Consider the following 144,179-nt stretch of genomic DNA (forward strand, 5'->3'; position numbering starts at 1 on the left):
AAATTATTTTAGCCTGTCTGCATATGACATGCCTTTTAAGCCCGGAATAATTCTGGTCGCTCTTCTTTGCATTCTTTCTAGATCAGCAATATCCTTTTTGTAGCGAGGTGACCAGAACTGAACACAATATTCAAGATGAGGTCTTACTAATGCATTGTACAGTTTTAACATTACTTCCCTTGATTTAAATTCAACACTTTTCACTATACATCAGAGCATCTTGTTGGCCATCTTGTTTTTTTATAGCTTTCCCACATTGTCTGGATGAAGACATTTCTGAGTCAACAAAAACTCCTAGGTGTTTTTCATAGATTCCTTTTCCAATTTCAGTATCTCCCATATGATATTTATAACACACATTTGTATTGCCTGCGTGCAGTACCTTACACTTTTCTCTATTAAATGTAATTTGCCATGTCTGCCCAGTTCTGAATCTTGTCTAGATCATTTTGAATGACCTTTGCTGCTGCAACAGTTTTTGCCACTCCTCCCATTTTTGTGTCATCTGCAAATTTAACAAGTTTTCTTACTATACCGGAATCTAAATCATTAATGTAGATTAGAAATAGCAGAGGACCTAATATTGATCCTTGTGGTACTCCACTGGTTATCTCATTCCATTCTGAGGTTTCTCCTCTTATCAGTACTTTGTTTTCTGCATGTTAACCATTCCCTAATCCATGTACATGCATTTTCTTGAATCCCTACTGCGTTCAGTTTGAGAATTAATCTTTTATGCAGGACTTTGTCAAAAACTTTCTGGAAATCTAAATAAACCATGTCATATGCTTTGCAATTATCCATTATCAATGTTGCATCCTCAGAAAAATCAAGCAGCTCCCTTTCCTAAAACCATGTTGACTGTCTCCCAGGATACTGTTACCATATAGGTAATTTTACATTTTGGATCTTATTATAGTTTCCATAAGTTTGCATATAATAGAAGTCAGGCTTATTGGTCTGTAGTTACCTGGTTCGGTTTTGTTTACCTTTTTGTGGATCGGTATTACGTTTGCAATTTTCCAGTCTGTCGGTACAACCCCTGTGTCAAGAGACTGTTGCATGATCTTGGTTAGCGGTTTGTTAGCGGAGGGATCTCATCCGGCCCAGGGGATTTGTTTATTTTAAGATTTCCTAGTCCCTTTAACACTTCTGCCTTTGTTATGCTAAAGTTATTTAAAACTGGATAGGAACAGATTGACATGTGGGGCATGTTGTCCGTATCCTCCTTTGTGAAAACTTGTGAAAAATAATCATTTAATATATTTGCTTTTTTTTCTTCATCTATGATTTTGCCATTTGTATCTCTTAGACATTTAACTTCCACTTTGAATGTTCTCTTGAGGTTGTAATATTTGAAAAACATTTTGGAGTTGGTTTTAGCCCCCTTATCAATGTTCGTTTCTCTCTCTCTCTCCCTTGGCCTTTCTAACTTCCCTTTTGACTTGCGTTTGCAGTTCCGTGTATTCTTTCTGTGTATTTTGCTTTTGGTCTTTTTAGAGCCGTGTGCACTTATATTTTTTTCATTACATGTGATAAACTGCAGGTTAGTTTGAGAAGTTGTCCTCAACGCAATTACGGCATGATGCAACCGTTTTGTGAAATGAGTGTCAGACGTGTACAGTTGCTGGGAATCTAATCTCCGATGCTGCTGTCCCTCTGGGAAGTCTTGTGCACCTCATTGACGTCTTTATTTGTTTTTTGCAAAAATTGATTCTGTAGAACTCTTCCAGGAAAAATCATTATCACTTTCATGGGCTCCATGGTACAGTTTATGGATCCACTAGGGTTTCTAAATCACCAAGACCACAGGCTGAAGGGTTTCAGCTAACAGTTAAAAAAACATTTTATCAGCAGTGCTGATTACTAGCTTACAAATTATAAACTTCCTCAGTCAATATTTTTCAACTTGTATGTATATAATAAAAGATTATTGATTATTCAGATTGTGGGAACACTAGTAAGCAGTGACAAAGCTGTAAAACAAGATTTTTATACCAGGAAAAAAGTAGCTTGTTTCTTCTCATATTTTTGCCTTTGCATTTTCTACTTCAAACATGGAAAATTTGCCACCTTATACAGTAGTTTTACCTTGATTTCCCTACAAAAATCTGCACTATGCAGGGTTTCCTCTTTTGCCATTCAAATGCCCACGTGCTGGTTAATGATCTGTACTGTGTCCAAGGGGCTCCCATTTGAAACAGCGATTTTTAAACATTTCACAGCCAGCTCTGTGCCTGCACTTTCAAGAGCAACCTGGTATGGGTATGAAACATCACAGTAATCTCAGCTACGATATTCTTACTTAGAGTCACTTTGTATAAGATTGTCTGCTTCAGTCATCACCACTTTTTAAAATTCTAAGATTTAAAGCACCCTTTTTGCCTCATAAGAACCCTTAAGCATTTCTTCTCTTGATGTACAGTTGGCACACAATAACGTTTAACCTGTCTGCCTCCAACACTCCAGTGGATGTTAGGAATGCATCAGTAAGAAATTCAACATTGAACAAAAGTGGTATTGGTTACAACCACTAATGTAGAATGTTGCAGGGGGCAGGTTAATGATTACACTGTAGGGGTGCTTTTAACTTTTAAAATGTCACAGAATGTGATGACTAAAAAACAAAATAATATACGTTATGAATCTAAACAACAAGAAAATTGCATCAGTTAAGAGAGCTGGTGTATCACAGCCATTTTGCTCTTTTAACATTAGCATTTGTAATTGGCAGGTCTTGTCAAGCCTGAGTAAATACAACTTGAACACTGTTTTAGTAGAGCTTCATATTTACCACCTGTCAACTGAATTGGGCTTCCCTGGAGTTACCATGGTTGCAGAAATGCCTTGTTAATGCTTCCATGGATCTATGCAGCAGGAATTTGAAGTAAATGGTGACGTCTTTTGAAAGCTGTGTTCCAGACAGACTCATCAGTCAAGCCAACTCTTGGTGACTGGATGTAAACGAGAAGTGCTTTCACATGACAGTCTCTTTTCTGATGCTTACTGTTAATACCTCCCCATCTTTCTGAAACACTAGGACATGCTGGGGGGTTTATTACCAAGTTCATTCTGAATCAAGAATCTCTTCATATAATAAATAAACACACTGCCGTTACAGATGCTGATCCATGCATGTCAGTTAAATTCTCATGCAAATGTGCCTGGCTAATTTCTGCAGGGATTCATGCCTGCATATATATTCCTTGTAAAAACCATACAAATGTATTCAATATTTATTATGTATATAATAAACTGTAACTGAAATGGATGGAGTTCAACATAACATTTATAATACATAAATCTAGTCTTGGTTGATTATTAAATCCTGCTAAGCAAGCGGCATAACACGTTGACACAAACTAACAATCCAAATTAAACCTTGTCTACGTGTAATTGTGATTAATTAAATAAACATCCATGCATATCTCATTTACACAACAAAAGGTAGTTTTACAAATCTTAAGCTAATTTGAAACCAATTTAATTAGGTGATAATTGTATAATTGATTATAATGTCCAAGAAAATAAACATACTTAACAGAGGTATATATATATATATATGTACACACACACACACACACACACACACAGACACAGTACTGTGCAAAAGTTTAAGACAGTTTTAGTTTTAGGCTGTTTCTATAGTCCAGTTGGTGTCATGTTTCAATACCTCAGGTAGGCTAGCAAATTGTACCTGCATGTTTGAAAATACATGAACCATGCGATACAAGGAATGGCCTTGGAAATTACATTTGTGTAATCATTAATTATGTACAAGACAGAAACTGTAGGTTTAACTTACCTAACATCCAATGTTCGATCTAATTTATGCTGTATATGTAATTGTATATATTCCCATGCAATGTACATGTTTGGAACTGCGCCTTGTTATGTTACACCTATTGTGTTACATAGGCTAGTAGTTATTTAATATTTAACTACTTATTGTAATAAATTATAAATTGATGAATAATTTCTCTAATAATATAATATACTATTATATATATACTATATATATATTATATATATATATATATATTATGTATAGTTCACAAAAGTCAAGGTGGACCCACTCTTAACCCTGACGTTGGAACTTGAGTAGATAAAGGCTCAAGCCATTTATTATTTACAATTATTAAATTTATCACAAAATAAAATCATAAGATGAAGGAAAGGGAACTGGGAGTCGAAAATGAAAATAAAGGATTACAATTAGTAGTAGTATTGGTTTCTTTTGATCCTTTTCCACTCTATCTCTCCCCACACACACCCCTCTCTGTCACTCTTGCTTTCTCCATTCTCCCAGTCTTTTTCCTGCACTCATATATATGCCCTCGCTTACCCCGGCCCTGTCTTTCACGTCAAACCTGAACCCCAATTTTCCTTCACACACATACAACCCCTGCACGCATCACAGCTGATGCAATCCTGTGAACACGTTAGGAACATATATATATAATATATATATATATATATATATATATATATATATATATATATATATATATATATATAATATGAGCCTAAATTATTAAGGGAAATTGTCAGTTGTGTCAGGAGACAAACCAGACAGGAAAATCACTAATGGCATCTGTCAACATAGCAAAACATTCTACTGTAGCAGATTTTTCCTCAAAGAGTATGAAAGTGACTGAAAATTACTCATAAAATAAATGCTGCAAGATAGCCATAACATGGGATGAAGCTAAAAAGCAATGAACAGGTTATAGCTTTCTATCCAGTCTATATGTTGGTGGTACCCTGGCTAATAGTAGTACAGTATTATTTAAGAAGCCATGCTTGCCAATGTATCAAGGTAAACAATGGGCAAACATGTCCCACATGATATGAAGTCACCATCTGTGGTATTAAATCAGAAAAAATGCCTCTGCGTCAAACCCAGCTGCTGCTGCAGGTAGTAGCTGGAGGGTGTGTCTATAGTTCACACAGTGACAGAGTGGTCGGAAAATATATACAGTGCCTTGCAAAAGTATTCAGATCCCTGACCAATTCTCTCATATTACTGAATTACAAATGGTACATTGAAATTTCGTTCTGTTCGATATTTTATTTTAAAACACTGAAACTCAGAATCAATTATTGTAAGGTGTCATTGGTTTTATGTTGGGAAATATTTTTAAGAAAAATAAAAAACTGAAATATCTTGCTTGCATAAGTATTAATCCTCCACACATTAATATTTGGTAGAGCCACCTTTCACTGCAATAACAGCGTTAAGTCTTTTGCGGTAAGTATGTACCAGCTTTGCACACAGTGTCGGAGTGATTTTGGCCCGTTCTTGGCAAATTTGCTTCAGGTTGGTTGGACGACGCTTGTGGACCGCAATTTTCAAATAGTGCCACAGATTCTCAATGGGATTGAGATCAGGATTTTGACTGAGCCACTGTAGGACATTCACCTTTTTGTTCTTGAGCCACTCCAGTGTTGTTTTGGCCTTGTGCTTGGGATCATTGTCCTGCTGAAAGGTGAATTTCCTCCCAAGCTTCAGTTTTTTAGCAGACTGAAGCAGATTCTCTTGCAGTATTTTTCTGTATTTTGCTCCATCCATTCTTCCTTCAATTGTAACAAGATGCCCAGTCCCTGCTGATGAGAAGCATCCCCACAGCATGATGCTGCCACCACCATACTTCACTGGAGGGATGGTGTGTCTTGAGGCATGGGCAGTGTTAGGTTTGCGCCACACATAGCGCTTTGAGTTTTGGCCATAAAGCTCTATCTTGGTCTCATCTGACAACAAAACCTTTTCCCACATCGCAGCTGGGTCACTCTCATGCTTTCTGGCAAACTCCAGACGTGCTTTCAGATGGTACTTTTTGAGTAACGGCTTCTTTCTTGCCACCCTCCCATACAGGTCAGTGTTATGCAGAGCTCTTGATATGGTTGACTGGTGCACCATTATTCCACTCCCAGCCACTGAACTCTGTAGCTCCTTCAAAGTGATTGTTGGCCTCTCTGTGGCTTCTCTCACAAGTCTCCTTCTTGTTTGAGCAGTTGAGTTTTGAGGGACTGCCTTTTCTTGGCAGTGCCTGGGTGGTGTGATGCAGCTTCCACTTTCTGATTATTGATCCAACTGTGCTCATTGGGATATCCAAAGACTTGGATATTATTTTGTACCCTTTCCCTAATCTATGCATTTGTATTACTTTATCTCTAACTTCTGTAGAATGCTCTTTGGTCTTCATTTTCCTTCAGATTCACAGCCTTACCAATGATTCTTCAACAGTGGGGTTTTTATCCAGAAAATGTGACAGCAACTTTAATGGTTCACAGGTGGAGGCCAATGGTAAGGTAATTGTGTCCTCGTTAGGGCAATTTCTTTCATCGGTGCAAACTGGGAGCTTCCACAGCACAGGGGTTGAATACTTATGTAAGCAAGATATTTCAGTTTTTTATTTATCTTAAAAATATTTCCCAACATAAAACCAATGTCACCTTACAATAATTGATTCTGAATTACAGTGTTTAAAAATAAAATATGAAACAGAACAAAATTTCAATGTACCATTTGTAATTCGGTAATATGAGAGAATTAGTCAGGGGTCTGAAAACTTTTCCAAGGCACTGTGTGTATATATATATATATATATATATATATATATATAATATATATATTATATATACTATATATATATATATATATATATATATATATATATACACACACACACACACACACAGTACTGTGCAAAAGTTTTAGGCAGCTGTGAAAAAATGCTGTAAAGTAAGAACGCTTTCAAAAATAGACATATTAATAGTTTATATTTATCAATTAACAAAATACAAAGTGAGTGAACAGAAGAAAAATCTACATCAAATCAATGTTTCGTGTGACCACCCTTTGCCTTCAAAACAGCATCAATTCTTCTAGGTACACTTGCACACAGTTTTTGAAGGAACTCGGCAGGTAGGTTGGCCCAAACATCTTGGAGAACTAACCACAGTTCTTCTGTGGATTTAGGCAGCCTCAGTTGCTTCTCTCTCTTCATGTAATCCCAGACAGACTCGATGATGTTGAGATCAGGGCTCTGTGGGGTCCATACCATCACTTCCAGGACTCCTTGTTCTTCTTTATGCTGAAGATAGTTCTTAATGACTTTTGCTGTATGTTTGGGTTCGTTGTCATGCAGCAGAATAAATTTGGGGCCAATCAGATGCCTCCCTGATGGTATTGCATAATGGATAAGTATCTGCCTGTACTTCTCAGCATTGAGGAGACCATTAATTCTGACCAAATCCCCAGCTCCATTTGCAGAAATGCAGCCCCAAACTTGCAAGGAACCTCCACCATGCTTCACTGTTGCCTGCAGACATTCATTCGTGTACTGCTGTCCAGCCCTTCGGCGAACAAACTGTCATCCGCTACAGCCAAATATTTCAAATTTTGACTCATCAGTCCAGAGCACCTGCTGCCATTTTTCTGCACCCCAATTCCTGTGTTTTCGTGCATAGTTGAGTCCCTTGGCCTTGTTTCCACGTCAGAGTTATGGCTTTATGGCCACAAGTCTTCCATGAAGGCCACTTCTGACCAGACTTCTCCAGGCAGTAGATGGGTGTACCAGGGTGCCACTGTTTTCTGGCATGTCTGAGCTGATGGCACTCCTGGACATCTTTCGATTGCAAAGGGAAGTAAGCATGATGTGTCTTTCATCTGTTGCAGTACGATTCCTTGTCCGACCACTGCATCTACGGTCCTCCTATGATTCTGGGATCAATAAGCTACTAACACCAAACGAGCAAGATGGGCCGAATGGCTTCCTCTCGTTTGTAAACTTTCTTATCTTATCTCAATGTTGCCCGTTTCTTTGTGCTTCTTCAAAAAAGCTTGGACAGCACATCTGGAAACCCCTGTCTGCCTTGAAATTTCTGCCTGAGAGAGACCTTGCTGATGCAGTATAACTACCTTGTGTCTTGTTGCTGTGCTCAGTCTTGCCATGGTGTATGACTTTTGACAGTAAACTGTCTTCAGCAACCTCACCTTGTTGTCTGAGTTTGGCTGTTCCTCACCCAGTTTTATTCCTCCTAAACAGCTGTTTCTGTTTCAGTTAATGATTGTGTTTCAACCTACATATCGAATTGATGACACTATGTAACGCAATTTTTGTTCCTGGGTAGTAAGTGTTATTTCCTAATTGTTTATGCCTCAAAAGTATCGAAAATGGCTATTATTCCCCACAAACTTTGCTTTTGTGACCAGGACAGTGATATTTCAAAATATCACTATTTCCAATGGGAAAATGAGCAAATGTGTGTCTTTTCGTTCTCGTAAAGTCAGAAAAAAACAACATATGAATCCAAATTAACATGTATTTATACTAAAGTATTACAAAAATGACTAGAAAAGATTTAGAAGTGAGTAGTTTTTCAAGATTTACGATTATTTACGATTCACACCTGCCTAAAACTTTTGCACAGTGTATGTCTGTGTGTGTGTGTGTGTGTGTGTGTGTGTGTGTGTATATATATACACACAGCTCTGGAAAAAATTGAGACCACTGCAAATTATTCTTAAATCAGCAACTCTACATGTATGGCAGCCATTCCATTCCAGTGTCTGTTGAATTCCAACACAGGCACACCTCATTCTACTGAATGAGGTTCTGATTAGGGGATCACCTGAACCAAATATTATTTAATTAGGAAAAGTATAAAAACCACTCCTGTGGTCATCACTATCCTCTTATAATAGGACCAGCTGGATGGCAAAACAGTGCTAGTAGTACCTCAAATGTAATTGGAATCCAAAAATAACTATTGACCATGCCCAAAGAGTTGAAAAGGAAAGTTTTGAGTGAGGAAAAGAAGGGTTCAATTCTGGCTTTACTGGCAGAGGAATACAGTGAGCGTCAGGTTGCTTCCATCCTTAAAATTTCAAAGATGGTGGTTCATAAGAACAAGGTCAAGCAACACACATTGGGGACAACAAAGCTACAGACCGGCAGAGGGTGAAAACGACTCTCCACTGACCGGGATGACTGCCAACTCATTCGAATGTCACTCAGCAACCGTAGGATGACATCAAGTGACCTACAAAAAGAATGGCAAACAGCAGCTGGGGTGAAGTGCACGGCGAGGACAGTTCGAAACAGGCTTCTAGGGGCAGGGCTGAAGTCGTGCAAAGTTAGAAAAAAGCCCTTCATCAATGAGAAGCAAAGAAGAGCCAGGCTGAGGTTTGCAAAAGGCCATAAGGATTGGACCGTAGAGGACTGGAGTAAGGTCATCTTCTCTGATGAGTCCAATTTTCAGCTTTGCCCAACACCTGGTCGTCTAATGGTTAGACGGAGACCTGGAGAGGCCTACAAGCCACAGTGTCTCGCACCCCCTGTGAAATGTGGTGGAGGATCGGTGATGATCTGGGGGTGCTTCAGCAAGGCTGGAATTGGGCAGATTTGTCTTTGTGAAGGACTCATGAATCAAGCCAAGTACAAGGTTGTCCTGGAAGAAAACTTGCTTCCTTCTGCTCTGACAATGTTCCCCAACTCTGAGGATTGGTTTTTCCAGCAGGACAATGCTCCATGCCACACAGCCAAGTCAATCAAGGTGTGGATGGAGGACCACCAGATCAAGACCCTGTCATGGCCAGCCCAATCTCCAGACCTGAACCCCATTGAAAACCTCTGGAATGTGATCAAGAGGAAGATGGATGGTCACAAGCCATCAAACAAAGCCGAGCTGCTTGAATTTTTGCGCCAGGAGTGGCATAAAGTCACCCAACATCAATGTGAAAGACTGGTGGAGAGCATGCCAAGACGCATGAAAGCTGTGATTGAAAATCAGGTTTATTCCACCAAATATTGATTTCTGAACTCTTCCTAAGTTAAAACATTAGTATTGTGTTGTTTAAAAATGAATATGAACTTATTTTCTTTGCATTATTCGAGGTCTGGCAACACTGCATCTTTTTTGTTATTTTGACCAGTTGTCATTTTCTGCAAATAAATGCTCTAAATGACAATATTTTTATTTGGAATTTGGGAGAAATGTTGTCAGTAGTTTATAGAATAAAACAAAAATGTTCATTTTACCCAAACACATACCTATAAATAGTAAAACCAGAGAAACTGATAATTTTGCAGTGGTCTCTTAATTTTTTCCAGAGCTGTATGTGTGTGTGTGTGTGTGTGTGTATATATATATATATATATATATATATATATATATATATATATATATATATATATATATATATATATATATATATAATGAATTAATGTTGGCTTTCTGCCATTAAAAAAAAAACAAAACATTTCTGTATTATTAACTTTACACTATATTTGGTTGTATTATTTGTGATATATGGTTTCACAGCCACAGATTTTAAAGCCACAGATTAAATGGTTTAGTTTGAACACAACACTAACTAGAATAAGATGTGGAAGTGGCGCATGTACAAAGTGGTCTCTTCATGTTGTAAATGCATACACACATACCTTATGAGACCTGCTATGAGTTCAAAGACTTAAGAGGATCGGTTTCAGAATTGCTCACACTGCTACAGGTATTTCTTCTATTATTTTTGAGCCATGTGACCAAAAAGCACTTCCCATAGTGCCACTCAAGTATTGCATCTGACGTCACTAGGCTTTATTAGCAAGCAGGGCAGAGTCACCATCACCAGTTACACTCCAGTCTCTCATCTATTGAGTCGAACGCTCCCTCGCCTTGTAGTTCCACACTGCCTTGTCTCATGCAGAGAGATACATTGTGACTCTGGATGCTTAGATAATCCAAGGAGAGACCACTGGATATCCTAAAGGACATCAGTGTCGAAAGAATCAGAGGAGACGGCTGCCTATGATATTCTTCATTTCCACCGGCAATACCAGGTAAGAATACGATCAAACCAATCATTGAATACAGAATAACTGGATATTTTTGTTTTGGGAGATAGCTAATTCACAGGAAACCTCTACTTAAACAGTTCGATTTGTTTGGTGAATTCTTGAAACTAACAAGTTTACTGCACTGTGTTTACTTTTTTCCTACCTAGCTGAAGAGGGTATTTTGTTCGAAACGTTATTTTTTAACATAAAATAATTTACAACAACAAACCCCCCCCCCCCCCCCCCCCCCCCCCCCCCCCCCCCCCCCCCCCCCCCCCCCCCCCCCCCCCCCCCCCCCCCCCCCAAAATAATTACAGCCCAAACCCCCCCCCCCCCCCCCCCCCCCCCCCCCCCCCCCCCCCCCCCCCCCCCCCCCCCCAACCAAAAAAAAAAAAAACAAAAAAAAAAACAAAAAAAAAACTTTAGTTTTTATATAGGTATCTGACCAGACAACTATGCAACCGGTACTAGTGCGAGATCTAATGTTTCAGCACCATGGATAGCGCAGATCATGTCATGTTAAAGATCTGCCGAAGTTACACATGCCGTTATTTGTTTATTTTCTTATCACAGACAGTAAGTACGTCCTCTCTTTAACAAACCCGTTGGTGTCCATGCCTTTTGTTCGATCTATCGAGGGGTTCGTTATAGCGCAAGGACAATCAAAATGAAGGATAAACTGTTGGAGTAAATTAATGAGATTATATTATGAATAAAAGTATGTACCTGTTCGTCTCATGTATGCATTATTCTGCCTTTGCGTTATCATATTTATTAGAGTTAAAACGCACTACAAAAAGCAAAAATCCCGAATTAAAGCTTAACTTTTATTCAAAATCAATATGTCATGAATCGTTTCAAAATGCATCAAATCTTAATCCAACATGCAAGAATGCCAAACTGAGCTTTTATTCCAAATCAACACGACATGAAAAGTTAATCAGATCCTCTTTTTTTTCGTTGTTTATTTTTAAATCAATTTTGCTTTGCCTCATCGTTGATGAACAAGCCAAAAAACGCGCATTTCTTGAAACAGCTGACTTCACTGCAGAGGGGCATGATCCCTTGAGTACAGACCATGATGTTGACAGTGTGTGTATATTGTAACAAATAATCCTTAACGCCATAAGAATGAGCCTTCAGTCAATTCAGGACCAAACTCGATCTTATTACACTAATACGTGATCAAAGACAATCTGCCAGTTGTTAACTAACAATTAACACGTTGATGTGGACCACGACCTACACCGATAAAACTAATACATGTTTTAAAGGAATCTCAAGGTGGAAATATTCTGTCTCTGTTTATTCACTTCTTGTATTGACACTCATTATTCTTTTTTTTCTTTTTCAGAGTAATCTAATTTAGAAGAGATGAATGAAACCCTCCTTGTGAATGAAACAGCAGTTCCAGCCCCCTGGATTGAAGCCAGCAATGGCAATACATCCTTGGAGCTTTCCTCCAACCTTGTGGAGTTTGCCATCAACCCCTGGGACATCATGTTGTGTGTATCTGGGACTATCATTGCCTGTGAGAATGCGATTGTTGTGGCCATTATAATTTATACACCATCCTTGAGAGCACCTATGTTTGTGCTGATTGGGAGCCTTGCAACAGCAGATCTCCTGGCCGGCATGGGATTAATACTGAACTTTGTATTCCAATATTTAATTCCGTCTGAGACAATCAGCCTTGTTACTGTGGGGTTCCTGGTTGCCTCATTCACCGCTTCAATTAGCAGCCTGCTAGCCATTACTGTTGACCGGTATCTTTCACTTTACAACGCCCTGACTTACTTCTCAGAAAGGACTATATTCTGTATCCACATGATGATAGTTATTACATGGGTTGTCTCCATTTGCTTGGGTCTTTTGCCTATATTGGGTTGGAACTGCCTGAATGATTTGTCAGCTTGCAGTATTGTCAAACCCTTGACCAGAAGCAACATGACTTTACTGGCTATATCATTCTTTGTGATATTTATGGTCATGTTAAACCTCTACTTCAAGATCTGCAAGATAGTATGCAGGCACGCCCACCAGATTGCTCTCCAGCAACACTTCTTCACAACATCGCACTATGTGGCAACCAAGAAAGGTGTCTCGACTCTTGCCATAATCCTCGGGACCTTTGGGACTAGTTGGCTACCCTTTGCCATCTACTGCTTAGTTGGTGAATACGAGTATCCGTCAGTGTACACTTATGCCACTCTTTTGCCAGCGACCTATAACTCCATGATCAATCCCATCATTTATGCCTTCAGGAACCAGGAGATCCGAAGGTCAATTTTTGTCTTATTCTGTGGATGTTTCCAGACAAACGTGTCTTATCGTTCAAGATCTCCAAGTGAGGTTTAAGTGATTCATGTTGACTTGTAACTTTTGCAAAGTGACAATCTGCTTTTGAATTGATTGTGCCTACTAGATAAAAATGTATTGAAAAGGTGTAGCGTATTAGCACTTTATTTATTTGTAGCTCTGGGAGAACTGAATCGTGAATTCAATTTACTGTGAACAAGGATAAGCAATGCTGTCAACCAGGCAATATTTACCACTGAAAATGATTATTATCATTAAAATAATAAGCCTGCTGTATTATGTCATTTGTTACCCCAAAGCTGGCATCATCACACTGTAAACAACATGTTTAAAAACACATTTTAGTATTTGTATGCTTAACACTGTAATGTATACATTGTGCATCTAAATTATATTCTCGGATAATTAATACAAACACTAAAGTGTTACAAATGTGTTGCATAATGTTTGTTAAATTCTTAAACATTTGGTTTTACACTACACAGGCTAGTTATTATAGCACAACAGAGGTAAATACAGATAGAGTACATTATTGCTTGGTTAGCGTGACCCAGATTACTTTTGTGGACCTTTTATTACCTGTAATGTGGAAACATTTCACATGCTGCTATAAAAAAAGCACTTTTTTTTCTTTATTTAACTGCCAAAGCAGTGTTTTATATTTGTAAAAATACATACCTGCAAGTACTGATGGTCTGTTTTGTATTATGTTGTGTAACACGGTGTATATTTTATACTGGAAGAATACAAAAATAAATACAAATATTCATGATTTTCTGCATCATGTTTGATTCATTCACATATATGTCTAAATATGGAAACTAAACTGGGTTTGACCTCAGTGATTGCACAATTAAAGACAGTCGCTATTTAGGGTTCTGCTCTGAAATCCATTGATTATTCTTGTTCCTTTAACAGGAGGATTATTGTAAATATACCACAAATGAAAGGTAACACTCACCCTGTAAATAACCCTATGGTAAATAATCAATCCCGCCAGGTGGTAAAATAACCTGCACCGTCTTAGACTTTATTTATATAAATATGTATTTCTACAACCGGTGTAGGGCCAGAAAGCGGTACTTCATCAGAATTTGGTACATCACCAGAAAGCAGTACATTGTCAGAATGTGGTACATCATCAGACTGTGGTAAGTATACCTGTTTAATGCCAGAAAATGGTACATTGTTAATGCTGTGATTGACGACTGCACAAATCACTATGAACAAGACAAACTGTAGTTCACCCACAAAATCATATATGTTTACAATTTTATATAATCCAATTTGATAGGTCAACAGTTAAAGTCACATACAGTTTGCTGAATTGTGAAAAAAATGACATTAAAAAGAACTTTAAGGGGCAAGCTCAGGTTCAGATGGTTCAGATGGTTTCCTTGGCAAGTACAGTAAACAGTGTACCATGTTTTAAAACATGTACCACAAAATAACACCACATGTGCACTGTATTTAAAACATTGCTAATGATTTATGCACAAATCGAGCTAATAAAATTGAATATTGTACAGTCCTATTTGTGTTATATTTGTTTATACAAAAATGGTTAGTAAACAAACACAAATAAAAATATGTGTTTATATATATATATATATATATATATATATATATATATATATATATATATATATATATATATATATGAATACTTTGCTTACGAAGATGTTAACTATAGCCTTATATCTGTAACATTGTATTTTCAAATGATAAACTACAATTGAAAGTCGCTCAGTAAATTGAGTGTGACTGATGTCATTAGTAGCAAGAAATTGCCCTTAGTAAGGCTTCTATGGTTGTCATGGTTGCAGCTGCTTCATCACTATCCCCCAGATCGGAACTGGCTTCAGAGAAGTCGAGAAAGTGCAGCCTTTGATTTGAAAATACGGTTGGATCTATAGGGATACCTGAGCAGATAACTGGGAGGCATTTTTTTTTAACTCAGTCCATGTAAAATGACTGTTACTACAGTATCACTTGAGCTTTTGGGTAATACAAAGCTCCTGATGTAATAAACTATAGTTTAGCAATGACAGTAAAGAAAAGGGCCTAGCGGCATGGTGCATTACAAGTCTTTACATGATTATGGGATATGCTTTGTGTGTATCTTTAACTACAGTAAGCTAATGTGTATCTGCCCATCACATATCCACCCTAACCATTTATCCGCAATTCAACAGAGAAGATTAGTTCAGATATTGTAGATCCTACCAAAGTTTTCATACACTGTGTTGTATGTGCTCCCTGCGCTGCCATTGCAGGTAGTGTCACGTGAGCTGTTCAGTGTGTTGATATGTAAATAAATCTTGTTCCAGGAGGGCGTATCAACTTCGACTATCTCGATCTCCTGCTTGTCCCTCAGCACTGAATGCGTGCACCCACAAGGCAGACAGCTACTCTGTCACAAGCATTAATACCCTGTATCTTTCTAAACAAGGGATTTAGGGGAGCTCCCTAATAAAAGCTAAATCTCAAAACAATAATTGTGTGTATATAGTAATTGTTACAGCCGTCTATAATTGGATTTAAAACAGGAATCATTCATCTGACTTTTTACATATCTGTCCCACTACAGTCATATAAGACAGATTGCTGTATTTGTCTGACTTTTATAAACAAGAAAGACAAAATAATTGCACATGGATTCCAACTCGTTTTGTCATATTATTGGGCTGGTATAAAATGCCAGAATATTATGAAGTTGACGGAGGCCAACTCCTGACAATACGTTGTTTGCTATCACACACTGGGTAAAGTGAATCACATCTATCGCCTCTACAACTGAATTGCACCACACCTAATATCATTTTTGGGAATAAACACATTCAATTAAAGGTATGCAACTGAGGACAAAACTGACATGTTCTGACATAGCATATTGTGGTGAACCTTGGATCCTGCAAGCAGGGGCTTCTCACAGGCGGAGGTCGGGCGCAAGCCCCAGACCTCCCGCTTTCAAACAAAGTGCCGATACCGCTGTACAAAAGAGACAGACTCCCTCGCAGAAGCAGACATCGGGCTCATGTTTAGATTCTGTCACCTACACCTATCCTGTACTCAATTGGCATCTCAGTCCGTTGAAGAATGGAAAGACAAGGATTGGACACAAACCTTAAACCAATATGGTTCAAAGAGCAAAATCCATAGTCAAGAGGTTACATTCTAATGTCAGTATTATTAACTCATCCACTACTAGGATATCCATTACATAAGCACATAAAGTCACATTTATCCTTCAGTCTATCTAAATACTGCATTGTGTCAAGTCCATGGAAATGTGCACCATCAACACAATCAGAAAAGTAGCTCTCTAGATACATGTGCAGCCATCTCTATTACATTCCTGTGGATATAGATAGTGGGCAATATTAGACATGTTATGAAGGACACAAACAAACTGAATCAGAGCTACAGTGTATGGAAATGAGAAGTGGAGAAATAGCTTTGCCCTCAGCTCCAAATCTCCAAGAGTGTTCTGGCCATCGTCACCCACAGCCTCTGGGCAGGGTGATTCTGGAGGGGAAGGAAACAGGAAACCGCAGGATGGTGGAGGGAAACCGCAGGATGCTTGAAAACAAAATTGTAGGTAATTACAATCAGAATACAGAGGAAGAATGGTAGAGAAGGGTTTTTAAAAGTATGTTATTCTTGTTTAGAGGGTCCATTGACTTCCAGGGGAGACTTTTGCTTTTCTACTTTTTATGTAACTAAGTGTCCATCTGGACTGTCATGAGAATTAAGAGGGGATATTTTGTCCAAAAAAATGATTGATTAAGCTATAAAAGAAGTCATCAAAGCAGTGGAGAGACAATTTCATTTTCTCAGTGATCACGCATATTGTGTTCCTCCAACTTAACAAATAGAAATGCTGAGTACATTTAATCCAGTCTTTTCATTATCAGAGGACTTTGAGAGCTTCCTTTTTGGTTATTGCCACCAGTATTGACATCACTCAGCTAATTAATTCCCTCCATACCCTACTATAGATAGACAAGGTTTGTTTGTGTACAGCAAATAAATCGTAAGAATTAATGCCGTCATTTTTGCTTAACAAGATCAGTGAGGGTTATCATTGTTTACTCTGATAAACCTACAGAAACAAGGATGCAATTCTGTATATAATTTGAACAAAACAGAAAAAGAAAAAAAAGGAAATGACAAATTGCTTACTGTATGACCTCCAAGAAGAAAGTGCTTTACCGCATTGCACTGTGCTGTTACCATGCTCATGTTGTAAGGCTATGTATTAATATGATACATGTAACTATTTGCTGAGATAAAAAATCTCATTTACACAATGTCATTTCTATGACAGTTGAAACAATGTCAATTGACAATATCAGAAACATCATGAACATTAATCAGCCTTTAGTTTTCAAAAGTGAGATTTCTTAAATGATCTGCATTCTTTGGAATCTATTTGAATTTAACATATTTGCACTTGCAAGTGACAGTCAGTGCCATGTGAAAACAAACAATACATTCTGTGAAGCAGGGAGCTACTGTTTATTAAACACTTGCAATGTATCAAGGGCATAGGAGAAGTACAGTGCCTATAGTAAGTATTCACCTCACTTGGACATTTTCACAGTTTATTGTGGTACAACCTGAAATCTTGATGCATTTAAATGTGTTTTTTTTCCCTTTGGTTTAAACAACCTACTCAACACTTTGAAGAGGCAAGAGAATTTTTATTGTGAAACAACAGTTAATTAAAAAAAAAAAAAATAATAATAATAATTAAATGTCTTGGTTAGAGAAGTATTCACCCCCCCTAAGTCAATACTTGGTAGAACCACCTTTGGCAGCAATTACATCTGTGAGTCTTTTGAGGTAAGTCTCTACCAGGTTTGTATACCTGGATCATGCAATATTCATCCATTCTTCTTGGTAAAATTGTTCAAGCTCTGTCAAGTTGGATAGGGATCATTGGTGGACAGCAATCTTTAAGTCTTGCCACAGATTCTCTATCAGATTAGAGTCTGGGCTTTGACTTGGCCAGTCTAGGACATTCACTTTCTTGTTTTCAAGCCACTCCAGTGTCGCTTTGGCTGTGTGCTTGGGATCACTGTCCTGCTGAAAGGTGAATCTCTGTCCCAATCTTAGGTCTTTTGCAGAATGAAGCAGGTTTTCCTCAAGGATTTGCTTGTATTTAGCTCCATCCATTTTGCCCTCTACCCAGACAAGCTTCCCAGTTCTTGCCGAGGAAAAGCATACCCATAGCATGATTCTGCCACCATTATGCTTCACAGTAGGGATGGTGTTTCTGGGTGATGTGCTGTGTTGGGTTTGTACCAGACATAACGCTTTGCATTTAGACCAAATAGTTCAGTTTTTGTTTCATCAGACCACAGAATTTTTTGCCTCATCTTTTCAGAGTCTCCCACATGCCTTTTTGCAAATTCCAAGCAGGATTTCACATGGACAATGTTTATGTTTATGATTCTTAAAAACAGTTGCTATTTAAATCCATTGAAGTCCAGTGCTCTGTTCCAGCCAGGTCTTTAAATGTTTAATTGTCCAATTCATCTCCTCATCTGAAATCCAATATTTACATTTGAAGTTCTATCCCTTTAAGGCTACGAGAGTAGCACCAACAAAACACCCAAGCTAAAGCTAGTTCAGTGACCAGGCAGGAGGGCACAGGTAACTACCTTGGTTAAACTGAGGAGCCCTCTCTCATCTCCAATTTAACCTGCCCCCATATTTATCCAGGAATAGGGAATTTGAACCCTCTCCCTGTCAAAGTACACCAAAAACAACACGTTTATATTTATTTTGACACTGAGGACACCTCACTCTGTCACAGAATCAAAATTACTGCTAATGTAATACATTTATATTTTGTAATCCAAGAAAACATAAAGCACTTAATCACTGAATTGTCAAAGGCATTAACAAATTTTCATTTGTGTTAGAACTGAGCTGGATTGAGAGCTCTCGCTAATTAGGTCAGGTATGCAGCACATACTGTATTTTGTAAAGGTGTTTAATGATAGCTTGAGATTTTTAAGAACTGTAATCATTCTCTATTTCAAGGTGATAAAACATCTTTCTTCCTGTGTCATAACAGCTGTCTTCTCCAGTCCTCAAACTTGATCCAGCAGCAACTTCAAAACTGAAAACAACACATACAATCCACTGTGATGCAAACACAGGGCAATGAATCAAATCATATGGGCACATATAAAATATTTTCAACAAACTGAAGAAATGTTTATGTATTTAACTTTTTTTTTTTTATTGCATGAAATGTATTTTTAAAAAGTACCTTGTATTTAACTGCAGGCTGGTTGTCAAGGACTGACTCAGAGTACAGCTCATGCTCTGTATAGTAAACAAAACAAAAACACTTGGTCACATTTCTTATGAGAACTGGAACACTGACACAAATATTGTTCTAGAATGACAAATGAACAGCTAGCCACTGCAGCTCAGGATATGTCAAACTGGTAACATGTTCTATATATTACATGTATTGTGTAACACAAAAGCAATACCAGTATTATTATTAGGTCATAGCTAGACCCAGCAATGTATAGTTTGAAGGACTCTTATTTATAATATCTTTCTCAATGGTTTGTGTTACTAACATTGCACCAAAAATGGATGGCAGTACCACTGTTTAAACGATTAGTAAAGAGCCCATGAATAAGAAAACCTTGTTTTCATGTTTCAATTCGGTACACATATGCAAAACTAAAATGACACGGAGAGAGAGATGGTCGGATCAAGTACCCCAAATTATATAATGATATGTTCAATAACTTGCGATAAAGAAGGTTAGCAGAATACTTTTCTGTTTCTTCAAAACTGACATGGTATAATGTGTACAGCTATGGCCATAAGTTTTGCATCATCTAGAATTAGGATTGAGACATAAAAAAAAAATATTTGAACATCATTTAGATCTTTTATTTAACACCCTGATCAAACAAAAACTACAAAATGGTATCGAAAAAGTCTACCGGAAGCTTTAATTGTAATACAGTATTTCATGTTAGATTTCAAAATATCACATTTTAAAATTCATTCAACTTTATGAAGCAAAATGTATTCATTTTATAGCATGATGCAAAACTTTTGACCATAGCTGTATGTGGGCACTTCATATCGCAAGAATTAATTGATTTATGTTTCCCTCTACTCATTTATTTTTGTAAGGAACAACACAATATGCAATAATATAGTGTTGAAATCAGTTTTGCCCCCCTCTTCTGGAGTTTAGACAATAAATAACAGCATCTTTAGCTAAAGACTTTCCATGCATTCTTCCTTACCTGAACCAATTTCTGGCAGTCCTCAGAAATCCCCTTTCAAAGTCCAACAGCATGTTGAACTGATCTTTTCTCGTCAGGCCACTGAAATAGGCCTGCGTGATCCAATACTGGTTCTGGACACACTCTGTCTTTTGCCAGTCATATCTGACTGGTTGAGGGTTTAAAATCAATAGATCAGTGGGTTTCACCTCCTTGAGGACTCTCCGTGCCTCCACCGGCTAGAGCTCTTGCCTGTCTTTTTAAATGGCATTTCCAATCTGTGTCAAGGGAGACTTCATAGGCTCTTTGGGATGAGGGTATCTAAACAATGGGGATGCAGCACTGGGCTGATCCATAATCAAAGTGGTGTTTATGGTGAAGTCAGCCTAGGCATCCATCATTTTCCTCATCACTGCCTTGGAGACCTGTTTCTGGGGAGGACTGCTTTCCTTCTAAGGAGGTTGGCATGATTTAAGTGGCCTGATCTGTAAGCAGAGATGTCAAGCTTGTGGCCTTTGACCAGTGCATGCAACAGCTCCCAGAGACTCTCGTTCAGGAGAGCAGAATGCTGCTTCTTTTCATTCTCTGTCACACTCATGATTAAACAGCAATCTGGAAAAATAAAACTAGAAGATAAATTAAAGGGCCACAATGGATTACCTCTTAAGTCTTGGTTGTTAATAAGATATTTAATCAGCATTTAAAGAAGAAGAAGAAGAAGAAGAAGAAGAAGAAGAAGAAGAAGAAGAAGAAGAAGAAGAAGAAGAAGAAGAAGAAATTGTCCTGACAGATTTTCTTTTCAGTATAAAATACCCAGTACAGAGTGTATACTGATTGATAGCAAGTCCATCATTTAAAATCTCCTTAATTAGTAACAAAGAAAAATATATATCTTAAACCTAGTCTTTAATTAGTGGTTTTATCTTTAGTAGGATGCAAAGACAGCTTAACAACTACTAATTAACACTAAATGTGAGGTAGGGATTTGGAAAATAAAAACTGAAAAGTTCAAGCCCTAATTATATTGCTTTCATCCAGACCTGGGTTTCTGGCGAAATCTCCATTCAAAAGCCATTTGGCTTGGACTCCACTGACCACCAAGCTTCAAAGGAAAACAGGATATAACTATGTAAGCTAAAACCTGTTCTTGTGGCTTTCATTAATAAAAAAAGTAATCGTGATTGGACTTCCAGCTGTGTGAACCAGCTAGTTTTATTGTTATGAATAAACAGTTCAACTGGAAGACAATGTGTCTCCTTTAGACGGTGCTTCAAAGACTTGGTGTCGAGCAAGGTTATCATTCAAATAAGGAGTAACAGTGACCTCTGGTGGATGAAGGTCGATGAAGCAGTGAAACTCTTTATCTGGAGAAAATGGGAGGAGCTATGAATAGAGGGACAGGTCAACTCAAACTTCCCAATCGTGGACCGGAATTTGGGAAGAGACTGCCTGTTTTCTGAGACTTTCAAAGAGCGAGCTAAATAAATACTCACTTCACGCTTCAACTGATCACCCACTTGCATGCTTTTCTCCCCTCTCTTATATCAAACACAGCTGGGCCTGCAAAGATGGACAAGCTTCTAAGGCGACGCTGCAAGGAGGGGAGAATCGAAAGATGTCCTGCTGTACTCCTGAATTGAGAAAGGCCACTGCATTAATCTACGCTACTACAAACCAACGAGACGGCACAGCCGGGAAATTCATTTGCTTGAGAAAATCACAAGGCAAGTAAAATGTTGGTAACAATCTTTGCAACGTTTTTCGTATGACTCCTCCCGTGTGTACGATGCAGAGTTTAGGAGTTAGGTGTAAAATCGCATATAACGTGGCGTGGAATGCAATTGCGCCTGGAGAAATAAATGGTGTTAGTAATTGTAAATGAGGTAAGGTGAATGATGGAGTAACATCGTTTAGTTCAATTAGTTCTGTTGAACGGGAAAAAATAAGCTTTTAAAAAAATATGATTTGCCAAATATATTCTGTTTAAAGATAGTTTTTTTTTTTCCTACAGTTTACTGGAAGTCTTAAGTTCTAGTTCGATATCTTTATGTTTGTGTGTAGGTTTTGTGCTTATTTTATTTAATATTTCCTTTTATATGTGTTGCATAAATTCTGGACCGGCTGATATGTAAGACTGTGTTTAGGACATTGTACAGCGCTCTGAAATCACTTCGTGATCCGATGCCTTTATAAATTATATAAATGCTTAAAAAGTAATCTGTCCTAGTTGTGTGCATTAGTACAGCTCGAATTTGTTTTACTGTATTTCTGTAAATAAGTTTTTTTTTTTTTTTTTTTTTTTTTTTTAATTAAATATTAATATAACAAAGTTCAAGCATGATACATTTGGTGGAATTCTGTGTTTTTGAGTGTGTGGGCTAAGTGTACCCCGTCAATGCAATTCTGTGTTTTTGAGTGTGGGCTAAGTGTACCCCGTCAATGCAATTTCACAATCGGTGGTGATGGTGGAATTACACATGTTGATAACGACACGTCATAAAAGCAGGCCACGATAAGGCAATAAACAAGTCAATAATAATAATGTCTTTCTATAGCGCCTTTCATAGTGGACCACCACCACAAAGCACTTTACAGAGGTAGGCTGTGAACTGCATTATATGCAGTCACTTACAATAAGACATTGATTTAACAACTCATCTGCAGGATGGAGCACAAGGTTAAGTGACTTGCTCAGGGTGACACAGTGAGTCAGTCGGTCAGTGGGAGAGGTGGGATTTGAACCAGTGACCGTCAGTGGCAAAGGTGGGATTTGAACTGGGGACCACACTGCCTCAAGTCAAGTGCCAGTGAATTCATTATTTAAGTATCTGTACAAACACTACATTATGTGTATTAACTTATGTTTTTTAAATGTCAACCTTGCGATGCTCGAAGCTCATTCTGTATTCATAGTATGGGGATCGCAAGTTCCAGTCGCAGGTTAATCCACGGCTCACCGTGCATCAGCGATTCCTGTGGCCTATAGGGCACCCGTGGGTCTGCGTTGGAGCCGCCGGATCTGTGTTGTCCTCCGCTGTGAATCCGCAGTGGACGTTTAGAAGGACATAATAATTCCCTACTATTAACGTTTCTGACCAGGGGGTGTAAGGGTTGACTGGTAAAGCCCAGAAAATTCTGCAGGCTGCACCCTTCAGAGATTTTTAATTACAGAATCTGCTAATGTTCTTTTCAAATATGTGTTTAATACACACTGTTTCAATTGCCAGGTACTATACGTTCATGTTTTGTGTTTCAGGCTTCAAAAAACTAAAATAGCACCAAACAACTAAAGTACCTTTAAACCCATGTATTATAGAAAGTGTGTGAAGCTGAAGAGTCAGCAGGGTGTGCGTGTGGTGAGTTAGCGGTGGTGTGGGCACGGTTAACCTTTCACATTTAGGATCCTGTTTTAAATAGGAAAGCTGTCAAAAACACAGGGATGCACCACAATCTAGGTATTTAATTTAAATTTAAAACATTGTCATCTATTTATTTAAAATAAAATAAAAAAACACACACACATGACAAAAAAAACTGTCATTGTTGCCTCATACAAAACTATTGTAAGTCTGGGAATTTTGAAGTTTACAAAGGTACCCTTATCATTAAAATACAAATCAAGGGAAACAATGAGATTGGATGTATAATAATAATAATAATAATAATAATAATAATAATAATTGCAATAATAGAAATAGACTTCTGTTTCTATTTCACTTTGGCAAGAGTACAGATTATTAGGTACATTTCTGTTTACTTTTAACAGGTGAATAATATAACATTCTTAAACAGTACAACCTCTTTAGCACTTTAAGATTGACAAGACAGCATAAACAGTATACAGAACACCGTTTAGGCAGGAGATGAAAGTAACAGAAATATTATCTTTGAAAAAAAAAAAAAAATGTATGGACAATTTCTAATCAAGTACACTGGCCACTACAGCACCGTGGCTGCGAGGTACAGAAGTACGGCCAGGTTGGAAAAGGCCGTTGTGAGTGTTGGGAAGGGAAGGGAATTTTTGATGACAGTCCAGTTGATTCTAGAATTAGAATGATGACTGGCACAAAGAAACAGAAACAGAAGACAGACATGCTCCACTGGGTGGCTTCTGTTTGTGGAGCCTTTCTTATCCTACAACCCCAAACATGACACAAGCCACTAAAGCCTCAACAAACTTAAGGATCTGTGGTGGAGTTTTCACACCAGACACTGCCAGTGCCTTTCAATAGAAAGCTCTGTGCTGCTTACGGGATGAAAGTCAAGCAGGTGAAAGCACTTCATATTGGCAGCCCTAAAATTCAATGGGGCATCAACCTTCCTGACATATACAACAGGTGTGTTACATATATAGTATAACACCATGAAACTGTCAAATATATACAAAGCAGTCACGATGGACCAAATAACACAGAAAACAATATCCAGTGTTGTATTCACACCAAAGTAGCATTTGGTTGTGGGTTGCTTTCAGGTACATACTCACAAATCTCACCAGGTTGTAGATTTTTCACGTATCGGAATAAATTCACTTCCATTCACTACAGTGTCATACAAGATTTCATGACAAACATCCTGCAGACTGCCAGCCGGAAAACTTCCCACTTGACAATCTCAGAAAAAATTGTTTGGAAAAAAATTTGAAATTCAAAACTAATTAATAATAGTTGTAGACTCTTTAACAGAGAAGTTGGTTGTTGTTTTTAAATAGAAGCTTTCTGGGATTTCCTTTTAGTTGTTGCTCCAAGGCTCAGTGCTTAGTTACCATATTAAGGACAGTGATGTACCTTTGCAACAGATCCTTATAGCGGAACTAATTATCAGTGAAACCAGATATTGACAAGGAGTCTGCAGTGTATCCTAAATGATGCACCTGTGTTGATGGGCACAACTCACTGGGTGCTTTGACAGTCGCCTAATGTATTTACATGGCCTGTGGATGTGCTTTATCATGACAAATGGTTGTGCTGTACCACTATGTTGCACTAGATGGCGCTTACAGCAAGTTAAAACTCATCTGATGACATAATTACAGTATCTATTGCAAACTCTGGGTGAGTCAGTCTGTACAATTGTATTCAAAAACTAAGAAAAAGGACATGCTCTCTTGTGAAAACCACCAGATTTTTTAAGTTATGAATGTGATATGCAAACTGAAAGATTATTAATTCAGAGACATTGTGTTTCTACTGGCACCAATACCCATACTCTCTGTCTGAAATGTGCTGTCAGTAACAGTTATCACAGACTAAACTATTGTGTAGTATTTGTTCATGTGTAAATCTACAAGGAAGACAATATAACCACGAGCTGTCATCAGAAAACAGACAGGCAGCCTGAAATGAGGAACCAGAACAAAAAACCACCAGTGAATTAACGTGTTTAACTGGGGATGAGTAGCAGATTGGGTTTAAATACCCCTAACCCTTTAAGGTACAGGGACAGACTCTGTCTCATAAATAAAAAAATATTGTTGTAATGATATGCACAAACCGGTTTAAAATGTACTGACAGGCTGGATCTGGTCAATCAGATTATCGGTTTCCTTGTAATACTTGAGTCGCTTTCAAATGTATGTTTAAGAAGAAACTGTTTGAACGACCGCTCAATTACTTGTGCACCTTAAGGGGTTAAAAAAAGTGGCTTCTTTTCAAATATGTATTTCAAATGTATATTTTTATAAGTGGAGGCTGTCACAGAGCACACCAATAGGTTATCCGCAAAGGACAGCGCTGTTTAGGTTTCGATTTACTCATAGTGTCCTCTGTTTTGTTTTTGGTTTTATTGTTGCCTAAGCTGCAAGCCTTAGATTAGGCCTCATCATAATAAACACAGCCAGAAATGAACACATCACAGCGCACTATCAAATTACAATAACATCACTGAAAGAGTAACAGCTTGCTTTGCAACAGTATTATAAATTGAGAAATAACACACAGATGGAATTATCTGAGGTTTTTTTTTATTCTCTTAATTGCTAAGCCTAGACAGAATTAATAAAACAGGTAGCACATTTGCAAAGTTAAGTGTGTGTGTGTGTGTATATATATATATATATATATATATATATATATATATATATATATATATATATATATATATATATATATATATATATACACACCGTTGTGGCATTATGAATTAAACAAACACTAAGTTCACGTAAATTTGAGAAGTTTTGTTTATTTAATTGCGCCCAGATCACGCTTTGAAACATAAAGTCATTGCTAGTTGTTGGAAGACAACCAGGATTGATAAATAACAAACCGTCAAATGGTCCCTAATTTATATACCAAACTTGCCACGGATTGTTATGTTGAACGGGTGCAAAAACACGGTCTTTTTTTGAACCTTTGCGTTGAGTGTCCTAGAGTATCTTAAATGTTTTTGTACACGTATATACAAAATGTTTCTATTAATATGGTTAGATTTTAACAATGAAAATGACAATGACACCGGGAACAATGAGAAGATGTCTGATTTGTTTTTTTAGGAAAGTGCAAGGGTCAAATACTTAGCATTTCGCAAATATATTCTGATTATGTTCAGTTGCTCTTGGGCTTTTCATTATAAAGCTTTTCTTTCATTATTTTTTTTTTATTTTTTTTTATAAAAGAGATATGACCAAAGCCCTGGATTTTCAAACAGAACCACAAAACTATATATGTGTAAGCAATGAAACGTGAAGCAGCAATTTTGAAATATTTGTTTAGAGACTAAAATGAAAGCTAGACGCATTTAAAGTCCTCTAAACGTATACATCATTCTCCCTTTTCCATACACTACATGTGTAATATGAGTACAGTATTAGTAGCAAGCCATAGTCTTTATTAAAGTGAAATATTGCACCACAGTAACTGAAGTGCCAGTAGCAGTTTGATGCATAATCGCCACCGCAAGCGGCAACCCTTTCAAGGGCTCCTGCAAAGGGTGTGAGCAGAGAGCACGAGCAGCGACAGCCGGCAGTACAACCCCCTATCTCCTGGCAAGTGCCAGCTCTTTCAAGGGCTCCTGCAAAGGATGTGAGCAAAGAGCAGGAGCTGCGATCGCTGCCAGCACCGCCACCATGGCCTGACTGCCCACCGCAAGCACCGGAGTGCCCAACACTGATGCCAGCATTGCCGCTACCGGCACCACCGCCGCCTGATTGCTCAGCGCCGCCTCCTGAGTGCCGACCTCTAGTGCCCAGTGCCAGCACTGGAGTGCCAAGCGTCGCTGCCTGACTGCCCAGCACCTGAGGGCCCCGCGCAAACACCAGCGTTACTATTGCCAGCATTGCCACTGCTGAAGTGCGCCATGCCACCGACAGCATTTCCACCACCAGAGTCGCCTGCAGTACTGCCACCACTACCAGCATAGTCACTGCTGGAGTGCCCTGCACCGTTACCAGGGTGGCCACAGCTGGTGTGGTCAGCGCCGTTGCCACTGCTAGCTGCATGTCTGGAGAAGCCAGCATTTCCGTTGCCGGATTGCCCCGTGCCATGGTTGGCATTGCTGCTGTCAGCTCTGCCATCCTCTGTAAGAGAGCCCTGACAGGGCAAGAATCACTCTGGTTTAGAGGGTAGAGGGGGGTTAAATGGGCACCCCCTTTCAGGAGCTCAGGGGTCATCAGAGCAGTTAAATGGGCGCCCCTGACAGAAGACCCAGGATCACCACAGTAGAAGGAGGAAAGGAGATCGCCTCCATCACAGCACTGCCCACCAACCCACCCATAAGAATCCAGAGGGGAAAAGCTGGACATGAGGGGAGGTTGCCAATTACGGCCATGTACTCAAATGCGCCCTGTGGACTTTTTTGGGGGACAAAAAGAGACTAAGTTGGGGGCAATATAGCAATCCATGCATTTGTGTTTTTGTGCTATATTTCCACTGTGTTTCTGTACTGTAATTCCCGCTGTAATTGTGTTCCATTCCCGCTCTATTTCCTGCCACTTGTTTTGTTTACCTCTGTGTCTCTATGATCCTGGCCTGCACGTGAGCATGTTCTGTGTCTTCCCAATAATTGGTCCTGTCTGTCTGTGTCAGTCTTGTAGTGCATGGTTTGTGTCTCCCCTGTGATTGGTCTCTTTATTGTTAAATAAGGAGAAATGATTTGAAAAGCAACAAGCGTGTCTCTCCTGAAATGGAACAGTGGATCCACTGTAACCCCAACCCATTCTAGACCTGGTGGGATGGCAGTCTGGAGGATCTCCTTGGTGGCCTGGAGGACCAAGGCTGGTGCTTTGCCTGCGGGGAGTTCGGGCACAAGGTGGTACACTGACCTTTCCAGGAGGAAGAGGTACTGCCAGCCCCGAAGCAAAAGAGGAGGAGGGGCAGCCATTCTCGGAAGCAAGCCAGGGAAGTAAGCCCGGGAACCCAGCATCGGAGAGAGGGAGGTGCTGCCTGCCCAGGAGCCAGGGAGCACAGCCTGAGTACCGGAGAGTGAGAGGGACCAGAAAAAGTATTTGAAAGCATTTGAAAAGGAAAAAGTGTGTCTCTCCTGTTTTCTGCCTCCTGGTAAAACGTTACAATATTTAAAAAAAAAAAAAAAAGTCACCCGGTCCATTTTAAAGAATGTAATGTGAGGCCATTCATGAGTTATTTCGAATTTTTTACGTTTTTGTATACCGTTTTGTGAAGGTACATTTAATTTGTAATACCAAAAGTTCACATATCTCAAAGTAGTGCGTAATTCAACTAAGGGCAGAATTCGGCTCGAGAAAGGCACTGAACTGTCTTAACTCCTGTGTGAAATGTAATGCCGATGTCGTAACCGATAGTGCCTCCCGGAGGGATAAGATAGAATAAACTCATCCGATCCTGTCTACCCGTATGATAGTGCCTCCTGGAGGCATAAGATAGAATAAACTCATCCAATCCTGTCTACCTGTATGATAGTGCCTCCTGGAGGCATTATAAGATAAAATAAACCCATCCGATCCTGTCTACCTGTATGATAGTGCTGCCATAAGTCGAGAGGTGCACCATAAACCTACCTTTATGAAACTATGTTAGTTTTATACCTCAAACGATTTAGTCTTAACTATTAAAATGCTTCAAATCAGTTTTCATTTCTAAGTGTGATCTGACAAACTAATGGCTTCAAACTGCTAAGTAGCATTGAATAATATATATTAAGGGCGTCTGATTTTGTGTTTTCGTCCTGTTTAACTACTTTCCTTTTAAAATGACTCTGAGCACTGTTTAATGGGTTTTGGTTTCTGAATTAAAACTGAGAAATGTGTTAATTGTGAAATTAATTTGTAAAGGAGAGCCGAAAAGTCAGACAAAACAGAAAACAGACGCCCTAATGTAACGTGTGTGTGTGTGTGTGTGTACCTCTCGACACGTTGGAGAGGGAGAAGGTATCTCTGAGAAAATTAGAGGTAGTCTGTTTTTATTTACTTATTTTTTTAAAACCTTCCAACTGAATGCATAATTTAAAAAACGCAAAAGTAGCACAGATCTAAAGATCAGTCTATTCATTTTCCAGAGAAATACTACAATACAGCCGCCCCTGGTCTTCCGCTCTGTGCATCACTTTAAAGTTCTGCGCATGCGCATTTAGCAAAATACGATCATATGGGGAGGCACTATTTGTTATGACACAGACACTGAAGTGCTACAGTGGGCGTGGATTGAAAGGCAACATCCCACGTGACTGTATGCCTGACGTGTTGGGTATTTTTGTTGTCAGTGTTATTTTTTTCCAAATACAATGGCTGATAAAGAACGAGGTAGTAAGTGGAGTCTGGAATAAGTTAAGGAATTGTTAACTTTACGGGCTGACGAGGTGAATTCACAAATAGAAGGGATGGTGCGTGATGCTGTAATTTATGGGCGAATTTGGTCTCGTAATTTATGACGTCACAGAAACCCTAGATGGAATTATTTTCCTTTAACTCACTGAAGCCCATCTATTTTATATACACACACACACACACATATATACAGGCACCTCCAAAATTATTGGCAAGATGAGCAAAAAAGGCTGTATAAAATAAACACAGGTAATGAGCTATATTGTAATTTTCCAACATGTGGAATATATTATACTTTATTAATGCTTCAAGGGAATCAACCAAAATTACACATTTCTCATTTATAAATTTATTTCCAAAAAAATGAAGTGTCACTAAGGTGCATACAGTAAATAAAATAAGACACATGAATGCAGAAGCAGTATGGCGGTTTGGTTTGTGCATTTATTTACAACTGTAACATAATAAATGGTTTCAATGTTCTGTAGTACAAACACCAGTATTGTTTTTTTTAAAATACAAAGACTGCAAATGAATACATGGGGAAAAAAAAAAAAAAAACTCACGCAACATATACAATATTTATAATTTATAAATGTGAAGTTAAGACATCTTGAAATTATTGCACTTGCATATATATTTTATACAAAAAAAAAAAAAGAATCTTACAGCTTTATCAGTTATTTTGTTGTTGTTTTTTTAAATAGTAGGAATCAAGGATTCATCAAGGATAGTCTACCCTGAATCACTTTTTCATGTGACAAAAGCCTACCCCAAGCTTTGGACATATGATTGTACCCATTTGTTCTCTATGTGTGCACCAATATACAGAGTGCTTTGTTCTTACATAGGAAATGTACATATTCAAGACTACCAGCAGTAAAGTTTAGCTTTCATTTTACCCCTTTGTTACCCCATGGCCCAAACAGTGCTTGCCCTATGAGACTGTTAGGGATGACTTTATACTGAGGAGATTGACATAGTGAAGCAATCCATTGCCTTTTTCATATATGATACTTCACACAGCTTCCACAGCAGGTATCAATGCTACTAAATTCCAGTTTGTTTTGCTTTATATATAATTGATATTCCATGCATGAAAAAGCAGTGCATTAAATTACGCTTTGGAACACAAATAATGTCCCTTATAGGTTCCAGAATAGTAGTATAAAGAGGCTATCTTCATGAAAAGGGTGGCAAGAAAATGACCTTTAAGCTATATGATTTTATCAGGCAGAAGAGTAGGACTGGAGCTACTAAGATATCCTCCCTAAGCAGAACCTGAGCTTATCAGGCTCTTGAAACTGTATTATAGGAACCATGATCATACCACCTTATAACTAGTTCCCTTGAATAATAAGCCTCTGAATACAGAGTTGACACCTTACTGTAACAAATGCCTACGCTACATTGGTGCAAAAGGTTTACTAAGATATCAGTTTCATTTACCTAACCCATCAGAGCTTAAAACCCATGCCAAAGACTCTGATACCCTCAAGGGCAGGTGCTGAGGAATACCATGTTTCACCTTAAACATGGATGTTAAAGATATAGGTAATAAAAGTGCATGGTCCCAATTACAAAAAGAAAAAACATGTTTGGAAACTTTGCCGCTAGGTACGACACACTGGTGACAAGCAGCTTCACCAGGACTAACACGGTTTAAAATGTCTTGCACCTGGATGGTTATTTATTTATTTATTTATTTTTGCCATCTGTAGCAAGAACAGACTGTATGTTATTCAAGTGCTGTTTTGATATTTTCCTTTAGATAGCAGTTACAATCTTGAGACAGGACGGGTGTTTAGTCTTCCACAAACATTCAGTCTCATACACAAACCGTCCCATTAGCACTGCCAAACACAGTGTGAAAAAGTACCATTTCAATGAGTTTAACCCTAAAACCTCAAAGCTAGGCTTAAAAGTAAGGACCTATCTTGGTTTAGGGGTTCAAATTAAGGCATCAGCAAATGCAGACCGCAAAAAAAAAAAAAAAGAATCCAATCTGCCATATTCACGAGCAGTATGGTTCAGGTGATCAGATCGTTAGCCACTGTCTTGTATTTCTTCATGGCTCCTAATGTCACTATTCCCAGGGATGCCTTCAGTCCAAAGACTCGCCCAGTGAGGTAACTGAATTTGAATGCGTTCTCTCTTTGAATCACCTTGCTTGTCAGGGTCTTGTTTCGCTGCGTTCACAGCCTGTCATTTAGAACGGGAGCTCCCACTCTCCTGTTAGTCGATTTTCACAGGAATGCTCTGTGCAGATTCCGAGGTTACAGACTGGGAGGGAATCCACACCGACGCATCCTCTCTGAGAGACAGCTGTTCCCACTGACTAAGGTTATCCCTAAAAGAGCAACAACAGATTTTCATCACGTGTTCTCAAAGCTGCAAAACTGGACAACATCACTATTCACCCCCATTCTTAGTAGAGGTGGCAATCACTGGAAATAACGACACTTATTATTGTGGGCTTTCAAAAGTAAATGTACATATGATGCAAACTTTTTTTTTGTTCAAACTAAAAACAAACAAATATTACAATGTCTAAAAATAAATATCTATTGTGATTTACCTGTTTTCCCCTTTACCAATGTTACAAAGTAAAGGCTAGAAGAATCGTATTGATTGTGTTTTATTTTTATTTTTTTTTAAATGGTTTTCAGATTTATTTGAGGTAAATTAGTTAACAATTTAATAAACTATGACTTAGGAGTCAGTTTGATCAACCTATACCTCAGGGGATAGGCCACAGAAGTGTTACTGGAGAGTTTTATAACAGGGGAATTTTTCAGGACTGCATCAAATACCTACCCATGGTTATCCTGGGGTCATCCTAAAATGGGTGGTTGATGCAAACCATAAGGAATGCACCAGTCCTGTAAAATGTTCTAATAAAAAGTCAAGCTGTGACATATCCCAAAGGGGTATAGCTTAACCAAATCTAGTATCTTATACAGTAGTTTCACCCTTTAAATGACTATTGCTCCGCATCTACTGCATTTTTTTGTACAGTAACATTGTTTTAACTTGGACAAAAGCCTCTACAAACTGCATTCCTGGGTCCTCCTTTCCACTGCCTCTCAGTCCATCCGTTCTCAGTGTTGTGATTATGCTCGCCCACCTGTTGTCAGTTCTTCTTAAATAGCATCCAGCATGTTTGTACTGATGGCTTTTCAGCGGTGTCAGTTACTCGACCATACAGTCTATTACATACAATACAGCCACACATACCAAAACACAAGCTTCATAAACCTCACCAAATGCTCTTAATCTCAGTTGCTGAGTACTGTTAAACCACTGTTGCTGATCTATTTCAACAGGCTGATCCCAATGGTTATAATGCAAGTGACATGCTAGAAGCACATAATGAGGGCTGTAGGAGAATACAGGGCAACCTATCCCAAAGGTTACCTTCATATAAAACCAGGTTAAGCAAACCATAGCTCTTCCAATCCAGGTCTTTGTTATAACCATGGTGACAACGCACTACATCAGTTAATTGCTCACATTATCCAGAAACAGAGCTGCTTACTCCTGATATAAAAGCCTAGTCACAAGCATGTCTACTGTACAAAGTTTAAATGTATTGTTCCCTTGAAATGTGTCAGCAAGTGCTGTGCTAACATTGAGTTTGTCAGTTCTTAACCTTTATTTATAGCTGTTTCCAAATCCAGTCCAGCCAAATGTACTCTGCTGTTGCTTACATTGATTTTCTCATTCCAGTCATGTGATCCAGTCACCCTACAACTCTGCAGGCTCCACCTGCTCAACACTACAATAATACATGAGGTGGGTCTACAAAGTCATACACATTATATTATATATACACATACATACACACACACACAGTTGTAGTCAAAAGTTTACATACCGAACTTTCTCAAACAAACAATTATAGGGAAAATCTTTTGTGGATGAGGAAAACAGTTGCAAGAAATAGTCTAATGTCTACAATTATTTATTTCAGCAATTCTTTTGCAAGACTAGGCCATTCCAGAACCTGGATTTTATTCTTCTTTAACCATTCTGAACTAGATTTTGACTACTATATATATATATATATAAATATTACACTGAACAAAAATATAAATGCAACATGCAACAATTTAAAAGATTTTACTGAGTTACAGTTCATATAAGGAAATCAGTCGACTGAAATAAATTTATTAGGTCCTAATCTATGGATTTCACGTGACTGGGAATACAGATATGCATATGTTGGTCACAGATACGTTAAAAAAAAAAGGTAGGGGCATGGATCAGAAAACCAGTGAGTATCTGATCACCATTTGCCTCATGCAGCACGACACATCTCCTTCGCATAGGGTTGATCAGGCTGTTGATTGTGGCCTGTGGAATGTTGTCCCACTCCTCTTCAATGGCTGTGCGAAGTTGCTGGATATTGGCGAGAACTGGAGCGCGCTGTCGTACACGTCGATCCAGAGCATCCCAAGCATGCTCAATGGGTGACATGTCTAGTGAGTATACAAGCCATGGAAGAACTGGGTCATTTTCAGCTTTCAGGAATTGTGTACAGATCCTTGCGACATGGGGCCGTGCATTATCATGCTGAAACATGAGGTGATGGTGGCGGATGAATGGCAGGATAATGGGCCTCAGGATCTCGTCACGGTATCTCTGTGCATTCAAATTGCCATCGATAAAATGCAATTGTGTTTGTTGTCCGTAGCTTATGCCTGCCCATACCATAACCCCACCGCCACCATGGGGCACTCTGTTCACAACGTTGACATCAGCAAACCACCTTCCCACACGACGCTATACATGCTGTCTGCCTTCTGCCCGGTACAGTTGAAAAACGGAATTCATCCGTGAAGAGCACTCCAGCGTGCCAGTGGCCATCGAAGGTGAGCATTTGCCCACTGAAGTCGGTTACGACGCCGAACTGCAGTCAGGTCAAGACCCTGGTGAGGACGACGAGCACACAGATGAGCTTCCCTGAGACTGTTTCTGACAGTTTGTGCAGAAATTCTTTGTCCCGGTGGCTGGTCTCAGACGATCCTGCAGGTGAAGAAGCCGGATGTGGAGTTCCTGGGCTGGCGTGGTTACACATGGTCTGCGGTTGTGAGGCCGGTTGGACGTACTGCCAAATTCTCTAAAACAACATTGGAGGCAGCTTATGGTAGAGAAATGAACATTCAATTCTCTGGCAGCAGCTCTGGTGGACATTCCTGCAGTCAGCATGCCAATTGCACGCTCCCTCAAAACTTGAGACATCTGTGGCATTGTGTTGTGTGACAAAACTGCACATTTTAGAGTGGCCTTTTACTGTCCCCAGCACAATGTAATGATCACGTTATTTAATCAGCTTCTTGATATGTCTCACCTGTCAGGCGGATGGATTATCTTGGCAAAGGAGAAATGCTCACTAACAGGGATGTAACCAAATTTGTGCACAAAATTTGACAGAAATAAGCTTTTTGTGCGTATGGAAAATTTCTGGGATCTTTTATTTCAGCTCATGAAACATGGGACTAACACTTTAGATGTTGCATTTATATTTTTGTTCAGTGTGTGTGTGTGTGTGTATATATATATAATATATATATACACACACACACACACACACACAACACAGCCTCAATTAAATTAGACAATCACTAATTTGCCTATTCTAAAAAAATTCGAAGATTTTCTGTTACAGTGGTTTGATTTCATATGCACAACAAATCAAAATAGAAGCAATGGGGTGTATAGAGAGAGAGAGAGAGAGAGAGAGAGGGGGGGGGGGGGGGGGTTATCAGGAAATTATATGCAATTGTTTGCATGGGTGTGTTTGGTTCCATCCATATATATTTAACAACAACAACAACAAGACGACTGAGAAACCCCACTGGAACATACCCACAGGCTTGCAGAAGGGGACTGGATGCAGGAAATAGTTCTGACAGTGTAGTATAACAAGGGATTGCAACAGCATTGTAGAAACCAACCTTAAAAACAAAAGAGAGAATATAAAACAAACAGACCAGTGTATTTGTTTAAGTTAACAAAAGCAAAGCATACATTAACCCACTGACTCAACTGCCCTCACAAAGTTTCATGTATAATGAGGAATATCTTTCTGTCAGTTCACCAAATGTACATGGTTGACCCCAAGATATAGCATTCAATAACCAAATCTGTCACAAGCCATGCGTACGTAGGTCACCATAACCTATATCTGATCCCCTTAAGAACGTGTTCATAGTAGCCTCCATGTAGAGGGTGGCTCTAAAGATATACATTGGTATTTAAAAGTATAACTCCATTATTTCCCCCAGCGACTGGCATATTCGAACTCACATTGGTATCACATAGCAAGAGCTTAACTACAGCAGGTGTCACATCTCTGAAGTGTAACAAGAGCTAAGTTTCTAATGAACAGCACAATCCCTTTAAGGCATTTCTGGCTGGATCTACCTGGAGTCTGAAATTACTGTTGCAGTGAACTGTGGCACTGATAGGTGCCAATCAATATGCATGATGACAGAAACACTCATGGATATTGGGATCAAGCTGCATCGACCACAACACTGCACGTAGTTGTTACAACAAGTACTGGAATTCTACATTTTCAACAGCGTCAACGCTCTTTACCTGACCCTGTGGCACTTCATCTTTCTTGTCCCTGTCCATCATAGGAATGGGCTGCATGCCTATCTTCTTCATTTCATCACCCTGAGCAGAGTAGGAAGGAAAGGGAAATCTTAGTTAAAAAACAAGCACTGGAAGCATACTGTAGAGACATTGCTCACTGACTGCGTGGGAAAGCCAAACACTGCTTTGCTTATTGTGCGTTGTGAATCAGTAACAAGTGTTGTTTAGTCTCCAGCAATGAAAACACCTCACAATGATTGTACATAACACTTGTATGTTTTACAAGCATCTGAAGAAATTTATATAGAAGTATATATATATTTTTTAGGAATGTTGTGCCTTCCTTTGCTGCTTTGTATAACAAGACAACCACAGTCCAAAATTTGCAAACCATACCTCAGCCCAGAATTCTGCATATATATCGTTGGCAGTCAGCTTGGTAACCGGCCACAACTTTGTGACAGAGCACAGGTCACATGCAGTCATCATCAAGCCAATCACACGATCCCTTTCCAAGCAAAACAAACAGAAAAAAAACCCCAAAACATTAGGTAGATATGTTTCAAGTTGTTACCTCTGTATAAAATTCACAGTATAAAACACATGCTTTTACTTTTAATCTTTAGCAGATCTTGGTTAGATCTGAACCAAACAAAGTAAAGATGACAAGCTTTATTTCTATGTTTGTGGGGTTATTGTTTTGTTCTAATGCAATTTGTAATCTTATCTTATACTGGAATAAAGACCTTCTCTGATTTGCATTCCTTTCGGTAACCAAAACTCAATAATAAATTAATTTAATTCAAAACTAAACTATGCCTTGTGCATGTGAAAGAAAAGTTGTTCATTTTGCAGCCAAGGACACTGGAAATGCTCTGAGCTGGTTCCTCGGGTTTCCACAGCGAAGGGGGCTGCATACCTGTGCACGTGGTTGTTGAGATCCAGCACCCTCAAGCTCAGTAGCTCTACCAGCTGTTTCCTGTTCCCGAAGTACAGTGCGAGGTCGGTGGCGATAATGGCTTTTCGAATGATCTCCAGCACCTGCTCGTACTCATTTGATGTCAGGTTGGAGAAAATATTGTGCCCTTCCAGCTATGAGAAAGAAAGAGATCAATAAAAAGCACAAGCTCTACTTTGGAGGCACTCAGGGTCCATGTTTTGTTTTGGAAATTCTGGACGTCTAAATGTTGTAAGGGGGGGGGGGGACTGATGGTACCCTCAACATATTTACCACCTTAACTGCTTGCCACAATCTCTAGTTTATCGGCGGAACACTGAAGAGATCAGTATGGCGGTACGTTCGTAGTGGAAAATGTCAAAACAACAACACCATTTGCCTTCTACAGAGCAGCTAAGGAGAAAACTCCAGGAATAAATGTCCGGTATATCTCAATAGAAGGAGAGGAACATGCTTGAGTCTCACTGGGCTGGCATCATGACAATTCCAAATACACAAAAAATTCACAGCATTCAACCAAGGGGAAAGCATGCTTTGCTTGTTGCTGAAACGTCTGATTCCAATCATTTCATGGAGGTGCTAATTAAGGATAAAGATCTGGATGAGATCCTCTGAGTCCAGCAGTCAACCAAATCAAGAAGATGATTTCTCCTGCAGAGAAGTCTTCTTGGTAGTAGATTGGGTTCTTGTGAGGTACGATGGCAACGTATTTCTGGGAGAGGTCACCGAGTAAAGAGGATGGTCAAATAACCTACAAAGTCAATGCCATGTGCCCATCCGGGACAAAATGGAAATGAACTGATACTCCTTACCACTCTGTCTACTTCCAATGGATGTAATTAGGAAGACACAAGCTCCAATAGTTGCAGGAAATAGAGGACAGTTCACTTTCACTACCCTAAGTTAGCCTATGTAGGTCGAATTAGGGTCCATACTGTAGTTTTGTATTTTGATTTAGATTAAATAAGGTGGAGGCTGGCACAATCTGGCGACTCTGCATACCACAACAGAGTGTCTTAACCACAATGCAAAAGAGCTGGGCTCATTTGTATCCCTGCTTTTAGACCTTTTAACGTCATCGCTTCTCACCGACTGGACAGAAACCATAACGACAGTAACACATGACACTGCCTGTTACATTTACACATTTTATATATATATATATATATATATATATATATATATATATAATATATTCTTAATTTTCCTGTTCACTTTTTTGCCTGTTGAATCGCTAAATCAAATTGCGGCTAACTATGCAATACAGTTTATAGTTTTGCCTTTGGTGTCTATTTTGAAAAAACTTCCCATGTAATTTAACCTTAGAGGTGGCTGGTTGTGGATATAAAGGGGTTTACAGTATGGACTGGAAAACTCTGTGATATGTCGTGAATTGATGTGCGTGTAGAGTATATATTAGGACAGGCATGAACCTGGCTGAAAACCCGTTACAGCTCGAGGGTGCAGTGGTTTGAGTGTTAGCTCTACCTGCAGGATGGAGACTGTCTGGGAGAAGTGATGCTGCTCCATGGTGGAGGTGGAGTAGAGAGCGGCCAGCGGGTGATCAAACTTCTGCAGGTAGCTGTTACTGTAGCCTCTGTGGTCCAGGTCGTGACACAAACAAGCCACCAAGAGTCCTTTTCGCTGGAGGAAGAGAGGAGACAAAAGAACAAGGGAGAAGAAAAAAAGAGGTTGCCATTAGAAACCACCAATGTTCAACACCCTCATCTTTAGTTCAACAGAATGCTCATACATGTGATTTTTCTGTGTTTAAAATATATAGTCATACTTTTAGAGAACAAATTATCCATTCCATGCTAAAGCTGTTGTACTTTAAAGACGCATTTCCTGTCACTGCTGTAATGATTAATAACTAATTCCATCACAGTGGTGAAATGCAACGTTGTGAGGCTGTGAATGTGTGGTGACCAGTGAAAACAGGTCAGATGGATTTTATGATATGTTTATTTATTTTAAGCACTAAAACTGACAAGAACTGCAGTATAAAGTTATAGTCTTCTCATTCACACACAAGTAAAAACAAATATTACATGGAAAAATTATAGGTTACAGGAGATGTATCAAAACTACATTATATTTCTGAATGAACAACACCTTTGGTTAAAGTCAAAATGACCTAATCTCAAGAAAAGATTTACTTCAGTGTTCCTTCACCAAAAAAAAAAAACAATCTGGAAACTTTGAAGCCATTGTGACAATACACTGACAATTTCAAAAACGCAGGATAACCATGCAATTTCTCATTTCCTATTTTGTGCAACAAATTCAATAGATTCAACCCATTGCAGGCTTCAAAAATATTTGATATAGTACACAGATATAAAACATTAGATTTATCTGCCAACTTCCTGTTCCTCACTAGTAGCAAGCTTGTCACACACCCTCTACATACTACCAACATAATGCACAATCATCAAGGGATGAAATCATTCATTCATTCACATGCATTTATTTAAATAGTGTTAATAGAGTAGTAAAGTCTACAACATGTTAAAAAGGTAATTTGAGGAATTGGGAAACCCTTCTCTAATATGTGATCAGTGTTGTAGCTTAAAATTACAGTATAATACTTTGTTATTGCACAAATATACCCCCATGACATCTCTTGAGGACTTCATCTGCTAGCATACTTTACTACAACTTAGACAAACTCATGTCAATCAGCTACAAATGTACAGCAACCACATACCTCCAATTCTGTGAAGAGCCCCTCGTTCTTCTGCAGAATGACGTACATGCAGTGTGCTACTGCAACTGCATGTTTCCAGTTGTGATAGGGAACGCGGCGGTAGTTCTTCCTTACTGACATGGTAAATCGGCAAAGCTTCTCAAGTTCAAAGCTGGACAGAGAGATGGATAGCGACAGGAAGAAAGTGACAGGCAGCCTATTAAATCAGGGATGCCCCAGATAACGTTAATCCTCGCTACACTTTGTCAAAATGATGGGCTGCATTTGGCTTTTAATAGGCGAGGTGATGGTGCCAGGTCCCGGGAACACGCTCACCCTCTCGGTCGCTCATGCTGCCAGTATGAACAGATATGACACTGCCGAGTGTAATGCTGTTTGTTTGGTTTTAATTGACAGCATCTGTTCCGCACACAGGCAGACAATATTGACATGCACCTTTTAATATGCATTGTTTAAAAAAAAAAAAAAAAAAGTTACTTTTTGTATCAGACATGATAAAACGACTGGATGTTTGGTTGTCTTTGGAACAGAAGATTCAGTACAAAGGAATTGGGTGCACAGCAAAAGAACAACAACAACGACAACAACAATAATACTTCCACCACTACTACTACTACTACTTTAGAGACATAAAAAAGCAAGTATATTTTTAGCCCCAACCTGTTTTTTCCACAAACATTGTGAACCATGTAGACAAATATGCCTGGCCAGAGTTCCTCAAAAGGGCTGATATCAAAGTGAAATCTAGGAGAAAGAAATGGAAAGTTGAGACTTGCAATGTGAGTGTTTCTCCCCCCTCAATTATATTAAAGATTGTGTGCAAGAGTTTAGCACAACTGAGACTGGCATTATCTGAAGCTAGTAACTTGATGTTAATCTGACATGTTTAAATGCAGAATCCTCTTTGTGTGTGGTAGTGACATTTTAAAGTGATTTTCAGGCATTACTGTCACAGCTAGGTGGCATTGGAGGGGGTCCTTAAATTCTAGAGAGACTACAGGCAAAGCATAAAGCCGGTCTGTGATAATGGACCTGGAATGAAGTCATTCACAAGGAGGAAATGCATGTTACTACTGTGTGTATTTTAAGGGCCTTTATTATCTAGTAAAGGACCCGGGGTTGGCCATTTGATCAATAAACTTGTATTAATCAATCATATCTGATACCAGTTACAGCCTCTGCAAGTTTTCACATTTTGTTGTCCCATGCATGTTCTCCACGACGCTTTCAACTTACACTTTGCATGTAGAATCTACACAAACTACTCCACACTGATAAAGTAAAACAATGCATATAGAATATAAACAAGTAACGTTTACAGAGAAAAACAGATTAATCTCAGTTGCATAAGTATTCAACCCCTTTGCTACTGTAGTCCTAAATCAGCTCAGATGCAATTGATTTGTTTGAAAGGCTACAAAATTAATTAAATGCTTTCAGTCTGTGTGTACTCAAAGTGGTTTAACTTGTAGATAAATGTCCCTCAGGTATATAAAGACTTTCAAGCTGCAACTCACATAGTGATCCAACAAAGCAACCATGAAGACTAAGAAGCTTTTGAAACAGGTCATGGGTAAAATGGTAGAGGGGCACAGAGCAGGAAAAGGAAACAAGAAAATGTCAAAGATGCTGATTATCCCTCTCAGCACAGTGAAGTCCATCATTAAGAAGTGGAAGATGCATCATACCACCCAGACACTACCCAGAACAGGTCGCCCTCCCAAACTGAGCAGCTGGGCAAGCAGGAAACTGGTTCGGGATGTCACTCTGAAGCTAACAATGACCTCAAGAGATCTGCAAAGTTCTGTGTTTGAGATGGGAGTTAGTGTTCACACATCAACAAGTCGGCCTCTACACAAAGCTGGCCTGTATGGATGGGTGGCAAGAAAGAAGCCATTACTCAAAAAGCTTAATCTTAAAGCAAGTATGGAGTTTGCAAAAAAGCATGTAGATGATACTGCAGACATGTGGAAAAAGGTTTTGTGGTCAGACAACACAAAAATTGAACTTTTTGGTCTAAATTCCAAGCGTTACATCTGGCGCAAGCCCAGCACTGCACATCACCCAGTCAACACCATCCCAACTGTCAAGCATGGTGTTGGCACCATCATGTTATGGGGATGCTTCTCTTCAGCAGATACTAGGAAGCTTGTCAGGATAGAGGGGAGAATGGGTGGTGCAAAGTACAGGCGAATCCTTGAGGAAAACCTGTTTGAGTTAGCCAAGACTCTGAAACTGGGAAGGAAATTCACCTGAAGCACAAAGCCAAAGCCACACTGGAGTGGTTGAACAAGAAGAGAATTAATGTTCTTGAGTGGCCCAGTCAAAGTCCTGATTTGAATCCAACCGAAAATGTATGGCGAGACTTCAAGATTGCAGTCCATCGACGATCCCCAACAAACTTATCAGAACTGGAGCAATTTTCCAGTGAAGAATGGGAAAAAATTTCACCATCCTACTGTGCAAAGCTAGTAGAGACCTATCCAAAAAGACGCATAGCAGTAATTGCTGCAAAAGGTGCTTCTACTAAGTACTGACTTAAGGGGCTGAATACTTATGCAACCAGTAAATTTCATTTTGTACATTTTCTTTGTAAGTTTTGCTGACATTTAACCTCCTCTTCATAGAACAGTGTTCAGTTTAACCACTACAGCACTACAGTAATTCAACAAAATGTGTGGTAGGGGGTGAATACTTCAGCAAACCACTGCAAATAAAGCTCTCTGTTGTCTTACCTTACTTTCAGGTACAATGTTACCATTTCACTTCCTGGGTAATTTGACATTAGAAGTGGCAGGTTGGTTATTAGCAGGAGAGAGGGTACTGAAGGGGTACAGACTTCCAGGTGACTCTAAAGGTGAAATTCCCCAGGAAGTGCAAGACTACCTCAAAGTCAGGTATATAAACAAACCTTTATTTAACCTAGTAAACCACCATATATATATATATATATCAAATTAACTTGTTTATGACATATTTGCAGAAGTATTTAATAACGCAGGTCAGTTCTCAGCAATGACTCTTACAGCTCTATTTCTTTATACATGGGAACAGGAAGTGTCAGAGTTGTGAGATTCTTCCACTCCTCTGAAGTACAGATGCTGTGATAAGAGAGTTTCTCCATAGTCACTCGGTAAATACACTCTGAATGTCGTATCCTGTGGTACATCTGTAAATGACAAATAAAGTAAACTTCAATTGTTTAACAACACAGTGCACAACAAAACCCTTTACACCAGATGAGGCCATGTGAAACATAATGCCAAACACGTAAATAAAGTAATTTTGAAAAAATTTGACTTTTAAAATAATAAAGAGGATAACACAATATGAATAGCCGAAGCGAAGTGTTCTCTTAGGAAGTGTTCCTATACGTGGAGACTACTGCATTTTAATGCGGTTGTGAAAACTCTCCATTGTGGGTCAGTAAGCAACTTGGAGCTCAACATTGTACAGAATAATAGTGTTAATATAATATACTAGCAAGAAGATTTTATGTAGGTTTTTTAAATATTAATATAAAAAAGAGGACAAACTTAAACAGGCTCTTTAAGTGTGGTCCATTGGTGTTCGATTCTAATTCACAATGTTAACAAATGCGTCAAATGTTATGGTGGTTGCATGCTGTGTGCTATTTTCCACCTAGACTGGTCTGACCCCACCAAACGCATTTTACTTTATAAGATGTCTGAGCTGGACTTGAACCTGGGGCTTAAGAAATGAAAACAAACCCATGTCCTCTTATTTTCATGAGCGCTCAAGAGTTTCATTTGTGGAATCACATTAACACCCTTTAGCTGGAGTGAAAAGTTACATCAAACTCCTTCTTCACTCTACTCACACGTAGCAGCATTCAGTCCCTGCTGGGCTCATCCTCCTTCACACTCTGAGGCCCACTTTCTAAGTTCCTAATGAGTACAAGTCATAACCTCTCAAATGTAGCCTGAGATTGAGGACACAAGCCACTTTAAACTATGGATTATGAAAGAACAGCACATGACTCAGCTATGCTGATATATAGTATAAGGCTGAACAATGTTTGTTGTTTTGACTAGAGGAGAAAACTTACTAACAAAACCTAGCAGTTTTAAAATAATTTATATCTTGCACAGCAACTTGTTTTACACTTTTAAATAATTTTTATTGTACTGTACAACATGATGATTGTGTTTATGTACAGGAATACAGAACTGCTCAAATTACATTTGATGGAATATCTTTAACCCTTTGCAGTCCTATGTCAAACCAGGTCTGATATCACAATTTTCTCTTTCCAGTCCGATGTCGGACTCTGTCAAGCATAGGCCTCTCGTCGTTTTTTCTCTGGAAAAAGTCGAGAAAACCTTTCAATGGCTGAGTGAGATGAATAGGAGCCGAAAAAAAAGGGGTGTATCTGAGCAATACACATAGCCCCTCCACCACAGAGATAGCACTAACACAAACAAAGGAGACAGCTGCTTCCGCATCCAGCGAAAATCAATATCACAGACATTTGCAGAGCTTTTTGAGATGTTACAGTAATAAAATAATGACTTGGATCGCATTATTGAGGAGTTTGGTGATAAACAGAATGATCAAGAGAGGATTTATCAGTATGCACGTCTCTAAAGAGGTATGTGAAAAATACAGTGAACAAGGGGTGGGGCTTGGCTGGAGATACAGTACTGGTGTCCTTTTGCTATGCAGGGCCTTTTAAAGTTGTTTTATTCTGAAAGAAAAAATATTTTATACAGCGTGTGTAAAATAAACCGTGCGTGTGAAAATAAATTGGACCTAACGCGCCGCGCCTGACAAGAGCTGAATAAATGGACCGCTAAAGGATTAAACTATATCTATGCCTAGTATAATAAGATGTTATAACAATACTTAACGCCATGAAAGGATGCTTGATGTCTGGTTTCAGTATTGCTATTTATAAACATATGGACTTGGTGTGCTTTATACTTAAATTAGCATAACCAGACACCCACTAGCATGCTTTTATGGCAGAAAAACATAAGAAAAATAGTTGCAGCCGCCTGTCTACAGATAGGTGCCAAATTACCCAGACAAGGATGATCTGCACTGTAACAGAGGATTCACCTCAGAGTGTGTAATATTGTATAATAATCCACATAGGCCAGTCAGTTATTTAGACTTAAAAAGCAGAGTGACATACATTTATCAAGGTATTTCCATGAAATATAATTTGCAAGGAAAACTGATAAAGTTACAAAACTAATAACAAATGCCTTAGGTGCAACATTGGATCCACAAATTAAACTCCTAAGATGTGTTGGGGGGGGGGGGTCTATAGGGCCCTTAATGAATCTCAACATTGGCTTAAAAAAAAAAAAAAAAAAAAAACACTCAAGAACAGGAGTACCACAGATTTTAGAAAATCATGTACATTCATGCCACACTTTGTAAGGCTCAGTAGATTTTCAGATGAACTGAATGTGTTGAGTGTCCTGTGTCAGGAACTGCAACCCTTGATCATGCATTTGTTAATATCTCACAAACACCTTTGTAAACCCAGTGCAGCTTTGTTATGTTACAATTTCAGTTAATTCACAGTTAGGTCATGTTAACAGTGATTATTTCATGCACCTGTGCATGGACCCCTCACCATTCATTGCCCTCAACGTATGTTTTTTTCATGTGATCGCAAAACAACAAGGGAGCACTATAGTCTAATGTGCGACTCAAAGAAACCAAAATAAACACAAACTTTTAAAACAGGTTAAAATGGGTCTCTTTACTTTGAGTCACAATAAACCATTCTAAGTTAGTTAATAAAGAGGTCAGACTAATGAACAGAGCAGTTTTATATTACAGTTTACTTTATTACAGTCTTTCAGTATTGAGTTTAAAAACAGAGTTCCACTTACATTAGCACAGTGTAAGGCCAAAGCACAAAAGACTGCAAACATTTTAAAGTTGTTCTCATCTGTTTTAGTGAAGGCACTTCCGCTTAATTTGTTCACCATCTGTACAACTCCTATAACGGTCCCCCGGCTGACGATAGGCATGCACAGGATGTTCCGGGTTGTGTAGCCTGTGTAAAGGTCCACTTCTCTGCAGAAACAGGAACATACTTAGGGGTCATATGTTAAAAATATACATTTAATACACTAATCTCTCTCTCTCTCTCTCTCTCTCTCTCTCTCTCTCTCTCTCTCTCTCTCTCTCTCTCTCTCTCTCTCTCTCTCTCTCTCTCTCTCTCTCTCTCTCTCTCTCTCTCTCTCTCTCTCTCTCTCTCTCTCTCTCTCTCTCTCTCTCTCTCTCTCTCTCTCTCTCTCTCTCTCTCTCTCAAAAAGAAAACGTCCTTGTCCATTGGTTAGGGAATATTCCTCTGCGCCAGAATATTCACAAAGGCACCTATCACATTAATAACAAACATTTTCATGCTTTTTAACCCCAATATCAAAAATGATATTGTGGAGGGATACACAGAAGGCTGTATCAGGGTTTATCCTGAAATTATTACCCCTTATTAATGTACTTGTGGGAGTTATGGAAACAGCAGCTTTGTTGCATCTTTGTAACAGTGTGCTGCTCTTGTAATTTATCATGCAGGCTGAGGTCTTTACTGGTAAAAACTGTTTTAAAAACCATAAACAACAGTAACTTAAATATCCCCCAACAGATGTAAATACAAATTACAAACTTCGGACCATTAGCAACATGAAAAAAGACGATTACCAAGGCCTACATCCACAAAATACAGACACACAGAACACAGACTGATGCCTCTGTGTCACCAGATTCCCCAGATTTCTGTAAATATAACTGCCAGGATTCTACCAACACTGTATTTAGGGTCAAACCCAGTAGCCAGGCTAGTTTTAGAAAGCATTTCAAAATCTTCAAAACAGCCAACGGCTCATGATGAACCACTACCCCCCCCCCAACCCCCCAGTGCCCACTTGCTTACCTGTTAAAACGTGGGTCTGCATAGGCATCAGGAATATTAAGGACTTCACCTGTTCGCGCCACTTGTCCCGCTATTCCTTTTTCTATAGAAAACCTAAAAAAAAAAAAAAAAAAAAGTTAGGAGCTTTTCAATTTCCTGAGGCAGTGATGAATCAGAGCATACTTCTACAAACTCTGGAAATTGGAGAATACCTCTCTCTTTGCACATTAACAATACCCATAACTCCAACCTAAAACAATTTTTTTTTTTTTTTACTAACCTCTGCTTTCTATTTTTAAACCAACACATTTTCAAAAGCACACAGCTATGGCCAAAAGTTTTGCATCACCTACAATGTTAGGATTGGTACATAAAAAAAAAAATTAAAAAAGGGGTGTATTCTTTTAGGTCATGAAAGAAAAATGTCTCCCCATAAACTTCCAATTTTCCCAAAAAAGACAATGGTGCTAGCCTTGGTTCCCTGGCACATTCCAACAATGTTAGCTAATTTGTAGTGTGTTGGTGCCAATGTGCTGCCACATTACGCCCTAGCAATGCTTATCAGTGGTTACTTGCTCAATGATTGTGAAGCGCTATTTGAAACTTAGGTACTTAGTATGTGGGTAGAAGATGAGAGAATCAAAGAAACCATTAAGAAGAAAAAGGAGATGGTGATGAAGCAAAAAGGCTGACGAAAAGACATTATCTCCATGTTGTCCGAGTAGACATGACTATTTATAGTGTAATCTGGTGTAAGGAACAGGTCTGCAACTCGAGGATTTCATTGTCAGGTATTTTTTATTATGTTTAAAAGCTTGAAATACAATATATCTGGATGTACCAACAATGTCTAACCTGTCTAAGTTACTACAAATATTTTTAGTGACAGTACTTGTTGATTTCTAGTGCTCCAATATGCCATCCCTAAGAGTTTGGTTTAATTGTTTTCTCTGTCTATACTGTAGTCTTCTTACCACACCAGATCCCAAAGTGAAAACACTACATTTGAAAACTGTTTTTCCATCAAGGGTGTTCAAGCGTCAGTATACGCCCAGTCCACAGTCAGGTGGCACTCACCTAATTTCTTTGGTTTTCCTAAAGACTGGCTTCCCTTCATTTTCCTCCCCAATATCAAACAAGTCGGAGTAGAGCTCCTTGTTGTTGTGGTCAACTTGGAAGAGCGCACATCGGTCTGCGTTCACCAAGTTTTTTGCATATATCTGAAATGGAAACAGATCTGATAAAATGAACTGTGATAACAGGGATCCCATAACCTTTCCTTTTTGTTTTACAGCAGCAACACAAGATAATATAAAAGAATTAGACAAAAATAATTTAACCCAATCCAAAATCATGACCTCTGAATCTATGAAGAAGTCCTTAAACCATTAAATGCCATTGTCCTCATTGGAGGACAGGCTACTTTGGAGCATCTACCTGTTTTAATTTTCTCTTGAACTACTATATAGTGTTATGATAACTTACTCAAATTTTGTTAAATCGTAAAAATTAAGTCTAAATGTATTGTATCAAATTACATAAATACAGCTTGTGTGGCAGGGCTCAGGTGTGGAGGAACAGCCTGGAGCCAAGATGGCCACCCTTTTCACAGCCACATGTAAAAGTTAAATTGGAAAAAAGGTGGACTGAGACTGGGAGCAGCTGGTTGTGCTCCTGGTTTATACACCCAGACAGTCGGAGTTTGGGTGCTGTTTGTGAAGGGGTTTGGATTTTTTTTTGTGAAAGAATAAAAGCACAGAATCACAGTTTTCTGTCTGTGTTGCTATTCTTGTCGCTGACTAGCCCTGAACTTAGGACCGCTAAACCACAAAGGAAAAATGAATTTGGTACTTAATGGGTTAAAAGGGAAACTTGGTGCTCTCACCAATCTGACCCTATAATACAATTCTCCTACAATTCTATGAATAAGCAATGTGTCTCCAGTGCTAATTAAACATGGCGTCTTTATTACATATGTGCCTCCTTGTGATGCGTGTAACTTCAATTACCAATCAGGGAGTGCAGTCTGTAGCCCAATTCTGTCTGCTCATGGTTGCTCCTTGTCAATGGCCTACAGTCACTGGTGACACATTCACAGTCAGGGCTCATGCTTCATCGCACACAGACAAAATAATCAATCAATGTACTAGAAGGGGCTAGTCGTATATTCGGTAGAAAACAGCAAAGGCTTTGAGGCGCTGCGAGAAATGCATTACCTGATATAGAAGCACTTACCATAATATGTTCAAGTAGAGAATCTATTGCCACTATGTTATCGAAGTAAGTTCTGTGAAAAAAAAGAAATATATTGTGTATGCATGTTTTCTTTAACATAACAATATTGTGACGTTCACAATTATTATACCTAAACTTTTTCTCCATTCAAGATGCTTTTGATTTTCTACACAATTGGCAACAGAATGGCAGATACCTACAGAAAAATATACTGTATATTAGGATATTTTCAAAAAAACTTTCCTAATGAATGTCCACACCAAGGTTCATGACATGTGGGTGTTTGGTTCTCCAGATTAACCAGGGAAATGCACCCACTTCAGGCAACAACAAGGAGGTTCATATGATATAGAAAGGCTAAACCGGCTAAATACTGCTGTCATTTGCAACTTTTTAATCTACAAACAAATCTATTTGTTTAAAACCTCTTTTCAACACCACACTTCATTGTTGCTGCGCTATGTTTATGCATTTCAACATTTAATTTTGTATACTTCTTTCTTGAATTTATTTTATTAATGCCACAATCCTATTCTTTATTTGATTTAATTTTTCTTACACAGAGAGTTCTGTATATGTGGAATCGGTTTCCAAGCCATGAAGTTGATCGTAATTCACTGCAATCCTTTAAGACCTGACTTAATGTTTTGGGATGAATCAGCTACTAGGAACTGGGTGAGTATTGACAGATTGAATGGCCTCTCTCTTTTGTAAATGTTCTTATATTCTTATGCCACCCACATGCTTTTAGAGTTATCTGGCAAATCCTTTAAGTTCTTATCTATATGATTAAAACCATGGCACTTACTTAGAGACGTCAAGCAGGAAGTCATTGAGCTCAGTTTGTTTGGCAAGACCTCTGCACACCTGCAGAGAAGACCAAGAGCCATAAACAAAAGGCCCAGTGTCTAGACCCTCAGCAGAATCAGTGCATGGTTTCCTCCCCCCTCCCACCCCCCCCCACCTTCCCCCCAGACTGCTGCTGAATTGATCTTCTTCTCTTTATCAACATCAGGTGAGTTTCCAGGCCGATGATCCCTTTCTTTTCAACCTAGTTAATTCGAAACAGTGCAGCTACAGGATATAATCTGGTAACACTAGTAACAGAATCAACATTTTAATTTCAAACACATTTTTACGCTGCAACCAAGAATTTTTAAAAATCACAAACAGTGATCCCTTACAAAAGGATAAAGGCATATGCAACAAAACGTGGCAAAGTGGGGTGGCAAGTATGGCAAACTGCAAAAAGGAAATCTTAAAACTTGTAAAAGGACTGGGTCAGCATTAGACAGAAGATTTTATTGAAACATAATGGGAATACTAACATAGTAGTTAGTTAGGGGTCAACTCCTGTTTTTTAATTTCAGTTCCAATTCCTTTTTAAAAGTATTATTATTTGTTTATTTCCCTTTATCTAAGGTGGTTTAGAGACTAGGGTGTGTTAACTATGCATCAGCTACGGTCATTATGTCTCACCCGAAAGACAGAGCACAAGGAGATTAAGCGACTTGCTCATATCCTGTCACACAATGAGTCAGTGGCTGAACTGGGAGTTGAACTGGGGACTTCCTGCTTACAAGCCCGTTTCTTTAACCAGCAGACCACACAGCCTTCTCCATTAAACCAATTCCCAATTGAATTAAATCAATTCCCAATTAAAATTCCAATTCCCTTTAAGCAATTCCAACACATCATTGATACAAATTGCAATTAGCAGTAAATTAGCTTCTTGCAGTTGCAACAGATTACTTCAATTGAAGTCAATGTTCGTCAATTAAATTGGCTTCAAATGAAAGCAGCTGAACAAGTCACAACAATTATTAACACTAGAACTACCAGACGTACATATTTACCTAGAACTACTGGAGCAGTCTCTTTAAACGCTATATTAAAATGTGTATCAAATATTGCATGCTACAAAACTGCTGTGTTAAACAAAATTAGAAGTACAGATAGGACTACCAAACGCATGTACACTAAAGATATGACTGGCATAAAACCATTTTAGACAGCTTAATGTGCTATAAATACAATACCATTTACCTGCAAATGCTGCTGGATATAAACAGAAACTTGATTTGTTTTCTAGTTCAATCTGTATTTAATAATGGGCAGCGGTATCTCATGGCATACACTTTCAAGAAGCTACCCGGACATTCAACAAAAACCTGTAGTCAAAATAGTGTGTTTATTTTAACGTACCAGAGAGAGAGAGAGACAGAGAAAGAGAGACCTGCTGAAACTCAGTAGGTTGTTCTGACTAACTAAAGTCAATCGATACCTTTAGGGGAGGAATAGTTTGTTTCTGGACTGTATTTAAACAAATAATGCCTATTATATATAAATATATATATATATTATATATATATATATATATATATCTAGATATATCTATATATGTACTCACATGTAAACCACTGTTTTACTATGATGGTCAAAAAAATAGATACTACAGCTTACTGTCGTAGAGACATCAAGATGCATATTACATAATATAGAGGTATGTCAAAGGAAGAAGCAAGTTCTGCGGACGCTACAAGATTGCTACGAAATTGACAAATTATACTCCATAAAAATATGACACTCATATGTTTAATACATATATTTAGGAAAAATAGAAAAAAAACAAAACAAAGGTGACTAGCTGCCAAATCAGCATTTAAAAACCGTGACTGGTCAAAAAGACCGCTCCGGTAGGTCTAGTGTTAATGTCTCTAAAATATCAATTTCATATAAATTCCTTTAAAGGAAAACTGTCATTGTAATTTGATTTAGAAAAGGAATTGGTAATGGGAATGAATTTAAAAAAGGAATTGGAAAAACAGGACATAACCACAATCCTGATGGCGGCATCATGTTCATGTATCAAAGCTGTAATGGACTTTCGAGGAGTGATATTCTTAACAGATATTCTTAACAGATCTCTGGATACTACAGACTTTTAGAAGAAATACTGAATGTAGAGTATGGTAATTTACAACATGTGGAAAAAGAAAAAACAGCGTGCTGTCTCTTACTGTTCCAAAGAAATACCCAGTGGAAAAAAGAACGTTTTATCATCCATACAGAGCACAGACATTCCTCCTTGCGAAGCTGGCCGTAGTTCTTGCCCTACGGATACTTTTGTTAAATGTACACTTCTCGTGGGTTTTCATTTTTGATGTAAGAAGCAGCCGATTTGAACTGTACTGTTCTGGACAACGGAAGCTATTCAGCAAAAGTTATTTTTAATTGAGAAACTAAATGTGGACTGAAATAGACTTGTTCACAGTTTATGCAATAATGCATTAAAAGACAAACTATGTTGCAATGGTATATTATTTCTAAATAATTATGTCTTTTTTTGGAAGCCATATTGTATAAACTGCAGCTGATCTAATTCCTAAGGTGTCAAATCGACTCAGTATTATAGCAGTGGTTTTGTGTGTGTGCGTGTGTGTTTTATTTAAAATTGGCTGCAACGAACAGTAACATAAAAATGTAATAAAACAAAACAAAAAAAACAATAAAAACAAAACAAAAAAGGCTGTTTAATGTATGCACACAGCATCACTTGCTTTCTGCATTCTTGCTTCTGCCAAAAATAACCGGTCATCCAGCCATCACCTAAATCAAAATCAGCCACACCGCATGGAGCTCAGTGAACCATATATGGCTAAACAGCTATCCGTTAGACAGCCCCAAGTTACACCACGCAAAATACATTTAAAAACAAAATAAAATAATTCATAGACAAGGCATGACCTGGCTTTGAAGCCCAGAAAGTCCTGGACATAAATCTAAAAAAAGACATAAAATGGTAGTTCTTTCAGTTGAATACAATACAATATGAGAAATAATACAAATGTTTCTTTCTGTCTACATCGGGTATAAGCAAAAAAAAAAATTGTACACAGACAAAACGATGTCTAGACACATTAACCTATTTACGGTTTAGAGGGATCTAGAAAGAAAACAGTGAAGAAAGACAAAAACAGACCACATTACCTGGACTTGGTGTATAGCCAAGGAAGCCCAGGCTAGGGTTGCTGTTGCAACCTAGACAGGATGAAAAACAAATATGTTACAAAGTAAACACGACAAAATAAGGACCCGATATAGTTTGTTTTTTTTGAAGTTTTTTTTTTTAATTGAAAATGTGTTTATGGAAAATATTAAATAAAAAATGTTTCAATATTACCTGTTTTTTTTATTTTACTTTACTTTACTGGCTAAGACAATTAAATTACGGATAAAGTTTCTAGTTAATCAATTTCTTGCTATAACAAATATAATAAGCGGTATCAAAGTACATTATTTGATTGGCAATTCTGTCTTTTCATTTAATTGAAAAACTGCAGGATGGTCGAGCTATGAAAGAAACTTATGCAGTCACAGAATATGGAGCTGATCTAAAATACAGACGGAGAGCAAAGTCATTACCATGTAACAAGTTACTAGTGAAAACCCACCCTTTCAGTATGGTACATTTGAACATTAGGGTACATTTGCTCTTCGGTAATAAATGTTCCTGCAAAAAGTTTAATTAAATTTGACAAGGTGTTTCCACTCACTTGAGATCAACTGACAGCAGAAACTACTCTGAATGATTGCAAACCACACACACACACACACACACACACACTAGAAAACAAATAAAACAACAAATACAATTGCATATGAAGACACTTGCTCTTAAATTAAACAAAACAAATGAGCAAATACCACAGCAATCAGGGATGACTTCAGTCAACTCCTCCTAAAAACAGATTACTTGAGACTCACAATCAAACCCACTTGGACAGCCAGTTCCATAATTTAGGTGCTTCGTAACACAAAGACAGCAGGACACTGGCAGAGTGATCGCAGAGCTCTTGCCTGGGGTGTACCCTGCCACAAAACCACTCAGACAATAGGGTTCCAACTGAAACTCAATGATAAACTCAGTGATAAACAAGGAGAAGACTTAGTGATAAGCAGACCATGAGATTCAAAAGCTCTCTTTTTCGACTTAAATGCCACTTTCATATACCCAATACTGTCCTCTCTGATTAAACGACTGTTTTGTGACCTGAACTCTTCAGATCAGCTCTTTTTTCATTCCGGTGCAGTTACTGAAATAACACCAATAGGTTTCCATGTGTTCATGCACAAGAAAAAGCAGAAGCTTGCCTCATGATCAGTAAAAATGACTCTTGTTACATTTCCAATGTTGGTTTGGAATGCATACAGTTCTTGAGTGCTTAACAACAACAATAACAATATTTCAGAACAGGCTATAACAGGGGTGACCAAACTTCCTGACCCTACAAGCCGCATAGCAAACTTTCCATGTGGCCGAGAGCCGCAAGACACGTACTGTAAAACATGAAATGTTTGCGAACAAGACATTTTAAATACTAGCATTGTTTATATTTGTTTGTATTAATTCTCTAGAACATTATAATGGAATCTTGAACTTTGTGTGTAGTACAGTAGTTGTTATCTCTTGATGGCAGCAAAATACACAAGAACAAGGGATAGAACATTGCAGAGTCTTACAGTTTGTGTAATTTTTATTGTACTGACAGTGTATTAAACTTTAAATGTAACACTATGATGTTTTTTAAAAAGGGGCTATCGATTCCAAAAAAGGGTCTAACTTCCACAAAAGGGCATTGAAACAAAGACCGTTATTCAGTGGGGGGGGGGGGGGGGGGGGTATTTGGGGTCTCCTTCATCACTGTTTAGTCGGTTTGTAATATACCTTATATGAGTATATATGTATTTAGCCTAGGCAAGGCTGTTAAAGATTCATTCAGGGCTGGTGTTAAGAGTTAAAGTAGGGTTAGCATGTTTACATGCTGGATGTTTAATATTTAATATGCACACAGGTGACCAGACAGCCAGCCAGGCACTGTTTAATATGATGAAGGGTTTCCTGGCAGAGCTGTATCAATGGAAGGTCTACATTGTTGTCCAGAGCCTGGAATAAAATCTTGGAACCAGGACCGTTCTCTGTTGATATTCAGTCTTGATATGTATACTTTAGAACTTTCCACTGCAGTAAATGTATAAATCTACATGTGTATAAATGCCTATCCTGTGATTATTTAAGCTGAATATGTGTATACAATACACTACCTTTCTTATTATTCTTTTTTTAGTTTTTTTTATATAGTTTTCAGAATGTGTATAAATACACCAAAGTCTTTACAATATTGGTTTCGATTTATATAGTCTATAACAAAAATATATATATCTATATATATTTATATAATATATTATATATATATATATATATATCTATATAATCTAGCTGTTTGACAACTTAAGACATGTCAATTGTAACATGAAGCTCAGAGGCATCCACGTAATGTTAGGACTCTTATCAAGATGTGAGGTAGTTATTTCTGATTTGTGGGTTGGTGATTGAGGACTGGGTCATTACCTCCTGGTGGCTGAGACTGAAGGGGTCCTTTCCCCAGTTTCGATACAGCTCCAGGATCCCGATGAGATCTCCAATAGCAGTGAGGATCGGTAAACAAAGAACGGACTGGATACGAGTCCCTGAGTCCAGTCCAGTGCCTTTGGGAAAGCGCTCATCCTGCAGATGGGGACACAACTACCATAAGAAATATTTCATTTTATCTAGGAAGGCAGTTATGACCTGTTCTGGGAATAGTCACCTGCCATTTATCCAGTCCTGGTTAGAAGAAGCACGGCCCCTTAATGGGGTGATTTGAAAAACAAAACTACTCTAGGTGCCGGTAAAAATCCTTCTCCCTCCCAGGCTGGGTTCTATCAGGTCACAAGATTTAAATATGCATAATGTGACTGGTTCCACAGACCCCAATTATCACAATCCTTGAATTACCTAATGTTACCTTAGGTAAGGCAGTCCAACGTTAGTGCTAATTGGGTCTGTGAAACCAGCCCGTGAAGGTTTGCTCTTCACTCTTCACACTGCAACAACTCACTGGTAACACTGAATAAGGACCAAATTGTTTCACTGGCTCTAAACAGATTGTATGACCATGAGTGTTGTGTAGGAACTGGTGCTGCGGTAATGAATGGGAACGCTAGGCTCATCATGCCCAATGCCTTACCCCCAGTATGTCATCTACCAGCAGTGTTTTTCTAGTCTTGGCTACATGTGCTGCAATTGTGGTTCCAAAAGCAATGGGACCAGAGGGGATGAGCCTTGGCAGTCCTTCCTTTGCTCCCGTTGGTGTAAATAAACACAGACTCTGCAGTAAATACACAACATAAAAAAAATAAACTTAAGGCGCTATATCACACACTTGTACTTCAGTAATTTTGAAATAGGGGGCAGGTTGGAAGACGTTGGAAATGCAGTATAGGATGTTAAATAGATAGCTTATGACAGGGAGGCATAGTCTAGCTGCCTGCGAAGCTACAGCATGCGTCCTGTCACTGTTGTAAGCGGTTTCTTTTTTCAATGGTTTCCCCAGACACATTAACATTTTACTTTTGTTCTAAGTGCTTCCCATTAATGGATAAAAGGCAAGAAAAATAAGAATCAGAAAATATTATTGACCTGTTTTACCCAGCATAGAATAAATACTGAAAAAAAGTTTAAGAAGCATGCATGGACTAGAAACGTACTGGACCAAAATTAACAGATTAAACGTTTAGTTTAGTAATACACAGACACGCACACAGATACAAACACACACGCACTCACAAACAGATAGACACACACACGCACTCACAAACACAGATACACGCACGCACTCACAAACAGACACACACAAACCAAAGACACACACACATACACGCACTCACAAACACAGATACACACGCACACTCAAGCTGGCACAGATACACACACACATGCACTCACGCATGCACAAACACAGATACACACACAGGCACTCACGCACGCACAAAGATGATGCACACAAAGATCAGACACCATGTCTTTCTAAAAACAGGCTGTGGTGCTGTATCTTCCTGGCTGTGTCACAATCAGCAGAAATAATTCAGAAACATTTAACATGTTTATCTAAATAAATAGAATATATATTCAATATTCAATGCATAAAACATGCTGATACTATGTTGTGTTAAACATTAAAACAAAAATAAATAAATATTCAGAATAGGTATGTGCATTATAAACATGTGTAATCATGTCCAGCTTAGAGTACTGAAAGTAAATGAAGTGTTTCAAATTCACAGGGTAGTACAGTAACTAGTGACAATAAAAACCTCTGGATTGAAAAATGTATTTCTATGGGGTAGTTTGAGTCACAGGGTTTTATAGGTGAATGGGTCAAGACAACATTAAATGGAAAGACAATTGCATAGAAAGGGCTATAGCACATTTCTATAACTCTAAGACAGGCCAACCACAGGTGGTAACTAAATAGACATATCAAATAGAGTTTATAAAAAAAAAAAAAAAAAAAAAAGAAAATTAGTACTTACATTGTTGCATTCTCCCAGAAAGTAAAGTGCAAATCCATCTGCTTTAGTCGCTGTTAAGATAACACATACTGTTACTGTTTGTTCTCTTGTATGAGTAACAGTATGTTGCAAAAAACAATAGTTTGACCCTGGTTGAACGTCAATTACATTACTGTTTTTGTGACATCATGAACCAGAGACTGGGGCTATAATTTTCTACTTGTGATGCAACTTTTGATTAACTGTGTAATTGAACTGCACCCCAATGATAGTACTGGTGCCAACAATGAACCTCAGAGAACCAGGAGGCATTCTTAAACAGGATCACAGGGCCATTGTAAGCCTATGGTAATACATTTTAAGGCAGAATGTTATCTGCCAGTGACAAGATAGCATTACTCTTTCAAACTTATATTGCAGACTTGTATCTATATTGTATTTAATGATTTTAATAAGTGGATCCATGAATCACCCCTGCATACTTGTCAACATTTGGGTTTTCAAAATAAGGGAGCTCTTGCAAACTTAAATCTTAGTGAACTCGCAAAGAACTTGCACAGGCTAGTGATGCATGCGCAACTTGTAATTTACACCGTGCTTCATACATCCTCAACACTGCTACCACGGGACCATAAACAGGGTGTGGAAGGAGGAGAACACTGAACATAGTGATTACCATGTGAGAATTAACTGGTGATCCATGGCCAATACTCCATGAACCTTAGGTTTAGGGCTTGGTTATTGTTATGAAATAAACTTTGTATTAGTATGTAAATGCATCACCCTTATCATGCGATCAGTTAATAGCATATGATGACGTTTAATTCGAGTTGCGCACGCAGCACTACCCTGTGTGAGCTACGCTGTGGGAGTCTTCATTCTGCAGCAGTACCGCTCTTGCACCGAATGCATGCCTGCCACAGGACACCCCTGGGTCTTAAACCCGGCTTGGTACAGACTGGGATTGGTCGCTTGTAACACAGAATGTTAGTGGCGAACCATGTCTGACCCTATTTCAAAAAATAGCATCACAAATGGGGTTAGTGTCTTACTGTGAAGGTATCTTGTTACGGTTTTCAGATTGCCCAGAGGTCTTGTCCTAAAGGATCCCTTTAGAAAAGGGTCGTTATTTAATGAGTCCCTATACGGTCAGAACAGTCCCGATTTCCTAGGAAATGTCCCGCGTCCCAATGCATAGGAAGAAAGTCCCGATATTTACCCATAGAAAAAAAAACATATTTATTTTGCACAGTAGAGTTAGTGAAAACCACACGCTGTGCTCTTGGTGCGGCCGACACATCTGCTGATCACTAACTTATATAAAGATAAGAACGTTTCATTATGTCTATTTTTACTGTCATTGTGGCCGTGTCACGGTGAGTTGTTGGGGGGGGGGGGGGGGGGGGGGGAACAGTTTCCAAATGTTGGCAAGTATGCACTTCTGTATGTTTGTGTTGACACAATCACTGTCCTTAAGGGTTAAAGGGTAGGATAACGGATTTTAAAACGTTAAAAAAAACATTAAAACGTTAAAATATTCCACAGTGTGATCACCACAGCTTTGTGGCCAGTAATGAAACCGCTCTTACCTGTTTTGATGATGTTACACAACTCGTAGAGTAGCAATTTGTTGTCACCTCCCGTTTCCAGCCGCTGCTCCATGTAACTGTTCAACTCGTACACAACTCCTTGCATGTCTGTGTCCTGATACTGATGACCAAAGATGATACAGACATTACTACTGCCCTTTTTTTGTTTTGGAAACACTTTAATATGATGTCCCTATTGTTGCCAAACCAGTGTGTTTACAAATTATATATCCCTAGGATAATAACGTTATACATTACATTATATATATATATATATAGAATATATATTATATTATTATATATTATATATATATATCTATATAATGATATATGTGTGTGTGTATATGTATGTATATATATAGGATATACATGTTGTGGTGTGGGTGTGGTGTTGTGTGTATGTATATTAACTCACATGTTTTGGTAGTCCTTTGTGAAGGATTAACACCCTAAAACGTGGGGGGAAAACGGGAGTCAATTCGTCGGGTTAAGCAGCAGCTGAGAGTAGGTTCCGCAAGCTGTTGTCGAAAGCGTTCCCACAGTTGTGTCAAGTTGGCTGGTAGTGGATCTCTACTCCGAATAGCTCGTTCCATCTCATCCCACAGATACTCAATTGGATTGAGATCTGGTGACTGGGCAAGCCACTGCAGTAAGCTGAATTCACTGTCATGTTTGTGTAACCATTCCTGGACAATCCTAGCCTTGTGGCATGGGGCATTATCCTGCTGAAAAAATCCATTAGCAGATGGATACAAAGCTGCCATGAAGGGATGCACCAGATTGGCAATGATGTTCAGATATCCTGTGGAATTCAAACTTTGCTCCACTTTTATCAAGGGTCCTAATGTGTGCCATGAAAACACACCCCACACCATCACACCACCACCACAAGCCTGCAATGCTGACACGCGGCATGATGGATGCATGTACTCATGTGGTTTTCTCCATAACCTAGTCCTCCCATCAGTGTGAAACAGCAGGAACCGGGATTCATCAGACCAGGGAATGGTTTTCCAATCCTCCAGTGTCCATTGTTTTCGTTCCTTAGCCCACTGCAACCGCAGTTTCTTATGTTTTGCTGAAAGAAGTGGAACTCTGTTAGGTCATCGGCTGCCATACCCCATTCATGTCAAGGTACGACGAGTTGTGCATTCTTTTATGGGTCTTTCAGCACCAATGTTCTACTGGACTGTCAGTTGACTAACTGTAGCCCGTTTGTTGTTCTGCACAATTCATGTCAGCCTCCTTTGGCCTGTTTCATCAATGAGCCATTTTCGACCACTGGCCTACATTGGCTGGATGTCCTTTGTGTGGTGGACCATCCTTGACACACATGGGAAACTGTTGAGCGTGAAAAACCCAGCAGCGTTGCAGTTCTTTACAGACCCAAACCGGCGCACCTGGCACCTACTACCATACCCCGTTCAAAGGCACTTAAATCTTTTGTCTTGCCCATTTACCCTATGACTGGCACACATAGACAATCCATGTTTCAATTGTGTCAAGGCTTAAAAATCCTTCTTTAACCTGTCTCCCCTTCATCTACTCTGACTGACGTGGATTTAACAGGTTACATCGATTAAAAAAAATATTCAGCGAAAAAAGCCACTTTACAGAGCATTAAAAAGGGACCAAAAACAAAGTACACAGAAAGAGTACACTGAACTGCAAACACAAGTCAAAAAGGAAGTTAGAAAGGCCAAGAGAGAACTAGAAATGAACATTGCTAAGGGGGCTAAAACCAATTCCAAAATGTTTTCCCAATATTATAACAGCAAGAGAACATTAAAGAGGGGGTTAAATGTCTAAGAGATACAAATGGCAAAATCATAGATGAAGAAAAAAAAAAGCAAATATATTAAATGATTACTTTTCACAAGTTTTTACAAAGGAGGATACTGACAACATGCCCCACATGTCATCCAGTTCCTATCCAGTTTTAAATAACTTACAGTTATAACCGAGGCAGAAGTGTTAAAGGGACTAGGAGCTCTTAAAATAAACAAATACCCTGGACCGGATGAGATCCTCCCAATAGTACTCAAAGAAATGAAAGAAGTTATTTACAAACCGCTAACCAAGATCATGCAAGAGTCTCTTGACACGGGTTGTACTGACAGACTGGAAAATTGCAAAAGTATTACCGATCCACAAAAAGGGAAACAAAACTGAACCAGGTAACTACAGACCAATAAGCCTGACTTCTATTACATGCAAACTTTTATGGAAACTAAAATAAGATCCAAAATGGAAAATTACCTATATGGTAACAGTATCCTGTGAGACAGTCAACATGGTTTTTGGAAAGGGAGATCGTGTCTAACTAACCCGCTTGATTTTTTTGAGGATGCAAAATCAATAATGGATAATTGCAAAGCATATGACACGGTTTATTTAGATTTCCAGAAAGCTTTTGACAAAGTCCTGCATAAAAGATTAATTCTCAAACTGAACGCAGTAGGGATTCAAGGAAACACATGTACATGGATTAGGGAGTGGTTAACATGTAGAAAACAGAAAGTACTGATTAGAGGAGAAACCTCAGAATGGAGTGTGGTAACCAGTGGAGTACAACAGAGATCAGTATTAGGTCCTCTGCTATTCCTAATCTACATTAATGATTTAGATTCTGGTATAGTAAGCAAACTTGTTAAATTCGCAGACGACAGAAACATAGGAGGAGTGGCAAAAACTGTTGCAGCAGCAAAGGTCATTCAAAATGATCTAGACAAGATTCAGAACTGGGCAGACACATGGCAAATTACATTTAATAGAGAAAAGTGTAAGGTACTGCACACAGGAAATAAAAATGTGCATTATAAATATCATATGGGAGATACTGAAATTGGAGAAGGAATCTATGAAAAAGACCTAGGAGTTTTTGTTGACTTAGAAATGTCTTCATCTAGACAATGTAGGAAAGCTATAAAAAAGGCCAACAAGATGCTCGGATATATTGTAAAAGTGTTGAATTTAAATCAAGGGAAGTAATGTTAAAACTGTGCAATGCATTAATAAGACCTCATCTTGAATATTGTATTCAGTTCTGGTCACCTCGCTACAAAAAGGATATTGCTGCTCTAGAAAGAGTGCAAAGAAGAGCAACCAGAATTATTCCAGGTTTAAAAGGCATGTCATATGCAGACAGGCTAAAAGAATTGAATCTATTCAGTCTTGAACAAAGAAGACGCGGCGACCTAATTCAAACATTCAAAATTCTAAAAGGTATTGACAATATCGACACAAGGGACTTTTTTGACCTGAAAAAAGAAACAAGGACCAGGAGTCACAAATGGAGATTAGACAAAGGGGCATTCAGAACAGAAAATAGGAGGCACTTTTTTACACAGAGAATTGTGAGGGTCTGGAATCAACTCCCATGTAATGTTGTTGAAGCTGACACCCTGGGATCCTTCAAGAAGCTGCTTGTTGAGATTCTGGAACCAATAAGCTACTAACAACCAAACGAGCAAGATGGTCCGAATGGCCTCCTCTCATTTGTAAACTTTCTTATATTCTTATATTCTTAAGGGATCATAGCTTTCACCTCGTCAGTCTATTTCATGGAAACAGCAGGTGTTCCTAATGTTTTGTACAATATTGTAATATATATATATATTATATATATATATATATATATATATATATATATATATATATATATATATATATATATATATATATAGTGTATATATAGTGTATATATATATATACACACACACACACACACACACACACACTTGTAGTCAAAAGTTTATTAATCCAATAAAAATTTATAATTTCTAGAAATTTCTCAAAAACAAACAATTTTAGTAAAAAAAGTTTTGCTTTTGGGGATGAGGATTTTTTTTTTTTTTTTTTACAAGAAATAGATGTCTGCTGGATTGTAGGTGAACATTCTTAGAGATTATAAAAGGGTTAGGCATAGGTTGATTGCAGTCTAATAAGTCAATATGGGAAAAAATAAAGAGCTATCTGAAGACCTTAGGCAGAAAAGTATTTATTGCGTAAAGCTGGAGAAGGATGCAAAAAGATTTCCAAGCATTTGAGTATCCCAATGTCAACTATTGTTCTATTATCAAGAAATACAAGACTCATGGTACTGTCATAGTGCTCCCTCAGTCTGGAAGAAAGAAGGGTCTTTCACCAAGAACAAGTAGAAGAATTGTGAGGAAGGTTAATAACAACCAGAGATTGACTGCCAAAGATATTCAAAGTGAACTGTCTGCAAGTGGGTCTGGGGTTTCCATTTCAACCATAGGTCGATATTGCATGGTGACGGTCTCAATGGTTGCAGGCAAAGGAAAAAGCCACTCTTGGGAAAAAGTCACAAGGACAATCGCTTAAAGTTTGCAAAACAGCATTTGAATGATGGATAGGAGTTCTGGTCAAAAGTTTTTTGCAGTGATGAAACAAAAATTGAGCTATTTGGTCACGTCGATAGCCATTACGTTTGGAGAAAGTCCGGTGAGGTGTACAAAGAAAAGAGCAGCATACCTACTGTCAAGCATGGAGGTGGTAATATCCTCTAATGGCACAGGAAATTTAGTTCCAATACATGGTAAAATGGATTCCATAGCACAAACTTAACAATTTTGCGTTGAAGAATGGTAAAAAGAAATCACTAAAGAATCATGCCAAAAGCTCATTGACAAATATCCTAATCATTTAAAAGGTTGTTATTGCTAAAGGTGCCTCAACTGGCTATTCATTTCATTTTCCTTGTCAGGGTATGAATACTTTTGAATTAGCATTTTTAGAGTTTTGCAAAAAAAAAAAAAAAAAAAAAAAAATTACTGAAATAAATAACTGTTGACCTATTTCTTGAAACTTTTTTCCTCATCCACAAAAGCAAAACTTTTGCTACAAAAAGATTTTTCCTAAAATTCTTTGTTTGAGAAATCTAAAATTTTCAAATATAAATTTCTATTGAGGTTTGCAAACCATTTAAACATAGCGAGTTTGTAAAGACTACAATGTCCACTTCCTTTGACACAGTTAGAAGTGGTAAAGTAATGCATTTTTTGAATTCCAGAAAATACTATGAAATGTACTATCCAACACACAAGCGCAATTGATCAATTATTTAAAAAACAAAAAAAGGTTATCTGGTGCATAGGCTCAGCATCACACTGTCAAACAAATTACAGGTTATCCCCTTAGTATCTCATTCATTCATTCATTCATTCATTCATTATTCCCCTTGTCCTAAACCGAGCTTTTCCTGAGAGGTGGTGTTTATCACCTGTATTCTGTCACTAAAGGCCTTTGAAATTACCCAGGGATCAGAAACATCCTGTTTATCCAGAACCCTGGTTAGGATAAGTAAATCACCAATGAATTCTACCTGAATGAGCATTGGAAAATACATATGTCTCTGTGACACCTTCCTTTTTATTTTTTACCTGAATAGCTTCAAATTACATTTCTTTTACTTGCCTTTTACGGTTTTTGCTATCATCCTGAGTTGTTATCCTTACAGTTTCTAAATACAGTACTGTGTTTTTTTTTGTTTTTTTTTTCTCATTTTGATATTTTCTGTGAGTTCAGGAGTTGTTCTAATGTTCCCTTTGCCAGCCACAGACATACTGTAAAGAATGCAGTGTGCACTAGTGTGCACAAAATCTGATCTAGCCTGGGTTACAAATTTCTATGGCAGCCAAACAGAACAGATGATCACTTCCTGAACAAAGGCCAAAGCACCTTAACACAGAAATATAAAAAACTATCAAAATTTGTTTGAACCCCAGAGTTACGAAAACAAAACCTAAAGTAATATAAAATTAAAAACACACACACAATTTGAGTAATGCAATAAGAACTATTTAGCATGACTGTAAACCTCATTAAAAAAAATGCAACAGGAATCCATGACTATAAAACACTTACAGTAATAGTACCACATTTAGAAATAATAAAACTAAACTAATAATTAATGAAAAACATTTTGTAACTCCATAGAAGACATTGAGAAAGACTTATAGGCTGAAATGTTTATAAAGTTTCTTTTAGTACTACATGCATAATATCTATAAAAAGATTGCAAATGTTGTTGCTATGATTAAATAAAGTTAATTTTTCAGATTGACTGAAAAATTCAAAACACTGTGATTAATTAAAAGTGTTCTAAAGTCTCCTGTGATCTCAGCACAATACATAAGCCATGAGGTTTAAAATACTGATGATAGCAAAGGGAGTCAACGTGCCTCCAGAGGACTGTCGGACGTCATTGTGCGCACACTGTGACCCGTCCCAAGGGAGAACTAACCCACCTCAGATTCCTCAGAGGGAACAAAGAAAGGATCTCACACTTACCCTGCTGACCTCCTTAACAGTGGAGTCATCTGTGAGGGGAAAAAAAGCAAACAAACAATTACACACTCAGGTTGACAGCTCGGTGAACGACTGCAACAAGGGAATCAGGGTAGTTCCTGATCATTTGAAGATACAGATGCACAGTAGTGAGGCTACATGAGCACACATTTTCATGATAGATGGATAAATAGACAAATAGATAGAAAATGTGCAATGTACGTAGCAGATATATAACTAAGGCTGGGATGAAGCCTAACTATAAAAATATATCCTTCAGCAGTCTGACCAATCCAAAAAGCAAAATCGCTGTTCTGAAACACAAACAAACAGCATGCACAGTACTTGGCCATCTCAAATAAGCAAAGTGCTCATGCATTTGTTTGTTATTTTACACATTCTTCCAGAGCTAATACCACACATAGCTGCATGGTGAATTTCCAAACATAGATGAAAGGGCTATTTAAAACGCAGATACTCACAGCCAAGTAAACACAGAGTGACGTCTATGCTAGAAGCATTGAGGTATTATAATAGAACACCACAGAGATAGCTATGCAACAGAAAGGAAGCTGTTCTGCCCATTGCTGGCTACGGCTGCTGTAGAGATCTACAAAATCCATGGCTATCTGGATGGATTCCTGTTTGGGTTGCCTCAATTAAATACCATAAAAAGACATATTGTTCCTCTCAAGATCAGTCATGATTTTTAGCCTACATCCTACGTGGATAAAGACAACTCATTTGTAAGATGTACCTGAACTGAACTGAAATTAGGCTTTTGGTCATAATACTTATATATAAAAAATATAATTAAAAAAAGAAAAAAATTAAACAAAATTATTGCAACATGCATCCCCTGCTACGGCTGTAAATACAAAACTAGACTGGACAGACACACTCAGATACCCCAGGATTCTGATACATAAAGCAGCTCCCTAGATAAAAGTAACTGTAAGCGCAAGATACAAAACTCTTTATATTCCCGGATTCTGATATAAAACTCATCTCCAATAACTTTGGAAACTCGGAAAACTTAAGAACAGCCTCACCATGATTCGTTACAACTGGATATGTGGATATAAACCCCCCCCCCTGAGCTGGGGGTAATATTGCAATTTGACCAACATGCTACCTGAATCCTACTGTAAGGTGAAAGTAAAATACTACTAGATATTACATAAATGGAACAAAAAATGTTTAAAACATGTAGCACAAGCAAAATGTATTGGCACCGGGCTACGATACCTTTCACCCAATCAGCTGAACATTTTAGTTCCATGTGGCAGGATTCCAAAGAGCAGTCAAATTAACCTGTCACCACACTGTAGATAAACTAAACTGTGGAAGGTGTAATGGTCCCACTTAACACCACCTAAATTCACGTGAGCAGAAACAGTTTCAAGTTTTAAAGTTTCAGTCTAGTATACAATGTGAAGGCAGGTTCAAATTCTAAGATGTTTTTAAAGCATAGGTAATTTATAAAATTATAAACCAAGCTAATTTAAATGGTGTGTATAAGACCATTTAACTGTGTAAGTTATTTAATGTTATTGACTCTTTCCCCTCAGACTGCACATTGGAATAGCCCCTAGGTTGTAATTTGGGGATGACTTAGTAATACAAGTTTGATTTTTTAGTTTTTTAGTTTTTTATAGTCGGAGGGTCCCTCCAATTCCCAATGCTGTAAATAAACAAAATGTCAACCCCAGACCATGTGACCACTAAGGTAGAATAAGGCACATCACTGCTAGAGTGCTCATGTGACACCCTGGCTTCTGGCTATAGCCTGCAGGTAAGAAGCAGTCTTTTTATTACTCAAGGATACAGTATGTGACCAACGACACAACTGCAGGTTTGTGGAACTATGGCCGACATCCAGCTGCTCAGATAAACAGTCAGCTGCTTTCAGCAAACCAACTGCCGAGCTGCTACAACACAAAAGCACACAAAGGAAACGCAGAAACCTTATTTTCTTGTTAATCAGCAGGTGTGTCAGTGTGGTTGTGAGGAAGAATATTCACAGGTGTCTGGTTTTAGCTGCAGATGAACTACTGTAGCCAGCGATTTTGCGTAGGTCTGAAGACCCTTAGCTGTGTATAGCAGCAGTGGGGTACACAAAGAGGTTGCAAGAATAATTTTCTCCATCAAGCTGAAAAGTCCAAAGATTTTCTATGTTGCTCTGCTATTCTCTCACTGGCCCGTTGGTACTAATGTACTGTAAGAGCATGTTTGATTCCATAGGTACCTACTGATAATTGAGCTCTTGCCTGGTTCCCACGTCAAGTAACCAAGTGTATTGCAAACCCAGGAGAATAGTTTGCTCACGTCATTATTTCCCCAGAGGAGGGCCCAGTCTCAGAGAGAGGAGCACAGCTTCACTGCAGGTGCTGTGGAGCTCCTTTAGTTGGGGCACTCCTGACTCTCCGACTTGTACAGGCTTGTGGAGAATAGAAATGTTCCTTACAAATCTAGAGTAGATATGTTTGCTGACTCACACAATGCAACTGGCCTAAATCTATACACTATATGTTGGTTTGAAATGGGTTAATAACAATAACATACGTTTGTGAGGGCAATGCCAGGCTTCTCGACAGCGTGTGTCAGCTGCTCTACAGTATACACTGTTCAGTGCCCTGTGCAAAACATGCTGCAAGAACAGGTGCTGTTTTAGGAGGAAAATGTGGCAGCACTGCTGCCAAGGTAACAGGGCATGAAGTAAGTTGTCCATAGCCGGTTAGGAGATATCCTTCTGGAAGAAGATGCCATCTGCTGCAGGCCGGCAGTGACCTGAAACCATTCACTCTCCCATTTATTACTACCCTTCAACAGGAAGCACAATGTGCACCAGACACCGGGACACAATGAGGCATGCTGAAATCAAGCTTCACAGCACTTTTATTTTTTTTTAATAAAATCTGTACTGAAATGCATTCAGAATACTTGGTGAATACTGCAGTTATCCTATGAAGAAACACTGGAAATCCTCAACACATTCCGTCTGCTCCACTAACACTGTGGCTACTGACAGGGCAGGACTAAGAAATCGAAACACCTGCCAGAGCCAACTAGGTGGTCCATCATGGGCGGGTGGATCTTGTTAGATATGCTGTCTTTCCCATGCTGACTGAAACAGAAGTTTCAGCTTTTTTAAAACTGCCATTTTCATACCTTATGAATCAGTCAAGTCTGTTTAATCATAAATGTGTGCTACATGTGGCAAGTGCTTTTAAATTTATACACAAATACCATTACTAATGACTGCCATTCAAAGTGTCAACAGAAACTGACTAATAGCTTACAAAAATGTGGAAACTGTTTGTACTGACACCCATTTACACCAACATGGGGAACTTTTTCCAAGTTGGTTGACAACTTTTCAATTTATTCCATAACCCAACTCTAACTCTGACTTCAAAACAGACTAGTCATGCTTTCTGGCTCACCACATCTGGCTCACCACATCTCTGTCACATGGTTCTTTATATACTGCAGTTGTGTTGCAAGTAAGGACAGAGGTATGAAATATGGGCTTACTTTCATTTGTATCACATTTGGAAGCCAACATACCTGCAAACTCATTCCTATCACACCTTTCGAGTGCACCACATAAAACAAAATGTTTCATTTTTCAAGACTCCTCAAGATTTTAGTACAATAAACAGCACAGCAGAACACTTATGGGCAAATACAGTGGAAAGATTCAAAAACGTATTGGTATATAATGCTTTTTAAATGTATACATTCACTTTTTACTAAAGCAGAGGGATTTCAGAGGCAAACAACTTTGCTTTTAAAACACAAAAGCCAACAGGCTTACCAATTAGGAGCACCTTGTAACTCATATAAACTGACTGTTTCAACATGCATGCAGCAGAACTAAAGGACAAAACCCATGAAGCTGCACAAATACCACATATGTATTGTATTGAGAGCAGCTATATTCATTTCAATTGCAGTGACGAAATTCAAACTTTAAGGAATGTGCTGATGTTAAGATAAAAATAAATACTTTGTGCACTGTACTTAAAAACAAGTACAGTGTGTAGTGTTAACTAAGCCTGAGGCTCACTGGGAATAGGGGTATAGCAAGGTATTGTAGTCATGACGCAAAACCATAATCCCAAAAGAGATATGCTTGGCATCATTAGAAACACGTTTGATTACTGCTGCTTTCTCAATTTTAAGGATAACATTAAAAATGATAAATTATGTTTATGTTACACATGGGGTAATGCAAACTCTTAAGTTGCACCAATCTTTATTCAAACAGTCACTAAGTCCTACGTTTTAATATCCGTAGTTAACGTAGTACATCTTTTTGACCTAAATTATTGGCACTAGGGGACCCCTAGAATCTTGGGCCGTGGTCCTCAAAGTGGTGCCCATGGGCAAATTCGTGCCCGTGAAGCCAGGCCATCATGCCCGTGGCAGCTGTTCTTAAATTATGGGTCATGAACACATTTCTGGCGGGTCGTAGTGTGGGAAAATAAAGAAAGCTTTAAACACGTTTTCCAATAAAAGCGCCTCAGCATTCAGTCTGACAGTGCTGCTCGCTTATGCTGTGCTTGTACACATTTTTTATTTTTATTTTTCCCAAAGGGCTTCTGCGTTACGATCAACCAATTGAATATGTGCATTGTCTCTGCGGTAGCCCAATCATAAGTTAGCTGGGTGGGACATAAACTGTGTCTGTTTCAGTTACAGGTACTGACAGTAAGTTTAACCAATAGGAGAGTCAAATATCTTCCAAGTTTTACGCAGCTGTCCAATCATAAGCAAGCAGAGCAAGCAGAGGCCGTTCACGGTATTCTGCATGAAATTGAAGGCGAGTCAGTAGCCAATGGGAAAGAGAAAGATCTGACAGCAGTCCAATCATTTGTGAGCAGAGGTGGGTGTCAATATGCAGGGTAAACATTGAATTTCGCCAATTGCTATTGAGAAAAATAATACATTTCAGTATGAAAAATTTTATTTTCTATCTCTATTTTTTTTATTTCACCAGACAAGGGAAACACTATAGTATATTTAGTTACAAATCCACTTTAAATAAATGTACTGGAGATGAGCGTTCCTTAAAACAGAGTAGTGTTCACAAATTTGTCAAATTGAAACAAAGCGAGACGCTATCTATCCTCTTGTATTTTTGTTTATTCATGGTTATCTGTGTAAACATACTATTTAAAAAATGTTTGCATTGTGTATTTTATGTAAATCACGTAAAGAATAAGCGCAGCACGCACAATTACTGCCTGTGACTTGGCTTTATCAGAGTGAGCCAAGAATAACTCCCGCTAAAACTCTTAATATACAGTATATGTCATATATTAAATTATATATATATATATAGATATATATATATATATATATATATATATATATATATATATATATATACACATACACACACACACACACACACACACACATACACACACACTCTGTACACACTCTGTATGTTGCAAGAAGGCAGTGTTTAAGATAAGAACCTATGCAATAGTCAGCGTGCCCGCAAACAGCCAAGTAAGATCAATTTATCCCCGTGCCCAAATTACTTTGAGGACTACTGATCTAGGGTAACCAGACTTCATAAAGCTCAGGACCAAGACACACACAAAATTAAAAAAAAAAATTAAAAAAAACAAACAAAAAAAACATTTTTTTTTATTATTTGAATATAGTGCTTTCGTCACTATCACTAACAAAAAAAAAGATTTAATCCACACCAAGTTTTTAGTTCTTGCAACCGCTCTGCTCCTCTGCCTCGCGAGAAAATTCCGTTGACCAACTGCATGATCTCAGGGCCAAACATATATATATACATATCGAAACAATCGCAGTTCACCAGCCAGTGATCAATAGCAATGTTATGTTATGTGCCACCATAAGGAATTTACCAAACGGTTCCTTCTGCAAGATTCTTTCCTACTTGAGCTGCATGGACAAGCCCACACAGAACACACAGTGGCTTCCATATTATCATCTCTTGAAAGCTTACTTGAAACATGCAGCAGTTAACTGGCACAGTTTTGCTAAATTACCTTTAAATAAAAAAACTAATAAGAAGGCTTAATTTACATAAAACACAAATGCAATTCAATGAAGAAAACCTACTGAAAAACAGACATCTGGCAAACCCCGGCCCTTTTTTCTTTACGGTGGGAGACTTGAAGAATGACGGACATTGATAACTTTCCAGTTACACAGCTCAACAACGTCTCATTACAAAAGGATTTGTTTTCTTTGTCTACCTTCCAGAATTTACAGCCAGTTCTTTATCCCACAAGAAGAACTAACAAGATGATTTTTGAGTTATTGAAACCGCTTCTATTACTAGTGTCCCCCTGACTCTGAATCCTACAGCAGGCTACATCATTTGAGAAAACGCTGTTCTTCTGCTACATTCTGACGCTGTATTATCCTCCACTGGGGAAAAGTACACACTTGCAGTATGTTACACTTCCATTTCTACACACATCTAGAAAACCTGCTGTAAAGAAACTTGCTTGTTTACAGGTTTGATTTTTATTGAATATACTTGTTTTTTGTTTTTTTGTTTTTTTTTTTTTTTTTTTTACAGCTAATTTCTGCTGAATTTGTGCCAATGCAGCATTTTATCCCAAGCTTTTAAAAACAAATTATTAAACTGAAACACACATTCCAGATGGACACTGGCAGTTTTTAAGAGGCCGAATTTGTTTTTTGGTTGGTTACACAATGCTACAGTCTTTATGATAATATTAACATGACCTTTCATCATTTACATGTTAGGATTGACAGTAAAATGAAGGGACCTCTCACAAAAAACTATAAAAATGACATTTCATTTTAAAAGGAAAATGAATGTTGTTGTAATGGGGTTGCAACTCAGCAGCACATCCGCGCACCAAAGACAGCCATTTTCCAAAGATCTCTGAGGTGTGGCTTAAACAAAGCTTCAAATGTTGCCAGGACGTAAACAACAAAACTTAAAATTGAAATTGAAAAAAACTAACAACTCGCAAATAAATACAAATCTGTATTTTAATACCTTGGTTGAATTAGTTCTTAATGTTAACATCTATATTTGACACGAATGGTTTAACGTTTAAAAATTGGATAATGTTTAACACAACTTCTTGTGTGAAATAATTATTTCTGAGCAATTCACATTTTGATGGGTACTGTATGCCATGCTACTGGATAGGATCCCTTCCCGGTTTGAATGCTCACATTGCTTTTGGGAAGCTGCCACTGGTTAAGCACTGTCATTTTTCTTATTACTGCTTTTATATATAACTATCAATCTTCATTGGGCACAGCAGAAGACAAACAGTTGATGATCAAAACATTCTGCCCATGGAAACTGGCATCTTGCCACTGTCGGAGTAGTTTCATTTTACTTAGTGGGATAAACGTTATGTGGTAGGGGGACTCCAACCAAAAGAAGAATTGAATCAAGCAAGAAATATAAAGCTCTCCTCTAAGACTACATCTTTTTTCTATTGCCCATTTTACAATGTCTGATAGACTGAATCTGAAATTATGACTCCTCAGGCTTCATTTACTGTAATGAGCCCCTTAAAACAAAAGCTGTGGCCAAAATATCAAATTCCAAAAAACATGGAATAAAATCGTACCCTCAAGTCTGCCACATCTCACAGAAAACCATCAATCCAGGGGGCTCCCGAGTGGCCAATCCAGTCAAGGGACTCCGCGCAGAGTACAGGATGTGCCCTATAGCCTGGAGATCGCAGGTTCGACTCCAGGCTATGTCACTGCTGACCGTGACTTGGGGTCCCTAGGGGGCGCTGCACAATTGGCCAAGCACCGGCCGGGTAGGGAGGGCTTAGGTCGGCAGGGCAATCCATGGCTCACTGCGCATCAATGACAGATTGGCAGGAACACATTTCGGAGGACATGCATTCCAGCCTCCATTTCACGAGTTGCCAGGGGGTTGCAGCGGTGAACCGGGACACAAATAACAATTGGGCATTCCAAATTGGGGAGAAAAAAAAGAAAAAACCAGCAATCCGACGAGCTCATAGTTTTCTTTTCTGAAAATGATCCACCTCTTACAGTGTTCTTTATGCTACACGTGCAAATTGACCGTATTTGCAATGGCCAGCTCCTTATTATTTGGAGAACAAAATAATTCCTTAATCCCTAGCCAGTCACATCCTGAATTTAAAGGTTAAATACCGAGAAATCTGCCCATGTGCAACAGTGTGTTCGTCCCTCTGTGTCGTCACTCAACTTTTTTATTATTTATGTAGCCTCTGTTCAGGCCCTTTTTACAATTGATTGATTGTTCTGTGAAATGTGGTAGTCGTGACTCTGGTGTGTTACACAATGCAGCTGAGAATATAGCTCCACCAAATGGTCCTGTAAGGTATCAGTCTGCCTGCTTACCTTCGTGTCTGCTGCTCTTCCTCTTCAGCCATTTGTCCACTGTTTCTGCACTCACACTTTCCGACACAAACTCATCCAATACCTGCGGGTGAAGGGAAAGGTAGGCCTTTACTTTTTCATCGGTCAGACCTGGAAAAAGAGGATACAGACAGAGCGGTTGGATTGGAAAAATAAACTTTGCTTTTACCTGCCTACACAGACCTAACCTCATAAAGGCAGTGGAATATATACTGTACTATAATTCAATCCCTGGGATAACAGTATTCCAGTATTTCGTCACATACTGAAAACAATGGCCTATTTTTTTTGTTTACGTGCAGTATAGTAATACCGTATGCTGTACATCATAGAAAGAAATATAGAAAACACTGAAGGAAAAACATGGACCTTCACCAGTTTAGAGCACATTTCAGTAACAAAAAAAACTAAACACAGCAATAGGTGCAGGACAAGCAGATTCATCCAGCCATGGAAGTTCATAAGGAATATTATTCTTTATTGTACAGCAACCAGGCACTGCTCTCCGACTGTTTTCTCCTGAGGCCAGCCTTTCTATTAACCAATAATGCTTTAGCCCTGCAACTCTTTGTGAGCTACAATGATTTGAGACGGAGGTAAATAAGTAAATAACTTTTAAAAGTTGCAGTACAACAATGATAATAACATTCTTATGGCAAGTTTCTTTGTAATAATGGAACTCCTGAATGGATTGCACACAATACCATTATCCCTTAAATAATGTAATAGGGTGGGGTGGAGTTTTATTCTACAGTGGCAGAATAACAGTGTTCTATAATCATTTACATTCAGTTTAAAATAAATGTTACAGTATTAACTTGACAATTCTTGTTCTCTTTCGTTTGCTGTCTTCCACAATGAAATCCTTATGGTCACGGGCACATTCTTCTGGGTTTTCTGTGTGTTTAGGCATTTTTTTTAGCTTTAAATCTCGCGAGCAAGAACAATCCTCCGCTTCAAATAATTGTGACATAATTTTAAATCTTGCAAGTGTTTTACAATCCTCCAATAGAAATGTAGGAACGTGCTGCCACTCAATAGTTGGGGTGGGTTTAAAGTATTCACAAAGAATCAATGTGTGATACAAGTCAGGAAGGAGGGACATTTCAACTGCATTGGGGATTTTTTTTAATTTATTTTTTGGTAGGTTACTGTATTTATTTAATTTTTTCACTGGGAAATGGGTTCAAATCAACAGATTGAGTAACTATTTCCAGTGTTTATTGGCTATGCATTTATTGTATCAGAAGTGTTTTATCAGAAGCCCAGGTTATATATAAGGTGCACAGAACAGTACACTTGGGTAACCCACGACTGCCCAGTCATAACTCTTATCCACAGGGTGCACTTTTTATATTCTTAAAAATATGCTATTGCTGGAAATGTGGTTTTCATTTATCTTATTTTCAGTTTCACTCCACATCCTCAATGTGACTGTTATAGTACAACAAACAAGATGTTGCCAAAAACAACCTCTATTTCAGATACAATTCACACAGTGCTTTTCTTCCAGGTGGGATTTATTTTCCAGTTTTATCTGTTAAAATGTAACCAAAGCTGCTGGATCTTGCTTATTTCGTATAAACAAAACTCATAGAACTGCAGGGGCGAATTACATATACAGATGAAGAAACTGACACATGGTTTACATTAAGGAAACACTTTCCAACTGTGACAGTTTAAAAAATGGTTGTTTGCTTAACTGCAAACTACATAAACAGCTCCACTTACGGCAGCTCTCAGGTACTTAATTGCATATTAAGTAAACTCTAGCTCAGCCTGACTTTCACCTCAGACACCACATGATACAATAAACAAATCCACTTTCTCTCCTCAGCAAAGCTGGAATGATTTCCTTTCATTATGATGATATACTGTAACTGGATTACTTTAACCTTTTTGATAAGGGATGATCATTGAAAACATATGGGATTCCCAGCAGACAGGATATCCTGTCGAAGCTACTTGGACCGAAAGTACAGCAGCAACTTTTCCTCTTTGTAATGGAGAGTGCAGTCGAGACCAGCCTATGACTTCAGGATTCTTTGCATGTTTATTTGCTTAGTTTGTTAGAAGTTACAATTGTTCCAAGTGCAGTTCACAGTATTTGTACTAAGGGTTGGGGTTGTAGCTATAAGTTATGTCACAATATACATCATGATAGATGTGGGTCCAGATCGACTACTTGTATGATGCATGATTTAACGATCGACTATTTTGTTAAAAGACACAAATGAAATGGGTCAGGGAGAGGATAGTATGTATGCATACCAAGTATAAAACACATTTATCCTTCATTCAAGAAGCATTTGGTGATCTACAGTGAGCTATGTTGTGCTTTTGGTCTTGTATCGCGATACAAACAATATACAGTGCCTATAGAAAGTCTACACCCCCTTTCAAAATCTTCACCTTTTGTTGTTTTATAGCCTGGAATCGAAATGCATTGAAATATATATTTTTTCATATATCTACACATCCTACCCCACAACTTCCAAGTGAAAAGGAAATATTCTAGAAATTTGTAGAAAATTAATTAAAAATAAAAACTGAAATAGCTTGGTTGGATAAGTGTCCACCCCCCTTGTAATAGCAATCCTAAATTAGCTCAAGTGTAAACAATCGCCTTCAAAATCACACACCAAGTTAAGTGGCCTCCACCTGTGTTAAACTGTAGTGATTCACATGATTTCAGGATAAATTCAGAAGTTCCTGTAGGTTCCCTCTGCTGTGCATTTCAAAGCAAAGACTCAACCAAGAACACCAAGGCGCTTTCAAAAGAACTCCGGGACAAAGTTGTTGAAAGGCACAGATCAGGGGATGGGTATAAAAAAAATATCAAAAGCCTTAAATATCCATTGGAGCATGGTCAAGACAATTATTAAGAAGTGGAAGGTGTATGGCACCACCAAGACCCTGCCTAGATCAGGCCGTCCCTCCAAACTGGATGACCGAGCAAAAAGGAGACTGATCAGGCAGGCAACTGCAAGAGCTACAGACTTTTATGACCAAGGCTGGTCAAAGTGTGCATGTAACAACAACATCCCAAGCACTCAAATCTGGCCTGTATGGTAGGGTGGCAAGAAGGAAGCCATTACTCAAGAAAGCCCACCTTGAATCCCATTTGAAATATGCAAAAAAAAAAAACTCAGGAGATTCTGTAGCCATGTGGCAAAAAGTTTTGTGGTCTGATGAAACTAAAATGGAAAATGGCCTAAATGCAAAGCGTTATTTTTGGCGCAAACCCAACATCCCTACTGTGTAGCATGGTGGTGGCAGCATCATGTTATGGGGATGTTTCTCATCGGCAGGGACTGGGGCACTTGTCAGGATAGAAGGGTAAATGAATGGAATAAAGTACAGAGAAGTCCTTGAGGAAAACCTGCAGCCCTCTGCAAGAAAGCTGAAACAGGGACGGAAGTTCACCTTTCAGCATGACAATGACCCAAAGCACACAGCCAAAGCTACACTGGAGTGGCTAAGGAGCAAAAAAGGTAAATGTCCTTGAGTGGCCCAGTCAGAGCCCCGACCTAAATACAACTGAAAATCTGTGGCATGACTTGAAGATTGCTGTCCATCAACACTCCGCAAGGAACTTGACGGAGCATGAACAGTTTTGTAAAGAAGAATGGTCAAATATTGCCAAATCTAGGTGTGCAAAGTTGGTAGAGACCTGTCCCAACAGACTCACAGCTGTAATTGCTCCCAAAGGTGCTTCCACCATGTATAAACTCAGGGGTGGTGGAGACTTATTCAATTATGATCTTTCAGTTTTGTATTTTTAATATATAATTTTTTTCTCAATAAAACCTTTTTCCCCCTTAACAGTGTGGAGTAGGGTGTGTAGATAAGTGGAAGAAAATCCTCATTTAAATGCATGAAACGCTGAGGCACTGACCCAGCAAAATGTGAAAAAAGTTCAAGGGGGTATAGACTTTGTATAGGCACTGTATATACCTCTATTATGGTATGATACATCATGTAGAGGATCGATATGCAATGAATTGTAGACCCCTAAGGGGCCTTCATTATATCAGTTGCAACAGGAAGTGTAAAGGTATGCCCTTTTTACAAAGCTTTATATATATTTTTGTAACTGTTTTGATTAATTTGGATGCAAACAGAATATAGAACTTTGCAATATCCAACAAAACAGATCAAATAGTATGTACACTACAGTATATATTAGCTCAAGGCTTAGCCAATAGGGCCCAGTGGTTTCATGTAAACTGCAGTATAGTGAGGGATGTGTGTAGTGAAGGACGTTTTATAAATACAATTATAAAAAAGTGTGGTGTTTGGCATTGCAGTGACTGTGTACACTGCAGTTTCGAGACTTTGTGTATGCCTGGCACACATCATCCAGCACACATCCTGGACTCTTCAACAGGAACTCTTTCACACACACACATTTCCAAACAGGCATGGCTCTACTGTATGCATCACTTTCATCTATAGTTCTGCAAAATATCTTACTTCAGTTCAAAGAAAGTAAACATTTAGATACTGCCATTAGAGAAAAAATAAAATAAAAAAATAATAATTCACGGGCAGCAAACTGTTCCAGGGTACTCATGTAAAGTACACGGAGCAGGGGCACAGCAGTCCTACCTTTAATTAGTACAAGCGTTATTTTTCCAATAGGTTATTTCTAATATCTCAGAAGGAAGGGCACCATGAAGCAGCCCTGGCTTCCATGTACCATAGATGTTGGTTTGTAGAGTCCTTTTTAGAGAAGGTATTTAACCAACGGCTCTGCAGCAAAGGATTCTTGATTCACACTAGTTATGCACTGAATGGCGTCCACTTTCTGTCCACTTTCCACACCCATTTATTTTATTTTATTATTTTTTTTAAATAAAGCACTATATTTTAAATTAACAAGTTTCCATAGCAACGGCTAGTTTTGCTGCTTCAGACCCTCTCTTGACGCCGATACAGGTCAGGGCGCAATCAAAACAGGAAGGATTTGGTGCAAAAAGTTTGAAAAAAGAAAAAAAAAAGCTTTTAATTTACTCTGTTTGCAAGGCAGTTAGAAATAACTACTGCATTGAAACACAAAAATAAATATAACTCCCACACAATGGCCCTCAGAAGCACTCAGTACGATTACAGACAGCGGACAGTGAAAAGTGTTAAAATGCAATGTCAAGCTGTTTACTATTTAATGTGTAAATATTAAACCTGTACCTACCACTGCAGCCAGAAAGGAGATGTGAATGAGGAAAGGAGATGTGAATGTACAAATAACTGTCAAAAAGAAATTTTTGCAAAGGAAACCAGTGCATAAATTAAGTCAGACATTTCATTAATAGGCATTTAATTTTACTATCAATATATCTTTTCTATGTTAATATGGTATGGTTATACTTACGCATCCAGCTAATTCAAGTCTAAGAATATTCTATTACTGGTTTTACTTTTGAAAGAATATTCAAACACGAAAAACCCAAGTTCGCCTTGGCACAAAACAATCTTGAATTTTAATGCTGATCTAGTTGGAAGCTGATGTCTGGTGGGCAGTGTGATACTTGTAATGTATCGATTTCAGTTAGTGAAGCTCAAAAGTGGAGCAGTGCAACCTTAACCTTTTGCGGTCCTATGTCGGACTAGGTCCGACATTACAATTTTCCCTTTCCAGTCCGATGTCGCACCCTGTCCGACATCAAAAAGACATCAAGCACTGGTCTCTAGTCGTTTTTTCTCCAGAAAAAGCAGAGAAAACCTTTCAATGGCCGAGTGAGACCGACAGGAGCTGACAGAAGCTGAATCTGAGAAATACACATAGCCCATGCACCACAGAGATAACACAGACACAAACAAAGAAGATAGCTGCTTCTGCATCCAGCGCTCAAAGAATACCACAGACATTTGCAGAGCTTTTTGAGATGTTATAGTAATAAAATAATGAGTCAGATCGCATTACTGAGGAGTTTGTTGATAACACGTGTGATAAGTAGAGGATTTATGAGTATGTACGACTATGAAGAGGTATGTGAAAAATACAGCGAACATGGGATGGGGCTTGGCTGGAGATGCAGTACTGACTGTCGTTTTGCCATGCCGTGCCTTTTAAACCTGTTTTACTCTGAAAAAAAATCTTTTAAAACAGCGCATGTAAAATATACAGCGCATGTGAAAATAAATTATACCTGACGCGCCTGACAAGCACTGAATAAATGGACCGTTAAGGGTTAAATGTGCACAGCATACTGCACAACAAAGAACTGCGACAGGGCTGCATAGTGCTTCAGGGATACTGTGTTCAAAAGACCACTGAAGAAAAGTAAATGCTAACGGCAATAATAGTATTGTAAAGTTCTGTACTGGTTTAAGAAAATGTTAAAAAGCTACAAGCAAAAATAGTATTGCAGAAATCTGTCTTAGCCTAAATGAGAGACTCAGTGAAAGATGAAGCGCTGACATAATTCAATAGCCTTGATGAGACCTCTTGGAATGCGCATGTAGCTAAGTTTCTTATCAGCAGTTGCAACTTAGGACAAGAGGGCCTCTCACTTTTTATTCTGATCTTGTGAGAGTACTAAGATTTTCTTGGTAAAAGAAAATATGTTTTAGCAACCAAGACAGAACTTACTAACATAACAGGTGGTTTACCTCAAAGACAGACAGCCTTTTTATTCATATCTGTAAAAGTACCAGGACTCTTATGGTACCAGAATAATATGTTTTAATAACCATGACAAAACTTCCTAACAGAACAGGTGTTCTAACTTAAGTGCCCCTCATTTTTATACTAAGTGAGAGGAACTCCATGGTACAGGAACATATATCCTTAGTTTAGAGAAAATCTCATATATCCTCATCTTAGAAAAATGGGAGATTGCTTGGTACCAAAAAGTATTTTATTAATTTTAGAGATAAAGGCTGTAACAAACTAGATGTTTAGGATTAATTAAGCCTTCTAACACAAGATAAAATGGGAAAACCTGGTGGGTAGCGCAAAGGATGAAACAGAAATGGTGGAAGTGACAAATGACTGCTTCCTAACACAATTTGTCAAGGCACCGACTAGAGGGGAGGCATGCCTTGATTTAGTCTTTTCAAATAACGAAGATAGAATAACTAAAACAGAGGTCAGAGAACCACTGGCAAACTCAGACCACAACATGGCCTCATTTGAAGTGTTTTTTTTAAATCCCCAAAAGTAATGACTAAAGCCAAGGTTTACAATGTTAGAAAAGCAAACTATGAAGGTATGAAACAGAGACTAACAGAAGTAGATTGGAGTAAAATAGAGAAAACACCCACAGAAGAAGGATGGTTGTTCTACAAAAATGTAGTACTAGAGGCGCAAAACAATTTATATCCCTAAAGTAGACAAATCTAAATGTAAAACTAAATTGTCAAAATGGTTTAATAGATCAATTAAAAAAAATATTCAGCGAAAAGGCAATTTACAGAGCATTAAAAAAGGACCAAAAAGAAAGTACGCAGAAAGAGTACACAGAACTGCAAACGCAAGTCAAAAAGGAAGTTAGAAAGGCCAAGAGAGAAATAGAAATGAACATTGCTAAGGGAGCTAAAACCAATTCCAAAATGTTTTTCCAATATTACAACAGCAAGCGAACATTCAAAGAGGAGATTAAATGTTTAAGAGATACAAATGGCAAAATCGTAGATGAAGAAAAAAAAATAGCAAATATATTAAATGATTACTTTTCACAAGTTTTTACAAAGGAAGATACTGACAACATGCCCCACATGTCATCCAGTTCCTATCCAGTTTTAAATAACTTTAGCATAACTGAGGCAGAAGTGTTAAAAGGACTAGGAGCTCTTAAAATAAACAAATCCCCTGGGCCGGATGAGATCCACCCAGTAGTACTCAAAGAAATGAAAGAAAAAAGAAACAAGGACCAGGGGTCACAAATGGAGTTTAGAAAAAGGGGCATTCAGAACAGAAAATAGGAGACACTTTTTTACACAGAGAATTGTGAGGGTCTGGAATCAACTCCCCAATAATGTTGTTGAAGCTGACACCCTGGGATCCTTCAAGAAGCTGCTTGATGAGATTTTGGGATCAATAAGCTACTAACAACCAAACGAGCAAGATGGGCCGAATGGCCTCCTCTCGTTTGTAAACTTTCTTATGTTCTTATGTTCTTAAGTAATTTACAAACCGCTAACCAAGATCATGCAGCAGTCTCTTGACACAGGGGTGGTACCGACAGACTGGAAAATTGCAAATGTAATACCGATCCACATAAAGGGAAACAAAACTGAACCAGGTAACTACAGACCAGTAAGCCTGACTTCTATTATATGCAAATTTATGGAAACTATAATAAGATCCAAAATGGAAAATTACCTATATGGTAACAGGGTCCTGGGAGACAGTCAACATGGTTTTAGGAAAGGGAGATCGTGTCTAACTAACTTGCTTGATTTTTTTGAGGATGCAACATCGATAATGGATAATTGCAAAGCATATGACATGGTTTATTTAGATTTCCAGAAGGCTTTTGACAAAATCCCGCACAAAAGATTAATTCTCAAACTGAACGCAGTTGGGATTCAAGGAAACACATGTATATGGATTAGGGAGTGGTTAACATGTAGAAAACAGAAAGTACTGATTAGAGGAAAAACCTCAGAATGGAGTGTGGTAACCAGCGGTGTACCACAGGGATCAGTATTAGGTCCTCTGCTATTCCTAATCTACATTAATGATTTAGATTCTGGTATAGTTAGCAAACTTGTTAAATTTGCAGACGACACAAAAGTAGGAGGAGTGGCAAACACTGTTGCAGCAGCAAAGGTCATTCAAAATGATCTAGACAAGATTCAGAACTGGGCAGACACATGGCAAATTACATTTAATAGAGAAAAGTGTAAGGTACTGCACGCAGGAAATAAAAATGTACATTATAAATATCATATGGGAGATACTGAAATTGGAGAAGGAATCTATGAAAAAGACCTAGGAGTTTTTGTTGACTCAGAAATGTCTTCATCTAGACAATGTGGGGAAGCTATAAAAAAGGCTAACAAGATGCTCGGATACATTGTGAAAAGTGTTGAATTTAAATCAAGGGAAGTAATGTTAAAACTGTACAATGCATTAGTAAGACCTCATCTTGAATATTGCGTTCAGTTCTGGTCACCTCGCTATAAAAAAGATATTGCTGCTCTAGAAAGAGTGCAAAAAACCAGACCAGAATTATTCCGGGCTTAAAAGGCATGTCATATGCAGACAGGTTAAAAGAATTGAATCTGTTCAGTCTTGAACAAAGAAGACTACGTGGCGACCTAATTCAAGCATTCAAAATTCTAAAAGGTATTGACAGTGTCGACCCAAGGGACTTTTTCAGCCTGAAAAAAGAAACAAGGACCAGGGGTCACAAATGGAGTTTAGACAAAGGGGCATTCAGAACAGAAAATAGGAGGCACAGAGAATTGTGAGGGTCTGGAATCAACTCCCCAGTAATGTTGTTGAAGCTGACACCCTGGGATCCTTCAAGCAGCTGCTTGATGAGATTGTGGGATCAATAAGCTACTAACAACCAAACGAGCAAGATGGGCCGAATGGCCTCCTCTCGTTTGTAAACTTTCTTATGTTCTTATGTTCTTAAGAAGGGAGAGAAAAAGTCCTACAAATATGGGGGGAAAAATTACATTTAATTATCAGACCAGTTTGGTAAGATAAACTGCCTGATCCATCTTATGATGACCTCTTTGCAAAGCTGACTGCCGGCGTTGTATTCAGAGCCTCGAGTTTGGATGACTGTCCTTTCTTTGTTTTGCTTTATATTTTAATACATCCCTATGCCGGAGGGCAAGCATAATCTTGAATTTATATCTCACCTATATTGAATCATGATGCTATAGGATAGGATTATTGTTAGCTTTATAGATGTTGTTATATTGTATGCATTAAAGTAAATTAGACTTCCTGAGGTGTGATGTAACCATAGCTCTTTAAGTATTAATGCTGTTAGTTTGCAAAGACACCAGACTGTCTGGACTGTCTATAAGCTAGGATTCGAAGTAGATGTGCAATCACTCAAGCCATGTAAAAGTGTCAAAGTGCATTTTTACAGTAATTAGGCAGTTCCTGGGCTCACACTCCCAATTCATATCACTTTTCTCATAAAGAAAGCTCCATGTCTTACTTCCAGTACAACTAGATGAAGCCAGAACTGTACTACAATGTCCCCACTGCGAAATGGGTTTGCACAAAACAGCCCATGAGCTGGGATTACTTTAATTTCTTAAAGTTAAATTAGAAATACTGAACACAAAATATACACTGTCAAATAAAATACTCTTGTAGTATTTAGATTTAAACAGACAGTTTACATTCTGATTTTATAGAGTGAAAGTGGAATAAACACATTATTTCCTTGATGAGGTCGGTTCCACTGAATTAAACATACAGATGGTGAAGTTCAGTTCTGTGTTTATCCCTTCATCTGATTAAATGTCAACAGACCTGTCACATGAGAGAAACTAACCAATCGCTGTTAAGGAGTTGTCAAAATTCCAGTATATTATCTTGTGTACAGATGTCATCCCTTGCATCAAGTTAAAAACAAAACAAAACAAGAACAATAGGTTTAATAGTAATTCACGATTTATAATACTTCAATATGTTTTGTGTTACTGCAGGTGTCTTACAACAGAAACCACAAGATGAACTGGTCTATTCAATTAATCAAAGTGGTGGCAGACAAAGACAACAATCTATTAAATCAATAAAAGCAAACTTGCATCATTAATATTTACACAATGAGTATTCAGATCTGCCACCGTTTAAATGGACTGAATAATAATAATAATAATAATAATAATAATAATAATAATAATAATATATAATAATAATAATAATAATAATAATAATAATGACATTGTACACAGAACGTACCAACTTGTTTTTGAAATTCTATATTGGGTGTAAAAAATATTGAAAACTGTTACTTCTCAGAGAAGTGACTGCAGTAAAATTTACAGGATTGCAGTACTGTAGGGAACCCTGAGAAACACTACAGCCCAATGGCATTTTACCCAGATTGGAAATATATCACTTTTAAAATGAAGAAGAATCCCATTATGCTAACACAATACAGATTAATTTGTTTTGTTTCACACTGTTATTAGAACTATATGAATTAGCCAGTGCCTGGATGCAGCTGAAACCGGTTAACTGGGAGCTGATGTCCTTCTCTCAGCCACATACCGTAGACAAGTTTTCATAAGGGAAACAGATTTTCTATTTAAACTTCATTGAAATTAAATCTGCCTACATAAAAATGTTGAATACATTCTAAGTTATAATGTACTGTAGTTTACAAAAAGAAAACAAATTAACAGCACTCTGTTAGAGGGCTTTTCATGATGGATTACATGATCAAAACAACCTGGAAAGATTTTGTTTTATGGGATTAACCAAAAAAAAAAGTACCTACTATTGAATGGTGGTGTGTGTCTGTGTATATGTATACGATAATATATATATCTATAATACTATATATATATGGAATATATATATATATATATATATATATATATATATATATATATATATATATATATATATATATACACACATACACACACACACACACACATACATACATATAGTGACGGATTGCCAAATAAATACTTTAGTCACAGGATGTGAGAAAACTACGTAGTGTGTGTTTATTATTTACTATATAAAATAAAATAAACAAAATAAAACCTAACCCGATCTCGGGCCCTATCTAAACCTAATAATGAGGCAGGCTAAGCCTGTCACCTCATCACCAAAACCAAATCACAATCCAAATCCAACAGTCACAATAACCCACTTGCTCTCCAACTCTCTCAACCAAACTCCTACTATCACAGTTCAGCTGTGACTTGGCAAAGCATGGGACCACATTTACAGTAATCCCTCTAATCTCATTTCATCTGATTTGCATATTTTATGTTGATTTCATTTTAGCATATTCAACAAGTATTCTCTTTTGTAGTCTTGATCATGTTTGAATATAAAAATGTAAGAAATATTGAATCAATGCATTGGTTAAATCTATACTCTACCCTCAGATTTGTATATTCACTGCAATTTGTAGTAAAGAATCCTGTAACCAAACTGGAGATCTCTAGATACATGAAAAGTTCTGTATTACCAGGTGCCATAAATAGCTTTATCTTTCTGTGCAACACAACTGAGAGAGAGTAATCCTCCAAGTTCAAACAAGTAGCCTATACATTTTACTTATACACAATGTATGTATTTCAAACATGTGTTACTTCTTGTGACAAATGGTGGGGTGTGATGTGCACATACTGGATGGCAACACAGATTTTCAACAAAGGCATTCTTTTGCACAATATTGCAACAGAACTACAATGAGAATGACTTTTTGAAAGAAAACACCACCTATCATAGATGGAACAGACATTTGCAGCTGGCAGACCTACTGTGTCTTCTAACACTACAGAAGAAACATTTAGTACACATCGAGTTTCCTTTATTAACTCACAGTGCCTTGTTTGAGAGTATATACAGTATAGTCTGTGGCTTTTACCTCATATCACATTGCCAAGGTGACACATTCCCAGAGGTGACAATCCCATACAAAGTTGAGGGTCCATTATTAATTTAACATCCATGCTTTATTTCAGTTTGTTCCTTGTATGTTAAAAAAACTCAACCACATAACCAAGTTTGTGTGAACTTACAGTTTCATAAAATACTGTACCGTCGTGGTTTTGAGAATGGTTTAAAGCTAGGGCTGCAATGAAGAGTAGATTTTGACTTTCAAAGGTTAGGAACACATTACTAAAAGTAAGGTTCGAACCTAAAGGTGGTAATTTGCATAATTTACTAATGACGTCACCATAGCTACTAGTTTATATTTGATTGAAAATACTCTTATAAATATAATAATAATAAATAAAACATTCACATCTAGCTTAAAAATACATTATATAGGACAGTAATTGGGGGGTGCTCAGTTTTGAATATTTAAATGGTTAGTGTTATCGTAAATTTTGTATGTTTCACCACAGCACTTCTCTTACAATGTCTTCTACACTAGGTATTCAGTACATATTGTGCTTTGGTATAATATACCCTGCTGAAATGCACGGCGTCACAGAGAGTTGCTGCGTATAACGATTTGGTAGTGGATTTTAATAAAACTTTTGTTTAAGTAATACGCATTATACAAATCAAAAAGATCAAATTTTGCATAACAGTGACATTTAATGTGCGATTTATTCACACACTATGAAACAGTTGCTCCTAACAGAGAAAAAATAATTTTTCCTGGCTAGCGATCAAACCTTCAAGACTCTGAACGCAACCCTATTTAAAGCAGTTTCTTATTTTAATCAATTCCTAACCTTGAGACTTGAAACAATCTCTGCATAGTAGAATTGCTTTCATGGTTATCTTTAGCCTTGTTAAGATAGTGTGTGGACGAATGCCCACTTGGAATTCTTATGCCAGCCTTGTTCAATTTAGTTTGTTAAATATACCACAAAGCACTTACCACACTTAGTGGTTAAGATGTTTAGCCACTACATACCCAGTTAGTGGCAGAAGATTTTTAAAGCTTTAAAAGGATTAATGGATAAAAAATTTCTTATTGCATTCGGCACGGAACAAAAAGCAACTCTTTTTTTAACCCCTTAAGGTACACAAGGAATTGAGCAGTTCTTCAAATTAATTTGAGGGACTCAAGTATGATGAGGAAACTGACAATTTGGATAATCAGATCCAACCAGTAAATGCTAAACCCTGTTCCATGCAGCTCATTGCAAAAATTAGAAAGTTAGCCTCATTTTAGTTGTACGACACGTATGTCCCTTGTACCTTGAAGGGTTAAAATTTATTTTTCGTTTCACTGTTATTTTTTATTTTTGCATTTGAAATAGTTCTTGTGAAGTCAGTTACTGCTTTGATATGTGATAATGACATCATCACACATATGATAAACTAATAAAGTCCGAAGTTCCTTAAGTACTGTGTCAGAGTTCTGGAAGACACCCTGCTACTAAATCCAAGATCCCAACCTTAACATTAATCCATTGAAGGAAAGGGAATGCCTGCTATATTCAGTTCAAACATAGGGGGAATGATTCGGTAATCTGAAATCCCCCTCCACCAAGTCTTTCGTAACTTGCCCGAAAGTGACTAAATCTATTCAACAAGACATTTATGTAGCCGACAAGCTGGGATTCATTTAATTTGTCGCTTTGTTTGCTTTTTTTTCGTTTGCCTGCTTCCCTGAAAAATGCAGACATTAACTGTTGACCTTGGCGAACGGCAATTGGCAGCACGTTCTGGATCTCCCATTAATAAGCTGATGTCAAATACTGTAGGTTGGAACTGCTGGATGAACTAGCTTTTTACATTAGAACACACTGCTGCTGTGAATAAAACAATACCTACAGATATTTGAGCAGCCTAGCGACCAGGTATATAAAAGGGCTGTGATTGATAAATTGTGTTAAAATACTGACTGGTACAGTATTTTCCACTGTTCTGAAAATGATTTGCTGGCAGTGGCTAGACTTTGCAAATTGACACACACTTAGCAAGAGCCATGTGTTTGACATGTCTTAATAGGTCAAACTGCAACAAATACATCATGGCGTTGCTGCAGAAGAAGTAATAATTAATAATAATAACAACAACAACATATAAGAAACACGATCCAATGTTCAACACACACAATATTTTTTGATGTTGTTACTCTTTATACCAGTGGTTCTCAACCTTTTCTACTGTACCCCTTTTGGAAAGTTGGGTTTGTCATTTACCCTCAGTCTAACATCACTGAAAACTTGCTTACTTTCAAAATGATTTGCCATATAATTACAAATAATAATAATAATAATAATAATAATATAATAATAATAATAAATATTTAAAAAAAATGCTTTAGTACAAATTCAGTACTTACATTTCAGTGTGATATTTGAGCCTGTTTTCCACTGAGTTTTGAAATTCTTGGAGGCAGTCAAGGCAGCAACAATTAAGTCTTTCTCTACATTCAGTCAGTTCCTGGACTTTGATTTGACAGCAGACATCGTAGAGAATGACACGTCACACAGGGATGTTGACCCAAATGGTAACAAAGCTTGATTATCAGTGTTGGTGTGCTCCTTTTGTGCTGAGCACCAGAACTGTGGTTGATTGGACACATTAAACTTACTTTCTACACCACGGTCTGACAACAGGTCAAGTAGCCTTTCTTGTTGACTGGAAGAGAGGTGTGATAAAGAGAGAAAGAATCGATGTTGTAAATCTCCCTCCCAACCAGAAAGGGCGCTGTGTAAGGTGGGTAGTACTTTCCCCATAGTCGGGTCGACGATGGACAGAAACAGGAAGTTGGCCATCTTGGAGGAAGCGAGTACTCAAAACGATTCCCATGCAATCAGCTGCGGGCCAGGCAGTGATTGGTTAGACCGGAGTGCCGGGCTGTGCCGGGAGGAGTTGGGAAGTACAAAGGGGACGCAACTACACAAGTATAGTCCCTTGCGCTGAAAACGTAACTGATGGGCGGAGCTTTATTTGTTGTTTTTGTGTTACGTGTTTGTTTGTTGTAGCAGAGGAGGATTAAGGAACCTAGGGCTGCAGCTATGGAGCCAGTCCACACCACTGAGTACTTCCACTCACCACGGTCCCAACTTTTGAAGAGCACTCCTTTGTGGACGGGACGTAGCTTGTGGATTATAACAATTGTTCTGTTTTTCAGTTTGCAAGCCCACCGTGTTTCTACTAACTTGGCTTGCGTTTTTGATGCAAGTTCAATCCGCTTTTATTGTGCCTGGAAAACACAAGCAAAGTTAAGGGCAACCTTGACCCTCACCGCTTTTACAGTTCTGCCTATTTGCTTGGTGCTAGCCAAGGTTGCCCCAATGGTTTCTTGAAACTGGGATTGTGTTTTTGATATTGCCACTCCAAATTTCTGGGCACATTTGATATCTCGCCGTTTTTTCATATTTCCAATGTGTTTGTGTTTCCGAGATAACTTATTTTTTCAGTTAATGGATAATACACACACACACACACATTACAACAGTATGTTGAAAGGGGTAGGATGTGAATATGTCAAATATATAGTAGCATGGCAGGTGTAACATGGCAGGGAAGGGGTTAAGTTTCCCTGCCCAGAAACATGTGCGAATGCACATTTGTGTTTAATTGTTTAAGTTCTTTTTATTGTTTAATTACTAGTTATCCCCTGCACTTGGTGTATATTGTAAATTAGAGCCAGGTGCAGGGTACTTAAAGAAAGCAGCCAGTCTTTTCAGGGTGGCTGGTGTGTGAGGAGCCTGACTGTAGGTGTGCGCAATCGTAGTAGTAAAAAAAAAGGTAGTGTGAGAAAGCCTTTTTGTGTGTTCTGTTTTTTTAAGGTGTGTTACAGGTAAACAGCTTAGCTGTCCTGAGTGAGTTAGGTTCCTGTGTGTAATAGTTAATGCTCAAGAAAGCGCCAGGTGTTTGTTTTGTTTATTTTTGTTTGGGTTTATTAAAAGCGCGCGTCAGCGCAGGAAAAATCAATTTCTGTGTCCTGGGTCCTGATTTAAAGGGGCAACGAACTGTGAGAGTTGCGTAATCGTTTCACATATATGTGAATGGTATTGTCAGAGCCCCAATCGAAAATTTGTGGCATTAAAGTTATGTGTGCAAAAGTATGTCTGTTCAGTGAAAGTTGTTCATATAGTATCAACAACATTTTTTTCACATAAAAAATGTGTTTGTTACAAATAAATAAAATACATTTTTACAGCAGCAGTGTGGAGTCATGCTCTAGTGGTTGGGTTGGAGTCTTTAGCATTTTAGGTTTTGTATGTTGAATCAACATTTACATTAAAATAGCGTGTAATAGCTCAGTAATTTAAATCATCTCTCTTAAAGCTGTTTAAAAGCAGGTCATGGTTGAAATGGTCAAATGCCTCAGATTGTTAATAAACAACAAAATTCATGGCAGTTTCTTCAACGTGACAGCAAACAGGCAAAAATGTCAGTGCCGCTAAAAGAATTCGAAAAAAAAAAAAAGTTTTGTAGTACTGTAGCATTTTATTTTACACTGAAAGATACCTTCATTAATGTAGTGAAACTATTATACATCAAGCATTTCTTAACCTATGAACATACCTAGATGTTAGTCTGCTGTTTAAATCACATTATTTTAGAACAAGGCAAAACACTTCTATCTGGATTTATTTATTTTTATTTATATATATTTTTAAATCAAGAAACAGTACTGCAATGAAAGCCTTTTTAATAAAATCTTGTTTCTAACAAAGGAAACTTTTTGGCACAGGAGCAAGGGCAAGCAGCCAAATTGCTATTTTTCAGCTGCCTGACATCAGAAGCTGGGCTGTGTGCGTCAGCAGGAGCACTTGGGACCCCACCTCCCACCCCCCATTCAGAAGCTGTGGACCATGTGTTTCTTATCTTATCTGTTGGAGGATTTCGGAACTTTCAGATTCCAAAGTGCAAAAACTTAAAGGAGGAGGAGGCTGGAGGGGAAGGGGTTAACAGAGGCCAGAACACAGGGGCTTGTTTCATTTGGCCACATCTAAAGACTATGTGTTGCACTATATGCTCTGCAGGGATTTACAGTAGATCATAAAAAGAATATGTCATATGTCTATGTACGTCACCACTTCACAAGGTTCAAGTAACACTAAGAAAACATTAAATAGTGACCCGGCTTTTACTTTTTCAGCAGTGCTTCCCATGGAAAAAGCAATATGCTGATCTTTTGGTAGTTCCTAAATTTTGTGGTACAGAGTCTAAGTTAAACCTAAATTAAAACAACTGAATGACTTTCTATCTGCTTGGCAAAGAGCCTCAACTGAAACTGCACGCTAACCCATTCTGCAGTTGAATTTCAAAAATGAGATCCACTAAAGGAAAAAAAAACAAACATTCACACTGTAGCCCTGAATACAAAAAAAGTTTCAGCACTAGATCTTTCAACATCTTGTTGTATGAAAGCAAAATATATGAAATATAGAAGGAACACCAATTTCCTTAGAAATACTATTTGCAATACTTTCATTTTCATAGAGACCAGTGTAGTTATATGGTGTAGGTAGCAACAGTTACACAATAATTAAGATTCAAGAATAGACACAGAGCGCTTTTCTAAAATTAGTATCGAATTGCACGTGGTTCTGTGGAAACAGCATTTTTTAAACCTGTGTGTAAATGCATTATAGTAATATTAATATCAATCCAGATTAACAATTTTAGTTTCACGTTCCCTGGGTGCAAAATGTGTGTGCATTTGCATAAAGGAGATAATAATAATAATCTTTATTTTTATATAGCGCCTTTCATAGTGGACCACCATCACAAAGCTCTTTACAAGATACGAGACTAGGATGTGTGAACTATGCATCTGCCACAGTCACTTACAACAATGTGGAAACAAGACCCCCATTGTCTGGCAATATGAGCCATTCCAGGTTTAACTAAAGCCTAAGTTGTCACACTCACAAACAGATAACAGTAAACCCTAGAATGGCTCAAACTGCTATGCAATTAGTCTTATTATCAACCCTGTTAAAGTAATGCCTTCCAGCTATGGCTATAGCACTAATGTAATCCATGTACTAGACCGTTTTTCTTTTTCACCAAACTACTTTCCATCAATTGTGACCTTCATGAGGGCGCTACAAAGCTTGTGTTTTCAGTCACAGAAACACGTCTTGCGTTCTTCACTTTAGGTCATGGTGACATCTGAAGGGTATATACACTGGCATCACGTGTACATTTTGAGCACTGCGGATAGAGAGAATGCCACTGGTGTGCAGCCCTATCATTTCATTTCAGGGAACACAAACTAAAATGCTAAAACTTGTGTTTAGCACAAACAAAAGCAACTGTATCATCTCACACTGACAGAGATATGACAAGGACACAGTTGTACTGTAAGTTGAGGTCCTCGCTAACACAACTTGCTGTAGTCACAGTACAGCTCTCTGAAAATACTCCCAGGAAAAAGTCTACAGGTCTGCCGTTCCATGGTTTAGGGGCTACACAGACCACGCATAACAGCACTGGCTATCCTCTGACTATTTTACAGTGCGACCTTTAAATACCCTTGCTTGGTGAAGGTAAGAAAGTCACTTTAAAATCAGGTGGCCTACAATCACTGAATAAGATTATAAAATAACTTCATCCTGACAAGGCAAGTGTGGAATACAAGAAGAAAAATAGTGGATTTTATGTCCAGTGGAAGTCTGATTTCTTTTATATGTGCTGATATGCCAAAGCATTCTCTCTGGAAGTCTGTCTGTCCAACACTAACTAAATCAAACTTTCTATTTTATTCCGACACCAAGTCTTTTTCTGAACAGAGGATGTTAGTTAAACACACTCACTGTTTAACAGTCAACACTTTGTATTACCGGTAAGTTGCTGGAATGGCAAAGGAACTCAAATATTATTTCCTGAAACTGTAATGAATTGCAGTAATTAGAAATGGAGTTAACTTTTACTCCTTTCAACCTTTTCTCCAGATGTACTTCTACGAACTGCCATTTACAGTATGGGAGAGTGTAGTGTTTCTCTTTTAAAAAAACAAATAGTGCAAACTTTACACTTGAACAAAAAAACGTAATACTGTAAACCTGTGACTGTCAGATACACTTCAGCTATGGTCACATGGATGAAACAAGATCTCCGATTAACTCTCGAGCACAAAGACAGGACAGGAGATCAGCATAGAGGTGAACAAGCGACTTATCTTAAATAATGCTTTAGTCATTTTAAAATTACTTAAGAGCTTTGTGTGCCTATTTTACCCAAGAAGCTAGAGAAAATGTACATAATACAACAAGTTATTAAATGTACATTACATTAAACCCATTAAGAAATCCTGTACTGACATCTCAGTTTCTTTTCTTTTAGCCAGGTGAACATCAAAGAGTGCTTCTTAATAACACCACTAATCTAATCATTTCCATAGCATCTTACAACTTTGGCACTAGCATGTACCACCTATAAAGATTCTTGGGTACTTTAATTAATACTTAACAATAAATAGACACAAGTATGGATTTGTTTAAAAAGCCTGGGTACTGTAAAGTACTGATAATTTTGTGATCCTTAAAAATTTTTTTTTTTTTTTTTTAAAAACAGCTTTTTTTTTTTTTTACTATTGTGTTTTGCTGTGTCTGGTCTGTCATATTATGTATGTCTTGTGGGTTTACAGTTCTGTATAAAACCACTTACCATCAACTGCATTATGCCCTTGTTATAGTATTAATGCAGCTGTTTGAGAATACCCTTGCAGCTTAAATGTCTAATTGAATTAATTTCCGTCCTTTTTTGATCCCAGCTATGTCCAAAACAAAGCGTGTCTGCCCTCCACGTTAGTAAATATAGTTGGTGAACTGAATGTTATGTCATAGCTTGATCGCCCAAAACAGTGCATCAGTTTCATTTTATACCTCTGAGTTAATTTTTAATTAATGAGTCGTAAGATAAATGAGTTGAAACAGTGTTCATCACTAACAACATGACAGCCCACTAATGACATCTGAAAAACAATTTGGGCAAGAGCAGCTTAGATTCACTTGTGTACCAGTTCTCTGTGAATGGAAACCACATTTTCACAAAATTTCACTGGTAGTCTTCACAAATAGCACGAGTACTTTACACACAGCGAAATTTGCATACCAACCCCCACCATTCCCATTCATTTGCATGACGTCAGATGAAAAGCCCAGTTTACGCCAGTAAAATAAACCAAGCGAACAGAAACCCCAAAAAGCATTTTACAGGAGACATTTTTCTTGTGAAAATGTCTAGAGTTAAAAAAAAAAAAAAAAAAAAAATCGCATGAAAGCCCCATTAATGTAGCCTTCTGTAGCATCCAAATTACAGCACCTTTGCAAGCAGCCAAGGGCTGACTGGAATGGACACTGAATTGGTGCCTCACCCAGACAAGGGCAGTTTTGAAAAATGATTGCAGACAAGGTGTGGAACCTCACTACTCTGCATTTAAATAGAGTAGCGTCTCCAGAGTGGACAATCCAGTGTACCTTATGAGCACAAAGTATACTTTTTTTTTTCCCCCTGCTTTAGAAACCAACTGTGGGAAACTTTGCACTCGCTTCAAAACCCAGGGCCACAAAGCTCCCAGTACTTTTTGAAGATCACCAGACAAGTTGTTTCTTTTCATTGTTTGAACTGAGTAACACTAATCTGAAACAGGAGTCTTGGGAATATCAGTCTTTGTGGGAAAAAAAATAGAAAATAAATCACTGGAATGCTTGTGAGGAATTATTACTTCTTAATTAAAAGTTGCTTATTTTTGCTATGACATGGAAGAACAAAAAGGAACAAAAAAAAGAAACAGAAAAGACTGAAACAAATACATATTTTAAGTCAAATGCTTCTTAAATGTGGTACTGGTTGTCACGTACGGTTCTATGTTTCCTCAGGAAAGAAAATTCAAAGTCAACATTTCTGTAAACACCACTAAAACAGCAGACAGGTTTCACTGAATAATTTGGGCCATCTTACGGTTCAGAACTTCGAGTAAGACTCTACATTTTATATATATAAAATGTAGAGTCTTACTCGAAGTTCTGAACCGTAAGATGGCCCAAATTATTCAGTGAAACCTGTCTGCTGTATAGACACACACACTGAAAGTGTTAATATAAATCCATATATTTATTACAAATTGTAGTCACTGAAAAAGTCATTTAAGCAGCTTGTTCACAAACATAACGTATAAAATGAGTTTCTATAAAGATGAATTGCTCTCCCAACTGAGAAATGGCAGTGTTTCTTACAGGTTACAAAATACTGTCTTCCAGCACAGATGTAATAAGCTGCGACTGTGGGTGCTTTTAGCTTAAAATATCATGTGCAAAGTAAATTGGGGAGAAAGGTGTAAAAAGGTTTTTTGCTTGAACATGGCAGAAACATTAACACACTAGCTCCAACTCAAAGGCAGGTTTGACTTTCTTTCCAGAAAGCAGTGGTGAGAAATATTTCACTGAAATTAACATATCTGTAGCTTTTATGGGTTAAGGGTCATTCCAGCTAGACCACAGGGAAGTTACACAATTACACCAATGTCTTGAGTTTCTTCAATATTTTTGTTGCAATGCCCTTGAAACAAGCTTTTAAATTATACCAGCGTTATTTGTGTGGGTCATCCCCCACATGTAGAAAAACTGTCAAAGATCAGCAAAATTGCAAATTTTGGGACGTTCTCACTGTGTGGGGCACGTCACACAGCTCTTCCTTTGCACACACACACCTACCCTGGAACTTTCCCCACAATTTGGCCTATTTAAGCTGTTGAACGTGGAGAAATCCACTGGAGCAGAATACTGTGGTGGCTACAGCAATGTCAGATCCAGTTTTAGCCAGGATGAATGGTTCACTAGGTAAGACCTACACGAATATTAAAATCAAAGTTTTGCAACTAAGTAGCTTAAAGATAAGCATGTAACTACAGTTTCACATCATTAGGTTTTTGTACAGTTTTTTTTTTTTGAACAATATAGCTGCCCTAATAAAAAGCCACTGGCATTGCCAGACACAGAACAAAATGGGTATCCCATTCCACCAATGGATTTGGCTAAGGAAATGAAAGCCAAGAGAAAACTGATTTGTTCATTTCTTCTATTAAACAAAAAATCACCACATCTTACTGTAGTAGACAGCAAAGACAATGTATATAGTATATGTCACATTACACCATCTGCCAAGCAGGCTGAAATTACCAATAGGTGCAACTAACCTACAGGACACGTTTTGAAGCTACTTGATGTGTGGAGTTCCTGTGGGAAGCGTAAATAATATGAATGTTATTGCATACTGCAATAGATATACAAGGGGATACGGATTACATAATACAACAAAAGTTGTTATTTTGTGTTAACGACTGTAAAAAAACAATAAATCACGCAAAAGAAAATTGAACATAAAACACGCCCCCCGCCCCCCTACGCAAAATTATAATAGAAAAGCACACTGCAATGCCAAACAATTTGTTTCCACATCCAGAGTCGTTGGTGTGCACGTCGTAAAACAGCCTATTTAAATGGAGAACTCTAACTCTGAATGACGAGCACCCAGATTCATAAACACTAGGCTGGTCCTGAATAATCAATGGAGGTTTTGACATCGTCAATTAAAACATCATAAACCAAAACGATCTTCTGTTAACAGAGCACAAATGTATGATACAACTATTGAGAATGCGCCCCACTGCTACATATGAAGTGTGTGGGCCAATCACATAAGCCTATACCACCTGTAGCATCTGACAGCCAACAACACCGACTGAGCACTACGTTTGAAAACTATACTGTATATATTTGAATAAAAAAAATAAAAAAAACAAGGAGTAATGCAAATATGATAAATGGTTTACCAAGGCAACAGCGATAACTTTTTTTCTGCACTGAAAAAAGGGTTTGTTTATAAATAGAAAACACTTACTTGTTGCAAAAAAGCAGTCCGTAAACCTTCTAAAGCAACTTGCTGAAGAAGGTCCATCATCCATGTCTGAGTCCAGTAAGAAAGGAGAAGAGGAGTGGGAGAAAAACGATCTTGCTCTGTTAGAATTCCTGCTGCTTAAAAAATTATTTGACCAGTGGTAGTGTGGTGGCGGCAGCGGAAATTCTTGAATGGCATGACTTGTGGATGCTGATGGTACAAGCAGCCTGGCGCTAGAAGGGTAGCTGGTGAACGCCGATTCGCCTCCTCTGTGTGGCAATCCGGTGATTCTGCTTGAAGACAGCGAGCGAGAAAAGGAGTACGGAGATGGAGAAAAACAAGAAGCCGCCGCCGCAGAGCTTGCGGGGACGGAGGTTCTTTCTCGACTGTTGTTGCAGCTGCTGCCGCTGGGAGTTCCTGCTGAAAGATTAGAGCTACATGCCCAGCCGCTTTCCAAAGACAAACTGCTGCAGATGTGGATGTTCTTGCTGTATCTGTGCTGTTTCCTTACAGCCAGGGGGGCTTGGGGGCGTGATGAGAGCATTTTTTCTGGGTTGGACATCCTCCCTTTTTTACAGCATTGAGACAGCAGGACGTTAGAGATACAAAAAGGAATTACGAGAAAGGGTGGGGAAAAGGACGGCAAAACGACACGGTACTCTTTTTTTTTTTTTTTTTTAACAATCACAAACAAACCCCCAAAAATCTTCTTTCAATAAATCTGTTTGTTACGACGAACGCGACTATGAAGTGTCAATTAAATAAACAAAGGTGTTGTTTTTTTGTTTGTTTTAAATTGGTTGTTGTTTTTCTTCCAAGATATTCTGCAGCCAAAACTACTGCAACGTCCCCCGCCCTTATACACGAACACTAGACAGAAAACGCCCACTGGTGAAGTACTGTTGCCATGCATCCTCCTTAAATTATTCTTCACAAAAAAAATAAATAAATAAATAACTGCTTTAAAAAAATACACAGGTCTAAATAGTTAACAGCGCTACTTCAACTCTGCATTTCCCCCAAAGGTTTCGCGGAAGTGTAACAACTAAATTCATAAATAAAACCTGACACTGAGGCTGAGGCTGAGGCTGAGGCTGCCGACAACGGCTTGATGCATTTCTGACGTCAGCAAGCCGGTGTGATCAAAAAAGGTACAAACTTAAAGTTGCAGTAGCCTACTTCCCAGTAAGAACAGTTTGGATGCATTTATTTATTTATTTATTTATTTATTTATTTTCGTTTTTCAAAATGAAATACATAATAGTGCTAATCACCAGCACTGCACATTTTTTTTTAGTATTTATAGAAAACTCGCGAATCAGGTTTAAGTTGTGTAAAGCTACATGCAGCAGCACAAACCATTTTCATACTGTGCCCATTCATGTGCTTTGTAATAAGAAGCATCATATTCTAACCATTAACCATTATCAATTTTGAAATTATTATTTTTCTTTTACATGTACTTTAGGATTTGTGTATCTGTATATACAGTATATAGAATAATAGGTGGGCTTCAGTGAGTTACAGGAAAATAATTCCATCTAGGTTTCTGTGATGTCATAAACTACGAGACCGTTCGGTCGAGTTTATAAACTGTCACAGAAACCCGATATGGAATTATTCTCCTTTATTTCACTGAAGCCCATATATTTTTTTTTTTTTTTTTTTTTTTTTTTTTTAATAATACATGGACATCTGTAATAATAATAAAAAAAAAGAAACGGATGTTAAGGGTCAAATTGCAAGTGGATTTTATGAATAATAATAACGTAAATTAAGTTAACATTAAAGAATCTTAAATATAATTTTCTTTTTGATAATTCAGGAACGGTGAATTAATCTGGGTACACAAAGAACTGCAAAAAATAACATATTTTTAAGGAAAAGGTGTTTCAATGGAGTATGCTTCTTTAGTCGCTGTCACAGTCGAACATTATTTGTCTCCCTCACTTGTTTGGTGCTCCCGTTGGTGGAGGATGATTGTAAATCTTCAGAGACAGATTTGTTAACAGTGCCTAAAAAGCGCGGATTATGGGTGTTGTCGAGTGATTGAAAACTAGACATTTTGTGTTTGAAAGTGGTCTCAGAGTATGGCAAACAGAATGATCATTTAGGGATATCTCTAAATATTTAAAGCTATCTCTACATCATTTCTAGATATCTGTAAATATTTGAAGATATTTCTAAATCATTTAAAATACATTTATTGATATCTTAAATTGCTTTACAGATATCTCTAAATGGAGCTTTAAATTAGATATCTAAAATGTACTTTTAGATATCTTTAAATCATTTAAAGAGACATATAAATGTTTTTAGATATCTTTAAATCATTTAAATACATCTGAAATTCAATTCAAGATATCCTAAAATGACTTCCTGTTCATTTAGAGACATCTCTAAATCATTTACATATATCTCGAAATAACTTCCTGTTCATTTAGAGATATCTCTAAATCATTTTAAGATATCTCTAAATAACTTCCTGTTCATTTAGATATATCTCTAAATCATTTTAAGATATCTCTAAATAAATTCCTGTTCATTTAGATATATCTCTAAATCATTTGACTATATATCTTCAAATGAACAGGAAACCATTTCAACTGTTCTTGTGAAAATGCTCTATGTTTTGAATGGACTTCCTGTCCATGATATCTCCAAATGAACAGGAAGTTATTTAGAGACATCTCTAGATGAAAAGGAAGTTATTTCAAAATATCTTTAAATGATTTAAAGATCTCTCTAAATGAACAAGAAGTTATTTAGAGACTTCTTTAAATGATTTAGATAGCTTTAAAATTTTTAATTTTAAGACCTCTCTAAATGACAGTTTGGCATACCACACTAGCAAAATCCACATGGTTTCCATAGTATTTAAAGATATCTGCAAATCAGTTTGAGATGTCTTTGTTTCATTTTTTAGATATCTGGATTTTTAGATTTGTTAAAAACTGCACAATTAAAGATATCTGTAATTCAATTTGAGATATCTTTAAATATTTAAAGATATCTTAAAATGCAATTTGAGATATATCTAAATGATAATTTGGCTTGCCATACTCAAGTGCACAGAAGTCAAATATGAGTCAAAGGTTAAGTATAATCTAGAGCAGCGGTTCCCAGACTGTGGTACGCGGGACAAATTGTGTAATGGTGAACATTGTTTTTATTTTTATTTTTATTTTTTGCATTCTCATAAGACTTGTCAGACTCAAAACTTTAAATCGCATTGGGGATTGCATTGAATTTTCTGGAGTGAAATGGCGCGTGACGCTACTTAGTTTCAGGAACAAAAAGAGAAGGTGTGCCGTGCAAGACAATCACGCAGCTGCGGGACAGTTGGGTACACTGCTCACGTTTATTGCATCTCCAGAGGTACCAATGAGAACAAAGATACATAGAGACAATGACGTACAGAGCCCTCACCACCAATCACCGTACAGCGCGAATTATATATTATACTTACATATTATACTTAGGATTTTCGTTTTTTATTAATTACATATTTCGGTGCTTATTTTTAACTATTTTCAAGTTTTATATACATCGTTTTTCAGGGCTTTCGCTTTGTACATACTGTATGAATTTATTGTTTTCCTGTTACTTTCCAAAATAGTTGAGCGGTTATTTCTGTCATATAGTATTCGACAGTAGTTGTACACGTAAACTGTACCTGTCTTCCACAACAAAATCCTTATGGTAACGGGCACATTCTCCTGCGGCTTTTGTGCGTGGGCATTTGTTTTTACATTTCGCCACAATCTGCAATTCAAATCTTCCGTATCTTAACAGTAAGCTTATCCGCGAATTAGTGCTTAAAGTATTCAAAACGAATCAATGATATACAAGTCCGGACATTTCCCAGGTGCAGTGGGAAAGATAGTTTTTTTTTTTTTTTTTTATGTGTTAGGTTTTAGTTTTTTAAGTGGGACATTCGTGTTGAAGCCAAGGTGAACTGAGTAACCATTTCCAGTGTTTTTTCCGGTGTTTTTATATAGCGATTTCATTTTTTGTTATTTTATTTTTGTATCGGTGGTGTTTTATCGCGTTTCATCAGTTAAAACTGAAAGTCAGAAGCGCTAATCGTATTAGTATAGTCATTTATATTGTATGTATTATTGTGTATGTGTACAAATTTGTATTATAAAAGCATATATTAAAAATAACATTAAAATATAAACCTGTATGCTAGGGGTCTGGGAGGGAGTACGTGCCAATCATAAGTTTGTGAACTGCTGTTCCAGACGCTTATGCTTACCATGTCACTGGTATTATGCGTTTTTTTCGAATGACACAGGATGCAAATATAGACTTCATCCATGTAGAATAATAGATGGGCTTCAGTGTGTTACGGGAAAATAATTCCATTAAGGGGTTCTATGACGTCATAAATTACGAGACCATACAGTATAGTAGTACGGGCTACAGTATGTTTGAAGAATATATATATATATTCGAGAATAGATTCTGTACAACGATGGGAACACAAACAGAATACAGTCCATCGCATTTTATACAGGGCATAGTTAATCGTAATTTATTTCACATGCAATTCACTGGGTTACTTAATCTCCCAACCCTACCCATAGAACACATTCCCTGCAAATGGCTCCTTAAGAAAGACACGTTTGTATTAGTATTCAATCATTTTATGATAAATACATTCCTGCTGGATAATTTCCGTTTGTTTAGTTTCAAATTCTCAATTTACACACAACCAACAGTGCCAGACGCCTGTAAAAAAATCAAACTTATGACGCCTCCATAAAATTGGGCGCCATAAACTTGTATTTAATTCAAACAAGAGCCAACTGTTACGTTTTGATGCCGCCAAACTATTTTTTATTTTGCTTCACGAATGACCTATTTGACCAAGGCTGTCGAATTGTACCTGAAGACAGTTATCCTTGAAGAAACCTGTGAAAAATAAAAGCATTTGTACATTCTTGACCAATAAATAGCTGCCAGCCATGGGTGTTTTGCGCGTAGCGCTGAAACTTTTGTACCCCATTTCTAATCTATATTATATATATATATATATATATATATATATATATATATATATATATATATATATATATATACAGCTTTATATATATACATTTTCCGATGTAATGTAACAGTGTAATCATTTAATTGTAAATTACAATATTATCGAAAATAGACTTTTCTGAAAATAGAATTACAAGTCACATGTATTTAAATTGCAGATTACCTACATTGAAAAGCACTTTTCGTTATGCGCAAAACGCGTCGTGGCCGGCCGCAATTTATTGGTCAGGAAATATATATTATATATATATATATATATAAGATATATATATATATATATATATATATATATATATATATATATATATATATATAGTTTTCAAAGAAGGCTTTGCATCATCTTACAAATAAGCTTCATACCAGTAGCTACTGCACGTTTCATGTAGTCAACTGTGCCTTCGTTAGCGTTACACTAAATTAAATGGCGCTTCATTTTAGGCTATTTGTATTAGAAAGTAATCTTTCAATAGCATATTTGATAATAAACGATTATGGGAAACTAATACACTACCAAAAAAGTATTCCCTAGCTTTTATTCCAGTGCAAAGTTTGCAAAAGTTTAAAAACAAACAAAAAAAAAAAGTTGTTATGTTTTCTAACATGAACAATACTGTTATAGTTTCTAGTACTATCACATATATTACTTTAGCTTATCCCAGACATCTAAAATGCCATTTAAATTGTATGATCTTTAAATACCTTTTTATTTAAACAAATATAATAAAATAGTTGGTATTTGTGTCGTAAACAGTTACTTACTTTATTATCTAAACTTAAACTCTCAATCACATTTTATATAGACCGAGAAATTTGAGAAAATCTGATAATACACTTTTTAAATGGAAAATTCAACTAAACTGAACTCAAATTATATTTGGGAAGTGTAACCTAATAAATTACTTATATTTAGTTAGAGAAAATAAAAGAAAATCAGTTATGTTTTTACTTACGTGTTTCTAATTATAAGAGTGAAGGCTCTTCAAAGTTGTGTTTATCACTGGCAACTTATACAAGGATTTCCTGTATTATTTTGACGTTTGATTGACGTCTTCTGTGCCCCAGTCTCGGTCCAAACCATTAGAAGCCTTTCACCCTTGACCTCCTAACACCGTAGATCAACGCAACGAGAGTTTCTGTGTTGTTTTACACATTATACAATGTACATGTGTTTATATAGACAGACCTAATAGTAATTTCACATTTTGCAAAATTACATGAAAGCATTATTACATTTTGCAAAGAATAACGCAATGGAATTATGCAGGCGCACTAAAAACACATACTGTAACTGAACGTTTGTAATATCGGTTACTGTATTAGCCAGCCATTTTCAGCGAAATACAATTTATTTTAACAATATAAAACTGGCAAACTGGTTAGACCAACATTGTAACGACTTGTTCCTGCAATAATAGTTTATAAAACACAAACAGCGTTGTTATTATTTATGTTCTGCTGTTGCCTCCAGTGGCTATAAATATAACTGTCATCTGTTGTATTAGCTATGTATCATAGCTTTGTCATCCTGGAAAGCGCTGCTCCTATAGGATCTACTGCCAAGATTACTCGCCTGTCTGTATACCACACATGCACACCATGCAGCCATGCCTTTACCGGATGAGCCCCTCAGGGATACTGCTGGCAGTTAAGAGTTCATAAGAGTTCCAGAGTCAGGCACACCAAAGGATTAACTACCATATGTCTTGGAAATCATTTTTTTTAAAGTAAATAGGGGTGCATCAACTATACAAGATACATTCAGACTGAGTGAGCTGTTACAGTACTATGGCCACACCCTATGCAGAAAGTAGAAAACCACCAGCGCCAGCTAAGCCTCAGTAAAGCAAGACTCACACCAGATCCTCAAACCACACCATACTGTACAAAGCTGACAAAGAAAGAAAAGGAAAAAGAGGAACATTGAAGCTTTTTTGTGGTGGCTTAAATGCTGACTGAGAATGTGCATATTTAAAATCAGTGATATCAGATTACAATGAAATGCTAATATATGGAGGAGCAGAACATTTGGAACTGATTTCCCCATTTAAAGAGAAACTTCATTGACATTTGGCCACCGGATTGCATGTGCTCTATTCAAAAATCCCATTTAAAGAAACCTCTATACAACATCTGTCTACCAGGTGGAACGGTGTGGTTAGTTTACCATATTTTGGGGTCCCAGCATAGCTCCCCTGATATAGGCATGACTCCATGGTATGCAGGGTGAGTCACACAGTCCTGGCTGAGGTTTGGGCGTATGCCCATATGCCCCACTGCTGGGGCACAACTCTGCCACGAGTCTCCTTAAAAAAAAACTCCCAGCTGTCATCTGCGTCCTCCTGGGCCAGCTCCATTTTCAAATTTTTATTTATTTATTTAAATAAAACAAACAAAAAAATCCTGTTCTCCTGCTCCGAGTCTCCAGAGGCGCTGTCCCACTTCTGAACACCAACTGTGACAGCCTGCTCGGGATGAGGAGACTCAAAGTCAGGAAGGGCAGGGAAAGTAAAGGACTTTAATTAAACAAAATACACAAAACAAAAAGGCATGATGGCCAAATAAAAAGAACACAAAACACTATTAACAACAAATTCTAAACACAAAATACACACCAATAAACCCCTCTCTCTCTCTCTCTCTCTCTCTCTCTCTCTCTCTCTCTCTCTCTCTCTCTCTCTCTCTCTCTCTCACACTAACACACACACACACACACACACACAATCTTTTTTCAGGAAGGAAAAACTTACACAATAACATTAATATACCTGAAAATAAAAAACTCAGGCATTTCATTTAAGGGCTTTTAAGTATAGCTGTTTTTATTTAATTTTAGTTTTGTTTAGATTTTTTAGAATTGTAATTCCTTAGAGAATAATATTGTACTAATGACAATTCATATTGAATTAAATTCTGTCAAACATCATCCACGGACATCCTCTTCATTCTCTTACACTAACCATACACACGTTATCATCAAAAAAGTACATCCTGGTGCATTCCAAAGACGGTTTAAATGTGTTATTGAATAGATTCACCGCCTATTTCTTGTAGACCTCAGTTCAACAATAACATACCAGGGGATGCATATACTTCAATTTAAACAAATATCCACTTAATTAGATTTTCCCTGTTAAACGTATATTATAAAACAGAACACGTTTCGCAAAAAAATGCAGTGACCGCAACTTGGAATTAAGAAATACAAGTTTATAACTTTAGTTTGAGAGGAAGGACTGCCCCCCCCCAACTAAATACATCATTCACCAACCAGTCAGGAGATTATAAATAAACCAGACACCCCTACTTCTGTGCAATAGATTTATATCCCTCCACCTCCCCCAATCACAGGGGCCAGGGGTCTATCACGTCGTCCCACCGTCTAGGCGGTGGTCCCTCAAACAAAACGGGTTTGAGACCCAATATTTTATCGGTATCATATTCCATATTCACCAATAAAAACATCACTATTCTCAAATAGTCTTGGGGGTTTGTCCCGAGCTACTGAAATGTGAGGACTTTCTTATGATCTTCTAAAAAAAAAAAAACAGCATGGATCAGGTTCCACTCAGTCTGCTTAGGAGGGCTTTGAATGGGGAAGTTCAGTTTCAAAGACTTTCAGTTAGTAAATGAAATGCTTTTTTTAACATCTACTCTCATGTAACGGAAATCATGAATAATGTGAATAGTGCAGCTGGCAAAAAGGGAAAGACCTCATGACAGCATGGAGAGACAGCTGACAGGAGGAAATAGACCCCATTGGGGCTGGCAAAGGTTTGCTACCCTTGTCGGCAGTATCCAGCTCTATGTTTTCCAAGGTAAACAGGATGATGGAGACACCTGCCCAAGGCTTCTAAGAAATTAAAGAGAAAAATACCCCTAGAGTCTGTGAAAGCGGGGGCAGACAATGACTCAACGTTGGATAACATGGTTAACGACTTAGGAACGGAAAGGAATATGAGAATGGAGAGTACTTCACAAAAGACTAGTTCAAGATCTGCAGTTAGAAAAGACATGGAACTTCAAGTTCGTGTCTGCGGCTGGAGCAAGCTGACAATGGCCAGGGGTTTGAATATTCATCAAGGGAAAATGAAATGCTTAACGGAGAAGGGACAAGGGCCTCGCATTGATCAGTACTTCCTACAGAGTCTGTCAAGTCAGTCGAATGAAATCCAGCGACATGACGCAAACCACAGTTCACAGGATATCAGCAACCGTCATAGACGTGAGGAGGACCTCAACAGGCACAAGCCTGGAGTTAAATGGCCAAGAGCTTGTGAGAAAACTGCGTGGGACACAGTAAACACAGATCTCTGTTTTACTTTGGAAAGGTTAAGTGGAAAAGAAGCTGGATAAATTTGGGGACATCATCTACACATATGGAAGTGAGAGGTTTGGAGTTAAAAAAGGAAGGGAAAAGTACAAACTATTCCTGGAAAGTCTAGATGGCAGCAGGAGATGGAACGCTTAGAGAAAGGAGGCAGCTGAGGAAGCAATGGAGAAGAGCAGAACAAAGTCAGAAGGAGGGACTCAATCTGTTACAAAAGGTCATAAAAGATAAGCTTGCAACATTGCGCACAGCTGAGCGCCTACAGAAATGCAACGAAAAGGAGGGTGGGAGAACTAACTTTTATAAAGATCCATTCAAATTTGTAAAGAAGATATTCATCAGTGAGAAAAATGGCACACTAAAAGCGTCCAAGTTTGAGCTGGAGAGATATTTGGAGGAAGCACATACAGACTCAAAAAGGCAGGAACCTATGCCAATTCCTTCAGGCATCCCACCTGTCAATCCACCAGAATACCAAATGAAGGACTGTGCACCTAAGTGGAAAGAAGTAGAGCAAGCTGTGAAAAAAGCAAGGGTATCATCATCTCCAGGGTCTAATGGAGTTCCATACAGAGTCTCAAGAGTACTTCAGGAGTGTGGCAGAGCAAAGCTCTGCCTTTTTTAAATTGGCAGGGATGGGGTTAATTTCCCCTACCTGCCTGGGTTTATTATGTTCAGGTGGCTGGGGTTGATTAGTTGATTAGGTTAATTAACGATCAATCAGCGCCCAGCCACCTGACATAAAAGAAGGCCTCTGCTTCTCATTTAAGAGGAGGGAGTTGAGGAAGCAGGTTGGTGTTTTGTTGTTTGTATTTTTGAAAGTTTGATTCCAGTGAAGGCATTGCCCAGCCTGGAAACCTTTTTTTTTTTTTTTTTTTTTGTAAGTTTGTAAGTAAATGTGAACTCCATATAGTGACTGTATCATCACGCAATTTTTTGATGTTGTTTTTTTGTAACAATCAAGATATACAAAGATGTACTGAAAATAGTGCTCAATAGGCCACATTTTTTCAATTTATGTTTAATACCTTTTTTTAGATGAAAATGTCAGACATTCATATATTGTCCAATATATTGCACAATATATTTCATTTTACTGTGCAATAAAACAGAGAAACAATATAGACTACTATCAGGTGATGCACCCAATATAACATATTTTTGTGCGTATATGTAAACTGTTGATATAATAATAATAATAATCTTTATATAGTGCTTTTCATAGTGGACCACCATCACAAATCGCTTTACAAGATATGAGACTAGGGTGTGCATCAGCTGTAGAGTCACTTACAACAATGTCTCACCCAAAAGACAGAGCACAAGGAGGTTAAGTGACTTGCTCAGGGTCACACAGTGAGTCAGTGGCTGAGCTAGGATTTGAACAAAAGTAAGACATGGATTACAGTATTATATAAATGTGTTTCCAATATAGCTTTTATAAAACTTTACAGTATAAGTTTTGCAGTACAAACATCCCCTACCACCTGCATGCATGCTAACACTTGTCTGTAAATACAAAAGGTGCACAAAACCTGGGTTGTGAAAAGGTTAAGGAGAGGGAAGTCAGTTGCAGGCAATGCAGGCTTTTATTGAAGAAATTCTCAGACTCGCTAAATGCAGCCATAAGCCTGTAATAAGCCCATGAATAAAAAAAAAAGGGGTCAGACCTGCGTCAGAGCTGCCACTGCAGTCAGCGCTGGGCCCTGTCTGAGCATGGAATGTTGTATCTGTCACTTCCCTTGCTGTCAGGCCCTCCTGTGAAGTACGTCAGAGAGCTGGCATGAATTAACAGAGCCTCAGTCGTCTGCAAGTCTCTTTTACACCACGGTTGTGTGTCATCGCTGATGTTTTATTGGCACAGCATCATTCCAGGGCTGACACAATTAATCGGCACATCCCTCTGATCAATTACCGAAGTTAAGCTAATGAAAACAAGGCTTTAAAGGCAGACTGACTTTATTAAAAAGTGCTGCGGCTCACAGCATCTCAGTATGAAACCAGATCAGTTTAGCACTTCAAAAAAGAAAGAACTAAAATAAGAAACTTTGTCATCAGGCTGTAAAGTGTGCACTAATCAGACACACATTTGCATGTTTAAGGTGCTTTGGTGTTAACTCATTCTGCCCCATTACCCATAAATCACCAATGCTACATTGAGCTAACTGTTAGTAACAGCAAAGTCGTCTGTTTCATGTTGTGCTGTTTTCTATTACATATCCAATTGCATTTGAATTGCGTGTTATTATAAAATGCTTTGCTGAATTAAGTTGTTGTTTTCTTTGATCATTTCCATTACAACCCCGTCCTTTGAAACACATTCATTCATTTTCCTTGTTAAATCTGATTCCATTATTCAGTTCTAAATTATATAACAGCTGTAAGCATAATGATTAAAAATGAATTAGTGTATGGAACATCTTTGAATCCGTATAAACACCTGGCTAGTTGTGTACATTTCATTTCACCTGCAAATAAGGGCCAGATTCTCAAGCTATTTACACCAAGCCATCATTACAGTAGACCTTTTTTTTTAATGGAAAACACAACAAACAAATTTAGAAAAAACTGAAATATACTAATTATTAAGGGTCTAGATAGATACATTGTTTCTTATTTGTTTTACAATTGTAATTGTTTTGTATCCTTTCAAAGACAGCAAATTGGGCTAATTCATATTTGGAGTAAATACCTTTAAGAATGCATCCCTAAGTGTCTTACTATCATACTGCTGTTCATTGTTTTTGTTTTATTGCTTTCAGAAAATGTGCCTTGGCCTTTTCACTGTCTTCAAAGTAAGGCCATGGCATTCAGTACTACAGCATAAAGCTTCCAAATACAAACTGTATACCTGCCTTCAGTAATCCTTTTGAGGAGGCATGCTTTAAATTAAATTGCAAATCACAGCATTTTAAAGTTAAAGTTATTAACCCGGGCCAGTTATTAACTACCCTAGAAATGGCAGACAACAACAACAAACAAAGCATTACTACCTGGTTTCCTACAAGGATAGTCCTGTCAGGCTTAAATTTATTAGGTAAACCGAAAAGCTTTAGTAGACTTTTAACTACCACAGCACACTTCAACAAAAGGAATTGTAATACGTTTTATTGACTTTGAAACATCAAAACTATGGAGGTTCAAATCTATAGAACCCATTTGATCCAAGTCAGTTTGTGCAAATATTCCCATTCTTCCACACACGCACACACAGGCCAGTGTTTATGAGCATTAAGATCTTGGAATTTCACTGATGTCATATGAAACCTCTAGAGATAATTCAGTCCGAGGCAGCTATTACGCTAATGATATTAAATGTATAATTTCAGTTTTCTCTAAAATTTTCTGTGCAGAAAATCGTGCTTTTAACAGCACCTGCGTCACCACTGACTTCACTGCCCTCAGTGTTTACAGTCTTGCTATTGCAGACCAAACAGCAAAACTTGCTTTCAAATTCCTCTGACTGTACAGGGATCACGTCCAGTTCAAAAGACTCTGGAACCTTTACTCTTTTAGTAGGAAGCTCTTTAAGTCTCATGTACACTTTTCTTTTGCATTTTAAGTAGTGCCATCACTTGTAAAAATGTGTTAAAACTGCACTTAATTGTCCTTTTACAACATTATTCAATATTAATATAATATTATATTCATTCCAATTGGCTGACATTCTCCAAAGGTAAAAATAGCTAAAGGGAGACAAAATAAAAAAAAAATAAAAAGTATTATTACAAGTAATAATACTTTTTAAAAGTAATATTACATTAAAGTAATATTACATTTTTATGTAAGAATTATAACTTTGTATGATTACTAGGATCAGTAATTTCAACATGGCCAGCCTGTTCTTTGATTTTTCACAAAAATATAAAAGTCATTATTCTAGTATGGACTGAAACACTATAAACAAGATTCCACAGTATGTATCATCACCACAGACCTGGCCGAGGTTAGCTAAGCAGCAAACAGTTGACGCACTGTTAACACTAGTGACATTTAACCCTTTAAAGAACAAGGGACATATGTGTCCAACAAATAAAAACAATGCTAACTTTCTTATTTTTGCAGTGAGGTTTAAAACTTAACGACAGATGGAATCTGGTCATCCACATTGGCAGTTTCCTTGTGATACTTGAATCACTCTCAAATGTATTTTAAGAAGGAACCATTTAATTCCTTGTGCACTTTAAGATCTGAAGTGTACATTAACAACTGTAAAAAAAAATGCAATAAGCGGCGAACACTGTCAGGGTGAATGTAGAATAAAGGACAGTGTTTTTTAGACCAGCATCAGAATAGATTATTCAAATGGACCCCAAAAAATATAATAGTTAAATATATATATATATATATAAGATATATATAGATAGTATATATATATATATATATATATATATATATATATATATATAAAATAGTTATTCTCGAAATAGTTATTGAGCTTGACAACTTAGGCCAAAATTCCGCAATTATATCGTATATTAATAGGTCTTGTCGCGTTAATGATCTATTATCCACTTAGTCTATAGTGTTTGTCATGACGTGGGTGAAACTACAAAACTACAGTACTGTAAAGATAACATACATACAAATACAATTGAGATAAATAAAACAGTCACAGACCCTATTCCAGTAAAGGTATCCTGTGGCACAGTGAGGGAACCCTGTCACGTGTTTGGTGGAACCAGGCAGGGGGATACAAAAATACTACACCCAGGAAAGTGTACAACTGGTTGTGTGTCTTTTAATGTGTCCTGAACTACTTAATTGTGTTTTAGTATTGTGTTTGCAATGTCTGTGTAGAGGCAACTTTTGTTTATTAGTGTTGTTTTGTTTGCCAACCTGTCACAAGTGGACACCCGAACAGAATGTTAGGACATGTGTCATCTCAGCTGGGGCTAAATAATCTTCAATTGCCAACATGCTTTGCAAAGCAACCTGATCTTTAAAAACTCTGCTTTTTAGGATTCAATCCATGCAGTTACCAGTTAACCACACGGTGTCGCTGTTTACTTTTAAACCGTGCACTGCATAGAACTGTTTCATGTGAGGTTAGTGCTGCTCTGTGAAAAGTACATATTGAAGGATCAGAACCAGACGGGCGTAAGTGACATTTTTGTCAAAATGGCATATTATATATCAAATTAAAGTTCTTGATGAGATCTATCTAGTGCCAAAATGACCTAACTGAAATCGCAAACTGCACTGAATAAAGCGAGAAAGTAATGAAGACACAACTGCAAAATCTAGCTATACTTAGTGCCAGGAGGGCGTAACTAGCACACTTACGCCCTACTGAGTGTTGCATTGTGGGATGGCTGAGTGACAGCAGATGAGTCAAAGTGGCTGAAAAAAGCTGTAAAATAAAGCGTTGTGTAAAACAACTTTTGTGGATATTTTACTCAGTTAAGTTGAAGATTCAAGCAATGAATTCACTACAGAATAAGAACCAGACCATGTCAATTGTAGAAAATGTTGTAAATTATATTTTACAGTAGTATTTTATGAAATATGACTGTATATGTGAGCATTTATATTTTAAAGATATATATTGATTTATTAATTGTTATTAAATTGAAGAAAAACAAATCTGGGACAGAACTAGTTATGTTCACATAGTTTTGTTTTTTTGTTTTTTTTTAAGATGTCTCAAACGTAAAATTCTAGGTTATATAAAACCTTTGGACATAGCTGTAAAAATCAGCTATTTGTGACTATACTAAATGAAACAGCTCTGGAGTGCTCTTGAGTTTCCAAAAAGTAATGGGATATACTGTATGATGATGATTCCAATTCCAGTGACAATTCCAAGAAAATCGAGCAATATGCCCAATTTTCAAAGCTCTACATGCCAGACAGGGACCAGCACTGCTATTTAAAGGAAACCAGCAATACACAACTCAGCTATTTAATATGGAGTCTTGTAAGACTTTTGTGGTTTCTTATCCATGTTAGAATTCAAATTGTGCAAATGATACTATGAAATAAATGGCTTTGAGGACTGTTTTAAGGAATACAGTATTTGGTTATGGACTGTTTTTATAAAGCCCAGTTTGATTAATTAAATTAATACAATTCACTGTTCATATAATGTTTTTCAACTGCGTTTAGAGGATGTATTAGTTTATTAAAATGTATAAACACTGTTTAACCTAAGAAAAAACAACAAAAAAAAACACACAGAAAAAACGTTTTGTGAACATGGTCCAGTAGTTAAAATATTGACAATCTGGAAAGTATGACTGAACTTGAGAGCTTCACAATATATATTCGTATGAGCTTAACATGCAGCCTACAGCACTCAGTATTCTCAGGTGGTCTCCCATCCAAGTACTAACCAAACCCAACATTGCTTTGCTTAAGCATTGCATGGTAAGTTTGATTTGAAGAGTTTTTTGCCATCAGGGACGTTGCCCAGGGGTCACTACAAGGAAGTAGCTCTTCTTGACCCCCAGCTTCACAAGAGAAAATATGAAAATCTAGACACTGGCCTCTGGCTGACCATCACAGCAGTGCCATCTAGTGTTACACACAATAAACACATCTAATAATGTAGATATACTGCAGCATTCTAGTGAGACAATTGAAAATATATGAGATAATCAAAAAGTTATACTCAACTTAGAGAACTAGTTTCTTATTACGAAATAAGAGTCTCATATTCACATACAATGCTCAAAAATTCAAAAAGTACTACAGGTAGCTTCAAATCACGGATTTGTTATGGTTTAATATTCAGTTATGTCTTTTAATAACTGCAGTCATTCAGAGTAGTTCCTATTACAATCACTCAAATATTGTGTTCCTTCTGAGAAGTTAGCTATGTTTGGTTTGGAATAACTTTTATTTGTGAAACATATTGGTTCTGATTACTTGTGTGACTTTTTACAGATTGAAAGAAGGAAGTACTGTTTTCCTATGCAAGCTAATTTGGTCATTATTAGTTAAACATATATACATTGTTACTTTGTTTATGGCATGCCAGACAGCCTTATTTTTATTTTATTTTATTTTATATTTCATACTGGCAATCATTCAAGGTAAAGAAAAGATCAATAACGTAATGTGTTCTGTTACACCACCTTAATATGGAAGCCATATTTGGCCACAGACGTAACGGTAATGGTCAGTCACCATGACAGTTTTATATAATCCTGCAAATATGATGCCACTGCTTCAACTTACTCAACGATATGATAAATCTTTGGCAGTCTGGAGAGGACAGACACCATTTTTTACCTTTTTTTAATTTTTTTTTTTTATCAAAACCGACCATCAATCTTTACCTAGATAATAAAGAGAACGCATGTATACCAAGCACGAAGGTGACATCTCAAACGTCAGGTCTTTATTGTCAAGTAAACCAAAAAGCCACATGGTCACAATAAGGCAGCCATATAAGGTCACAGGTCAAAGTGAATGGTTAGATTTGGGCAGAGGGGTTTCTGTAACATTAAACACATGAATAAGCCACACACACACACGCATACACACATGCACACACACACACACACACAAACAAAACACTGAAAAGATTCTGCAGGCACAAGGCAGGAGTGATATTCGAATGAAGATTCACAACATTGTCTATTTTATACCACTAGTCTTCGCTGTTGCACATAAAACAAGTATTGGGTTAAGCCTACGTCTTGAATGAACCATAGTATGTGCACAACAGAACTTTAAGCAAGCCCTCGCATAAAATAGAAATGTGGAATAAAATACAGTGCATGCCTTGCAGTAGGTTTTCTTATAAACCTAAAATGAAATATGGAATCTAGTTAATTCGTGATGCATACAACTTCTTTATACAATCAAATTGTTATTCAGTAATAACTGAAACGGGTTTCTGTTTCTGTTTGGTACATTTCTGTTATAACACAACATAAAATTTCACAAAACATATTTTTAATAACTGAACAATAAACTAGAGATCAGACAGTACCCTAGCTTGTTAAAAACACTGTATATGCTCCTATATTTCAAATACACTTGCACCTGTAAATGTTTTGTCTTTAAACAATCTGTGAATGCATATATAACAACAGGTGCTGCAAATTTCAAATTATGATACTGAATGAATCTTGGTTGGGTGTTTAATAATTGCATTTTGAGCAAATCTCAAAAGTTTTCAGTTTCATATTCCAGTAAATCCTTCACATTCAGCTACATTTAGTTGAGTTGTTGAGTGCAGGGTATTCTCATATGTCACTTTTATAAGATTTAGGTACTTTTTTGAGACACATAATGTAATACAGGGTTGAAATTGGCAAATATTTCTCTGAAGCAGTTTCAGCCATTCCATACTTTATTACGAACCTAATTTGACAAAACCTCAGCTTGTTATCTATAAAATCTATTTAAAAAAGAATATATAATGAAGCTAAACCTACAGTATATCAAACAGTTCTTGACTATGCACATGACACATCAGGAAGGCAATTAGGCTAATGACAATATAATAGAATTCAGAGAACACCAGAAAATCTGTCTTTATGTAAGTACTGAACTGTGTGTGGTGTTTCTTGGCAACACAGATACCCCACTTGCAAAACTGCATGACATGAATTCATGTATAACAAAGCTACAATTGTATCTCAATGGATGACCATTTTAATAAAGAGCTGAAACAGGAAACGCTGGTGATCTAAAAAAAAAAAAAAAAAAAAAAAAAAAATCTTATCAGTATTTCCTCTGCACAAAGCTCTTCTTGTTAAGAGTAGTGGGTTTTCTGACACACTCACAGTTATGATATTCTCTTGGCAGGTGTCAGATAATGTTTGGCAACAGCTACAGCAGTGTGTAAATGTATTAGAACACCTCAAGATTTGTAATTTATATCTGGTGGTGAAAATTTCAATTTTCGGTAAATAACACTGTGTAACAATTTTTTTTTATTTATTTTTTTTGTTCCTGGGTAGTAAGTGTTATTTCCTAATTGCTTATGCCTCAAAACAAACTTTGCTTTTGTGACCAGGACAGTGATATTTCAAAATATCACTATTTCCAATGGGAAAACGGGCAAATGTGTGTCTTTTCGTTCACATAAAGTCAGAAAAAAACAACATATGAATCCAAATTAACATGTATTTATACTAAAGTAATACAAACATGACTACAAAAGATTTAGAAGTGAGTAGTTTTTCGAGATTTACGATTATACTGTAAATACAATATAATCGTAAATCTCGAAAAACTACTCACTTCTAAATCAAGTCTGTTTTAATATTTGATTTCTCCTCTCTTCTGACTGTAAGGCACAATGGTTTTGGAGAAAATAGGTATCTCTATTCAGCCGGTGTCTGTATACATTTGATAGCTGAATATTGATTTAAACACCTGAAATCACAGTGTGGAAGGGGTGTGGGTAATTCACTGACTAGGAGACAGACAGGTGTAATTGAAAACACCACACAGGTGCCCAGTTTTATTTTTGACCAGTTCTTACTTTTTTCCGGCAGAGGGCACTGTTGACCATGGGCTGCCTATCAACGATGATAGACAGCACCACGGAAATACCACAGCTGGTAAGCGAACAGCAAGTGACTCGCAGGTGCTCAAAGAAATAATAATGAAAACAGAAGGCGAAAAGAACAAGGGAAAATAAAACAGTAATAAAACTACAAATAAAAGGTGCTGCACTCGGCAGCGTTATCCCGGTCGCCGCTACCCGCACGACCCGGATCACCGTTCTACTCTGTCAGCTAACTAGCCTGCTCTTTTACAATACGCCAGGGTCTGCCCAAGGGTTCCTCGCTCTCTCTGTCTCGCTGTGAAACTCTTTCTTTTCTCCCGGCTGATTCCCGGTCCTGAATCAGAGCTTCCGCACTCTCGGCGTGTCTAAGTGGGCAGACCTGAGGAAACAGCAGAGCATTTTTTTATAGGGCTAGCAATCTGCCAAGACTCGCCTCTCAGCCATTCAGAGAGGGGGAAAGTCCACACAACTACCTTCCCACCTCCCCGTGTCACTGCCATGACTCACAGGTGGTTGTTGGAAGACTGCCGCCCTCTTCCTGCAGTACTGTGAACATGCCGGCAGAGTCAGCACAGATCTCTCCCTGCTACATATCCTTCCCCTCAGAATGACACCACCGGTTCATTCGAAAATCTTACACCCCCATGCCTTCCCGAGAGAAAAAGTCTGCGTTTTGATGCAGCTTTCCTGCTCGGTGGACTACCTTGAAGGCATAGGGCTGTAAGGCCAAGTACCACCGTGTGATTCTAGCGTTGCTATCTTTCATCCGGTGAAGCCATGCTAAGGGGGTATGATCTGTAACCAGGGTGAAGTGTCACCCCAGGAGGTAGTACCGGAGTGCCTCGACTGCCCATTTTACTGCGAGACACTCCTTCTCGATGGTGCTATAATTTTTCTCGCGGGGAAGGAGCTTCCTGCTGATATACAGGACTGGGTGCTCGCTTCCCCGAACCTCCTGCGACAACACTGCCCCGAGACCTGTCTCTGACGCATCCGTCTGCAGGGTGAACCTCTTACCAAAATCCGGGCTGCATAGCACTGGCTTACTACACAGCCTCCGCTTCAAGGCGAGAAAGGCCCTCTGGCACGACTCCGTCCACTGAACCGTATTTGGGGCAGCCTTCCGGGTGAGGTCTGTCAAGGGAGCAGCGAGCGTAGCGAAGCTCGGGATGAATTTTCTATAATAGCCCGCTAGTCCCAAGAAAGAGCGCACCTGGGTTTTGGTTGTAGGAACCGGCCAGTCAGCCAAGGCTTTCACCTTAGCAACTAGCGGTCTGATCTGGCCGCCCCCTACCCGATACCCCAAATACTCTGACTCACTCTTCCCAATGGCACACTTCTTTGGGTTAGCAGTGAGCCCCGCCTCCCGCAAGGATTGCAGCACCGCCGCTACCTTACACAGATGACTCGGCCAATCCTCACTGTGGATAACCACGTCATCTATGTAAGCAGCGGCGTACTGCTGATGGGGCCGCAAGATGCGATCCATCATCCGCTGGAAAGTGGCGGGTGCTCCGTGCAACCCAAAGGGCATGGTCCTAAATTGGTACAACCCGAAGGGAGTCGAAAACGCCGTCCTCTCTCTAGATTCCGGAGTCAGGGGTATCTGCCAGTACCCCTTCGTTAAATCCAGTGTCGTCATAAAATGAGCTGTGCCTAGACGCTCCAGCAACTCATCTACCCGGGGCATCGGATAAGCGTCAAATTTCGATTTCTCATTGATTCGTCTGAAATCAATACAAAATCGAGTTGACCCGTCTGGCTTATCGACTAAAACAATCGGACTGTTCCAGTCACTTTGGGACTCTTCTATTACTCCCAGTCTCAGCATTTCATCAATTTCCGCTTTTATTACCTGTCTTTTACGCTCAGGTATACGGTACGGCCTCTGGCGAACTAGCGCCCCCGGCTCAATATCAATGTGATGATGGGCTACTCGAGTCTGCCTCGGGACGGAAGAGAACACGTCAGGAAACTCCGCCACCAGACCGTGAGCCTGACATTTCTGCGTTGGTGTCAGATTCTCAGCAATCTGTACCGATCCTTTTCTTGCCAACACAGAAAGATCAGGTCCCAGGTCCGTGACGTCATCTGCATGCGCCACTAACAACGCCTCTGGTTGTAACCAAGGCTTTAAGAGATTGATATGGTAAATGTGTTTCTCTGTCCGTCGCTCCGGCTGGCAGATCTCATAGTCCACCTTCCCAACCTGGCGTGTAACCTCAAAGGGTCCTTGCCACTTAGCCAAGAGTTTCGACTCAGAACTGGGTAATAACAGAAGTACCTTATCCCCTGGCTGAAATGTGCGCAACCGGGCTCCTCGGTTATACTGTGTCTCGTGTCTGTGCTGTGCCTGCTGCAAATTGTCATGCGCCCATTTCCCAACAGACTCAAGACGTTTGCGCAGGTCCAACACATACCGGACAGTATTGGTCGAATTGTCCTGCTGCTCCTCCCACATCTCTCTGACCAGATCGAGCATGCCCCGGGGTCTCCGCCCATACAACAGCTCGAATGGTGAAAACCCCGTGGAAGCCTGGGGAACCTCTCTGATCGCAAAGAGAAGGGGAGGAATCAGCTGGTCCCAGTAACGCACATCACTACGAATAAACCTGCGCAACATGTTCTTAAGGGTCTTATTAAAGCGTTCCACCAAACCGTCGGTCTGAGGATGAAACACCGAGGTCCTAATGGTCTTAATTCCCAAAAGCTTACATGTTCCGCGGATTAGCCGGGACATAAAATTGGTGCCTTGATCGGTTAGTATCTCCTTGGGAATCCCCACCCGGGAGAAAACCTTCACCAGCTCGTTGGCAACAGACTTAGCGGACATAGATCAGAGGGGAATTGCCTCTGGATAACGCGTAGCGTAATCCAGAATGACAAGTAGGTGGGTGTATCCTGCCGCGCTTCTCTCTAATGGCCCAACTATGTCCATCCCAATATGCTCAAACAGAGCTTCCACTAGGGGCAAAGGCACCAGTGGGGCTCGTGGAATGGCTCTAGGGCTGGCCTTTTGACATTCCCCAAGCACTTACAAAACCATTTGACATCGCCATCCAGCCCCAACCAGAAGAACCGTGACACAAGCCTGGCTTTAGTTTTATCCCTTCCCAAATGACCAGACAGGGGAATAGCGTGAGCCAGCTGCAACAAATCCTCCTTAAAGGGCTGAGGAATGAGCAACTGATGACGCACGTCACCGGTCTGGGGTAATTTATCGACACGGTACAGCAGGTCTCGATCAATTTCAAAGTGAGGGTACATGGCGGCACGTCTGGGCTCGATCACCCGAACATTAACCACCGCTGCTTGGTCAAAGAGCCTGCCCAGCACGTCGTCATGCCCTTGCTCGAGTCGGAAGTCACGGGAGGAAGCTAAGAAATCAGCTCCCATGCCTTCCAACTCGGGGTCAGGTCGATCACAAGCAGAGGCAGCCGAGCCAGACCCCTGCGCTGGCTCTGCGACCTCCCCCCCGGACTCTTCACCAACCGCCCCCACCTGAAACTTCTCCGACTCCCTCCATTGCCAGCCCTCGTTCTTAGCGATCTGGCGCTCCCGTTTAGTTTTACGGGGTTTAAGTTTATGACAAAACCATTCTGGATCGTGAAAGGGAAAAATCTCTCCAATTACTTCCTCTTTCTTAGCCAATAAAGAAGACGGGGCTGTCAGGGCAGCCAACCAATCTTTAAACTGCTCACAGTCCCGTCCCAGAACTACTGGTACTGGCAATCGAGGACAAAATCCTACCTGCACCTGCGTCACCTGCTGGCCAATAGTCATACATACATTGATCTTGGGATAGGAGCGGACATCCCCATGAATACATTTAATATGCACTCGTCCCAATATTCGTTTATGCCCAGGTGAGATTAGGCTCTCCTGTACTAGAGACTGACCACACACTGAGTCCAGGAGAGCCTGGGTTTTTGCACCATCCACTGTCACAGGAATAACAAAACCCTTGTGCTGAAGTGACTGAGGTAATTGAACGCGCCTACCTGGTCGGCTGAGGTCACACTCCATCACAGGGCAGTCCCGGGTGAGGTGGCCCACCTCCCTGCACGTCCAACACCTCGGTGGGCTGGTTTCTCTCCCCGAAGTTTTGGCAAAAGGGGGAAACACTGGAGCTATAAAAGGGTCTCGCCGATAAGGTGTCCGCGCGAGACCCCGGTCCGACACTGCAGCAGCCCGTGGGTATCCCCACCCTGCCCCAGTTCCCGGCCCGGGAGCTCCCGCCGACACCCCCCGACCAAATCCTGGACTACCCCTTCCCCCCAGTCCCTTCGCCCTTTCCGGGGCCAGTTGAGGGGACGATCCAGTAGCCGCACTCCTCCCAGGCAGTTTCACAGGCGTTGGCTCCGCTGCCTGGTACTGCTCGGCAAGTTCGACCGCCCAGTCCAGCGTGTCTGGCGCCTGCCGTTGGACCCACACCCGAGGTCCCGTGGCTAGACACTCCAGGAAGAGCTCCACCATGAGCATCTCCACCACCCTGGCTTTGGTGTTCAAATCCGGATTCAACCAACCCATGGCGTAATCCTTCAGATGGTGGGCGATGGCTCGTGGGTGCTCCCCTGCCGCAAACTGCTCCTCCCGGAATTTCTTCCAGTAACCCTCCGTTGTGGCCCCCACACGATTTAGGATGGCTGCCTTCAGCCGGGGGTAATCCAGCATGTGCTCCGGGGACAGCGTCCTCGCAGCTGCTTGAGCTTCCCCGGTGAGTTGGGGCAACACATAGCTAGCCCACTGGGCTTGGGGCCACCCTGCCGAGATCGCCATAGCCTCGAACACCTCCAAGTAGGCGTCCGGTCGATCCTTGGCTGTATTTTGGTGGGTCTCTGGATGGAGTGGTCTGGAGCTGCGGGTCTAGCCGCCCCCTGCACTGCCGCGGTGAGCGTCTGGCGCAGGAGGTCCATCATTGCGGCAAACTGGGTAGCATCCATGCTAGTCTGCTCCTTCTGAATATGCACTGCTTGGGGCAGTGCCAGTGAATCCCACTGCTGACACCACGTGTGGAAGGGGTGTGGGTAATTCACTGACTAGGAGGCAGACAGGTGTAATTGAAAACACCACACAGGTGCCCAGTTTTATTTTTGACCAGTTCACTTTTTCCAGCAGAGGGCACTGTTGACCGTGGGCTGCCTATCAACGATGATAGACAGCACCACGGAAATACCACAGCTGGTAAGCGAACAGCAAGTGCACTCGCAGATGCTCAAAGAAATAATAATGAAAACAGAAGGCGAAAAGAACAAGGGAAAATAAAACAGTAATAAAACTACAAATAAAAGGTGCTGCACTCGGCAGCGTTATCCCGGTCGCCGCTACCCGCACGACCCGGATCACCGTCCTACTCTGTCGGCTAACTAGCCTGCTCTTTTACAATACGCCAGGGTCTGCCCAAGGGTTCCTCGCTCTCTCTGTCTCGCTGTGAAACTCTTTCTTTTCTCCCGGCTGATTCCCGGTCCTGAATCAGAGCTTCCGCACTCTCGGTGCGTCTAAGTGGGCAGACCTGAGGAAACAGCAGAGCATTTTTTTATAGGGCTAACAATCTGCCAAGACTCGCCTCTCAGCCATTCAGAGAGGGGGAAAGTCCACACACCTACCTTCCCACCTCCCCGTGTCACTGCCATGACTCACAGGCGGTTGTTGGAAGACTGCCGCCCTCTTCCTGCAGTACTGTGAACACGCAGGCAGAGTCAGCACAGATCTCTCCCTGCTACACACAGAAACTGTTTAAATAGCAGGAGATGCTGTTAATAAGACCGGTGAACAGTACATGCTTTGAAGTCCATGTTACTGTGATCCCTGTAAAATTTTATTTGAGTACTGCAATCAATGGAACCGTTTATCTTTTCTTTTTTCTTTTTGGAAAACACAGTAGAGACGAAGCCGTCGATATCTGTGATGCAAGGTACTAAGTTGCTCCTGATAAACAGGGTTAATACCTCAAGAGTAGAGAGGAACTTGGTTTAGTGCCTCTCCTCGGGGAAAGTGCCTCCTGCAGCTCCGAGCCCTCCTAAACCATGTTTGTTGAGTTCTGCCCAGCAGGGAAGACTCTAGAGCTGCAAGTATCATCTTATTGGGTATTGGTCAGTGTAAAGAATTGTGCATGGTACATGCTATACTTTCTCCCCCGAGAGGAATGATTCAGTCAAGTCCTGATTAAAATTAAATAGACATTTCTCTATATTCACAACTCGGTATCAGTAAACACAACATAGCAACTCTGAAAACATGCAGCAGTTGGGAATTCTATTGGTACTGTTGTGTTAGTTGTAAAGCAAGAAGCACACCTGTTGCTTGCAACTGCACTGGTACCCCGAGCACCAACAAGCACTGCTGTATACAGCAGGTAATAAACATGTACACATTGCGAACACTTTATTATTTGCTTTTTAATAATAAATATATTTTTAATATATTTATTATTATATAATATATATATATATATGTATAATATATATATATATATATATATCCTATAGATATATATATATGACGGCAGGGAGGGGGTTAAATAGGAACTGCAAAAAAACGATGTGAGAAGGCACAATTTGTTAATTTGTTATTTTATTGTTTAATTATTTAGTTATCCCCTGCACCTGGTGTTAATTGCAAATTAGAGCCAGGTGCAGGGTATTTAAAGAAAGCAGTCAGTCTGTTCAGGGCTGCTGTGAGTGAAGAGCCCGGTTGCGGCAAGGCAACCGTAAAGTGTCGTGGTGCCGAAAGGGTACGTGGGCGTGTGTGTATATGTCTTTTTGTGAACCGGTAAACAGGTTAGCTGTCCGGTCCTGTGTTAGTTAGGTTCCGGTGTGTTAGTTAGTGCTCTGAATAGGAGCTAGGTGTTTTGTTTTGTTTATTTTGTTTGTATCTCGTGTATTAAAAATAGCGCGTAAACGCTTAAACTCCATTTCTTGTGTCCTGGGTCTGAATTAAAGGGGCAACGAACCGTGTGAGTGGCGGGGATCAATTAATTCCCATACATACCCAATAAAGGTGTTCCTTTTTTGCGTTCTTAGTTAACTTCACATTCTTCAGCACATCAAAACAAACTTCACGACTGAAAGGGTTAAGGGGTGATCAAACTCCATTAGGATGAAAGTAGACAGACAGCGTATCCTGTGTTTGATGACCGCTATTAAAAAAGCAGGCAAGTGAATGAAAATGGTGCTTTTGTGGGGAGTGCACTTTTTTCATACTTAACCAAGGCACAGTGAGACTGAGTCACCTGAGCTTGATAACACTGTGATCATGCTTGTTATTCTGCTCTTCACTTTAATGATTCCGATTACCCTAATTAGCTTGCACAATTAAAACTCTTTTCACGTGTAAACCTGTTAAATACAAAACAATTCCACAACGTGACTCTTACCTAATATGTAGGCCTATTTCCAGCACTTCGTAGGTCTGACATCTTCCTGTATAAATGGCGCACACATTATGGTAAATGTGTATTATAATTTTTTTAAATTTTGTTCAAGCTATTAACCCTTTCATATATATCATTTTTTTAAATAACTGGGGGAAAAAATGGACACATGACAGCATATGAGGCTATCATGCATTTGCATCTTTCATATGTCCCAATATAAAGACTAGAAGCCTTTTTTTTTTAATCTGTCCCCGTATGAGAACGCCGTGCATGAAAGGGTTCAGTAATTAAATGTACAGATTACTCCTTACTGATATTTCAGTGTTACACTTTGTCAATGAATTCTACTTGTTGTGGTTGGCTGTTTCCGAGATGGATCTTACCTAAGTTTGAGTTATTTTAAAACTTCTAAAAGCAATTCCTCAGTAACCAACCACTGCCTTTCCATTTCCCATCAAACACACTTAATCCACAATGTACGCATCTTTCATAATGGAAAATGTGTAGTCTACTAAGAGATAGCTATTGTGTAAGATCTCCTGCAGTTGTTAGCTCTATGTGCTTTGGGGGAAATTCACAAAGCTTCTAACTCTAAACTGTCAACAACTCATTTAAAAAAATAAATAAAACAGAAAAAACATCAGTTGAAGTTTCAAAACTAGAAATTGCCTAATTTATTTAGAATTTTGTATTTTTAACAGATTTCTTTTCTTCATTATGAAGAAAATGGTGCTAATGACACAGTGGAGTACATGGACTTTGTGAATCTCCTGCTTTGTGTCTATTGTGCCATATTGGCACATAATAAAATGTAGATTACCCTGCTGTCACATATTCCTGCTTCCATTTATCACAACACAAAAACACTGTAAATAGCTATACAGTACCAGTACTGTATATTGTGCTCCCCTCTTGTTCTTAAGCTGAGGGAACACGAAGCCACTTTGTGGCTTTGAACTTGGAAACTGGGACTACTGTAGCAACCATCTTGTGACTGGAATGCAGTAACTATGTGGTGAAAATGTTTTAATACGTATTAAAGAGGCCTCTTTAGTGCAATTCGTCTCAGTCCTTTTTGGTTTTTTTTTTGTTAATTAATGAGCTGCATCTTCTTGCACTGCCTAAAAGACCCTTTTAGAAAGCTCCTCTTAGGCAGACACACCGTTGTGTGTATTTAAATCTAAATTAGATAGTGGGTATGTCACCCGTATTTGTTTAATGCTACTGTCTGTCTTAGGTTTTATCTTCTGACCATCGATTTGCATTGGAGTTTTGCTAGTTTGTTTTAACTGTCCCTTTGTAATCGTGTAGACGATATACAAAATGTGTGCAAATCCAACATAACAAGGTACATACGCTAAAGGAATAATGCACAACAGGGCGTGTGTTGTACTGGGATAACATCACAACTCAGGTGGTTGGGCACGAGGCCGCAGGCTGAGTGCGTCCAACACCCAACACCCATTTACAACTGTAATAAAGTATTAATTATGGTGTTCTCTGAGTATTAATGGTACAGCTCAGGGGCACTTCATTTAAGTGTCTGTTTAAGCCCGCTCTGAGGCCCACGTAACTGCTTAAGCCTTAAGCCTTATGCCATACAGCTCTCCGCCACTATTTCTGGCAGAGGCATAAAATTGTCGTAGAACTGTATTAAGGTGCTCTATTGCGACAGTTTTCAAGTCTATATTTGTGTTACTCTCGCCCACCCAGTTATAGACTGCCCAGCTGGTTTGTCATTTTGTGGATGCTTTATTTCTGTCCGATACTAAATCTTGTCTATTCCCTCAGAGTCGATCTCCAGGTGTCTGTTTTTCTCTCATTGAGAGGTGCTGTCTGGTCTTCTGGCTGCTCTTTGTTTGAAGGTTCATTGCCAAACAAGGTTTCCACAGTTGTCAGGTTGTTTAAGGTAAAATTCACTTGAGGAATTGTATAATTTATTCTGTGTTATTGACATTTGTGGTGGATTGGTATGTCTGTCTAAGTTTTCAGTGAGGAAGGTTGTTGGTACTAGATCTATAATGTTATGCTGGGATAACATCACAGGTCTTGTGCAAGGATGACCAATCAGAGCTCAGAATTTTTTCTTGCCACTGTACAATAACTTTTTTACATTACAGGACACAGTTTTAAATGATATTAAGTTAAAAGCTGCGTAGCTTGAATTTATCTACTGCACCCCCCAACCCCACCAATATCTGTCATTGGGTGTCATTAACCCTTTAAGGGACAAGCGACATATGTGTCCCACAAACAAAAATTATGCTAACATTCTTATTTTTGCAATGATGTGCACAAAACAGAGTTTAACTGATAGGTTGGATCTGGTCATCCAAACGATATTTAAGTGACTCTCAAATGTATTCGAAGAACAAACCATTTAAACAACCATTCAATTCCTTGTATACCTTAAGGAGTTAAAAAATGATGTGCAGAATTTAGATCCAATTGTAAAATGTAATAATAATAATAGGTTTTGTTTGTTGGGTCACATCTTGTCAAATTCCAAAGACTTTACTGTGGTCAACCCCAGGCCCACCAGGGATAACATTAGTTTACCTACCATAAACCTGGTTCCCTGAAAGAGAAGATGGCCACCAAAAACACTGTTATGGGAATTACGCCTGCCTATTGGTAGGTGTCACTGAGCTCTTTCTATCAAAGCTGCCGATAGGCCCTCTCCCCTCAGTGACCCCCTCGGTCCCGCCTACTGAGGGTACATAACCGTCATGCAGGGAAGACTCACTCTCTTTTCGTGACAAAACCATGATGATGACCGACCGGTAACGTCTAACGTTCCCTTTCAATTCGAAGATGGCCACCAAAAACATCGTTATGGGAAAATGAGTACCAGAGCCGTCGCAAGGGAGAGAAGAACGGCAGCATACGAGGGAGGCCTTAGCCCTGCCTGACCAAGGTCAGCGGTGCGAGCGTGCAACCTCAAGGACTCTAGTGCACATTGAAGGCAATGAGGGATCTATCACATTCAGGCGATAGAACCTGAAAAAAGTATAAGGGGTAGCCCAGCTAGCCGCATCACATATCTCAGCCATGGAGGCACCTCTGAAGAGGACCCATGACATAGCCACACCTCTCGTGGAATGTGCAGCGACCGGCCCAGGCGGGGGTAAGCCAGCACCATCACATGCAGCCGAGACTGTGTCCACAATCCAATGTGACAGTCGCTGCTTCGAAAGGGGCTGACCCATGGTCAGGGTCGTGTGGCAGACAAAGAGCTGGTCAGACTGATGCAGCGCTCTCGTCCTATCCACACAACATCTCAATGCCCGAACCAGGCAGGGAAAGTTCAAGTTCCTATCCTCCTCCGAAGCAAATGGTGGAGGATGAAAGGACTGCAGTTCTACAGACTGATTCATGTGGAAGGCTGAAACCACCTTGGGAAGAAAAGCAGGGTTTGCACGTAGTGTCACTCTGCTACCATCATCCCAAATACGCATGCAGAAGCTATGCACAGACAGTGCCAGCAGCTCACTAACCAGCTTTGCGGAGGTGATAGTCAAGAGGAAGGCTGTCTTCACGGACAGATACTTCAACTCAATGGAGTATATAGGCTCAAACAGGGCCTGCACGAGAACCTCCAGTACAACCTCAAGGCTCCGTTCAGGGAGTGTAGCCCTCCTGCCAACACAACAGTGGGGCGCAGCGTGTAACTGCTTTTATTTTTCTATTTTTTTAAACAGCGTGTCGAGTAGGCTGGCTGAAACAAGCTGGCGAAAGCCACTCCACAGCGGTGCCAGAAGAGCTGAGTCCCGGTGGAAGAACCACGCTGGTATTATTATTATTTCTAAACTGCAAGGCAGTAAAGAAACGAATGCATACATACTCCACAGCAAGCTGTGTGGGTAAAAATAAGAGTTACCACGGCAATGAAGGTAACTGATTTAGTGTTGTTTTTAAAACAGTGCGCCGAGTAGGTGGGTTGAGGCAGTCCAGCAGAGTCAACTCTACAGCGGTGCACGGCAGAGCTGGGGTCCGATGGAGGATCACGAGTCTCTTTTTCTTTTAAACTGCAACAGCAATGGAAAATACAAAACAGTGAGCGCTGTAAGGTGTAAGCAGACTGCAATCGCAAAGCGATGCAGGCTGTTACACAGTAAAAGAGTAAAAACAGCGTAGTAGCTGGACAGGGGTGTCTAGCCTGGACTACGCGCAGTCAAAAGACCAGGGCAGCACGTAGCCTACAGCAGGGTTGAGCACCGTCTACAGGCAGAGGCAACGAGGCACTGTTGCGCTAGGTCTGAAGCAGTGGCCAAGCACCAAGTGCACTGCGTGCACTGTGCGACCCGTGTAACAGCGAGTACCGTGCAGTACCAGCGCACTTGCCTGTAGTGGTATTGCAAGTCAATACGCACCGTGCACACTGTGGTACCTAAAAAGCACGTGCCAAGCATGCGCCATGGTATTTAAAAAACACCGGGGCAGCTATGCAACGGTGCCTACCCTGACCATGTGGTCACACACCTGAGCAGTGCATAGTGTACAACAGGGGGACAGGGCCGAAACTGCAGTGGGCGATTGACTTTGTACAACACAGTAAATCACAATACAATAATACAAATACTGCAGTAATAGATAATACAGCAGTACAGATGGGGGAGAGCACACTGTCTGTTCAATTGTAAGGCCTACACACATGGTGAAGGCCAACGCAGCCTGCGTAAATATCTCAACTCAACAACTGGGCAAGCCTCGGTAAAGAGGGCACGGCTGGTCCAGCTGTAAGCAGCCCCGTTGCAGCTAATCTTCTGTGCAAGCACAGGGACGCCCAGCAGAATCAAAACAACAAGGCCCAACCGGCGGCCCACAGGCAGCTGGTGAGCTAACTCAACAGCGGGGACAAGGCAGGCCCAGCCCCGTGGAGTAACAACGCTCTCCCAAGTAAGAAAGGGGGAAAAAAACACAATTTCTTAATAAAAATACTTACCGGCTGTCGACTAAAACACGACAGACAGAAGAGAAGCAGCCTGACACGCAGAGCGAGCTGGTGCTGAATAGTAAGAAACAGAAAAAAAGGCTACGAATTAAAAGCTACTGATTCCGGGAAAGCGGCGTAGTCAGCTTCCAGCATGGAGTGCAGGGGAACCAGCAGCAACTCAATGCTGAGCTTTTTAAGTAATAAAAAGGCTCAATGCAACACAGAGAGGTCTTACCGTACCAATCTTGAGAAGCGAAAAGAGAGGGATTCTCTCCGGCATGACGGTTATGTAACCTCGGTAGGCGGGACCGAGGGGGTCACCAAGGGGAGAGGGCCTATCGGCAGCTTTGATAGAATAAGCTCAGTGACACCTACCTTTAGGCAGGCATAATTCCCATAACAATGTTTTTGGTGGCCATCTTCGAATTGAAAGGAAATGATATCTTCAGCGCTATATATCAAATTAGGTAATTTTCCATTTGTTTTTCTGGCGATACAAAAGTGCAGCCAAGAAACACAACACCATGCTGACACTGCTCAATCACTGTTGCTATTGGAACAGAATGCACAGAACTACTATAGTATTGGATTGAATGTAGAGATAGGTTAAATTATAAACATGCATCATAAAGACATTGTCTGATTGGTTAAATTATAAACATGCATCATAAAGGCATTGTCTGATTGGTTAAATTATAAACATGCATCATAAAGACATTGTCTGATTGGTTAAATTATGAACATGCATCATAAAGGCATTGTCTGATTGGTTGTTATATACCTATAGAGAAGTGACCCTTGGCCACCACCTAATACTAACACTATACATTACACAATACATTACAGTGCTGTGCACTCTCTGTATTTAAATACTTCACTTTGCTAAGCTAATGAGTCTTAATTATTATAATGATTGATATTACCTTGAATAAAGTCTTCCCACTAAGACAATTCCATGGAGTGTCAGGCTCATGATTGCTTAAATATACTGTGTTACCTATGTTCAGTAAGCCATCAGGCCAGCTCCACTATAAACTGGGGGGGGGACTATAAAAGAACAAAATGCCATTTTGCATTGACACCTCTATCTGATCACAATAACCCTCTTAGAGTGAGGCCTAAAAGTGAACGCACTGCTTCACTTAAAAATGCAGGCCCATACAGTGTGTGTCCACAGTGATACTTGTTTATCTGTATGCAGTCAACAGCTACAAATCATTGCTTTGTATCATAGTTTAACAAAATGTAGATAAAGTGGTGTCCTATTAAAGATACAAGTCTTACATATTTGCTTTCCCCAAATGCATATATTTTGGGGCTTATAAACAGACCTATGTTCACACTATATGTATATGTATATACTGTATATAATAAAAATGGGTTTGTTTTTTTGTTGTTTGACAATAAATAGCAAGGGTATAACTGAACTGCCCTCAAAGCAGGATGTTTAATGTTCGCTGTGAAGCACTAAGCCTTGAACTAGAGTGAAGACAAACGCCTTTACAGAGACCAGTAAAGTGTCTTTTTTTAAGGTTTTTGCGTTTATAACGTTTAAAATAAAGGTACACACATTTATCTTAAGTGCAGCATAGTACAGTACTAAACCAGACTAGACACTGTAGAATGTAACCAGTGACTTGGTGTGTACCAAATACAGACCACGGTGCAGCATTTGTCAGTGTGTGCACATATGCATCACTAACTTTTCTTTATTTGCTTTTGTAAGTATACTGGTACAAAATGTGTTGTTTTATACTACTCTTTTATTCGGTATTATAGCCTACATTAAGAAAGCTTTTTTTATGGCATGCTAAGACGCACTCGGTTCCTCAAAGCACCGGCTATTCAGCATCAAAGAAAGCTGATTCTGTTACCCATCTGTGCTGCTGTATAAACATCCACATTTTGCAGTTCTTACCTTGATCGCTGACGACAGCGCCCGGCAAGGCATCCTCGTTTGTGAATTCAAATGCATCATCGGGAGTTTTCCGTTTTTTCGACATTTGATGCCTTTGAAATTCGCTCAGAAGAGCTGGATTATGTTTTAAGAAGATTGAAAGAAATCACTGTTGAAGACGAGAGTCTTTTGTGTGGCTGAAACTCCAAGTAGTAGGCAAGGACTAGTGGTGAAATCGTTACAAATCACAACCCCATCAATTCGACCCTTTCTCCTCTCTTGTTTCTTTCGTTTACTCCCCGAATCGAATGGGAAGTTACCTGTTGTGCAAAATAATGTCACGTACTGATTCGTGAAGTTCATAGGTCCACAAAAAGAAATATGATATGCTTATTTTTGGTTAAGAAAACTGTTATAATTATTTTTGCTTAATGGAAGAGAAAATATGTATCCGGACCACTACAATAGCTCCACAAATAAACTATGTGGATCACGTGTGCTCAAGAATATTTTCAATAGTTTTTAGCGCAAAAATGTACAGCAACAGTATGCAGCGGGATTCGATCCATGCCATCCGTGAAAAAGAACAGAGCTTCATGTTAATCGGGATCGTTTTAATCAGCAGCACTGGCATTTGCATGGTTGGCGCTGTGTCAAGCGAGATCGAACAATGAGGAACACGCAGCGCCATACAGGCAAAGGTGATTAGAGAAAGTGTCCTTAGAATGAGGTTTCTCCCATCAATACCACTCTCCCATTGAGAATGAACGGCAACCAGACAAATTACAATCCAGGTAGTATTACATGTTGAAAATACAGTTGTCAATTTTTTTTTTTTTTTTCAATCTACACAGATAATTTCACTTTGCTTTACATTATATTAGTACAATAAGTACAGCCGAGCGCCACCCTTACGGGTTTGCAAAATATTAAGGCATTTCACATATCTACATCTGTGTAGCGCATGGTGTTTTTTTTTTTTTTGTTTTGTTTTGTTTTTGTCCCCCAATGTACAGAACCAGAGAATAAAATAAATACTGCGGTAGTATTAAGTCGGTGTTTTATAGTCGCTTTACAGCACCTCTATAGCCTATTCGCTTTCTCCCTTGGTCTCGGCTCAGCCTCCTCCGGTCGTTTGTTCTGGTTGTTTTTGTTGGTCATCACGGTCAGTATCCCCTTACAGAACTTCATAATCCAGTTGCTAAGGAAACATAAAATGACCAAAGTACCATTGCTCAACATCGGGCTGTGAGCAGATTTTCAGTGGATTTCACAGCGATGTTATAAAGACACTGAGCACAGAGGAATCTGCCTGTTGTGAGAACCCTTTGTAAGTTCAGAGAGTTTGCTGTAAATAGTGGGTCTATCTACACTTAGACACGTCTCACGTCCAGAAGGCGATGACGTTAGTAGCTTCGTTGCAAACGGTGCCAAGAGCTGCCATTCAGTTTAACTGAATCTTCCTGCCTAATCAGCTTGGAATTAATGAACTCGAACCCGCGGTGATCCCTGGGGAGAGTTCATTTGCAACACACACACACACACACACACACACATCCATAACTGCACAGAAGAAAGCGGCAGATGCATGTTTGGATAGAATTCTAGTTTATTATTATTGTTATATTCTTTTCAGATCCTCATAAGGTTGATGTATGTGTATGTTTATAATACATCCCAGCGTATTGACATTTTAAAGTCTTATAGATGCAAAGGCGGGCTTTTGCTTCACATTTCTAAAATGCAGTGTTAGCTGTAGTTTCTTCTGAAACTAGTGGATAACTGGTAAAATATTGCCATTCTGCTCAGGTGTATGCAATTTGTCCCTGCACCTGTTTTCTTATTGTTTGTCAGACATGCATTTATTCAGTGTATTTTATACAGAAAATAATATTTTAATAATCAATGTACAAGAGGCTTATTTACACAATCTTCTTATTTTTTTTTATGTAAAACAAATAGGTGATTTATTTTTGGTGTTTTGAAAAAAAACTTATTATGAATGTTGTTTCAGAAATGCATTATATACTATTATATACTACTACTGCTACTACTGCTACTGCTAATAATAATAATAATAATAATAATAATAATAATAATAATAATAATACCAATAATACTACTACTACTTGTATTTAGTAGTGTATCTATATAGTGAAAATAATACAGATATACACAACTACCACCTGCTGGACATGGATGGTAGTCAGTTGTGAGTTTTGAAAAACAGGCTGGGCATGATCCGGCAACTATTGGTAGAGTATTATATTCAGGGATTCTAGTTTTCTGGTTATATGTGATGCCCCTTTAAACCAATTTTGAGCCGATTTCGCTTTCTTAATCAAACACTAATTACCAAAGGAAGTTGTTTCTTTTTACCCTCATGTCTTCATTGAAATAAGAAACAATGTGCATTGATCTCACTTGATTCAGTTAAGGGTTAACTTAAAGCTTAAAGGTAAGGAGAGGTGGAAAATAAAAACTGAAAACCTATTAACACCTTTAATAACATGTTTATAGAGACTTATTTATCTGTAAGTCATCTACAAGTATATTAAGAAGGTGTGAAGGATGTGGTCAATAAGAGTAGCTTTATTGAGCATTCAAGTGATTCATTCAAGTGATTTCTGCAGAGAAACGTGTGCACAAAACACAGCACTGATGACAAAAATATCTAAAATTAAATACAGGGGTTTCTGACCTTGTTCCTGTTTCTCGGAGCTTGTGTTATGTTATTGTGTTTATTCAGTTATGAATAATATGAATAATACTACTGCCGGAAATACAGGGTTATCATTGAGATATTAAATAACTAATCAGTCAGTCAGTGCAGAAAAGTATATGGTGCATATTGTAGGTGTTTTCTTGTCCATTACGTTATGCATGAGTAGATTTTGAAATGCATTATGATATCACACTGCAGTTTGCTGGTATTTTATTTTTCTTTTAAGGCTGATTTGGAAAGAATTCTCAGTTCACGATCACAGCCAATACTTCATACTGTCAACAGTATTATTCCAGTGAAGCTCAGAATTGAATGTCCTATTATGCGGTGCTATTTAAACGCAATTGTATGTATTTTATACAGGTCTGTCTGCTAAATGATTTGCTCCCTCGAACACCGGTGGGTTCAATATACAGATATTTCGTTCTGGCGGTTTCATTTCTGCTGATGACGCTCTGGGTGTTTTCTTTAAGCAAACACACTAAGAGCTCTCTCTCTCTCTCTCTCTCTCTCTCTCTCTCTCTCTCTCTCTCTCTCTCTCTCTCTCTCTCTCTCTCTCTCTCTCTCTCTCTCCCATTCACTGCAGTCGCTGACGTCAGAACTGCTTGCGTCAATGGCCCCACTTCGACAGAAGGAGCTCTTTTTTTCAAGGGGATCCTAATGGGATTTAAAAAAAAAAAAAAAAAAAAAAAGCTGATTGCTGGCACAAAAAAATACATTTTCTTTGCGTATTCGCTCACGACTTTCACATAAAAAAGGCATAAACTGCCAGGTCAGATAAAGCTGTTTAGAATGAGTTGCCGGTATTTATCATGCATTTTGTAAAGACGTCATGTAATAATAATACTATAATAATAATAATAATAATAATAATAATAATAATAATAATAATAATAATAGATACATGTTACAGTATAGCTTACTGTATTTACTGTGTTTTAGTCACCACCCGTTATTCAAACCGGCACACCTTTTTCAAAACCAGGACGATCCAAGGAATACAGGGACATGAGTCAACCCTTACCATAGGAAGTATAGTCTGTATCGTGCCCATCCATCCACACACAATATGTTATGTTTGTTTCAGATAAATGATCGCAGAGCATTTTCCAAGGCCACCACTGTATCTCTTTTTGACACTATCATTGAACCATTCTAAACTAAGACAATTGCTGACAATAAAATCAGTTTAAACGCGCTGATTTGATAACTATGTCAAGCTTGTTGAGCAGATTTGATCAAGCTAATAAAGCATTTTTTTAACAGATGAGGGATCAGAATTCCAGATCTGATCACATCGCACCAACATTACAAATTCAATCAGCCACATGGGTTACTTTAGCATGCAATTTAATTTAGATTGGCAGAGTTGTATGAAGCTTAACCTCGAGGGTCGGAAGCAAAAATTCGTTCAAGCCGACAGAAGGGTTTGGAGCCAAAGAAAAAATAAACCCCCACTGAAGTTAAATTCAAAACATTTAGTTGACAAAATCCCAGCTGCACCATTGACGTATTTAATCTTTGTTGATCTTTTTCTGTATATAACAAATCTCTGTTTGTTTAGTTATTCTACCACAGTAATTTGAAACATTTTTCAAAAGCACTTTTCAACACTTTTCGCACATCGCTTTTTTATCATTAAGAAGTATAGTAACTTTTATATAGTAACTAATATTTCTTAATAAAACACATACTTAAGTAACAGGTTGTACGGATTCTGTCCCCTGTCCATGAGATGAGATGCGGCTAAAAGCTTTTGCACTGTGGTTAAGACGCGCGCGCGTCCACCCTCCGCCCTGTTACACTGAGATTATTGTACAATGAAAAGCATGCTAATGAACATGGCTAACATGTAAAGCATCTGGTTTATGTTTTAGATAAATGTGAAGTTTTACCATGGTAGACTTTCTTCATAAACTGTCTTAGCAAATCTGTAATTAGCACATGACATGTTTACCGAAAAACACATGACTAAAGTAAACTCATAGCCACGCATTTGAACACCAAGTATGTTGGTTTAAAAAATATGTATTTATTGTACCACTGGTTAGTTTGATATGTGCCTGATGGGTCGTTTGATATACAAATGGATTAGCTTCGCAATACAGTATGTAAAATGTATCTACAGCCAGGAGAAATGAGGGGCAGTATACTGAAAATGCTTTTCATCCATTTTTTTTCTCCTTTCTCAAAGTTGGGGCAGAACCCCATGCTACAATCTGGATAAAATTTGTTCAAAATTATGTATGAACTTTGGTGCCATTTATCCTCAAGGAAATCCGGTAAATGGAATTAGGTAATACCTGCTGTCTTTCGCAAGGTTGTGGAATCAGATATTCTTGGTGACAGTGAGGTACATCTGCTCAGAGGACATGTATCCCACAATGCAACTGTTACCAATCAAAGTCCAGTTAATTGGTAACAGATATCCCTAATAAAGTGGCTACTCCTGATAACCGTTGGGTGATGGGGGGGGGGGGGGGGGGGAGTGAAATTGTTTCCAGGAATCATCCATCTTTGAAATTTCAAGTCCACGTAATGATGCTTCAAGGTCAAACCCAAATCTAGATTTAGTTTAGTGCACAGAAATCCCATATCTCAGAGCCAAGTGATATAACACTCTGAGAAGCCTGCACCTGGGCTTGGCATACTTGAGTGGGTTCTTGTATGACTGCTGGCCAGGACCAGTGATATGTGTTTGCGAACAGGAAGGGCTTTGATATTTCCAGATTGTTTGACGTTTAGACTGTCATATCACTGGCATCATGGGCAACTTCTCTGGCTCTTGCCATGGTTTGTTTGGCATTCGTGAGAGCAGTCAGTACTCAGTGTGAAATTCAGAATCCAGCACACTGCTTACTGTGAGCCAAGTTGAGGGTAATTTCAGGGGGAGGAAAAGCCTCCATAGCTGAGGACAAACTTATTTAAGTTGATAAACACTTGGCTTAATTACATTGAGAGTTTAAAGAGAAGAACAGCCCTGACACATTCCCCTTCTCTCTCTCTCAGTACTTATGTCCCTGTCGACAAGGGACCCACAGCTTCCTCAATTGTTTTGCACTCCCCTATTGTCAAGATATGATCATTTTAATATTTTATTTACAACTCAGAACAGAGTATTATTTACACCACGTATGTGTACAGCTACCGCATATGGAGCTATTGGTAACTGTTTCTGTGTCTAGCTCTTTTCAAAGATCTGCTTTGCGTGGCAGTGTTGTTTGCAATGCGAATCAATATGCTGAATGCAAATATTATTTCTGGGAAGGAAGGGATCTGCCATATGGGTTGTTTTATGCTGGCTTCACTCAATAAAACATTTTCCTGTTATTTTCTTTGAGTGTTAAAAGGGTACATTATACCATTTTCATTTCTGTTCCTACTTTCTTAACACCCTGTGACCAGCTAGCGCTGTCAATGAGACTAAGAGAACAGAATGCTGCAGTTTGCATGCTTGTGCACATTTTATTCACAATTACCAAAACAGCAAAACACAAAAACACAGCACCTTCACCATTATTCATTCTAACACCCGTGATCACCTTTTTATACACCTGTGGCTGGTTTCTGGCTCCAGCCACATTCCCATGTGTGTTTGCAGGGAGGAATTTAACTGCAATTCTGCCTGCCAATATTGCCCCCCACACAAACCCACACGCAGGCAAGGTTTTCACCCTGCCACACACCCAAATGTGTTTTATATGAACCTGTGTAAGGTCATCATTTACAAGGCTTACTAAGAAATGTCCCCTTTCAACCACAAGGTCTGATTCTGAAAAGACTCAAAAGAGTTGAATTTCTTAAGAGAGATGGTTTCAGAAATGTAATTTGTGCCCTCTCTGTCTGGGGGTAATTTAAAAAAACATTTCACTTATCTTTTAGGGGCCGCTGTGGCTTGCAACTAAAGATTAGTAAGTCTGGTAAATAGTTATCCAAGTTGAAAAAGCAATAGAGAATTATATAAAAAAGCATAATAGAATATGAAAGAGCAACTTGGTACGTGTTTGAAATATCAGTTATCGAAACCACGGTATAGTTCTTGCTCTTCAGATTCACTTAGAATGATTTTTTTTTTCCAGTCGTTATATCCAGCCCCAGGTATTATGATGTGTTGGGTAGCAGTCCTTTGACCTACTCTTCCAACTAAAAAAATTAAAAAAAAACATTGGAATTGCCACTTGTGTAACCTCAGCGGCAAAATAGGATTGCATGTGCATACAATTGAATGCTTGTTGCTGATGTACCTACATTAGTTGGTTGAAGGAATACATTTTCTAAAGTGTTCAGAGCTGTGGTTAATTGAAGTGAATTTAGATAGCGTGTAAACTGGACTAGCTCTAGACCTGCAGGATAGTATAAATTGACAAACAGTGTCTTAGCATGCCAGCCATTCTATGCTCCAGCCATCTAAGAGCCACACGTCCAAGGGCAGTGTGAGCTGTGGCAGTCTAAGGGCCACACGTCCAAGGGCAGTGTGAGCTGTGGCAGTCCGAGTGAGAACAGGTAGAGCAAGGACCTTTTCCAGATCTCTCCCAGTGGCACTAGCGGCCTCATTCCAACTCTCAACATTAGATATATTTAAGTAACATTATAAAGGTGGTGTTGTTTTAATTAGGTGATCTACTGTTTGTGATTAGTACCAGGTGAGTGTGTCCAATTGAATAGAGGTTGACTTTTGCAATTTGATTGGTTTCCACACAGTGTTTTGTAGTTGTTTGATCCCATTGAAGTATATTGAAACTATTGCATTTCTTAACTATTGTCTTTAGTGCAGTTTAGCAGCTGTTAACCAGTTCCCTTGCAAAGTGAGGATGGAGCCTGCTTAAGCTAAGTGAATCTACTAGTGGTCAGTCTGCAAGTAACCAGAATCAGAGGCAGATAGCTTTTATCCATCTAGTTAGTATAATAGACAGCTAGCCTATTTGTGAGCCAGCCAACCGAAGAGCTTCTCTACCAAAGAGCCAGGAGTCTAGCTGTGGGAGTCTAGCTGTGGGAGTCCAGTGAGGAGAGGCTGTTGGAGAAAATCCAAACCTAGCGGTGCTCTGGAAGACGTCAACTACTAGACAGGTCTGTACCCTCCCCCCACCACTCCTGCTCCCACTACTACTGTACCTATCTGTCTCACCTGTCCTGTAATGATTGTCTCTCACATCCCTGTTATTCTGTCCTCTCATTCCCATCCTCTGTCCTCTCTCTGCCACTGCTCCCCTAACCCCTCTAACCTCATCCCTCTGCCTCTACCCCTCTCCCACTCTCTCCCCTCCCTCACTCTCTCTGGTGCCCTCTGGAACTGTCACTCTTCTGCTAACAAAGCTGATTTAATCTCTGCCTTTGCCTCCACCTCTCTCTCGATTTCCTTGCTTTCACTAAAACCTGGCTCTCTCCTGATAACACTGTAACTTGCTGCCCTGTCCTCTCCCCACGTCCTATCCCATACTCTGCATATCACTGGACAGGGAGGTGAGACTGGTTTTCTCCTCTCTCCCTCCTTACTCTTTTCTGTCACCTCTGACCTCTCCTCACTCTCTGTTAACACCTTTGAATTTCACACTATCCAACTAACCTCTCCCTGTCAACTCGTGCTAATTGTACTGTACCATCCCCCTGCACCTCTCACTCACTTTCTCGATGGACTCGGCTATCTCCTATCCTGTACTATTGTACCACCCTCCCCCTGCACCTCTCACTCACTTTCTCGATGGACTCGGCTATCTCCTATCCTCCCTCTATCACTCCTCCAACTTCTCTCCCTCCATCTCTCCTCCCCCTCCTCCTCCTTCCTCTGTCTTTCTTCTTACCATATCCCTCCCGCCTCAACCCTCCCCCTCTCCTCCATCCTATATCTTTTTTCTCCGATAAAATCTGATATCCACAAAACTCTTTAACACCTCTCCCTCCACCCCACACCATCACACTCCAACCCCAACACCCTTCGTCTCTCCTACTAACTCAGCCTCCTTCTCCTCCTTCTCCTCCTTCTCTCCCGTCTTAGACTCTCACCTCTCCTCCCTCCTCCAGGGCCACAAACCCACCACGTGCACTCTGGACCCCATCCCCACTCACCTCTTTGAAATTGCTGTTCCTGCTGTACTCCCCTTCATCTCCTCCCTTCTCAACACCTTTCTCCTCACTGGTCTTTCCCTCTGCCTTCAAACAAGCTCTATCACCCTCCTCCTCAAAAAACCTACCCTCGACCCCACCTCTCTCCAGAGCCACCGTCCTGTCTCCCTTACCCTTCCTCTCTAAAACCTTTGAGCGGGTAGTACACCGCCAGCTCTCTGCTTTCCTGTCTAACCAGTCTCTGCTCGACCCTCTCCAATCTGGTTTCTGCTTTGCACACTCCAATGAAACTGCTCTCCTGTCTTTCTCTAACTCGCTAAACTCTGCCCATGCTGCCTCTCTCCTCTGTCCTAATTCTTCTTGATGTCTCTGCTGCTTTTAACACTGTCAATCACCCTATTTTCCTATCCTCTCGCTGACCTGTGAATCTCTGGCACTGCTCTGGTCTGGTTCTCCTCCTACCTCTCCGACTCTACCTACCAGGTAACCTGGCGTGGCTCAACATCCACACCTCACCCTCTCTCAACAGGAGTCCCCCAAGGATCTTGGGTCCTCTCCTGTTCTCTCTCCACTCCTGCTCCCTGGGCCCCTCATTGCATGCTATGGTTTCTCATACCATTTCTATGCTGATGATGCTCAGATCTTCCTCTCCCTCCCCCCTTTGATCCCACCATCCCCTCCCACCTGTTTGTTTGCGATCTCCTCCTGGATGCACTCACATCACCTCAAACTCAAACTCTCTAAATCTGACTTCTTTTTCTTCCCCTCCTCATCTTCCCCCTCCTTTTCCATTCCTCTCGAATCTACCACGCTCGGAGTAACCCTGGACCCCTGCCTCTCCTACTCCCAGCACATCCCCACTCTAGCACGCACATGCCGTTTCTTCCTGAGCAGCATACAAAGAATCCAACCCTTCTAACCCTGATGTAACTATCAACACTCTTATCTGCTCTTGAGATGCCCCGATATCAAATCGTACTGTGTTTTGTATTTGCTCTTATTAGGACTGAAGTCATTGTATTTTGTATCTTGTACTGTAATTCTTGATATGTATTTTTTCTATACAACTGTAAGTTGCCCTGGGTAAGGGCGTCTGCTAATAAATAAATAAATAAATAAATAAATAAATAAATAAATAATGGAAACTGATTCTGTGCATCATGTGTTTTGTGATGAGCAAAAACACTACATAGCTAATTATAGCCCACCAAATGGTTCAGGAAGGAAGAATAACATTTAATTTACAGTTCATATGGATACATCCTCATTCTGACAGAGCAGAGACTCTGCTCATGTGCATATGTGGGTGTGTTTTTGTGGCTGACCACCATCTTGGCTCAAGTGCAGAGAAACAGTGTGGGGCCAAGATGGCTGCCTTTGCACAGCCACTCAAGGTACATTAGTTAATTGGTTGTTTAATTGCCAAGTTGTCAAGTGGTCAATTACCCCTGGCCACACTCTATAAAAAAGGACAAAGGAATGTTTGTTGAAGAGAGCATGGGAGAGTGAAGAAAGTGAGGAGCAGAGCAAAAAAATAAAAAATTCCAGCATAAGAAAACACTGTGATAGCTATTGCTTGGGTGTTATATTGTGTTTAGTTTATTTATAGTGTTTTGTTTAAAACTTTTGTTTTGTTCCCATGTTTTATTTGTTCTGTTAAACAATAAAAGTGTGAGAAGCGCTTGAACAGTAGTTTCTGAGTTTGGGTTCACTGTTTCAAGGGCACAGACTGGCTTTGACCTGGGGGACGACACCACACGCGTTTAGGATTTCACTGTTTACGGAGTAGCTAATAATAGTTTCTCTTATTACACGTCATAGAAATGTAACAGGCAGTGTTGTGTTATGATTATGAGCTGCTGCTACAGCTCTGACCCATCAGTGAAACAAGGTTAAAAGCTTTATAACCATGAATACAGAGGCAATTGGCTTTCGTGCACAGGGTTTAGGACCCTCACTTGCAGTGTGCCAAGCCTTCTTATTATAACACAAAGTAGCCTATCAGTACTATAACATGTCTTTTAATAGGTGTCATGACCTTTGTGTATAGTTACACCCCTACTATGTCGCTGCGTTGCACTTGTCCCTAACACACTTGCCATTGCTCGGTTCGGTTCCTGCTAGAACCCCAATTAAGGGCACCCCACAGCACCTATAATACCTTCAATGTACAAGCCCATTCAATGTGCACTGTAAACCTGACATTAGAGTGGTTCTGTTGTTTGTCTGTAAAACCCTACGTCAGGAACTCATTATGGAGCAATATAAATAAACATAGAAACACACAAAGCAAGGATTGATCACAGTCCGCACTTCATTACCATATCATTATACACCGCTTTTGCTGAATTAAACAGTGTGTGTGGGAACAGTACACTGACAAAGGGGGAAATTGCACTTGAAATAAGAGACATGAACAGATGATGCAGATTCATGTGTTTATCACAAGACAGAGTAGAGGGTGAAATTCCACTTATGGTCTGTGAAGAAACATGATGGCAGTATTCTAAGTATTCAGGAAAGCAGTTGAAAAGGAAAGAAATTGAGACTTTGATTTAACCAGCAGCTACCATTTTATTATGCACCTTATTTAGAATCTGTGTGTATTATTATATTATTATTATTATTATTATTATTATTATTATTATTATTATTATTATTATCCCTGCCTGTGAATAATGTGGGGTTTATGTGTGTTTTGGTGGTGGTTGGCAGGGAATGGGTTAATCCCCACCCTGCCAAAATACATGTGAGAATGTGGCTAGTCTCAAACGAGTAATTGGTGTTGATGGGGAACAGCCACACAGAATAAAAAGGGAGCTTGAAGCTCTGTTAAGAAGAGGACCACCAGGAAGCTGGTAAGAGAAAGAAGGGCTGTGTGTTAAGAAAGAAAACCAGTGAAGGCTTTTGCCCAGCCTGGTTAAAGTGAAAAAAAGAATGTTGGGAAAACGGCCCAACCCTTTAGTTTAGAAAAAAAAAAAAAAAGTTTAGTCTAGCACTCCTGGAAGGAGTTAGGCTTTTTGTTTATTTGGTTTTGAGTTTAATAAATGTGCTCAGACACTAAAACTGAAGTTCTGTGTCTGGGTCAGTAAAGAGTGCAAATGAGCCCGGGCCACACATCCAAAAACAATCCAAAACCTGTTGTCCTATTTCTGGATTAACAGTGTAGCCTCTTCTTTATAGTTTTATATTTATTTACACACAATTATACAGAAAAGTTCCAGCATTTGCCATTAAATTGTTTGAACCAGCTACTAAATCACAACGCAGTCAGTTTATTACTCACCTTAATGCATTTCAAATGATATTGTCTATTTTTCTTATCAGTTTCCTTTTAAAAGGGCATCCTTTACTAATATTTTCCATTGCCGGTAAAAAAAAAAAGTATTCTCTTTTATTAATAACTTAAAATTGTCTAAATAAAACAAAGCTTTCATTGAGTAAGTTATATTCTTAACTGTAAATACCATATATATCTTACTTGGTTTAATTCATGGGTTTGCAGCAATCCTGAATTTCTAAAAGTGCACTCTGTCAAAACTGACAGGTTTCATTTATTATTATGTTGTTACTAGAAACTGTATTTTGAGAAGTGAAAGCATGTTTAGCACGTAGGTGGTACAGCAGACTAGATGTAGCCTACATTTGTGATACTGAAAGTATATCAATTTGACAGTAGATACGTCAGAAAGATTTTTTTATTTTTTATAAACTTCCCATTTATAACAAGTACTTCCCTTTAAGTACTTTGCTCCATAATGCAGTTATATGACTAACTTTCTATGCAAATGTCGACTGCACTCATTGTGTTACAAGCACTCAAATATATAAAAAAGATTCCTCAGGGAATTAATTACGGTATGCTAAAATAGTTCAGACAGAGGAGTGCAATTAAAACTTGTTAAAAAAAAAAAGAAATCAATAAATAATCTTGCATGGTGAGTCTGCAGTGTGTAAAGAAGCGGTCGGCTGACGGCACACGTTTCGGAGGACAGCGTGTGTTCATCTTTGCCGCTCCCGAGTCAGCGCAGGGGTGGTAGCGGTGAGCTGAGCCTAAATAATAATTGGATACTCTAAATTGGGAGAAAAATCATATAAGGTAATTGGCTACTACTTAATAAATAAATAAATAATCTCTAGAGAAATGAACGTGTTAATCGCAGTTTAACTACATTGAGAGTTTTAACTTCATTGACTTTAACTAAATTGTGAGGAGCCTTAGATCTATCCATAGTAATCTGTTATATATATATTATATATATATATATATATATATATTTATATATATATATATATATATATATAGTGTCTATATAGAGAGATATTACTTGTGTGTATATATATATATTATCAAAACAAGCAAAACACGCACGATAACAACACAGGTTTCTCCTTCCGGTTCAGTTTAACCATAACAAGGAACAGATCACTTTGCTACGACCCTTTTTGTACCATCATGACCCCTTGGTTAACTAGTACAACCGCTCCTCCAATCAGCAGCTGCCATGTCGTTTCCCTTCCGGGTCGATGATTTAGTGTATCGTAGCTCTGCCCCCTTTCTAGATGACCGGCTTCCTTCTAACCCTGGGAATGAATTGTCTGGCC

At 38.8% G+C, this 144,179-nt stretch overlaps 2 protein-coding genes across 2 annotated transcripts; one reads left to right on the forward strand and one right to left on the reverse strand.

Moving 5' to 3' along the window:
• Window positions 1-10,415: 10,415 nt before the first annotated feature.
• On the forward strand, window positions 10,416-13,869 carry LOC121315253 (G-protein coupled receptor 6-like). Its single transcript, XM_041249296.1, has 2 exons — window positions 10,416-10,847; window positions 12,199-13,869. The coding sequence occupies exon 2, from the start codon at window positions 12,219-12,221 to the stop codon at window positions 13,200-13,202; it is 984 nt and encodes a 327-aa protein (XP_041105230.1). The 5' UTR covers window positions 10,416-10,847; window positions 12,199-12,218; the 3' UTR covers window positions 13,203-13,869.
• Window positions 13,870-30,598: 16,729 nt separating this feature from the next.
• Window positions 30,599-99,167, reverse strand: LOC121315642 (cAMP and cAMP-inhibited cGMP 3',5'-cyclic phosphodiesterase 10A-like). The gene is made up of 22 exons (XM_041249909.1): window positions 97,731-99,167; window positions 74,267-74,395; window positions 65,879-65,907; window positions 59,564-59,684; window positions 57,996-58,045; window positions 56,651-56,791; window positions 55,993-56,148; window positions 53,571-53,621; window positions 50,389-50,447; window positions 49,581-49,632; window positions 48,423-48,565; window positions 47,367-47,459; window positions 46,321-46,507; window positions 43,477-43,619; window positions 41,111-41,194; window positions 40,451-40,601; window positions 39,229-39,384; window positions 37,702-37,874; window positions 37,179-37,290; window positions 36,783-36,863; window positions 36,048-36,136; window positions 30,599-32,526 (listed from the first exon to the last, which is right to left on the reverse strand). The coding sequence occupies exons 1-22, from the start codon at window positions 98,287-98,289 to the stop codon at window positions 32,412-32,414; spliced, it is 2,874 nt and encodes a 957-aa protein (XP_041105843.1). The 5' UTR covers window positions 98,290-99,167; the 3' UTR covers window positions 30,599-32,411.
• Window positions 99,168-144,179: the final 45,012 nt, after the last annotated feature.

This window comes from Polyodon spathula, chromosome 5 (genome assembly GCF_017654505.1).
Source record: "Polyodon spathula isolate WHYD16114869_AA chromosome 5, ASM1765450v1, whole genome shotgun sequence".
Classification (NCBI taxonomy): Eukaryota; Metazoa; Chordata; class Actinopteri; order Acipenseriformes; family Polyodontidae; genus Polyodon; species Polyodon spathula.

Coding starts and splice junctions, on each gene's coding strand:
- LOC121315642 (XM_041249909.1), bottom strand. CDS start 98,289: ATGTCCAACCCAGAAAAAATGCTCTCATCACGCCCCCAAGCCCCCCTG. Junction 56,792..57,995: donor TTCTGGGAGAATGCAACAAT/GTAAGTACTAAT, acceptor TATTTACTGCAG/AGTCTGTGTTTATTTACACC. Junction 40,602..41,110: donor AATGTTTGTGGAAAAAACAG/GTTGGGGCTAAA, acceptor CTCTCTGTCCAG/CTTTGAACTTGAGAAGCTTT.
- LOC121315253 (XM_041249296.1), top strand. CDS start 12,219: ATGAATGAAACCCTCCTTGTGAATGAAACAGCAGTTCCAGCCCCCTGG.